A 144,179-nucleotide genomic window follows, 5' to 3' on the forward strand; every position below is an offset into this window, starting at 1 on the left:
TATTATAAACAGAGGGCTTAAATATCTGGAAAGAAAAATCATGAATCTGCATTTAAAACTAGCATCATAAATAATAATTTTACTTTTACGAAAAACAACATCCATTCGTAGTAACACTAGTTATCTCTTAGATTTAAGTTCATTTTTTCTCTTATTTTACAAATTTATTGTGAAATAATGTCATCATGGGAAAAATGAAGTTAATTTTCAACATTACCATAGGATATTTAAATGATAGAGAAAATATTTTATTGTTGTTAATTATTTAGATAATGACAAAATTTAATTTATATAATTTTAAAAATATACACATTTTTAAATATATAAGCTTTCTCCATTGGGTCAACTGCACTTCTTCCAGGATGATATGGACAGATTTTCTGTTTTATTTGGGACTGTATCCTCAAGAATGCAAATTTATTGAAATTATATCAACTTGAATTACTTAATTTGTTTAAAAAAGATCACCCTTGCCATGTGAACAAAAAATATAAATTGGATGTTTGAAACTAATAGTTTCGGGAACACTGAAAGTAAAGAAGGTTGAAACTATGCAGCAAAATATAAATTTCGATTGAGTGAATTTGTGAAAAACAATCAACAAATTCATTCATTTCTCCTATTTACAGAAAAACCTTGTATGTAGAATCAATCAAAATTTCTGATGGCAAATGACAAATTAAAGATAATTTGCCTGATCATATTTGAATAATTCATATTTCATAACTTTTTCAAGAATTGTATGTTTTATATGCAATAAATATAATAAAATTCAATTAAAAATTTAATACAGAAAAAGCTCTATGATAGATTTATTGTCAGCCCAAAAGGACCTGTTTGTTGCAATAATGGAAGGAAAACTTAAAATTTTCATTTATTGTACAATCTTGAGATATTATTTATACAGAGGTAAAGAGCATATAAAATATAGAGAGTGCTCTCCAGGAGCTATTTTATAAGGTGTTGAGGGGTTACCTGATACCCTGTGGAGATATAAATCCTACAGTACACTTTCAACCAGAGTCTGGTCAGATGTGGGCACCCTATCTGGGGCACCTAAGAGGACTTTATAAAATACAGACTGCTTTTGTAGCAAAGTTACTTGGAAGCCATCATGCACATTGACTTACAAATTCACTGTAAATAGGTAAATTAGTACAGCAGCTGAAAATGCTCAATGCTATGAGAAACCAATTTGATTTTATTTTTATTTTTTATCTCTTTTTTCACCTGCAGCATATGGAAGTTCCTGGGCTAAGGGTTGAATCAGAGCTGCAGCTGTGGTCTATAACACAGGCAAGGCAACACCAGATCCGAGCTGCATCTGCAATCTATGGCGCAAAATGTAGCAATGCCGGATTCTTTATTTTTTATTTTATATTTTATTTTATTTTATTGTCTTTTTTAGGGCCACATCCACGGCATATGGAGTCTCCCAGGCTAGGGGTGCAATCAGAGGTATAGTCGCTGACCTATGCCACACCTGCAGTAACACCAAATCCGAGCCACATCTGCCATCTACACCACAGTTCACAGCAATGCCAGATCCTTAACCCACTGAGTGAGGTCAGGGATCAAACCTGCATCCTCATGGACACTATGCCGGGTTCTTAACCTGCTGAGCTACAATTCCAAATTCTATTTTAAATTAATATTCAACTTTAATTTTAGGAAAAAGGAAAAAACCTCAAATTTTTCCTAAGTCAAATGTTGTTATGACACATCTTAACCTCTATTTTTTTTTTTTTTAAAGGAAAGATAACTATCAGGCTCACGGTGTTCAACAGTTCACAGCATCTCAATAGAGTTTAGTAAATTTTGTTTCATTGATCAATTTCCTCCTTGCCTTATTACAGCCAATGCCGATTCCTTGTTTAGGAGAGAGCATACTGTTTACGCCAGTGATAGATTCATTTAGCTACAACAAATTGATGTAAAAATAACTATTAGATATGTTAGTAAACAACTTAAACTGAGTGTGCCTTGATATATCCGTACCATCAATTTTCAGTAAAAGAGACGCAGAGCAAGATAATCAAAGTAGTTTCTTGGCATAAGAAAGTAAAGTATTGTTAAAACCAGAGGGCAGATATTTTGATTTCCACTCAATTTGTGGCTATTTCCCATGTTTGAAAGCAAAGGAAGATGAGGTGTCATGGAGGGTAACAGTGAGAGAGAGTATTCTGAGTCCTAATCTCAACAGAAAAAAAATATGCAAGGTGACAGACTACCAGATCACCTAATGTGTCTTTATGAATAATTACAGGGATATATCTTACAATTAATGTAATATGACAAGAAATAATTTGCAAAACTCCAGTCTCATGAAGAGTTCCAAACCATACATTTTATTTCACTTTTTGTATTTTTTGAAGGAACAGTTTCTGAAATTGCCAGGCACAGATTTATACCTAAGTCCAATGAAGAAAGGAAGAAAACTTTAAAAATGTTACACATACATTTATGAGGATAATCAGGAAAATTTTTAATTTTGACAATATGTTAGTGAAAAGAAATAAAATTAGGAGTTCCCGTTGTGGCTCAGCAGAAACGAATCTGACTAGCATCCATGAGGACGGAGGTTCAATCCTTTTCCTTGCTCAGTGGGTTAAGGATCTGGCACTGCCCTGAGCTGTGGTGTAGGTCACAGACACAGCTTGGATCTGATGTGGCTGTGACTGTGGTGTACGCCAGTGGCTACGGTTCTGATTCAACCCCTAGCCCTTAGCAAAGACAAAACAAAATAAAATAAAATTACTCTAAGAGACTGGTTGTCTTAGGGTATTTCTTAGTGCTAATCACTAAATTGATGTTTTTAAAGTATTAAAAGTAATACTTTAAAAATATAGTTAAATTATCACTTTTATTTCTTTGGTAGCATTGCACAAAAATCCTGCATTCTTTTTAGACTATGCTAGCAAAATAATAAGAGAAATTGCTCTTATAGTTAAAGTAGGATTTCTAGCGTGTGTTCAATTTTCTTACAGGTGCATCAGATCATGGCCTGCTATAAACTCACCTTAATTCAATCAGATGGATCTAGTCCATTTTAGGATGGCAAGGCTTTTGAAAGTTAGAAAATTATTCATCATTCGATATGTGCAAGCATAAACTGGGCTATTCCTTGATAAGGACATGAAGGAAAATATAAAAGCATCAAAATAGGGTTCAATACAATTAGGTACAATACAAAATAGGGTTCAAAACTGCAACTTGAAGATGTTATAACTTAACCTCATCTGTTTTTTTCTGAAACTGGAATTCTGCCTGTGCATAATGTACAACTAAAACTAAAGTTAGTTAAGAATGTTAGAGTAATCAAATCATCCTATGGTACATGAGAAAATACAGTCTTAAGAATTAAGCTAAAGAGAATAAATTTAAATGGTGTATAACTACACTAAAGCACAGCTGGTAAAATATTCTTCAGAAAAGTGTCATGGTTAACACACTAATTCACAGCCCATCAGATACAAGGGGCTGTAAGATTAATTTTAGGTACAGTTAGGAAGAATTTCCTCCTAAGATGCTCACTTTGTTCATTCTTCCCAGTATTTAAATCCGAAATAAAAAGGAGTGATTTATAAACCAATTATCCAAAGGCAGGTAGGATACTCATCTAAAATTATTCTGAAAATCAACATGTCTTCGAAATTTTTAAATGTTTGCATGGGGAGTGGGACATAAGAACCAGTGGATCTTCCAACTCAATAAATACATACATACATACATATATACATACATACATGCATACATACATACATACATACGTAAATATTTTGATTTTCTCACAAAAGCAAACATACATTTTCAGCCCTGGGAGTCACTTATTTTACACTGATGCCTAAAAGAAATTTAGTTCAGAAGAGAACATGACTTATATACAACACAAGAATTAATAAGCCTTCAAATAGTCTAATAAATTATATTCCCAGAAGCATTTCTAAACAGAGCTTCACTGAAAGCCTCTTCGCTGTTGTCCACGGTAATGTCCCTGAGGTCGTGGGCACTGCCTGACAACAGCCTTCTCCCCATCCTTGCGTTAGCCTGGCTTAGTCACCGCTTCTCTGGAGACCCCACAAGGCTCTCTAGTCAGACAGATAGTTCAGGAAATGCCTGCCCTGTGCTCAACTTGCTTTCTGAAGGAAAAGAGGGGAAATCACGCAGCATGGAATAGTATAAGTTAGATCTGGAGAAAAAATGAGACGAGGAAAGATAAAGAACCAAAGCAGGCGGCTAAAGTTCAAATATGAGTCTTTATGCAGAGCAAGCTTCATGGGGAGATTACATCCTTCTACGTAATAAAATCAGGGACCTGCAATCACAGGACGGGAACCAGGTTAATTTTTGGCAGGAACTAACTTTCACAGAATTGATGGTCCAGGAATGGAAGCAGCAGAAAAGAGGAAAGAATAGACAGTCTTTTTTTTTTTTTTAAGTTTTATTTTTCATGTTATTTTTTTTTGGTCTTTTTGTTTTTTTAGGGCCACACCCACGGCACTTGGTTGAATCAGAGCTGTAGTTGGTGGTCTAAACCACGGCACAGCAACGCAGGATCCGAGCCATGTCTATGACCTACACCACAGCTCACGGCAACACCGGATCCTTAATCCACCGAGTAAGGCCAGGGATTGAACCCGAAACCTCATAGTTCCTAGTCGGATTCGTTTCCGCTGCGCCACTGTGGGAACTCTGCCAGTCTGTTTTTTATACACATTTCAAAGAAGAAACTATTTATGACCTAAAATATCAGGGGAAATAAGCACTAACTGAACAGTATAACTTTTATTCTTTTACCATTTTTTAATAGTTATTTCCCCAACACAATTTTTTTTCCTACTGTACAGCATGGTGACCCAATTACACATACATGTACACATTCTATTTTTGTACATTATCATGCTCCATCATAGGTGACTAGACATAGTTCCCAGTGCTACACAGCAGGATCTCATTGCTATTCCATTCCAAAGGCAATACTTTGCATCTATTAACTCCAAGCTCCCTCTGCCTTGGCAACCACAAGTCTATTCTGCAAGTCCATGATTTTCTTTTCTGTGGAAAAGTTCATTTGTGCCTTATATTAGATTCTAGATATAAGTCATATCATATGGTATTTGTCTTTCTCTTTCTGACTTACTTCACTCAGTAAGAGAGTCTCTAGTTCCATGCATGTTGCTGCAAATGACATTATTCCGGATTTTTTATGGCTGATAGTATTCCATTGTGTATATATACCAGGTCTTCCTAATCCAATCATCTGTCGATGGACATTTGAGTGGTTTCCATGCCTTGACTGTTGTGAACAGAGCTGCAACGAACATGTGGGTGTATGTGTCTTTTGTTTTTATCCATGCCACTTCCTTTCTGCAGGTCATATACATTCAGCCCCAAATGTTCAGCCTGAAGTTCAGGTAACCAATCCCTTCTTTCATACTCAAATACATAAGACTTAAGAAAATCAATGTTTAGAATGTTTATCATTCTAAAACACATTTTAACAACACTTTATTCAGATTATTTCATGCTTCAGGTTTATTATATAATTTCATCTCGCCATAACAAATAGAATTACCTCTATTGTGCTAAGAACTTGAGCCTCTAGAAGTTAGCATGACTAGCACACAGAGTTGTTAAACAGCACAAACAAAGGTTGTGTGCCTTCTGTGAGTGAAAGAAACAGGTTTTGATCCATTTAGTAATTACTTCTAGGCTTTGAAAGTTAAGTAAACTTTCGAAAATGAGATACTAGAACTTCGGAATGAAGGGGCATCGCAACCCAGTGTTCTACTGGTTGATGGTTTCAACATCATTTAGCCCAATGTTGATCAAGCCTCACTCAAGCTCACTTGTGTCAATACAGAGAAGGACATAGGTGGTCACCTCTCTACCCACAGACACACACCTATCAAAGGTTACTCCTTAGAAATACATTCAAGTGCCTCATTTACAAGCCTTATTCCTGAGTTTGTCACAAGTCATCTGAAATTGTTCTGCTGAGAGTTGGTTTTGTTCTATACCCCTCTTTTTTCTAGAATTCCCTGCTAATTCTTATTTCATGGATTATATGAATTCATTTATAAGATTTGCCTCTAATTTTTCCTTTAGGCCACCTCCACGATACTAAGGTTCTTCGAGCCTAATGTTTTAAATAACATGACTATGCAATTTAAGTGTTCATTAGCAGGTGTATTATTTATTAATAAAATATAGGTAGACAGGCATTTAAGTTTCCAGTAAATTCTTATAGTAATAGACAAAATTTCTTTTTTTGTTTTGTCTTTTTAAAGCCGCACCCATGGCATAAGGAGGTTCCCAGGCTAGGGGCAAATCAAACCTGCAGCTGCTGGCCTACACCACAGCCACAGCAACGCCAGATCCAAGCACCATGTGCAACCTACACCACAGCTCACAGCAACGCTGGATCCCTGACCCACTGAATGAGGCCAGGCATCAAACCCACATCCTCACGGATCCTAGTCGGGTGTGTTAACTGCTGAACCATGATGGGAACTCCTGGAATACTTCTTTAATAAAATTTAGTAATGATTACTTTTAAAGTTGCCAATAAATTCATATATAAATAGATGGTATATCTTAAGTTATGCTTACCACCATTAGTATGTATTAAATATTCTCTGTTTGCATTCATGTATTAAGCAAACTATCTTAACAAGTACTATACATTTACATGACATGTATTTTCTGAAGATATTAGGCATCTGTAGCCTGGAGAGTGAATCCTAGGAAGAGCACCTAACGGATAGGTAACTAATTTTAATTCAACATGGACTTCTTTGTGAGCTCACTTGTATAATATATTACTGTATAGTATAGTCATACTTTTTGCCGGTAAAAACCTTGTGATCCTTTGAGAAAAGAAAGCATGTGATAATAAACAGTGTTTTTTTGTTTGGTTGTTTTTGTTGGAGAGCATTCTTTCTGAAGGGACTGAATATTTCCTTGATCCATCCTATGACCCTCCATACACTTCCCCCCATATTATACACAGGCAGAGAAATCATCACACACACAGGCACAAAAATACATATTATATATTTTAAAAATATAATCCACATATATATATATATATATATATATACAATTCTAATACTAATATAAACCTAATATATCTGTGTGTGTGTGTGTTTACTATATTAATATTGTGATTTGTATGTGTGTGTGTGTGTGTTTTCATGGCCGCACTAGTGGCATATGGAGGTTCCAAGGCTAGGGTTCCAATTGGAGCTACGACTGCTGTTGTATGCCACAGCCACAGCAACAACAGATCTGAGCTGCATCTGTGACCCACACCACAATTCACAGCAACGCCAGATCCTTAACCCGCTGAGCGAGGCAAGGGATCTAACCCACAACCTCATGGTTCCTAGTTGGATTTGTTTCACTGCACCATGACAGGAACTCCTGATAATTATGAGCTTAAACCAGATGAAACAGAACTATGAGTAAATAACCAGTCAGAGATAATTGTTTATGGAATCGACAGAATGCTTCCACTGATATTCCAGACGTTTACATGGCTTCAGGAGTAAAAAAGGTACTAGTCAAATGTGTGAAAATTCTGAGTAGAAAGAGCGAAAGAAGGATTACTGATAATAAAGACAAACACTGTTGCATCTATGGTTATTCCTGGCTTTTGCCATGGTTGCAGGGCAGAAATAACTTCATGCAGAGAACTGTATGGAAGCTATGTCGTCCTTCTGTTGAGAAAAGGCAAGCCTTTTGGCTGAGAGAAATGTCTACACAAATGGGAACAATGAACCAGAGCTCAAATAGGCTATGTGAGTCAAAGGACATGGGGGTAAACAATATTTAAAATAGTAGTACTTCCTCACTGCATAACATTAATTAAAAGATATAGCAGACCAAGAGTCTTATGAATTCCATTCCCTTCCCCATAGTTACATGGGGTTTAAGTTAAATTTTTAGCCTTTCTGATATTACTTATTTCATTATTAATATATAATTGTTAATGACATAAAGGTAAATTCTAGCTTCGTGAGTGCAATGTATACAGTCAAATAAAAAGGGAATACAATGTCTTTGAATTTAACGCTGTAACCGCTTAATTCTATCAATCTGTAGTTCTAGAAAACAGAGAGATACAAAGCAAGATAAAGATATAGCATATACTCTTTGTCTCAGCCAAACAGATAAAATGCATTTCATAAGTGGAAACACGAGTGCAGGGCATAAGGTTCTTTGACATGCAGTAAATGTACAGCTGAAAAGTAATAAAAAGAACAGAGAAGTAATCATCAATATTTCCGATCTGCACAAGGATCTCCAAAATATTTCTGAATAAGTTCTGAAATATGAATTAAATGTAAGATGTGGACCTTAAAGTGTAGGGAGGGAGCATTATAGTCCGAGGATATGAAGAAAAAACTCACAGAGGTAACAGAATTTAAGGTGTGTTTAGAGACTATGAGGGGCCCAGTGCAGCTGGATGAAACATTTAGGGAATCAAGGGGAAAAAGGTAAAGAATGAAAAGAAGTAACTAACATGAGTTTCTGGTATCCATAACCCCTGCAAAAACTCACACGTTTAGCCCAATTATTATTACATCTTTATGAAGGATAATATCACCTAATTTCACAGATATTTCAAAATGGAAACTAACGTAATTAAAGCCGATTGCCAAGACAAAGACATGAAAACTTACAAAGCCAGTAGTCACCCAGGTTTCCTGACCCCAGAGCCTGTCATTGTAACATTATACTTTCTTTCCATGAGGTGACTTCTGAGATTAGCTAGTTATACCCAGACCAATTTTGGAAGATTTCAATGGACAGGTGAGAAGGCTGGATTTTATAACAAGGCAAAGAGGGTTCCCTAGCAATTTTTGGAGAGGCCTACGATAAGATCTAAAGCGTGCTTTAGAAGGATATTTCTTGCCTTCCTCAAATTCAGGTGTCTCACTTGGAACTAGTTGGACCCTTTAAAGAGCATATTGCATTCTCAATACCTTGATTCTGTGGCTAATATAATGTCAGAGTTCATTTAGTCCAACTCCCCAAAGAAGGCTTAGATGCTTTCTATAATACATCACATGACGCATGTCCTAGGGACTGGGCTTCAAGAGCACAATGAATATTACCTCATGTACTTTAAACCCAATGTGCCACTTTGGACCATACCTTCCGCATGGCAATTTTCATCTCCACGTTTCGCAGGGTATAGATGAGAGGATTCAGCATGGGGGCAATCACAGTGTAAAACACAGAGATTTCCTTATCCTTGTTCTCACTACCTGCAGGTAAAACATAAGTATAGATGCAGGGCACAAAGAATAACACTACAACTGTTACGTGAGAACTACAAGTTGAGAGAGCTTTGCGTCGCCCTGCAGAGGTGTGTGTTTTAAGATTATACAATATGACTACGTAAGAAGCTACTAAGACAAGAAATATGACAACCACCACCATCCCTGAATTTGCAATCACTAGGATACTCACAACATGAATATCCCTGCACACCAGTTTCAAAAGAGGCTTCACATCACATATGTAGTGATCTATCTGATTAGGACCACAGAAAGGTAATTTGAGAACCATGAGAAGGAGAGCAATAGCGTGCCAAAACCCCACAACCCAGGCCATTATGATTAGCATGTTACACCTCTGCCTATTCATGATGACCAGGTAGTGCAGGGGCTTGACGATGGCAACATAGCGGTCAAAAGCCATGGACACCAAGATGAATATTTCCACACCTGCCAGCAAGTGGGCAGTGAAGAGCTGGGTCAGGCAGTTGTTGTAGGAAATGTTTTTTCTCGCTGCAGCTAAGTCTCTGATGAGCCTGGGGACCACAGTAGAGGTGTAGCAGAGGTCCATGAGGGAAAGGTGGCAGAGAAAGTAGTACATTGGTTGTTGGATTAGATGGCTGCATGTGATTGTGAGTAAGATGAAGAAATTCCCCATTAAGACAGCCAGGTAACAGAGGAGGAACAAGAAAAATAACACTAGCTCTATTGTCTTATTTCCCCAGAGCCCCATGAAAACAAATTCTGTGACATTATTCTGATTTTCCATGAGGCTGAGTTGAGTTCAGAATATACAACAGAAGCTCAATTCATCTGAAATGATATCGAACATAATACATCTTCAACAGCACTTTTTACAAGTTTTGGAATGTTACACATTGAACAAAGATATAGGTTGTAGAAGATTTATTATAGGCTAACTGCATTACTTTTTTAGATTAAGGACATGATATTAAATGAAAGCATATTTTATGTGTGGAGGTCTGTAAACATTTTGCAGGCATTTAACTCCAGCAACACACCACGACGTTCTATTCTGATACTCATTTTGGATTTTTGAAAACAAACAAACAAAAAAATAGTTTCAGTTATTTACACTAAATCATTAAGATTCAAATTGCAGTTTAAGAGGGACCTGACTCTGATACTAGATGTCATGCTCTTGGGAATTATGCAACAGCAGTCACTGACCAAATGAAATTCCAGCTCTTGTCCACCTCTATAAAGGATATTGGTCATTCTCTACCCCTGACTTTAGCTGCCTCTAACTAAGCAAGTCTATCCCCTTCTATACCATGTATAAAGTTCTACACATGAACATTCCATACATTCAGTATTTTATTATTGAAACAAAAAAATCATTTTTTAATCGTAGCAGAGCATACACCCAAATTAGTTAAAAACAGTTTCAGTGACTGACTCTCCCTGGCATGTAGGGTCAAGATTCAGAACAGGGAAAGGCTGGGGATAGAAAACTTAATCACCATGCTGGGCATCTGAGCACAGAAAGACAGGTTATTGTGATATAAAAGCTTTACATTTATCCTGATTCTAAGACACATTTTAGACATTGCTATTGATATCTTATAAACACTTTAGAGAGTTAGTTCCTTTCCATTGGCATTGGAAAAATTCAATGTGCTTAAAGAAAGACCTACTTATTTAAACACACATTTAGAACAGTACCGCCTTTTGTGATGTAGTTTATCCAGGAGCAGAGTGGACATGTTAGAGCATCACCTTTTACTCACAACCAAATGTCCTCCACAACAAAACCATGGTTTGCCTCAAAGACTGTTAATTTCAAAGAGTTTTTTTTGTTGTTATTGTTCCTCTCTTTACACCTGTGGCATATGGACGTTCCCACTAGGAGCTGAATGAGAGCTGAAGCTGCAAGCCTATACCACCGCTTGCAGCAACACTGGATCCTTGACTCACTGAGGGAGGTCAGAGATGGAACCCACATCCTCTTGGACATTGTGTCGAGTTCTTAATCTGCTGAGCCACAGTGGGAATACCCAATGAGTTTTTTTAATGATACCATTGGGGAATGATAGAAAGTATTGGACGGATCCCTCACCTAATGATCATGAAGATGAGCATCTAGTCTCTTATGTCCTGTTAGTTTTGTTGTTGTTGTTGTTTTAAGCACCGAGCAGGTCATCCTTTCCGAGCCTCCTTCTTCCACTGGTAACTGAAAGTAATACTGCTGGATCTATTTCCCTTATTCCAAAAGCAAAAAATGAAATTCATGCAATGAATATCCAATAAAAAGAGCTTATGATTCTTTTTTTTTCTTTTGTTTTTTGCCTTTTCTAGTGCCACTTCCTGTGGCATATGGAGGTTCCCAGGGTAGGGGTCCAGTCGGAGCTGTAGCCACCAGCCTATGCCAGAGCCACAGCAATGTGGGATCCAAGCCATATCTGCAACCTACAGCACAGCTCACGGCAACGCCGGATCGTTAACCCACTGAGCAAGGGCAGGGATCGAACCCGCAACCTCATGGTTCCTAGTCGGATTCGTTAACCACTTCACCACGACGGGAACTCCCTTCTTTTTATATAAATTGAGAATATCCACACCTAGTCTGTCTTTATATGGAAGATCCTAACACATGATATAAACAAAATTAAGGACAAAATTTCATTAAATTTATAGTTTGAACTGTAGAAAAACTGGAGAATCAAAACTGCAGAAAGTGCAGAGTTCCCATTGTGGCTCAGTGGAAACGAATCTGACTAGCATCCACGAGGATGCAGGTTCAATACCTGGCCTCACTCAATGGGCTAAGTATCCGGCATTGTCATGAACTGTGGTGTAGGTCACAGATGCAGCTCTGATCCCGAATTGCTGTGGCTGTGCAGCCACAGCTCTGATTCGACCCCTAGCCTGGGAACCTCCATATGCTGCAGGAGCGGCCTTAGAAAAGGCAAAAAGACCAAAAAAAAAAAAAAAAAAAAAAAAAAAAGCAATGCTCTTTTACATAGGACATCAATTGAGCAAATAATGTTTTTACAATTCATCAATGATGTGTGCATCAATAGTTCATTAGTTCATTCTTTTTCATTGCTGAGGAAGATTTAATTATTTGTGTATGCCAGAATTCATCCTTTTTATTAATGTGCCCTTGGGTTATTTCAGATTCTTGGCTATTATGTACAAAACTTCTGTGAACATTATAGCACAAACACTTGAGCGCATGTTATTTCTCCTGGATAAACAGAAGTGAAATTTTTGGAATATATGGGGAGTGTATATTTAATTTATGCCAATAACCATCTGGAATATTATCTGAAGTGAATGTATCATTTTACGTCCCCATCAGCAATGAAAACAGTACCCAGAAGCAGACATGTAACCACACACTGCTACTCACTTTTTTATTCTACCATAATGTCTTTCCTAGATATTAGAGTATAGTCCTAATTAATATCCCAGTATCCTCCCTAAATGCTTAAAAGGGCGTTCAGAATTATCTTGTTAAACAATGTCATATCATGCCACAAATACTGAAATATTTTCTCACATCATACAGATAAAATCACAAAAGTCCTATAAATTACACTTTTCATTATAATTTTGGAGTATATCATCTTCAAGTATTTTCTCTGTTATTTCTTTTCTTTTATTTTTTAAATTTTCTTTTTTTTCTTTTTTTTTGTTTCCCCAATACATAATTTTTTTTCTACTGTACAGCATAGTGACCCAGTTACACATACATGTATACATTCTTTTTTCTGACATTATCATGCTCCATCACAAGTGACTACACATAGTTCCCAGTGCTACACAGCAGGATCTCTGGACAAAACTTTCCTTAAAAAAGACACGTGCACCCACATGTTTATTGCAGCACTATTCACAAGGGTTTGCATTTTTATTATATTTTTATACTGAATAGAGTTTGTAATATTGACATTTTCAGTAAGAGAGATCATTTATTATATAAGGATTTGTCTCCAGTGTAGTAGACAGTCCAATAGCATCTCTGATCTCTATCCATCACATGCTAGTAAAAATACCCATCTCCCATCACCATGATTTTGGGAAAAATTAATACCTATACATTGTCAAGGATACTCTGTGAGCAAAATGTTCCCTTGCCGAGAACCCTAAATTTTGTCATAGATGACAAAAGTCAACTAATCACATGAACTTTCCTTGACCATCCTATTCTAAATATAAACATTTTTAAGCAGCATGGCCATCATCTCATTCTTCAAATGTCTTGCTTTGTGTAAGTTCATAGTACTTTTAAAATCCCTGAAATATTAAATAACTGTCTCTCTTTTTTTTCAATCTTTACTATACCATAAATTTCACAGGACAGTGAATGTTGTTTTTTTCTTTACTGTCATATTTTCAACTTCTAGAATAATGATTAACAATGAGAAGGTGGTAGAATTTCCCTGTTTCATGTTCCTTTGAGATACACACACACACACACACGTTTTCTCTAATAAACCTGAATTTCAATTTTAGATGCTAAATTTTCTTATCTACTTTTCTTATGCAAAATCCTGCCTGAGGCTTTAAAAATACAAGTTTTACATTTACTTCCTTTCAGAATCTAAATGAATTTAGATAGAATATATTTGTAATAAAAATCCAAACCCTTGTTATTACTGAAGTCTTAAGCTACTTTTAAGAAGTGTATCCTTTTCCAAAAATGTTCATGAAGACAATATGCAAAAAAGAGTAGAGAAAAACTATCTCTATATCTCTAAATATAAAGTATTAAAGACTCTCCTTTGGAGTATAAATATTCTTTTAATGCAAATACTTCATGATCTATAACAGCATTCAATTTAATGTTAAGAATAATACTTCTTCCCTGACCCAGAAGCTCCATATGCCACAGAATAACTAAAAAAAAAAAAGAAAAAAAACCCTTCTCAATTAAAAAAAAATTGCCCACAGAAAATATCATATTATATATTTATTAATGATATCTGTACAGCTTACTTGGGTAAGTTGTAGAGGATTTGAGGACATCAATATGTGGCTCAATAAAATATGTACTTGTATAATAAATTGAATAAAATTTAAAATATTTTAAATACAGCTAAGAGAAGTTGATCTTTTTTGACCGACTTTATTTTTTAGAGAAATTTTAAGTTTATGGAAAATTGTGTAAAAAATACAGACAAAAAGTATAGACAGTTCCCATGTACCCACTCTCCCTCACAATTTCCCAGTATCAGACACCTTGCATTAGTGTGGTGCATTTGTTACAACTGATCATTAAGATTGCTCTGTTTTTTAATAAAGAATATAGTTTATATTAGAGTTTACTCTTCTGTTGTATAGTTTTGTATGACAAATGCACTATGTGATTTACCAACCACTAGAATATCAAACACAAATGTTTTCCTTCCCTAAAATTGCTCTGTGCTCCCCCTCTTCATCTCATTACTCTTCTTTCTGACTTCCTGTCAACTAATTTTTTTAGTCTTCCCATAGTTCTTTTCTTTCTTTTCAAGAAAGGAAATTGATATTCTTATCTACAATATAAATAACTCTATCTCAAGCCTAAATAATCTCTGGTTATCTCATTCATTGCTCAAGTGTATTAATATATTGAAATTCTCTAACATCAACAGCTCACACTCTATTTTCAGCCCACACAAATACATCACTTTTAATGTGGATCATATATGCTACACTCATTATAACCCAATATTATTTTAAAAATATAATTGGTATAATTCAAGAGAAACCTTAATACTCCTCCCAAGTTAGAAGACATCAAATTAGGAACACAAAGTACATTTTATTAAATATACCATACTTACTAAAAACCTAGCAGTGAAACCTTTCTTCTGATCAAAGGACTACAACACAAGGGTGAATTTCCACCTGTGAAGAAATGATCTAGGTAAAGGAATGGTAAGAATTTGGAGTACAAAACCAAGAATTGGAAGGGGAAACACTAGATTACATACTGTCTCTTACTTTATGAAGCTTCTACAATTATTTGAACCTGACACTAATTAGGAAGAAAGTTTATGTTGAAAGTTCTTGAACTTATACAATGAAACAGAATTATTTAATCCATGCAAATGTTAGGGATACATAAAAGTTACCAGGTTGTGTATTTAAGCATATAGGGCCAGGGTATCTAGGAGTGAAAAAACAACAGAAAGCAGCATGAAGAAGAAAAGAGGACACTCTAGGTGAAAACTGCAGAGATACTAGGCAGGTAAGAGAGACAGATATACAGTGTCTGAGGTAATGGTCCTTATGACCTGTTTATTACTATTGCTGTCTCTTCCTCTACACTAAATTGACTCAGTGCTAGTCAGTGCATATGTTCCAATTGCTAAGACAGAATTGTATTCATTGCACAATAAAAAGATAATAGTCTCTATGAATTCTTTCCAGGTCAATCCAGACTATGAAGAAAAATTTGAAAAATTTCCATTCATCGTTGGTCATCTGAAACCAACTTCTTATTCCATAACATCCTCATGGCATTTTTCACTTCTGCATTCCTCAGTGTATAAATCAGAGGGTTGAACAAAGGTGTTCCGATTGTATAAAACACAGCTATCATCTTATCCGTGGAAAAGGTAGTTGCAGGGCGTGTGTATATAAATATGCAAGGACCAAAGAACAAGATGACTACCATGATGTGGGAGATGCAGGTGGAGAGGGCTTTTTTCCTCCCTTCTGCACTGTGGTTTCTCAGAGAATACAAGATGATGACATAGGAGACCATCAGCATGACAAAACTCACTGTACAGATGGCTCCACTGTTGGACACCAAGAGTAGGTTGGTCACATAGGTGTCTGCACAGGCAAGTTTCAGCAAAGGCTGCAAGTCACAGAAATAGTGGTCAATCACATTGGGACCACAGAATGGTAAACTCAGGGCCAGAAAAATCTGAGCTGAAGAATGCACACAAGACCCCACCCAGGCCAGGGCCATCAGCACACCACAGACTCGGTGGCTCATGATGGTTGTATAGTGCAGGGGCTTACAGATGGCCACATAGCGGTCAACAGCCATAAGGATTAGAATGAAGATCTCCAGGCAACCAAAGAAATGGAATGTAAAGACTTGGAACATGCACTCACTGAATGAGATAGTGGTCTTCTTCAAAAGGGCATCCACAATCATTCTAGGAGCTATGGAAGTAGAGAAGCAGGTATCAGTTAAGGATAAGTAGAAAAGGAAAAAGTACATTGGACTCCCAAGTGCCCGGCTGGTCTTGATAGTAGCAAGAATCAGCAAGTTACCCAACAGTATCCCCAAATAGAAAATCAAGAAAATGGCAAACACTATTTTCTTCCTAACAGGATCCTGGGTCAACCCAAGTAGAATGAACTCAGTCACATTATTGTTCAGCTGCATGATTTCATTAGTGAGATGGGATGGATGTGAAAGGGTTTATCTGCAAAAAAAATAAAGAACTAGTCATAGTGTGTAACATGATGTTATGGACTATTCTTCTTGGGGGACAGTCTACCTGTGATTTATTAATACCTCTTGCTAACACTTTCTTCTTTAGTTTTTAAAGGCCCCTGCAAAGGCTTACTATGAATTTCAAATAAGCTCCTGTAGGTAGTAATTTCCTACAGAACTTTTTGAATAAAATTACTTGTTAGTTTTGACATGATACTTCATTAACTTTGTCAAGTTATTAAATCCGTAATTAAGAGATATGTCTCCGTTGTTTCCTTCATTTGTTTTTCATGTTCAAAAATTTTATGACCGATGTTTTACATGTTCTATCCCTTGGGATTTAGAATATGTCGGACTGCCTTTGAAGGTTCATGCTAAAGATATAAAGTCTCATGTTTAACTCAATTAAAATGTCATTTATAAACACTTATGTATCATATATTTGTTATACATACATAGATAGGTAAATATATATATATTATTTTATACATCTAATATGCTCCACCTCTTCCTTACATACTTGCTCCAGTTATTAGAGCATGAGAAATGAAATGGGAAACATGGACTTTCAATAATCTGCTGTTATTATCATGAATGTTTGTGATATTTTGTAATAGTTCAAATGCTAATGAACAGAAAAGCACGTTATTTCATAGTCTATATTGTCTAAAATATCCCAGTTTCTATTTTTCTTTTTCCAGTTTCTGAGAAGCACCCTTTAGGGCACTCAGGAGCCCTGATGTTAAATTTCTATATCCAGGACAGTGGGTTATTCCTCAAAAGTTTGTATTTTTTCTGTTAAGAATCTTAGATCTGTAGTGATTTTTTTGGATGGTTGTGTGGTTATATTCCTAGTACAGTTTGTATTATTCAAATATCTGAAAACCCCAGGTTCTTGGATGAGCACAAAGAAGGAGAAAGTGTAAAGAGGTGTGCTTTTTAAAAAGAGGCAAAGTAGATGGTACAGCACAGGGAATGAAATCCAATCTCTTGGGATAGAACATCATGGAAGATAGTATGAGAAAAAGAATATATATATTCATGAATGATTGGGTCACTATGCTGTAAAATTGACACAACACTATAAATCAACTATACTCTAATAAAGACATAAAAAATAAAAAAACAGGCCAAGCAGATTTTCAGTAGATACTGTCTTCTCAAGTCTTCAAATGGATAAGCCATTTTAAGATTTCTACATTTGTCAAAAATAAAATGAACAGATGACCTTAGAGAAGAGCTGAAGGAAAGTAGGCAGGCAAAGGTGGAAGATAGATGAGGGTGGTATACAGAGTGTTAGATGCGGAGACCGGCTCAGCAGGTTGGGGCTGAAGAACGGGTGATGTGAAACTTAAGGGAAAAAGTTAACATAAAACAAGACACAGAGACATTTATCTTAAGTAAAGTTGGGAACCAGGGGACTCAAGGTCTCAGGGACCAAGAGTGCCACCTCAAGAAACCACACTGCTTTTAATGTCCTCATTCAGCTGACCACATGAATAGCTTATGCCTTTAGGTCTTTGTTCCTAAGTCATTTACCAGCACTGTGACTGTTTTTCAAGCAGGAAGATGGGATAAAGTAAAGTGGGGACAAGACGGAGTTTTCAGCAAAGAGACTAAGAAAAGATTGTAGAAACATGTCTTGTGACAGTTAGGTGGATTCTTCTATCTTTGAAAATTTATTTTACTGCAGAGGCCGCAGTGAAAAGCATTGCTTACCTTTAAAAGTCTCTATCTATCTACCTCTCTCTGATTCTGTTATACAAGCACATCCATCTTCAGAAAAAAATTTACACTCTATTTCTTTACAGAATTTACTGTTCTTTGTGGGAAGGTTAATAATCTCAAGATTTATCACTCAACAGCCCATGCAAAAGAATATACAATCTACTCTCCTTAAACTCTTGATTCTGTGTAACTGGATCCCATGACTCCTGCTTATGTGGTCCAGATAGCCTAGAAAAATAGCCTGACCTGAAAATCAAAAGGTGGCCATAAAATTCATATTGAAATCATAAAATTCAATATGGAGGGCAAGCAGGCTTTCTATGCCTGCTTGCCCTCCATATTAAGTTATTAATTTTATTCAAATCTTACCTGACATAGAATGGATGCCCCATGAAGCGGCAAAGGGTAAATGAGATCCAACACTAAAGAACGTTGGCAGGCACAAATATTGATGAAAATGAAAGATTTCTATGCTTTTTTTTTTCCAGGAACTCCTCTTCCACATATACACACATTATCTTTCACCTTAATTACGGTTTTTAGTCTCCTCCTTTTCAGGTTTCCTCTGCATATTCTCTGAGAAGTAGGTATTTAACTTTTCAAATTAAACCTCTGAAATGTGCCAAGTGCAAACCCTAAATCTGCAATGTTACTGTAGAAGAACTCCACGTGTGATAATTCTATACTGTGCTGTACGGTGTTCTGCTCAACGATGTCAAATGGAGACGGAAAAGTCGCCATTCTCCAAAAGCTCTTTGAAGGTCATTATCTCCATTCACCGTTTGTCTGATTTCTAATCCACATAATCTCTTTCTAAATTTCTAGTATCCACCGCTCTTGGTGAGGACATATATTGTTGCTCCATCTTACATGAGAATTATTTGTGAACATTCTGCCATCTCTAAAATCTGTAATAAACCATAGACACGAACTATATTCCTCTATTTCTACACTGCAATGATGACTTTTAACATACCTGGTGCACATAAAAGGTTCACTGAGTTCAAAAGATACTTTTTCTCAACATTTGCGTTGCTTCTATTTCCTCTATTAACAGTCAATCTCAGTATAAACTTGTTTTAATTTCTTTCTCAGAGTTATCTGGGAACAACTAGATATTCAAAATAAACATACTAGAAAATTATGTTGGATTCTTTTGTAATGATGCCTCTCTGTAAAACATGGAGATTATTTTTCACTTACCTGTTAGAAGCTGCTCTGAATTAGGGTCAATTCTGACCTTTTTTTTTTTTTTTTTTTTTTTTTTGACAGCAATCTCCTAACAGACCAGTGAAAAAAATATTCTTGCCTCTATTCCAGGGGGAATATTTTAAGAAATAATGACGTAAGTTATTTACATCATAGAGGGCATTATTCCCTAAAGTTTTCCTTACCCTGCTAGTCAAAAACAACTTCTATGTAATAAATTTAACTTTGATTTGTATATTTAGCTTATACAAGGATAGCAAATTCATTTTCCTCAAGCTCATTAATCACATGCAAACAAGGATTTGGAGTTTTTAAGGGCTTCACACTTACCAAGAGTACCAGATAAGAAGAAGAAGAAAAAAGAAAAAAAAAACAATGATGGAGAAAGGGGGTAAAGAACAGAAAGAATAAAAGTAATACCATTCATTAAATAGGAAGTGTGTCACCCAGAAACAATTCTGCTACCAACCAGAACCTGGAATTACCCCTCCCTGTGTTCATAAGTAGAAACGTAGCAGAACAAAAAAAGTATGGAATGATATACTCAAAGTTTTTAATGAAAAAAAGGTGAAGCAAAAATTCAATACACACACAAAAGATGTGTCTTTTAAAACTGAAGAAGATATAATTTGCTTTTCTGTAGTGATTAATGATTAATGATGCTAAGCATCTTCACAAGTGCCCCTTGGCCCCCTGTATGTCTACCATATGATTCAGCAATTCTACTGCTAATTATACATCCAAAGAAAGTCTAATCAGTAGCCTATGATAAACTACATGGGGAAAAGATCTAAAAACAAATGGATATGTGTATACATGTAACTGAATCACTTTGTTGTACAACAGAAAATAGCACAACATTGTTAATTAACTGTACTTCAAAAAAAATTTAGAAATTAAAAAAGGGGGAAAGAGGGTGAATAACAACACCTACACATTGTTTCAAAGATTTAAAAAATACAACTATGTAAAACACCTTGTATATTGTAACTGCTAAATAAATGTTGCTTAGTATTATGAATACCAATGAAGAAGAAATAAATGACCACTAGTAATAAAAAAGCAATAAAATTGATGAATATGGATGAAAAAGTCTCAAAACATACTGCAAATTTTATTCAACAGCACATTAAAAGAGTTATACACCATGAGCCAAATGGGAGTTATCCTTGATGCAAGAATGGTTTAACATACACAAACCAGCTCTGCTGGTCATAAGCTGGTGTTAAAAATCTGTTAAGGAAATTCTTATTCCAGGTGCCAGTCTTTAGGTCTGAGGTGCCTAATGTTAGGCTCAAACCCTCCAAGTTAGTGATAGCCCTTTCTGCTTTGGGGTCACCCACCAGGGACTTGGGTCTTAACTAGGTTATACCTCAGCCCCTTCTACTCATCTCAGTGTTTTTCATTATACTTTTAATTATAAAAGAGCTGCTCTTCTAGATGATTTCCTTTAACCCTCCAAAAAATCATGATCAGTGCCTGCTTTAGTAGACATGAATTCCTTTGACCAATCAACAATATTAAAATTTGTGTAATGTCACCATTTCCAAAGCTCAAGTAATTCTAGTGATTTAGGAAATTTTACAGGCTGCTATTTTAAAACACAAGGATGTTTTGTTCTGATTAATTCAATGAAAACAGGACACTTTTAAAGAAGCACCAAATAAACCTGGAGATATAGTCAATAAATGTAGACAAAGAGAGTAAGAAAGCGTATTAAAATTTTACCTCCAATTTAGTATGTTATATTTGATAATTCAAATGTCTTTTACCCCTTGACTTTGGGTAGGGGGCAATATGCATTAACTTTTTCTGGAGCTTGCCAATAAAATACTTTTGTCCAAACTCATGAACTATCCAGAGATTTTTGATCCATTGAGGAATGTGGTTCATATGGAGTTTAATTGGAACATTAGCTGTATTAATTTTGAATGGTGAATTTGCATAGCATAAAAAATTGGTAAATACTGGGAGAAACCTATTCCATCTGAAGTTATTATTCAGCTATAATTTTATCAAGGAGAAAACATTAATTTTTTTCTTACCTTGAATTTGCTATTGCCAGAAGCCTTCCTTACTTCTATTTTTTTAACAAAGCAAAAATTATCAAGCTCACAGTGTTCAACAGCTAACAGTACTTAAATAAAGTCTAATAAACATTCAGTTCATTGATAAATTTTCTCCTTACCATTATTATACCTAACACTGATTCCTAGTTTTCCTAAACTAGGTATACTGTTTACTGGTAGATTTATTGATCTAAAACAAATTGATTTATTTTTTTACTTTTTGAAATAATTTTTATTTTTTCCATTTTATTTGGTTTACAGTGTTATGTCAGTTTTATACCATATATAAAATTGACCCAGTAACACACACACATATATACACACATTCTTTGCCTTATTTTTCATTTTAATTGTAGTCATTTAGGATTGATGGCAGAATTTAACATTCAAGCAATCTTGTCAATGTTTTGTGAGAAATCAATCACCTTGTATAAGCTTAGACACTAACCATTTTTCTCAATGTTTTATTAAATATATTATTTTCCTAATTACAAACCCTTTTAATATGGAAATGGGAATTACTTTCTCCATTTCTATACTATTTGTGAATGTTGATCTTATTGATAAACTTTTTTGAGTCATATTGTCTACCTTTATAGAATGAAAATGCTACTATGTAATTCGGAAATATAATAAGGAATACAGAACAATTTGTATACCTCAGTATCATACCTGGTTCATAACCACACATTAGCTTCCTTTTTCTTTTCTGTATTTTTTGAATGAACAGTTTCTGAAATTGCCACGCACAAACACATAATTGAGTCCAATGAGGAAATACAGGTGAAAAATAGCCAAGATAATCTTGAAAAGTAAAACATAGGTGGTCTTCTTATATGTCCTGATTTTAAAACTTACTATATAGCTACAGTAATCAAAACAGTGTGGTATTGATATAAAGACAGGCATATAGAGCAATAGAATAGATTATAAAGCCCCAAAGAAACTATCACATGAATGTTCAAATGACTTTCTACAAGAATTTCAGGACCATCCAGTGGAGAAAACACAGTTTTTTCAATAAATTTAGTTGTCAAAACTAGACGTCCACATGCAAAAGAATGAAGGTATAACTTACATAATATTCACAGTATACTCAAATGGATAAAAGACCTTAACATCAGAGCTAACACTATGAAACATTTAGAAAAATTAGAAAGTAAATTCAGGACATTAGATTAATCAATGGTTTTTTTTTTGAGTCAAAAACAAAGGCAAAAGAAGAAAACACAGGTATATGGGACTGTATCAAAATTTAAAACTTCTATGTATCAAAGAACAATCAACAGAGAGAAAAGGAAACTCACAGAATGGAAGGAAATAAATTCATATCTGGAGTTAGTATCTGAAATATAAAAGGAATTTTTACCACTCAATAACAAATAACAAGTAAATAGGCAAAAAAACTTGAAAAGGCATTTTTTTCAAAAAAGATATACCAACAGACAATAAACACATGAAAAGATGTCCCAAATCATCAATCACACTTGTGCACTGTTTGTGGGGAAGTAAAATAGTGCAGCTACTGTGAAAGACAGTAAAACATAACTCAAAAATCTAAAAATAGTATCACTGTATGATCCAGCATTTCCACTTCTGGGTACATCCGCAAAAGAACTGAAAGCAAGAACTCAAAAAGATACTTGTACAACTATATTTCTGATAGTATTATTCAGAAGAGCTAAAATGTTCTAGAAACCAAAGTATCCATCAAGATATGAGTAGATAAATACACTGTGGTATACAGTCAATAGAAGATTATTCAACATTAAAAAGTAAGGAGACTCTGACACATGCTAAAACACAGATGAATTGTGAGGACATGTGAAATAAAATAAGCCATTTGTTTCTCATAAACTTTATATTATAACAGATTTTTATCTACAGGTAGTTGGTAAAAATAATTCAGTTTCCCCTATTATCATCTCATATTAATATGGTACATTTGTCAAAACTAATTAACCACCATTATTACATGATTTTAACTAGAATCCACGTTAGCCAGATTCATTAGTCTTTAATGATGTCATTTTTTCTCTCCAGAATCTGATTCAGGAAATTACATGTATTCAGTTGTCAAGTTTTCTTGAGCTCCTCCAAACAGTGACACTGCTTCTGACTTTTCTTGTTTCAGATGATTTTATCAGTTTTGAGCAGGACTAGTAAGACATTTTGTATAAAAACCCTCCATTGGGGATTGACTGATATTTTACTTGCAATTAAGCCAGGGTTATGAGTTACTGGGAGAATGACCACAGAGATAGAGTGCTATTCTCATCACATCACATCTGTGGGTACATACTGTCAACATGACTTGTCCCTATAGATCTTGATCACCTGACTAAGGTACTATTTGTCATAATTCTTTATTTCTTTTTTCTTTTCTTTTCTTTTTTTTTTTTTTTTTTTTTTGTCTTTTGAAGACTGTACCCATGGCATATGGAGGTTCCCAGGCTAGGGGTCTAATTGGAGCTGCAGCTGCCAGCTTATGTCACAGCCACAGCAATGGCAGATCTGAGCCGTGTCTGTGACCTACACCACAGCTCATGGCAATGTCAAATCCTTAACCCACTGAGCAAAGCCAGGGATCGAACCCACAACCTCATGGTTCCTAGTGGGATTCGTTTCCACTGTGCCATGACAGGAACTCCTATTTTTCCTTTTTTAGGGCTGCACCTGCAGCACATGGAAGTCCCTAGGGTAGAGACTGAATCAGAGCTGCAGCTGTCAGCCTACACCACGGCCACAGCAACACCAGATCCAAGTTGCTTCTGTGATCTGTGCCACAGCTTGAGGCCACGCAGGATCCTTAGCCCACTGAGTGAGGCCAGGGATGGAACCTGAATCCTTAGGGACACTATGTCAGCTTCTTAACCTGCTGAGAAACAGCGGGAACTCCTGTCACAATTCTCTTTTGTAAATTTACTCTTTTCACTCACTCCATACTGCGTGAGTTCTTTGGAAAGAAGTCACTTAAGTGTGTGCACAGTTCACACTTAGGTAGTGGAGAGTTTGAGGACAGAGAATATAAATAAATCAATTTTTTGGTATTCTTTCGTCTATTAATTCCTTTTTAGTTATTTATTATTCAGTTATTTGCATCATTATAATTCATGGATATTTATTTTTTACTTTGAGTTATATCTCAGCTCAACTTTTCTGCTGATTTTTTTGGTAGCTTTGGACATTGGAGGCTCATCCCTTTGGCTCCTGTGAGTTTTGGAGTATCCTTATCAGTGTATGAGTGTGTGAAGGCAAGTGACATTTTGGGGAAGGACCTTCCCTAGACTTCTATATTTTGCATCATGCATGTTTAAATACTCCTATGGCGAATGCCAAAGAGATTCACTTTCCAGTCAAAATCTTGTGTGAGTGTGAATTTTGGAAAGTAGCGGATGAATCTGGGATCATCTGGGTCTCTCTTCTTGCACACAAGTGAGAATCTAAGCCTTCTTGTGAGATCAAAGAGTTCCTGGTTCCAGGTAAGCCAAATTTTAGGGTAACATTTTAAAAATTCTCATTTGAGTAAAGAGCACCCAAATTGCCTTGGAGCGAAAAGAAGACAACTGAATAATTCAAACTTTCTCCATGGACTCTTACAAAGCTGGTAAGAGCTTTGGGGATCAAGTTAGTTTTATATAATACTTGGAGAAAGTGAATCTGGTCAATGTCATTGTGAGTGACTAATACATATGATGCATTTGTGGAAGGATAGAAAGTTTGGGACATTTCTAGGTGTGTTTCATATTATAAAAGATGATGGAAATAAAGAACCTGTGTGGTAGCTTCTGATGGAAATGAGCACTGCTAGATCAGGGGTATTGGAACTGAGGATGTTAAGGATAAGAAAATAGAAATAATATGTGCTTGAAATTTTTCAGGATACATTCCATAGATAGGATGATTGGTGGTGGATGCAGTAGGATGCAGGCTTCCCTCTTCCTCAACATCATCTGAACATGGTGCAGTGCAAAACACTATTAGATTGTATCCACTGGCTATTTTATTAAAGCTTTCTTTCTTGCAACAAATATTTGTTAAGCAGCTTAAAGTTTTTAGATGCTTAAATTCAGTAGCTTATAGACAAAAACTCTGATCCAAACATAGCCCTCATTCTAATATGCATCATTTCTATATGTAATTCTAATGTTTATGTCAATATATGTACATAAGTAAATAGGTATGTTGTGAATTATACACATGTCTATTTACCTATCTCTACAGATACATACATGTATAAATATGTATATATACATGAAAATATATTTATATAACTTTTTTTTTTTTGGTCTTTTTGCCTTCTTCTAGGGCCACACCTGTGGCATATGGAGGTTCCCAGGCTAGGAGTCTAATCGGAGCTGTAGCCACCAGCCTACGCCAGAGCCACAGCAACATAGGATCAGAGCCGCATCTGCGACCCACACTGCAGCTCACGGCAATGATGGATCCTTAACCCACCGAGCGAGGCCAGGGATTGAACCGCAACCTTATGGTTCCTAGTCAGATTTGTTAACCACTGAGCCATGACGGGAACTCCAATACTTAACATTCTTAACATGTATAAACTGCAAACAATTTTTAATTTGATTGTTGAAGAACTTTGGCCAGAGCAGATTTGGAAAACATCCCAGAAAACCAGTGAACCTTTAGTTAAAGGTACTGTGCTGTTCTACGATGTGGTTAAAAACCACTGAATTCCCTAACTAACCCTATAGTTGATTCAGCATCTTATTCATGCTCTTGAGTCATGTTATCCCCCAAATACTGCTGTCCTTCCTGCTTCATCAGAAGGCAGTTGGTATGGTTCAGGCATATGCCACTGTGAATAATACTCCATCAACTAAGATGAGGTTTCAAAAAGCCTCAGTTTTTTAATGCAATACATGACAGTGTTTTCAAATTTTACCAAAGAGCACATACTAAAAAAAAATGGGTATGGTTCATGTCTATGATGCCAAGAAAACCATTTTGTACACAGAGAATACAATGCATGTTTTTGTTGGCATTCTTCTCAATACAATTCATTTATATGAGTGTATGTGTAATATGTTTAAATCCTGCTTTTAATTAAGACTTATCATGCTAGCATACAATTCTGTCCTCTTATTTTTCACTTTAGAATATGCTTTGGACATATTTTACACTTCAGGCACCACTGCATATGTATCTGCTTTACTTTTATGAATGCTTTATCAATGAGTAGTATCAATATAAGTAAAATCCTCTATTTATTAAGTTCCCTTCAGATGTATTTTAAGTCCTTCCTCATCTTTTGCTACCAAAGAGAGTGTTGAAATGATAAATTTGTCCTTGTCAGTGAGAGTATCTGTCAGAAATGGGATCATTAGACCCATATCCGTGTGTAGCTGCAATATTATAATGCTGAAAATCACCCCTTAGAAGATTGAGCCCATTTAGACTCCTACAAAAATGAATGGGATTGACTACCCACTCTGTAGGTCAACTTGTACTTGTCAGCACTCTCTATGTCAATGAATTGAACCACAAGGAATATTAAAATGATAGGTGAAAAATTTATCTAGTTGGACATTTAATTTGAAATTTAGAAGCGAATACGATTGACATATTTTCATAGGTTTAATTATATTTAGTAAGAAGGCTGTCTTAAAATTGATTACTGGGCCCAGTATTTATTTGCTGTATTTTTTAAAAGTTAACAAATTTATACTTGGCAATTATATTTTTGTGTGTTATAAGTCATACATATGCTTTATCAGTTTGGCACTTATAGTTTGTTATTGATTATGCTACTATTTGGAGAATGTAAGGACACATAAAACAATCTGTCCAGTGTTTGACATATAGCTAGATATGCATAAATGCCAACTACCTTTTTACTTTTATCTTCTCTTACTCGAGGTGAAAGTAAAGGACATTCAAGATTTGTATCACAAAAATTATATTGAAAGGTTTCAGATATGACTTGGAGCTTCCTGAGCTCATTTATTAAATTCCTGGTGTTTAACCTCAAATCTGAAATTTGAGTGTTCTGATTTATGGGAAATGTTCTCCTTCTATTTATTTCCTTCATTCTTGACTCAGTGAAACCTCTTGTCTTAAGAAAACATATTGAAATATTTAGAAAAAATAATTAATAAGGAGACAAATTTAACTTTGGACAATATAATATAAAGATTGTAAATTTGTTTTGTTTTGCTTTTGTTTGTCTTTTTTAGGGCCACACCCACAGCATATGGAGGTTCCCAAGCTAGGGGTCAAATCTGAACTACAGCTGCCAGCCTACACCACAGCCACAGCAACACCAGATCCGAGCTGCATCTGCGACCTACATCACAGCTCATGGCAATGCCAGAAGCTTGACCCACTGAGTGAGGCCAGGGATCGTACCAGAATCAAGGATACTGGTCAGATTAGCTTCTGCTGAGCCACTATAGGAACTCCTATAAATTTTAATAATGGGAGCTGAATTTGAAATCATAAACAACTAGAAAGTTTTGAGAAGTAAAGTAAAATAAGGTGAATTAAAATAGATCTTATGATGGATTGAACCAACTGATGATGTATTCATCGCTAAAACTTGATGTTTATTTTCTTTCTCTCCATCCCACCTTCTATCCTGTGTGTCTGTGTTGGGGGGAGGGGCACATGAGAGCATGCACTTAAGTTTTATTATGGAAGATAATCAAAATATTTAGACAATTGTTCTTTGATATAATATTTACCAGAAGATTATCACTGGATTCTTTGTTCATGAATGTGAAAGCACATTTAGTAAGGCATATAGAAGTTTGCTCTACTTCTGCAACACATTACCTTAGTATTGATCTGTCCTTGATAAAACCTGAAGAAAACATTCAGTTGAAGAATTTATTCACTCATGCCAACAATCTAAAAAATATTTATTGAATCTGAAGAGTTATTTACTTTTCCTTATTTTCCTATTCCTTATATCATTATTTTCATAGGAAATCTTGAAAATAGATTAAATAGTATGAAATCTATTTTCTTCTGGTAAAAGCAGCACACAACAGGTAAATGATTACCCATTGGAAAGTGGCAGTTCCTTGATCAAGCTTATGTATTTGGCCTCCAACTGTAGTATTCACTTCAAGAGTTTTTTTTTCATCTTTGCAGATTTTTTTCTAAGCCATGGTTTCCTGTCATCAAGTGAAACAATGCAGAAAAATAATAGTGTAACAGATTTCAGACGATTAGGATTGACACAAGATCCTAACAGGCAGAAAATGGTGTTTGCAATTTTCTTCATTTTCTATGTGGGAACTCTGGTGGGCAATTTGCTTTTTATTGTGACCATCAAGTCCAGCAAGACCCTTGGGAGCCCAATGTACTTTTTCCTATTTTATTTGTTCATTGCTGATACCTGTTTCTCAATTTCCACTGCCTCTAAACTAACTGCAGATTCTCTGTCTGCAACAAAAATCCTATCTTACAATGAATGAGTGCCTGACTCAGGTCTTTGCACTGCATTTATTTGGATGCATGGAGATCTTTGTGCTTGTCCTCATGGCCATGGATCGCTACGTGGCCATCTGCAAGCCCTTGCATTATGCAACCATCATGAGCCGCCAGGCCTGTGTCATCCTGATTGTTCCGGCATGGATAGGGTCTTTTCTACATTCTATGGCTCAGATTATCCTGGCCTTGAGATTACCTTTCTGTGGATCCAACCTGATCAATCACTACTGCTGTGATATGCAGCCCTTGTTGAAACTTGCCTGCATGAATATTTATGTGATGAACCTACTGGTGGTGTTTAACAGTGGGGTCATTTGCACAATCAGTTTTACAATTCTGATGATCTCATATATTGCCATTTTGCATTCACTGAGAAACCACAGTGCAGAAGGGAGGAAAAAAGCCCTCTCCACTTGCACTTCCCACATCATTGTAGTTGTCCTGTTTTTTGGTCCATGTATATTCATGTATACCCGCCCCCCAACTACTTTCCCCATGGACAAGATGGTGGCAGTATTTTATACCATCGGAACACCCTTCCTCAATCCACTCATCTACACACTGAGGAATGCAGAAGTGAAAAATGCCATGAGGAAATTATGGTGTGTCAGAATAACCTCAGAAAACAGAAGATGAACTGTGGACCTGCCTGATTATGTACTGCGTCATAGCTTAACTGAATTTGTACAGATATCAAATATGATAGTGTATGATTATTGTGGAATAAAACATACAATCACATGTAAGATGTGAGTTGCTTTTTTTTTCTAGGTCACAAGGAAGATGAATGCCAAGATTTCTTGTTCCTCAAGTGGCACAATTTTAGGTGTTCTAAACATGTTCTCCAATCAAAGTTTATTCTGAAATAAATGCATGGGTTTTCTTATTCTCATTTATTTTTAATTTCTGGGATGTTAAAATTCAGTCAGAGTTCCTGCTTTGGCTCAGTGGTTTTGAACCCAACTAGTATCCATGAGAACATGGGTTTGATCCCTGGCCTCACTCAGTGGGTTAAGGTCATAAGCTGTGGTGTAGGTGGCACATGTGGCTTGGATTCTGTGTTGCTGTGGCTGGTGTAGGCTGGCGGCAACAGCTCCAATTAGACCCCTAGCCTGGGAACCTCCATATGCCATGGGAGCGGCCCTAGAAAAGGCAAAAAGACAAAAAAAAGAAAAAAAGAAAAAGAAAGAAATTCCTACACATCAATAACAAAACATAATCTGATTGACAGACAAAGAGGTTGAAAGGACACTTTTCTAAAGAAGACATACCCATGGGCAATAAACATACAAAAAAGACATTCAATCTTGTTAATCACACTTGTGCACTCTTCATAGAAATCCAGGTACCATCAGAGACAGAAAGGAATTCCTCTAAAAGGTAAAAACAGAAGTACCCTCTGATCCAATTTTTCCACTTCTGAGCATAAGCGCAAAAGCACTGAAACCAGGACTCAAAGAGATATTCTATTTGTAGAACCATATTCACAGCAGCATCATTCAGATCAGCCAACATGGTAAGGAACCCAATTGTCCATCAACACATGAATAGATACACAAAATGTGATATACAGAGTATTACACAACACTTAAAAGAATGAGTTTCTGACACATGCTACAACACAGATAAAGTGAACATGTTAAATAAAATAAGCCATTCACTCTTTATAAACTATATATTTTGTAAAAGTTTTATATTTACAGGAAGGTTGGAAAAATAACACAGAAAATTTCCATACAACCTATACTCAGCTTCCCCTCTTATCATCTTATATTAGTATGGTATATTTGCATAATTAATTAACCATCACTATTACAATTATTTTTATCAGAAATCCATACTTTAACTAGATCCATTAGTCTTTACAGATGCCCTGTTTATCTCCAAAATCTGGTTCAGAAAATCTCATTGCATTCAGGTGTCAAGTTTTCTGCAGTCCCTCCAAATACTGACAGTTTTTCTGATTTTCTTGTTCTGGAATGCCAATCTCCAACTAACACGCTAGCCAGGTTCATGTGCACTACATATGAAACTTAAACTTGCAAACTTGCACTTGATTGTGGAAACTATACTACAGGAGCTCTCAAACAAAAGTGGCCAAATCAGGCTCTTAATATTCCAAAACTGGGAGTTCCTGTCGTGGCACAGTGGTTAACGAATCCGACTGGGAACCATGAGGTTGCGGGTTCGCTCCCTGCCCTTTCTCAGTGGGTTAACGATCCGGCGTTGCTGTGAGATGTGATGTGGGTTGCAGACGTGGCTCGGATCCTGCGTTGCTGTGGCTCTGGCGTAGGCCGGTGGCTACAGCTCCGATTCGACCGCTGGCCTGGGAACCTCCATATGCCGCGGGAGTGGCCCAAGAGATGGCAAAAAAAAAAAAAAAAAAAAGACAAAAAAAAAATTCCAAAACTGTATGTGTGTGTGTGTGTTGTGTGTGTGTGTGTGTCTGTGCGTGAAGCCAGAGAAAATCAGCCATAAAATCAGACTGAACAGAATGCTAATTTTGGTTGGTATTTAGAATATTCTAAAAGAAGCAATGATAAAGGAACTTCTTTTTAGAACACTAACAATAACTTTCTTGAAACCATATCAGTATTTTAAAATGCTGCCAGCGTGAACCCTCTCTCTCCCTCCATTCCTCCTTTAATCATCCTTTTTCTGAACTGCCTAAAACAGATACTATCACTTTCTCTCATTCATCACCCCCTATCCTGCTGTTCCCCTTCCCTAATTAGAGGGAGACATAAAATCAGAAATAATAGCTCTCTTTAAGGAGAAACCTACCACTAGGAGAGGGGAACTATCCCCCCCCCCAACCTTATATGCACAGCACATCCTGGACTCCAGCAGAATGTGGAACTTTAGCTAAGGAATTTCTTAATCCTAGTCAACACCCACTGGTATGTGGTAAGGGAGCTGACTGAGTATACCACCCAAACCAATGAGTATAGTTGTTTAGATCTGTATCAATTAACACAGCTATTAGTTTCTCAATGTAAAGCCAATGAACAAATAGCAAAAGGAGGATGGAGAAACCCCTTAAGGAACTGGGATGTACGCAGACCACAGACTCAAGCTGAATTCAAGGAATTAGCTCATACATTGTTCAGACTTATCCTAGAAATTTTTCCAAAACCTATCGACTGGACAAATATTCAGCTCTGTGAACAAATATAAGATTAATCAGTTCTGGATTATTATGAGAGATTCAAGAAAACCATTAAACAATAGTCTGGCAGGACACCAAAATCACTGTCTAACCACCAATATGGTCATTTGCTAACTCTGTCTTTTTAGAAGGCAAAGACAAGGAATTGGCTACTCTAATTAAAAGATACACTTTTGGCTGGCCCTTGTTATGGACAAAGGCCCTCATCACAGTGGTCTGTCCACTTTCCAAAACTATCTCAAAGGAGAGAAATAGATCCATAAAAATGATAGAACTTCAATTGTGCCAATTAAGTCATCAAGATCAGTCCAATCTGTGACTGATAAAGGAAGCTGGCATTTGTTTTACTGTAAAAAAAAGGAAAAAAAATGAGGTCATTATGTTATCAGATAAGGACTTGTAGAAAAATGAAAAAAAAAAATTCTTTGCCCTGGATTTCATACCAGAAGATCAAGCTAAACAAGAATAGTGAAGGCTCTAGGGGAATACTGGTATCCTCCCCACTACCCTGGGAGAAGTAGAAATGAAAATACAGGAGAAATAATTAAACCCCCAATATACAGGAGACACATTTTCTGTCTTAAACTGTAACAAAATCAAGGTCTCTCTCCCTCAGAGTAATACCTCACTGCAAATGGTAGGCACTTCTAATGGAGTAGGCCCAGGGAGATGAAGAAGTCCCGTTAAGGGACCACAGATAGAGAGGGAAACCTAGGGGACATTGGGAGATCACTGTGAAGGTAATAAATTGCTCAAGAAAGCCTTCTGAACAAGGTGGGCTTGCTTGACTAGTGGAGATTTGCCTCCCTGGGGTGGGGGATGGGATGAGGCCTGTGTTCAGATTCAGACCAAGGGCAGGAGTTTGAGGACCGCCCTTCTGCTGATTTGAGTACACACCTTACCAGATAACAAGGAGAAGCTCCTACTCCCAGAAAGGAAGAGGCTGTCTTTTCTGCCCCAGCTCCCCTTGGATGATAGAACTGGAACCCACCAGATCCTTGGCACAGAGGCTCCTTTCCTGCCGCCTTGCACCTCTCATAAGTATCTTAATAAATCTATTTCTTGCCTGTCACTTTGTCTCTCACGGAGGTGTAAAGAACCTGAGCCTCAGTAAGTCCAGACACGAGGTGAGTGATTCTAATGTAAAATGTGGATTCAAGTCCCAATCTGGGTCTTGGCTGGGTTTGAGTCCTGGCACGTGGGTTCAAGTCCCGGGCTGTGTTCTGGCTCAGTTCAGGCTGTTAGTGCTATCAGCTTCATTATTTAGGCTTTACAAAATGACAATCAAATAACCACTGCCTTTCCATTTCAGACTCCCAGTCAATTTCCTGACATATTGTTACAGTTTCAAGGAAGAGCACCAGAAAAAAAAAAAAAAACAACAACAAAAACAAACAAACAAACAAAAAAAACTTGCACCAAGAAAGCCAGAAGATTAAACTCCAACAAAGAGCTGTGGAAAGGCCCAATGGGAAGCCTATCCTTCCACTGGGAGCTCATAGTCTATTTTACAATATGTTTATGGGTTAACTCAATGAATCCCATAGATGATGGTATTATGAGTAAACCATATGGTAGAAAGCCTTCTTTTACAATAGCTTGGAAGTTCTAGTCAAGATGCACCACTTGCCCAAAATGTAATCTGGGCAAACGCAGTTCTTGTGCAAACTTTCCAACACCCACAAGTCCATTTGAGATTTTGCAGGTTGATTTTATACAAATGCCTCCCCCTCGAAGTTATCAATATGTTTTTGTTATAATTTGTATGTTTTCACATTGGGTTGAGACATTCCCATGCTGAAATTCCACATTGAAATCAGTAGGGAGATTGATGTAAGAAAGAGCAATTCTCATTGGAGGAGCCCCCACAGAACTACATGGTGATAGGGGAATTCATTTTACTGGAGATTTTCTTTGTTTAATTTGTAAGATTTGGATTATTGTGCAGCATTTTCAATTGTAGTTATCTCCAAGGTCTTCTGGGTTAGTAGAAAGAGCAAATAGAAAAAGCAAAACTCAGTTGGCTAAAATTATGGGTGCTTATTTTTTTACCCTAGTCTAAGGCCCTTTCACTGGTCCTCCTCAACCTCTAACCCTCTTAGCAAACATCATTTGTCTCCCTTTGAAATTATCATGGGGAGACTAATGAGACTGGATGAAGGATTAAATGAACCTATCCTATTAACGGAGGATACATTACATTATTGCAAGCGTTTAACTGAATTCTTAATAGGGCATTTTAGCTTGTTTCTGATGCTTATCACAGTTATTTATCTTTAAATGAAGATCAGTGCTCTATGACTTAATACTAGGAGACTAGGCATACTGGAAAAGGCAACACTTAATGACCTTTAAACTTCAGTGGAAGGGTTCTCATCAGGTTCGTTAACTAGCTCATGTGCAGCAATACTGAAGGGAATTGACTCTTGGACTCATATACCCCACCTAAAAAGGGCCTCTGCACTGGATGGGGTTATAGATAAAACTGCTCACTTCAAATTCTCCTTAAAATGATGCTCTAACAGAAAAAAAAAACCTAACAGAACGAGAAGATGACATCAGAAGTAGACACTTATCCCAAGATGCCAAGCCTGACCTATGTAATTATTTATAACATTTTCTTGATTGCTTGGAATTTGATTAATGGACCAAAAGATCTGTATTTCACTTGTATAATAATTTAGCAGGTTTTTTTTTTTTTTTAACTTTCGGTAGGATGGAAAGGTGTAATTTCCCATATCTAAGCCTTGACAGAATTCACAGAAATGGCCTGTAGAACAAAACTTGGCTATTAACTTACTAAGTTCTGAGGTCTCTATGATGGGAAGGGCTATTTACAAAATTGCATGGCCCTTTATATTCCCTACAGCATCTCAAAGGAGCATCTGTGCTACAGTTCAAGCCAAATACTGTGTTTTCATTCTAGAGAAATCCTACAACACATAGCATTTACTAACCCCTACAAAAAACCAGATTCCCAGCTTAAGTGATACACTTCCTAGTCTTGTTGATTTTTGGGGAGTTCGTTTCGCTCTGGAAGTTCATAATTTAAATCTCTACTCATGACTTTATTAATGTTACCAGAAGTATTACTTGAATCCTATTCTCTAAGATTATCATCTCTTGCATCACTCAATGTGTAACCAGGCCTCCAAAAAAATGAATGATAGCTAAATATCTTGAGGCTGTTAATCACAGAAACTTACACAGAATAATGATCATAATGTAACTAAATATAAGAAGAAGCAAGCAGGAAAAACATTTCCTATATCATAACAGACTAATGTGATAAGAAATTCAGAGAATTTTAGATTATTAACAGAGCCTGATTTACTACCTTACACTCTACACAAAAACAAATGCAAAATACGTTAGATAACTCAATGTTAAATCTCCATCTATAAAAATTCCAAAGTAAAAATTTTTAAACATTATGTAGATCAATAATTATTACATATGACCCAGGAAACATGAACCATAAGAAGGTTAAAAAATTTGAAATGTGTCAAGCACTTTTTCATCAGCTATCATCCCTTTACAAAAATAAAAATGAAATCCGCATATGAAGAAAAAAGGTGCATAACACAAATACATGTTTATATTACATACATAAATTCATGTATAATACTTTAAATGTAAATATATTTGTTTACATATACAAAATATATGTCAAAGTATTTACGGCTAGAATATATAAAGATCACTTATGAAAGAGAAATAAGAAACACCAAATGCTTTTTTTTAATACCCCCTTTTTTTTTTTTTTTTTACAGCCACACCTATGGCATATGGAACCACCCAGGCTGAAGGTCGAATGAGAGCTTCACCTACAATCCTACTCCACAGTGCAAAAATCCTGGATTCAAGCCACATTCAAGAACTAAACCACAGCTTACTTACAGCAACTCCAGAACATTAACCCATTGAGCAAGGCCAGGGATTGAGCATGCATCCTCAGAGACACTATGTCGGATTCATAAACCAGTGACCTAGAATGGGAACTAAGGAGTTCTTATTTTTAAATTTTACATAGAACATGAAACGAACCCCCCCCAAAAAATATGCCTATAATAACACTTTAAAAAAATGTTCAATGCCAATAATCATCAAGGAAAGCAAACTAAAACCTTAATAATTTATCACTGCCTATCTCCTAGAATGACTAAAAGTAAAATAATACAAAGTGACCAGAATGTAGAACTTTGAATGCACTTCTTGTTTTTAGATATCATTCATTCCACATGTTTAATGTTCCCTAATGTTCTATACTGACCCTCACCACAGTACCAGAGATAAAATTCAAAACATTTCAGAATTTCTTCCACAGGCCTCAGGTGAATGTGAAAAACAGGTTCTGAATGTGAGTACTTTTAAATTACTATCATTAATTTTATACCCTCACTGTTCTGCCTCTTAAGCAATAAACACTAGGCTTCCAGGAAAAGGTTTTCATAATGATAAAAAGACAAAATGTAGATACCTCTTAAATACTCATGCATTGCATGGAAAAAAGACTTTTTGAAATTGTTGTTTACATATTCAGAGCTGGATGCATCAAGGATAGAATGACTCATTTTGATATGTTTCTACCACACATTCTGCCTCCTGATTATAGGACCAGAACCATCCATCAAAGGTCATTTCTCCATAGTGTTCCAAATGAATGCATTCTAAATTCAACTCCCAAGGTTTCTGGGGAAACCATTTGAGGCTTTCGGTGGGAAGGAAATATTTAGACTATTACAATGACTTACTTAACTATTGTTGATGTGATAATGAATTATCTGAAGAATGTCTTTCCTCTTGTGTCAGGTCTTTCATATTGCAAGGTACTTATCTCAAAAGGAGGTCATTGTGAAGATGGATTAGTTTTGAACCATCTCAAATATTAATAATCACCCAAGACCAGAAGGTAAGTGTGTCACTAGTGCTGATGCTTATTGAAGATTGTTACTTTACATATATAATAATCATGATTTTTCAACATTTTTTGCATAGAGGAGTAGTGCATTTCACCTTCCCTCATTCCTCAAGAGAAAGTAGGTAAGTATCATCAATATGAAAAACCTGAATTGAAGAAATTCATTTGCAGGATTCAGCTTTCCACATGAGATTTCATTCTTTCTTCAAGAGACACATTTGAAACAACCAAGACTAATCATTAGAATGTAAACAAAATTTAAACACACTTCACACCTAAAAAGATATAAATGTGAATGTTGTGATATAAATCATACACTGTTTAGTCCATTGGAAAGATCTTATCCTGAGATCCACTGGTCTCCTGCAGCTTCTATCAAAGTAAAATTGGAGATGACTCCTCCACAGTTTACTGTATGATTAAATGTTTTTCTGTATTGTTGCTGAATATGTCCATTCTTTCAACTCCTACATACATAGAGAGGCATAAAGATAAGTGAAGGTTCTTTGTCTACAGCATGTAGTGCATATGTTCATATATGTTTCCTCAATCAATACTCATAATAACCTGAGTAGACATTATTATTCTCACTTAATATTAGAGAAACAAAAGTTGTAAAGTGCAGGAAATGTATCCCATATATTGGGTTGAAGGAACATGGTTTACCACTTTTCTTATAGCAGATGATGTCTCCTGTAACTTTTCCATCACATTCTCATTACCAATGTCTTGTTACATTGAATTACAATTTTAAAGTTAATTATCTGACTTATGTCTCCTTGCTGAGCCTCAGCCCACCTCATCAAAGTCACATAAAACTCTTCACTAGACTTGTACACAAGATGCCCTCACTCTCAAATCCCTCTTCCCCTAACACTCATATTCTAATATTCTTACAATTATATTCTCATAGTTACACCATTCATCTCATTTGTTCATATACTCACAACTGAACAACATGTAAGAGATCGCAAATATTTTATTTCAAGGAAAATCTTATAAGAATTTAGAATCCAATAGAATATAGGCATATGTTATTTATTAGATGGAGGGGCTTAATAAGCTCAAGGGTGTGCATTAAAAAATAAACTTTTTTTTTTCATTTTCAGGTGAGGTGATTGACAATAACATGAACTACATGGAGACAAGGAACGATGTTATGGAGTTCATTCTACTGGGCCTCACACAGAATTCACACATGCAGAAAGTCATATTTGTGGTGTTTCTGCTCATCTACACTGTCTCTCTGGGAGGAAATGTGCTCACCATGGTCACCATCACTACCAGCCCATTAATCGGGTGCCCCATGTACTTTTTCCTGGCTCATCTCTCTTTCATCGATGCTTGCTGTTCCTGTATGGCTACCCCTAAACTGGTTGTAGACTCACTCTCTGAAAAGAAAACAAGCACTTTCCATGGATGCATGATCCAAATCTTTGGGGAACATTTCTTTGGAGGGGCTGATATCATCCTGCTGACCATGATGGCCTATGACCGTTATGTGGCCATCTGCAAGCCCTTGTACTATGCAACCATCATGAATCGGCAGCTATGTGGCCTGCTGGTGGGAGTGTCATGGCTGGGAGGCTTTCTCCATGCATTCATTCAGATCCTCTTCATCTTCAGATTGCCCTTCTGTGGCCCTAACATCATAGATCACTTTATGTGTGATCTGATTCCTTTGCTTAATCTGGCCTGCACTGATACCCACACTCTATGGCTCTTTGATGCTGCCAACAGTGGATTCATCTGTCTGTTAATTTTCCCAATCTTGGTTGGATCCTATGGGGTGATCCTTAAAACCTTAAGCACCCAAAGCTTGGAGGCCAGACACAAAGCCCTCTCTACCTGTGTCTCCCACATCACAGCAGTTGTCATCTTCTTTGTGCCCTGCATATTTGAGTACATGCGACCAGCAGTTACTTCTCCTATTGATAAAGCAGTTGCTGTATTCTACAGTATGATAACTCCCATGTTAAACCCCTTAATCTATACCTTGAGAAATGCCCAGCTAAAAAATGCCATTAGGAAATTGTTTTGTAGGAAAGCCATTTCAAGTGAAATATAAATGTGCCTAGAGCCCAAATGTCAGTGAAGAGAGGCAAGGGTCATAAGGAGACTTTTGTTGATCTCAGCAAATAAGACTTATGAGATAAAGAAAAAGAAAATCACTGGAAAGCATAGATTCTGTCAGACGGGAAAATAAAATGGGTGCAAGAAAATGGGGGGAAAATAATAAACTAGCCCAGGACTACTCTCTAAATATTTGGAAAATTCTTTCAAACTGGGGAAGTCTATGATTAAATTCATCAGCGTATATGGATTCAAAGATTTTATTGTAATAAAACAACAGAACAGCTAAAAATATATATACTGGTGTTTAAGAAGAATCTCTGTAACAATCCAAAGACTTAGGTAAGCACATCTGTTATCACCATTAACAGCTGAGGGAACAAACAAAAATGTGTAAGTGCCAAAAGAGAAATATTGAAGAGCAAGTAACTGGAATACAACTGATCGCTCAAGACTATGATATTGAATACTCTGATACAGTGTCAGGAAATGATGACCAAAAGGTAACATGATTAGAACAGTCAGCATTGATAAAGATGTACTGAGGGACTGTGCTGGACCATATACATATGTAATAAACAAAGTAACTTTTTACATGCATATCATCAAAGGAAGAAATAACTTTCCTTTATATTATTAATATACATAATATGTTTCACTATATACTCCTATCTGTTAGCATATATACCATTATATATTGGTTGATTACATAAAACTAAATTCTAATCATTTTATTAGTCAATCTACCCATGTTTAAATATCATGGTTGATGGTTAGGTATGTTCTATAACACTGTGTTATGTAACTCCTTTAGGAATATAAAAGACATGGGCCATTTCATCTCTAAAGCATGACTAATGAATATTACATCATGCTTCCAAATTTCCTTGTATCAATCAGAATCATTTTGTACTGTCCATGTGATCATCATATATTGATAATCCATCAGAAAGAAGGATGATTCAAATGAAATGATATTTTATTTGACAGGAATTTTATGATATTAAATTGATTAAACTAATATTTTATTAATTTCAATGTATTAAACAATCATATTGGGAGTTCCCACTCTGGCACAGTAGGTAAATAATCTGACTGCAGTGGCTCAGGGTCACTGTGGAGGCACAGTTTTGATCCTCAGCACAGTGGATTAAAGGATCAGGCATTTCTACAGCTGCAGTGGAAGTAACAGCTGTGGCTGGGATTCAATACCTTGTCCAAGAATTTCCATATGCTGCAAGTACACTCATTAAAAAAAACAAAACAAACAAAAACCAGTCATACTCATAAACAGGTACCCACTTGAAAACAAGAGTTTGAAAAAGTAGAATAAATTGTGGTTTATAATAGTTACCAAATGAATAAATATAAGATGGAAAAATTTAATAAAAATATAGGGAAAAAATAAGTAGTACTTGAGCCTAGGAAATTCTACTTTTAATCTGGGATTTAATTTATATCCCTTCTTGAACCAAAATTTGTTTTTCTTACTAAACTAGGAAGAAGAAAAAAATTGAACCTGAGTGTGGCATTCTATGAAGATATAGTTAACCTTGATATTCTCCCTGCTCCTAGCAAGACTTCATCACACCATTAATGTGGCCTGTTTTTGCTATATTTCTCTGTTAATCAGTTGGCTTTTTGGTAACATTACATCATGAAAAGCCCTTTTTGACACATGTAGCTTCATGTATGCAAAGTCTGCAATTTCAGAATAAATATATTCCATTCACTGCTTCCATCCTTCATTCATTAAGCAACGCATATTTTGAGTCCAAGGATTCTAGCAGGCATATCAATAGTTGCTGGGGCTTCAGTACTAAATAAAGAAAAAAAACTTGAGTGATGCTTTCACAGAGAGACCCCAACAAGGGAGTAGAAATGACATCACACTGTTACAACCTGTAAGATAATGAAGCACAGCATGTCATCAAAGTCTGTTGGGAAGACACACAACACAGACATGGTTGGGCAGAAGAATTGTTCAGGAGGATAAGACATCAAAATGGGATGCAATGGATAATATACAATCCCAAGAATGAACAGGCATCAGGTAGAGAAACAGTGTTGCTGGGAGATGGAATATATAGCAAAGGTCAGCAGGTGAGTACAAGAATGCAGAAATCCTAATATAGTAAACATTCCTGTGCTTGTTAACTCAATGATTTATTCAAAAATTATTTCCTGAATGTCCACTGTGTGCCAGGGAACATCCTGGACACTTAGCTCATAAAAGGAAAAGAATACATTATGAAATTAGATAGATACAGACAGAGAAGTTCAAAAGGGTCTCATAATGGTTTGAAGGCTTAATGCTAAGGACTATAGGGAAATTTTCCAACTTACATATTTTTAAACTAGAAAATCATGAAGTTAGCTATGAGTTTCAGAATGATAATTCTGGCTTCTGTGTGGAAACTAAATTGAAGGAAGCATCATAGGCAGCAGGAAGGGAGCTAGGAGGTTACTGTAATGATTTCAGTGTAAAAGGATGGAGGCTTGAGCTTTGCCAGTGATGATGCAGAATGGGGTGGACACAGCTTCTTCTGGTCAGATCTCATTCACTGGGCCCCACTGCACCCAAGAACTGCTGCTGTGTGTCTGGGCTGCTGACACCCCACAGCCCCATTCTTTCTGGACACCTGTGGTATATGGAAGTTCCCAGGCTAAAGCTCAAATCAGAGCTTCAGCTGCCAGCCCATGCCACAAAAATCCTGGATGCAAGCTGCATTCAAGACCTATGTTACAGCTTACTTATAGCAGCTCCAGATAATTACCCCACTGAACGAGGCCAGGTATTGAAGATGCATCCTCATGGACACTATGTTGGGTTCTTAACACACTGACCTAGAATGGGAAATAAGGAGCTCTTGTTTTTAAATTTTCAAAGAACATGAAAAAACACTCCCTTCCTTCGACCAAGTATACCTAAAACAATACTTCAAAAAATGTTCAACGTTATCAATCAACAGGAAAGCAAACTAAAACCTCAACATTTTATCACTGCACATCTCATAGAATGAATAAAAGTGAAATAATACAAAGGGACGAGAATGTAGAGCTTTATTTGTGTTTGAACTTTGAATGAGTTTCTTGTGTTTAGATATCATTCCACATGTTTAACGTTTTCCAATGTCCCATACTGACCATCACAAGAGTACCAGCGTTAAATCATTGAGGACATTTTAGAATTTCTGTTTTCGTCCACAGGACTCTGGTAAATGTGAAAAACAGGATATGAATTTGAGTACTTTTAAATCACTGTCATTAATTTTATGCCCTCTCTGAACTGGTTGTTAATCAATGAACACTAGCTTTCCAGGTAAAGGGTTTCATATTGATGAGAAGACAGAATTCTCTCTCTGCCATGAGGGCACAGGTTAACCACATCAGAGATCCTCACACTGGAACTATGCCATCCTTGCTACGCACATGACATTCAAGTTTCTCAGATACCCAGATTCACACAGAGAAAGGGGACTCACAGGTTTTGTTTCCTAGGGCAGGGAATACAATTCCCCACAGAATATGTGCTTTTCTAACCTGTCTCTCCAGAATACCTGCTTCGAAGACAAAGCCTTTCCATCAAAGAAGGTAATTAATTCCTGAGAGAGAAAATAGCAGCTCTAAGGAAAAGGGCCTCGAAGTTTTGTGGAAACTTCTTTAAGGATCCATGCAGGGCATGGGAACATGTCTTCTGTTTCTTTGTTTCATTACACATCCAGAGCAGCATGCATCATCCTGGATAGAATGGTGCATTTTGATGTGTTTCTACCACACATTTTGCCTCCTGCTTATAGCACCAGAGCCATCCATCAAAGGTAATTTCTCCATAGTGTTCCAAATGAATGCATTCTAAATTCAATTCCCAAGGTTTCTGGGGAAACCATTTGAGGCTTTAGGTGAAAAGGAAATATTTAGACTATTAAAATGACTCACTTATCTATTGTTAATGTGATAATGAATTATCTGAGGACTCTCCTCTTGTGTCAGGTCTTTGATATTGAAAGGTACTTATCTCAAAAGGAGGTCATTGTGAAGATGGATTAGTTTTCAACCCTCTCAAATATCATTAATATCACCCAAGACCAGAAAGTAAGTTTCTCAATAGTGCCAATGCTTATCAAAGATTGCTAATTTACATATATAATAATCATGATTTTTCAACATTTTTTTGCATAGAGTAATAGTGCATTTCACATTCCTCCGTTCTTCAAGACAAAGTTGATAAGTATCCTTAATCCAATCTACAATATAAAATACCTGAGATGAAGAAATTCATTTGTAGGATGCAGCTTTCTACACCAGATAGCATTCTTTCTCCAAGACACACATTTGAAACAATCAAGACAAAGCATGAAAATGTAAACAAAATTGATACACACTTGGCACCAAAAAGATATAAATGGGAATAGTAAGTGATATGAATCGTACACTATTTGGTCCAATAGGAAGATCTTTTCCTGAGATGCACTAGTCTGCACAATATGAGTCTCATGTAGCTTCTTTCAAAATAAAATTTGAGACACTTGCTCTACAGGTTATTGCATGGTTCAAGGCTTTTCTGTATTATTGCTGAATAAGGCCATTCTTCCTACTCCTACATGTATAGAGAGTCATATAAATAAGTGAAGCTTCTTTGTGTACAGCTCTGTAGTGCATACTTTCACATATGTTTCCTCAATCAATACTCATAATAGCCTGCGTGGAAAGTATTATTCACACTTGATATTAGAGGACACAATGTTGAAAGGTGCCAAGAAGTGTACCCCATTTTAGGAAACAGAGTGGGGAAAGAATTTTCATATAAGATGGTTTTTTCTAATTCTCAAATATACGTAACCACTGAGATCATCATTTCAATGCTTTTCAGAAGAGTCTGTGTGTTCTTGTTTAGTAGGGAAACTAGAGAGGAGAGATGCTGGGGTGAGAGAGAGACTAAAATAAAAACAGACTTCAGTGAAAGCAGACCACACAGTTATACAAAAGGGGAAATTCCAATATGTTGACCTGTGTGTATATGTCTGAGTCTGTGAGTATATGTATTTATATGCTAGTCAATGAAATGGATTCATATATACTTGCCTCTGAAAGAGCATTAACTTAACCATAATTATTATGGTCACATTCAAAGGAGTTGATAGTTCAAAAGTGTTTATTTTAATCTAACAATACAGGACATAGTTAATGATTTTGGAGGAAAAATAAAGATAAGATGCATAATCTGAAGTGATATTAGATGTGAGCTTTATTAGCTGCTTGACTGTGTTAAGATCCTTAACTTCTCTCTGCTTCTGCTCCCTAGTGTGTAAAATAAGTACAAAAGTGATAGAGGTGATCATCTCATACTTTTGGAATGATGATTAAAGAAATGCCTGAAGAAAAAACAACTTAGAAGGCAGTAAACATTCATGAAGCTAATTAAAACTAATGTATTGAAGGAGAGTCAATGTACATTAAGGTTTAGCTAATATTATCGTGTGCATTACGATTAACATTCATCTCTCAAATTCGTTACCGTGATCAACATGGATGGAATAATACCAAGCACATGATTCTATTAGGCCACGCCCATAGCAATCAATTATTAAAACCATCTTTATCAGCTATATAAACTTATTGGATTGAAGGAACATGGTTTACCACTTTTCTTATACCAGACGCTGGCTCCTATACCCTCTTCATCACTTTCCCATTACCAAGGTCTTTCTACATTTAATTCCATTGTTTTATTGTTATTTCCCAAACACAATTGTTTTCCACTGTACAGCAAGGAGACCTAGTTACACAAACATGTATACTTTTTTTCTCCCATTATCATGCTCTGTTGTAAGCATCTAGACATAACTCTCAGTGCTACACAGCAGGATCTCACTGTTAATCCATTCCAAAAGCAACACTTTGCATACATTTGCCCCCAAGCTCCCAATCCATCCCACTCCCTCCCCCCACCTCCGGGCAACCACAAGTCTACTCTCCAAGGCCATGATTTTCTTCTCAGTGGAAAGGTTCATTTGTGCTATATATATTAGGTACCAGATATAAGTAATATCATATGGTATTTGTCTTTCTCTTTCTGACTTACTTCACTCAGTAGGAGAATATCTAGTTCCATCCATGTGGCTGCAAATGGCATTATGTATTTCTTTTTTTTATGGCTGAGGAGTATTCTATTGTGTATATATACCACAACCTCTGATTCCAATCATCTGTTTAAGGACAATTGGGTTGCTTCCATGTATTGGCTATTGTGAATAGAGCTGCAGTGAACATGCGGGTGCATGTGTCTTTAAGTTTTGTCTGGATATATGCCTCAGAGTAGGGTTGTTGAAAAGTTAATATTCAGGCTTCTGTCCCCTTGCTAAGCCTCAGCCCACTTCATTAGAGTTAAAAAAAAAAAAAAACAACCCTTCACTAGACGTGTACACAGATTCTGTTTCTCTCAAGTCTGTCTTCCCCTTCCATTCATGTTCTCCTATTCCTACATGATATTCTCATATTGCCATTTACATTCTCATTTTCTCATACACTCACAACTGAACAATCTTCAAGACATCAGACCAAACTTTTTATTTCAAGGAAAATCTTATAAGAATTTAGAATCTGGTAGAATATAGGCATTTGATATTTATTAGACGGAGGGGCTTAATAAACTCAAGGGTGAGCTTTAAAAAATGAACTTTGATTATTTTCAGGTAATGCAGTTGACAGTAACATGAGGTACATGGAGACTAAGAACAATGTAACGGTGTTCATTCTGCTGGGACTCACTCAGAATCCACACATGCAGAAAGTCATATTTGTGGTGTTTTTGCTCATCTACACTGTCTCTCTGGGAGGAAATGTGCTCACCGTGGTCACCATCGCTACCAGCCCATTAATCAGGTGCCCCATGTACTTTTTCCTGGCTCATCTCTCTTTCATCGATGCTTGCTATTCCTGTACGGCTACCCCTAAATTGGTTGTAGACTCACTCCATGAAAAGAAAACAAGCACTTTCCATGGATGCATGATCCAAATCTTTGGGGAACATTTCTTTGGAGGGGCTGATATCATCCTGCTGACCATGATGGCCTATGACCGTTATGTGGCCATCTGCAAGCCCTTGTACTATGCAACCATCATGAATCGGCAGCTATGTGGCCTGCTGGTGGGAGTGTCATGGCTGGGAGGCTTTCTCCATGCATTCATTCAGATCCTCTTCATCTTCAGATTGCCCTTCTGTGGCCCTAATGTCATAGATCACTTTATGTGTGATCTGATTCCTTTGCTTAATCTGGCCTGCACTGATACCCACACTCTAGGGCTCTTTGTTGCTGCCAACAGTGGATTCATCTGTCTGTTAATTTTCCTAATCTTGGTTGGCTCCTATGGGGTCATCCTTCACACCCTTAGCACCCAAAGCTTGGAGGCCAGACGCAAAGCCCTCTCTACCTGTGTCTCCCACATCACAGCAGTTGTCATCTTCTTTGTGCCCTGCATATTTGAGTACATGCGACCAGCAGTTACTTTACCTTTTGATAGAGCAGTTGCTGTATTCTGCACTATGATAACTCCCATGTTAAACCCCTTAATCTATACCTTGAGAAATGCCCAGCTGAAAAATGCCATTAGGAAATTGTTTAGTAGGAAAGTCATTTCAAGTGAAATATAAATGTGCCTAGTGCCCCAATGTGAGTGAAGAGAGGCAAGGGTCATAAAGAGACTTTTGTTAATCTCAGTAAGTTAGACTTACAAGATAAAGAAATATAAGAATACTACAAAACATAGATTCTGCCAGAAGGGGAATTCAAATGGGTACAAGACCATGGAAAAAAACAAAAGAAAACAAAAAGCAAAAACTAGAAGCCCAGGAGTATTGTCTTATTATTTGGAAGATTCCAGCAAATTGGGTCATACTCTTACTAAATTAATCATTGTATATCTATTCAAACTTTTGTTCTAATAAAATAACAGAAATCCATTAAAACATATTTACTAGTGTTTAGGAATAATCTGTAACAATCCAAAGTGTTAGATCGCTATTGCTCTTATCACTTTAACACCTCGGCGAACAAACAAAAATGACCAAGTTCTAAAAGAGAAAAAATGAAGAACTATTAATCAGAATATAACTGATCAGACTATCATCTTAACTGCTCTGATATACTGTCAGGAAATGATGACCAAAAGGTTGCATGATTAGAATAGTCACCAGTCATAGATTTGGATTCTGGGACTGTACTGGACCATATACATGTGTAATAAATTAACTAACTTGTCACATGTATATCATCATATGAAGAAATAATTGTGTTTGTATTCTTCATATGCAGGATATTAGCACTATATATTCATATTTGTTAGCATGTATACTATTATATAATTGGATGATACATAAAACTAAATTCTAATAATTTTATTAGTCAATCTGCCCATGTTTAAATATCATGATTGATGGTCAGGTATTTTCTATAACATTGTGTTATGTAACTCCTTTAGGAATATAAAAGACATGGCCCATTTAATCTCTAAAGAATGAATAATGAATATTGCATCAAGCTTCCAAATTTTATTATATCATGCAGAATCATTCTGTATTATCCTTGTGACCATGTTATGTTGATATTCCATCAGAAACAAGGATGATTCAAATAAAATTATATTTTATTTGACAAGAATTTCATGTTATTAAATTGATTAAACTAATATTTTATCATTAATTTCAATGTCTTAAACAATCATATTGGAGTTCCCACTGTGGCACTGTAGGTAAATAATCTGACTGCAGCAGCGCAGGGTCACTGTGAAGGCACAGTTTTGATCCCCAGTTCAGTGGATTAAAGATCAGGCATTGCCACAGCTGCAGTGGAGGTAACACCTATGGCTGGGACTCAATCCCTGGTCCAGGAACTTCCATGGGCCACACATGGAGTCAAAAAAAAAATAAAGAAAAAACAAAAAATGGTCATACTCATAAAGTATGTACCCACTTGAAAACAAGAGTTTGAAAAAATAGAATAAATTATTGTTTATAATAATTACCAAATGAGTAAACCTGAGCATAAACAGTGAAAATGCAATAAAAATTATTTTTAAAAAAGTAGTACTTGAGCCGTGGAAATTCTTGCTACCTTTACATGATATATATTATTTATATCCCTTCTGGAACCAAAATTTGTTTTCCTTACTGCTTAAACTAAGAATAAGAAAAAAATTGACCCTGAGTGTGTCAATCTGTGAAGAAAGAGTTTACCTTGATATTCACCCTAACCCTAGCAAGACTTCATCACAGAGTGAATGCGGCCTGTTTTTCCTCTATTTCTCTGTTATTCATTACATCAGGAAACACTGTTTTTGACATATGTAGCATCATGTGTGCAAAGTCTGCAATTTCAGAATAAATATATTCCCTTCACTGCTTCCATTTACTAAACAACACGTATTTTGAGTCCAAGGATTCTAGCAGGAACATTGATAGATACTGGGGCTTCAGTACTGAATAAAGAAAAACCTGAGTTCTACATTCACAGAGACACCCCAACAAGGGATCAGCAAATGACATCACACTGTTATAACTGGTAAAATAATAAAACAAAGTGTGTCATAAAAGTCAGTTGGGAAGACACACAACACAGACATGGTAGGTCAGAAAAATTTTTAGGATGAAAAGCCATCAAAGTGGGATGCAATGGATAAAACAGAATCAGAAGAATCAATAGGCATCAGGGAGAGTAACACTGCTGCTGGGAGATGAAGTACATATCAAAGGTGAGCAGGTGAATACAAGAATGAACAAGTCCTAATAATTGAAATATTCCTGTGCTTGTTAAATCAACTCTTTATTCAAAAGTTATTTACTGAATGTCACCTGTGAGACAGACAACATGCTGGACATTTAGCTTAAAAAGGGGCAATAGTACATTATGAAGTTGGAGAGACAGGAACTGAGGTCAGGGAGGGTCTCAAAATTATTTAAAGTTTTAATGCTAAGTACTATGGAAAATTTCCAGCTTACATAATTTTAAAATAGAAAATTTTGAACTTAGTTTTGAGTTTTAGAATAATAATTCTGGCTTTGGTGGAAACTAAATTGAAGGAAGCATCACAGGTGGCAGAAGGGGAGCTAGAGCTTTCACTGTAATGATTTAGGTGTAAAAGGATCCTGGAGGCTTGAGCTTTGCCAGTGATGATGCAGAATGGGGTGGACACAGCTGCTGCTGGTCAGATCTCATTCACTGGGCCCCACTGCACCCAGGAATTGCTGCTGTGTGTCTGGGCTACTGACAATCCATTCTTTCTGGACACTTGGGACATATGGAAGTTGCCAGGATAAACGTGAAATCAGAGCTTCAGCTGCCAGCCTACTCCACAGCCACAAGAATCCCCATCCAAGCCACAGTTCAGACCTAAATCACAGCTTCCTTATCACAACTCCAGAACACTAATCCACTGAGCAAGGCTGAGGATTGAACATGCATCCTCAGGGAAACTATGTCAGGTTCTTAACCCACTGAACTAGAACAGGAACTAAGGAGTTCTTATTTTTAAACTTTCAAAGAACATGAAAAGAAACTCCTTCCACCCCAAATATACCTAGAACAATACTTTAAAAAAATGTTCAATGATAGCAGTCATGACGGAGACCAAATTTAAACCTCAGTAGTTTATCACTGCATACCTCCTAGAAAGACTAAAGGTAAAATAGTACAAAGGGACCAGAATGCAGAGCTTTGTTTGTGTTTGAACTTTGAATGCGCGTCTTGTGTTTACATATCATTCCACATGTTTAATCTTGCCTAATGTCCCATACTGACCATCACAAGAGTACTAGAGATATCTTGTTGAGAATATTTTAGAATTTCAGTTTTCTTCCTCAGGCCTCTGGTGAATGGGAAAACCAGGTTCTGACTTTTAAATCACTGTCATTAGTTTTATGCCCTCTCTGATCTGGTGGTTAATCCATGAACACTAGCTTTCCAGGAAAAGGGTTTCATATGGATAAGAAGATAGATTTCTCTCTCTGCCACCAGGGCACAGGTTAACCACATCAGAGATCCTCACACTGGAACTATGCCATCCTTGCTACCCAAATGACATTCAAGTTTCTCAGATACCCAGATTCACATAGAGAAATGGGACTCACAAGTTTTGTTTCCTAGGTCAGGGAATACAATTCCCCACAGAAGAATATATGCTTTTCCAACCTGTCTCTCCAGAATACCTGCTTCGAAGACAAAGCCTTTCCATCAAAGAAGGTAATTAATTCCTGGGAGAGAAAACAGCAGCTCTCGGAAAAAGGTCCTCAAACTACTGTGGAAATCTCTTTAAATATCCATGCATTGCATGGGAACATGTCTTTGTTTGTTTGTCTGCTTACACATCCAGAGCATGATGCATCAAGAATGGAATGGTGCAATTTGATGTGTTTCTACCACACATCCTGCCTCCTGCTTATAGGACCAGAGACACCCATCAAAGCTCATTTCTCCACGGTGTTCAAAATCAGTTCATTCTAAATCCAACTCCCAGGATTTCTGGGGAAACCATTTGTGCCATTAGGCTAGAAGGAAATATTTAGACTATTAAAGTGACATACTTATCTACTGTTGAGAAGATACTAAAATTATCTGAAGAATCTTTCTTCTTGTGTCAGGAGTTTCATCTTGAAAGGTACTTATCCCAAAGGGAGGTCATTTTGAAGATGGATTGGTTTTGAACCCTCTCAAATGTCATTAATATCACCCAAGACCAGAAGGTAAGGTTCTCAATAGTGCTGATGCATTAAAGATTGTTACTTTACATATGTAATGATCATGATTTTTCAACATTTTTCAATTGAATAATAGTCCATTTCACCTTCTCCTGTTCTTCAAGAGAAAGCTGGTAAGTATCATTAGCCTAATCTGTGATATGAAAAACCTGAGATTAAGAAATGTATTTGTAGGACCTAGCTCTCTAACACCAAATGTTATTCTTTTGCCAAAGAAACTTTTGAAACAATCAAGACCAATCATGAGAATGTAAACAAAATTTAAACACACCACACACCCAAAAAGATAGAAAAGACAATATTAAGTGATAGAAACCATAAACTCTTTAGTCCGTTGGAAAGATCTTTCCCTGAGACCCACTGGTCTGCATAATATGAGTCTCCCATAGCTTCTTTCAAAATACCATTGGCGATGATTCCTCTACAGGTTATTGCATGGTTCAAAGTTTTCCTGCATTACTGCTGAATATGGCCATTCTTCCTAGGCCTACATACCTGGTCATAAAGATAAGCAGAGGTTCTTTGTCTACAGCATGTAGTGCATAGGTTCATATGTGTTTCCTCAACTAAGTGAACAATAATATTCTCACTTGATATTAGCGGAAACAAGGTTGTAAGGTGCCAAGAAATGTGCCCCAGATCAAGAAGCTGAGAGAGGGGAAACAATTTTGTTTTCTGAAATTTTTTTTTCTGATTCTCAAACTAATATACTCAACCCCTGGAATCATCATGTCAACACTTTTCAGAAGCATCTGTGAATTCATGATTTGTATGGAAACTGAGATGTAAAGATCCTATGGTGAGGGAGAGATAAAAGGAAATAGACTTTCAGTGAAAGCATGACCACACAGTTATTCAAAACTGGAAATTCCAATATGTTGAACTGTGTGCATAGATCTTGGTCTGTGTGTAGTGTATTTATATGCTGGTTAATGAAATGGATTCATATATATACTTGCCTCTGAAAGAGAATTAACATAACCATAAGTATTATGGTCACATCCAATGGAGTTGACTAGTTCAACAGTGTTTATTTTAACCTAACAATATAGGCCACAGTTTAAGAATTTGAATGAAAATAAAAATAAGGTGTACACTCTGAACTACTCTTAGATCTGCCCTTTAATAGCTGCATGATTTTGTTAATATGCTTAACTTCACTCTGTTATACACCCTACTGTGTAAAGTAAGTACAAAAATGAACTGGTGATCATCTCATAGGCTCGTAATGAGGATTAACCAAATGCCTAAAAACAAAGAGAGTGCAATAAGTATTCATGAAGATAATTAAAACTAATTTTATTGAAGTACAGTTAATTTGAATTAAGTTTTAGTGAATACTATCGTGTGTATTCCCATTAACATTCATCTATAAAATTCCTTTTTTTACATGGTTTTCATTTTTTTCCATTATAATGGTTTACAGAGTTCCGTCAATTTTATTCTATATAGCATATAAAATTATTTACTGTGATCAATTTGGATGGAAAAATCCCATGCACATGTTTCTATTATGCCATGCCCATCACAATCAATTATTAAAATCACCTTTATCAGCTTTTATAACTTTTTTGGCCTGAAGGATATGTTTTAACACTTTTCCTGTAGCAGACTCCATCTCCTGTATCCTTTTCATCACTTTCCCTTTAGCAATGTCTTGTTACATTGAATTACATGCTTAAAGTTAATTTTCTGCCTTCTGTACCAGACTGGGCCTCAGCCCACTTCATCCATGTCATGGAAAACTCTTCACTTGACTTGTACACAAGATTCTCTCTCTCAAATCCCCCTTCCCCTAACACTCATATGCTAATATTCTTACACTTCAGTTCTCAAAATGACAGTATCACTCTCATTTTCTCATACACTCACAATTGTACAACGTACAAGAGATCAGAACAAATTTTTTCTTTCAAGGAAAAAAATCCTATAAGAATTTTGAATCAACTGGAATAAATGAATTTGATAATTATTAGATGGAGAGGCTTAATAAATGCAATGTTGAGCTTAAAAAAAAAGACTTTAGGGAGTTCCCGCCATGGCGCAGTGGTTAACGAATCCGACTAGGAACCATGAGGTTGCGGGTTCGACCCCTGGCCTTGCTCAGTGGGTTAACGATCCGGCGTTGCCCTGAGCTGTGGCGTAGGTCGCAGACGCAGCTCGGATCCTGCGTTGCTGTGGCTCTGGCGTAGGCTGGCAGCTACAGCTCCAATTAGACCCCTAGCCTGGGAACCTCCCATATGCCGCAGGAGCGGCCCAAGAAATGGCAAAAAGACAAAAAAAAAAAAAAAAAAAAAAAAAAAAGATTTTATTTTCAGCTAATGTGGTTGACAATAACATGAACTACATGGAGAAAAGGAACAATATAATGGAGTTCACTCTGCTGGGACTCACACAGAACTCACATATGCAGAAAGTCATATTTGTGGTGTTTTTGCTCATCTACACTGTCTCTCTGGGAGGAAATGTGCTCACCATAGTCACCATCACTAACAGCCCATTAATCAGGTGCCCCATGTACTTTTTCCTGGCTCATCTCTCTTTCATCGATGCTTGCTATTCCTGTGTGGATACTCCTAAACTGGTTGTAGACTCACTCCATGAAAAGAAAACAAGAACTTTCAATGGATGAATGATGCAAATCTTTGGGGAAAATTCTTCGGAGGGGCTGATATTATCCTGCTGACTGCGATGGCCTATGACCGTTATGTGGCCATCTGCAAGCCCTTGTACTATGCAACCATCATGAATCGGCAGCTATGTGGCCTGCTGGTGGGAGTGTCATGGCTGGGAGGCTTTCTCCATGCATTCATTCAGATCCTCTTCATCTTCAAATTGCCCTTCTGTGGCCCTAACATCATAGATCACTTTATGTGTGATCTGATTCTTTTGCTTAATCTGGCCTGCACTGATACCCATACTCTAGGGCTTGTTATTGCTGCCAACAGTGGATTCATCTGTCTGTTAATTTTCCTACTCTTGCTTGGATCCTATGGGGTCATCCTTAACTCCTTCAGGAAGCAAAGTTGGAGGCCAGACACAAAGCCCTCTCTACCTGTGTCTCCCACATCACAGCAGTTGTCATATTCTTTGTGCCCTGCATATTTATGTACATGCGACCAGCAGTTACTTTACCCATTGATAAAGCAGTTGCTGTATTCTACAGTATGATAACTCCCATGTTAAACCCCTTAATCTATACCTTGAGAAATGCCCAGCTGAAAACTGCCATTAGGAAACTGTTTAGTAGGAAAGCCATTTCAAGTGAAATATAAATCTGCCTAGCGCCCCAATGTGAGTGAAGAGGGGCAAGGGTCATAAGGAGATTTTTGTTGATCTCATCAAATAAAACTTATGAGATAAAGAAAAATAAGGTCACTACAAAGTATATATTTTGCCAGAAGTGGAGTTAAAATGGGTTTAAGTTAATGGGGGCAAAAAATCTATCCAAGGACTATTCTCTAAATATTTGGAAAATTCTTTCAAATTGGGGAAGACTGTGATTAACTTCCTCAGTGTATATGGATTCAAAGATTTTATTGTAATGAAACAACATAAAGGCAATAAACATATATACTGGATTTTTAGGAATAATCTTTGCAAAAATCCAAAGAGTTTGGTAGGCACTGCTGTTATAACCGTTAACAGCTGAGGGAACATTCCGAAAAGAGTAAGTTCTAAAACAGAAATACTGAAGAACCAGTAATCAGAGTACAATTGATCACTCAGACTATGACCTTAATTTCTCTGATACAGTGTCAGGAAATGATGACAAAAAATTAACATGATTAGAATAGTCAGAATTCTTAAAGATGTACTGCCAGACTGTGTTGGACCACATACATATGTAATAAACAAAGTAACATATTATATGCCCATCTTCATAGGAAAAAAGAATTTTCCTTTATACCCTTAATATACTCTTAATATATTGCTCTATATATTCCTATCCGATAGCACATATACGATTACATATTGGTTGACTACATTAAACTAAATTCTAATCATTGTATTAGTCAATCTGCCCATGTTTAAATATCATGGTTGATGGTTAGGTAGTTTCTCTAACTCTGCATTATGTAACTCCTTTCGGAATATAAAAGATATGGGCCATTTAATCTCTAAAGCACGAGTCATGAACATGACAGCATGCTTCCAAATTTCTTTATGCATTCAGAATCATTTTGTATCATCCATGTGAACATCTTATGCTGAGAATCCATCAGAAAGACGGATGAGTCAAATAAAATGATGTTTTATTCAACAGGAATTTCATGTCATTCAATTCACTAAAATAATATTTTATCCTGAACTTCAAGTTATTAAACAATTATATTGGAGTTCCCACTGTGGCACAATGCATTAAGAATCTGAATGCAGCCTCTCAGGGTCACTGGGGAGGCACAGGTTCGATTCAAAGTTCAGTGGATTAAAGGATCAGGCATTGCTGCACCTGCAGTTTGGATAACAGCTGTGCCTGGTACAGACATTAAAAAAACAAAAAACAAAAAAAGGTCAAACTCATAAAGTATGGGACCACTTGAAAATAGGGGTATGGTAAAATGCAATCAATTGTGGCTTATAATAATGACTAAATGAATAAATATAAGTATAAAAATGAATAAATATAATAAAATATAGAAAGAGAAGTGGTACTTAAGCCTAGGAAATTTTTTCTACCTTTATCTGAGAATTTTAATTATATCCCATTGGAAAACACAATTTTTTTTTTTACTGCTTCAACTACGAATATGGAAAAAATTGAACTTGAATATGTCATTATATGAAGAAATAGTTTACCTTGATATTCTCCCTGCTCCTAGCAAGACTTCATCCTACCGAGAATGTGTCCTGTTTTTGCTATATTTCTCTGTTAATCAGTTGGCTTTTTGGTAACATTACATCATGGAAAGCCGTTGTTGACACATGTAGTGTCATGTGTGCAAATTGACCAGTTCAACAGTGTTTATTTTAACCTAACAAAATAGGCCACATTTGAAGAATTTGGAAGAAATTGAAGATAAGATGTATACTCTGAGCTAATCTTAGATCTGCCCTTTAGTAGCTGCTTGATTTTGATAAGATCCTTAACTTCTCTCTGCCGCTACTCCCTAGGGTATGAAATAAGTACAAAAATGATAGTGCTGATCATCACATAGGTTTGTAATAAAGATGAACAAAATGCCTAAAAAGAAAAAAACACTTAGAGTGCAGTAAGTATTCATGAAGATAATTAAAACTAATTTCATCAAAGTGTAGTTGATTTACATATGAGTTTTACTTAATATTATCATGTGTATTCCTATGGACATTGATCTCTGAAATATTTTACTGTGATTAACATGGATGGAATAATATCATGCACATGTTTCTATTATGCCATGCATAAGGAAATCAATTATTAAAACCATCTTTATCAGCTATATAAAGTTACTGGATTAAAGGAACATTGTCTACCACTTTTATTATAGTAAATGCTGTCTCCTTTACTCTTTTCATCACTTACCTATTACCAAAATCCTGTGACATTTAATTACATTTTAAAAATTAATACTCTGGCACTGTCACCATGTGGAGTCTCAGCCTGCTTCCTCCAAGTCACACAAAACTCTTCATTAGACTTGTACACAAGATTCCATCTCTCTCAGATCCCTCTTCCCCTAACACTCACATAATAAGAGTCTTACATGTCTATTTCATCTGGACTCTAATAATCTAATTTTCTCATACATTCACAATTGATAAATCTTCAAGAGATCAAACCAAGTATTTTACCTCAAGGAAAACCTTATAGGAGTATAGAATCCAGTAGAATATAGGCGTTTGATATTTACTAGATGTACAGGCTTAATAAACTCAAGATTGAGCTAAAATAATAAAATGATGTTTTTTTTTCAGGTAATATTGCTGACAATAATGTGAACTACATGGAGACTAGGAACAATGTAGGAACAATGTAACGGAGTTCATTCTACTGGGACTCACTCAGAATCCACACATGCAGAAAGTCATATTTGTGGTGTTTTTGCTCATCTACACTGTCTCTCTGGGAGGAAATGTGCTCACCATAGTCACCATCACTACCAGCCCATTAATCAGGTGCCCCATGTACTTTTTCCTGGCTCATCTCTCCTTCATCGATGCTTGCTGTTCCTGTATGGCTACCCCTAAACTGGTTGTAGACTCGCTCTATGAAAAGAAAACAAGAACTTTCAATGGATGAATGATGCAAATCTTTGGGGAAAATTCTTCGGAGGGGCTGATATTATCCTGCTGACTGCGATGGCCTATGACTGTTATGTGGCCATCTGCAAGCCCTTGTACTATGCAACCATCATGAATCGGCAGCTATGTGGCCTGCTGGTGGGAGTGTCATGGCTGGGAGGCTTTCTCCATGCATTCATTCAGATCCTCTTCATCTTCAGATTGCCCTTCTGTGGCCCTAACATCATAGATCACTTTATGTGTGATCTGATTCCTTTGCTCAAACTGGCCTGCACTGATACTCACACTCTAGGGTTCTTTGTTGCCTCCAACAGTGGATTCATCTGTCTGTTAATTTTCCCAATCTTGGTTGGATCCTATGGGGTGATCCTTAAAACCTTAAGCACCCAAAGCTTGGAGGCCAGACGCAAAGCCCTCTCTACCTGTGTCTCCCACATCACAGCAGTTGTCATCTTCTTTGTGCCCTGCATATTTATGTACATGCGACCAGCAGTTACTTTACCCATTGATAAAGCAGTTGCTGTCTTCTACACTATGATAACTCCCATAATCTATACCTTGAGAAATGCCCAGCTGAAAACTGCCATTACAAAACTGTTTAGTAGGAAAGCCATCTCAAGTGAAATATAAATCTGCCTAGAGCCCAAATGTGAGTGAAGAGGGGCAACGGTCATAAGGAGATTTTTGTTAATCTCAGCAAGTATGACCTAAGAGATAAATAAAAATAAAATCACTGGAAAGCATAGATTTTGCGCTAAGAGGAGTTATATTGGGTACAAGAAAATGGAGTGGAACAAAAGCTAGCCCAGTGCTATTCTCTAAATATTTGGAAAATTCTATCAAATTGGGACACACTTTTTCTAAATTTATCAATATATATGGATTCAAAGCTTTTATTTTAATAAAGCAAGATAAAGGCAATAAAGGTATATACGGGTGTTTAGGAATATTCTCTATAACAATCCAAAGAGTTAGGTAGGCACTGCTGTTATCGCCATTCACAGCTGGGGAAACAAACAGAAATGACTAAGTTCCAAAACAGAAATACTGAAGAACCAGTCATCAAAATATAACCGATTGCTGAGACTATGATCTTAACTGCTGTGATACACTGTCAGGAAAATGATGACAAAAAGGTAACATGATTAGAATAGTCACCATTCATAGAGATGGACAGAGGGATTGTGCTGGACCATATACATGTGTAATAAATAAAGTAAATTTTGACATGTATATCATCATAGGAAGAAATATTTTTCATTTATATCCTAATATGTATGATATGTTGCACTATACATATCTGTTAGCATATATACTATTATATATTGGTTGAATACATAAAACTAAATTCTAATCATTTTATTGCTAAATTTGCCCATGTTTAAATATCATGGATTATGGTTATGTGTTTTCCATAACATTGTGTTAAGAAACTCCTTTGTGAATATAAAAGATATGGGCCATTTAATCTCTAATTCATGAATAATGAATATTACATCATATTTCCAAATTTCCTTCTATCACTCAGAAGCATTTTGTATTGTCTCTGTGACCATCTTCTGCTGATAATCCATCAGAAAGAAGGATGATTCAAGTAAGATGATATTTTATTTGACAGGAATTTCATGTTATTAAATTTATGGAAGTAGTATTTTATCATGAATTTCAATGTTTTAAACAATCATATTGGAGTGTCCACTCTGGCATAGAGTAGGTAAAGAATCTGACTCCAGTGGCTCAGTGTCATTGTGGTGGCACAGGTTCAATCCCTAGTTCAGAGCATTAAAGGATCAGGCATTGCCACAGCTACAGCATAGGTAACAGCTGTGGCTGGGATATAATTCCTCGTCTGGGAACTTCCATATGGTACAGGAGCAGACAAAAAATAGGGAAACAGACAAACAATAAAAACCAGTCATACTCGTAAATATGTGCCCACTGGAAAACAAGAGTTTGAACAAATAGAATAAATTGTGGTTTCTAATAATTAACAAACAAATAAAGGTAAATACAAAGAGAGAAATATGTAATAAAATATAGGAAAAAAATAGTACCAGAACCTAGGAAATTATTTATACCTTCATCTGAGACTTTTATTTAGATCCCTTACCATTTGTTTTTCTTCCTGCTTAAACTAGGAATAAAGAAAAACATAAATGAGTATGTCATTCTATGAAGAATTAGTTTACCCTGAGGTTCTCCCTGCTCCTAGCAAGACCTCATCACACCATTAATGTGGCCTGTTTTTCCTGTATTTTTCTCTTAATTGGTTTGATTTTTGGTAACATGACATCATGGCAAGCCCTTTTTGACACATGTAGCTTCATGTATGCAAAGTCTGCAATTTCAGAATAAATATATTCCATTCACTGCTTCCATCCTTCATTCATTAAGCAACGCATATTTTGAGTCCAAGGATTCTAGCAGGCATATCAATAGTTGCTGGGGCTTCAGTACTAAATAAAGAAAAAAAAACCTGAGTGATGCTTTCACAGAGAGACCCCAACAAGGGAGCAGAACATGACATTGCACTGTTATAACTTGTAAGATAATGAAGCACAGTGTGTCATCAAAGTCTGTTGGGAAGGCACACAACACAGAAATGGTGGGGCAGAAAAAAATTTCAGGATGAAAAGAGATCAGAATGGGATGCAATAGATAATATACAATCCCAAGAATGATCAGGCATCAGGGAGAGTAACACTGTGTTTGGGAGATGGAATATATATCACAGGTCAGCAGGTGAATACAAATATGCATAAGTCATAGATCCCATCATGGTGCAGTAGTTAATGAATCTTACTAGGAAGCATGAGGTTGCAGGTTCCATCCCTGGCCTTACATAGTGGGTTAAGGAGCTTGCGTTGATGTGAGCTTAGGTGTAGGTCAGAGACATGGGTCAGATGTTGCATTTCTGTGGCTTTGGCATAGGTTGGTGGCTACAGCACTGATTAGGCCTCTAGCTTGGGAACCTCCAAATGCCATGGGTGTGTCCCTAGAAAAGACGCAAAGACAAAAAAAAAATGCAGAAGTCCTAATTAATTAAATATTCCTGTGCTTGTTAAATCAACTACTCAAAAGTTATTTCCCAAATGTCCACTGTGTACCAGGCAACATGCTAGACACTTAGCTCAAAAAGGGACAATAGCACATTTTGAAGTTGGAGAGACAGGAACAGAGAAGGTCAAGGAGGGTGTCATAATTGTTTGAAGGCTTAATGCTAAGTACTCCAGGGAAATTTTCCAGCGTACATAGTTTTAAACTAGAAAATGATGAAGTTCATTTTGAGTTTTAGAATGATAATTCTGGCTTCACTATGGAAACTAAGTTGAAGGAAGTATCACAGGGAGCAGAAGGAAGTGAGGTTACTGTAATGATTCAGGTGTAAAAGGATTCTGGAGGCTTGAGCTTTGCCAGTGATGATGCAGAATGGGGTGGACACAGCTGCTTTTGGTCAGATCTCATGCACTGGGCCCCAATTCACCCAGGAATTGCTGCTGTGTGTCTGGGCTGCTGACAGCCCAGAGCTCCATTCTTTCTGGACACCTGGGGCATATGGAAGTTTCCAGGCTTATGGTAAAAGCAGAGCTTCAGTTGCCGGCCTACTCCACAGGCACAAGAATCCCCATCCAAGCCACATTCAAGACCTAAATCGCAGCTTATGTATGACAACTCCAGGACGTTTACCCACTGAGCAAGGCCAAGGATTGAACATGCATCCTCAAGGACACTATGTCAGGTTCTTCACGCACTGAGCTAGAAAGGGAACTAAGGAGTTCTTATTTTTATTTTTACTCTTACTATTTTTTTGGTCTTTTTGTTTTTTCTAAGCCCGCACCTGCAACACATGGAGGTTCCCAGGTCAGGGGTACAATTGGAGCAGTAGCCGCCTGCTTACACAACAGCCACAGCAACACAGAACCCAAGCCACATCTGTGACCTGCACTGCAGTTCATGGCAAAGGCCGATCCTTAACCCACTGAGTGAGGCCAAGAATCAAACCTGCAACCTCATGCTTCCTAGTCAGAATCATTAACAACTGAACCATGATGGAAACTCCTGGGTTTTTTTTTTTCTTTTTTTCAATTGCAAATTTTATGAAGAACATGAAAAGAAATGAACTCCCCCCAAAAAAATATACCTATAACGACAGTTAAAAAAGTGTTGAATGTCGTTAATCACCACGGAGAGCAAACTAAATCCTCCATAATTTATCACTGCATATCTCCTAGAATGACTAAAAGTAAAATGCCAACAAAGGAACCAGAATGTCCCTTGTGTTTGAATTTAGAATGAGCTTCATGTGTTTAGATATGATTCCACATGTTTAATTTTGCCTAATGTCCCATACTGACCATCATCAAAGCACCAGAGATAAAATTGAAATTGTTTTAGAACTGTTCTTTTCTTCCAAGGGCCTCTGGTGAATGTGAAAAACAGGTTCTGAATGTGAGTACTTTTAAATCTCTGTCATTAGTTTTACACCCTCACTGCTCTAGCTCTCATGGAATAAAATACTAGGTTTCCAGGAAAAGGTTGTCATATTGATAAGAAGACAGAATTCTCTCTCTGCCATGAGGGCACAGGTTAACCACATCAGAGATCCTCACACTGGAACTATGCCATCCTTGCTGTGCACATGACATTCAAGTTTCTCAGATACCCAGATTCACACAGACAAAGGGGACTCACAGGTTTTGTTTCCTAGGGCAGGGAATACAATTCCCCACAGAAGAATATGTGCTTTTCCAACCTGCCTCTCCAGCATACCTGCTTCTAAGACAAAGCCTTTCCATCAAAGAAGATAATTAATTCCTGGGAGAGAAAATAGCAGCTCTAAGGAAAAGGGCCTCAAACTTTTGTGGAAACCTCTTTAAGGATCCATGCAGGGCATGGGAACATGTCTTCTGTTTCTGTATTTCTTTACACATCCAGAGCAGCACGCATCATCCTGGATGGAATGGTGCATTTCGATGTGTTTCTACCACACATTCTGCCTCCTGCTTATAGCACCAGAGCCATCCATCAAAGCTCATTTCTCCATGGTGTTCCAAAGGAATCCATTCTAAACTCAACTCCAAGGTTTTCTGTGCAAACCATTTGAAGGGTTAGGCTAGAAGCATATTTATAGACTGTTAAAGTGACTTACTTATCTATTGTTGATGTGATAAGGAATTATCTGAAGAATCTCTTTCCTGTTGTGTCAGGTCTTTGATATTGAAAGGTACTTATCCCAAAAGGAGGTCATTGTGAAGATGGATTAGTTGTGAACCCTCTCAAATATCGTTAATATCACCCAAGACCAGAAGGTAAGGTTCTCAATAGTGCTGATGCTGAGTACACATTGTCGCTTTACATATATAATGATCCTGATTTTTCAACATTTTTCAAAGAGAATAATAATGCCTTATATCTTTCCCCACTCTTCAAGAGTAAAGTGATGAATATCATTAATCTACCCTAAAAATGAAAAACTCGAGATCAAGAAATGTGTTTGTAGCACCCAGCACTCTACACCAGATATCTTTCGTTGGCCAAGAGACCCATTTGAAACACTCAAGATGAATCATGAGAATGTAAATGAAATTTAAACACACCTCACACACATGCAAAGGTATAAAGGAGACTATTAAGTGATATCAACCATACACTATTCAGTCCAATAGGAAGATTTTTTCCTGAGATCCACTGTTATGCATATGATGAGTCTGCTGTAGTTCTTTTAAGGGAAAATTGGAGAGGGATCCTCCCCAATTGGTTACAGGGTAAATGCTTTTGTGTATTACTGCTGAATATGAACATTCTTCCTATGCCTACATCCATAGAGAGTCAGAAAAACAAGTGAAGGTTCTTTCTCCACAGCATGTAATGCATATGTTCATATATGTTTCCTCAATCAATACCCATCATAGCTGAGTGCACATGAATATTCTCACTTGATATTAGAGGAAACAAACTTGTAATGGGCCAAGAAATGTACCTCAGATCAAGAAGCTGAGAGTGGGGAAAGAATATTGTCATCTGATTTTTGTTTTCTGATTTTCAGACTAATAATACTCAACCACTAGGACCATTAATTCAATGCTTTTCAGTAGTATCTATGGATTCACGATTAGTAGGGAAACTTGGGAGGAAAGATCCTAGGGTGATGGAGAGAGAAAATGAAAACAGACCTTCAGTGAGACCAGCACCACACAGTTATCCAAAACTGGAAATTCCAATATGTTGAACTGTGTGTATATGCCTGAATCTGTGTGTATATGTATTAATATGTCTGTCAATGAAAATAATTCATATATACTTGCCTCAAAAAAGTATTAAGGTACCATAACTATTAAGGTCACATCAAAAGGAGTTGACAAATTGAATAGTATTTATTTTAACCTAACAATACTGGACACAGTTAAAGAATTTGGAGGAAAAATAAAGCTAAGATGCATAATCTGAACTGCCATTAATTAGCTGCTTGATTTTGTTGAGATCCTTAAATTCTCTCTGCTTCTGCTCCCAAATGTGTAAAATAGGTAAAAAAATGATAGTAGTGATTGTCTCATAAATTTGTAATGAGGATTAACAAAGTGTTTTAAATAAAAAACACTGAGTGCAATCATTATTTTAGTAAGCCAATTAAAATGAATTTTCTTGTAGCATAGTTGATTTAAATTAAGTTTTATTTAATATTATGTGTATTCATATTAACATTATTCTCTAAAATTCTTTTTTAATAACTTTTTTCCATTATAACTGGTTGACAGTGTTCTTGAAACTGTCTACTGTAGAGTATGTAAAGCTATTTACCATGATTAACATGGATGGAATAATAACATGCATATGTTTCTATTATGCAATTTCCATAGCAATCAATTATTACAACCATTTTAACAGCTATTATAAAATTCTTGGATTGAAGAGACATGGTTTACCACTTTTCTTATAGCAGACTCTGTCTCCTATACCCTGATCATCACTTTCCCATTACCAATGTCTGCTTATATTGAATTACATTTTTAAAGTTAATTTCCTGGCTCTGTCCACAGGCTGAGTCTCTGCCCACTTCATCCAAGTCACACGAAACTCTTCACTAAACTTGTACAAAAGATTTCCTCTCTCTCAAATATCCCTCATTCCCTCTTCCACTTCCATTCATATTCTCCTATTGACACTGTTATTTTCTCATACTCTCACAATTGAATAACCTTCAAGAGATCAGATCAAATTTTTTTATCTCAAGGAAAATCTTATAAGAATTTAGAATCTGGTAGAATATAGGCATTTGATATTTATTAGATGGAAAGGCTTAATAATCTCAAGACTGAGCAAAAAATAAAAGAAATTTTTTTCAGGTAATGTGGTTGACAATAACATGAATCACAGAGAGACTAGGAATAATGTAACGGAGTTCATTCTACTGGGCCTCACACAGAATTCACACATGCAGAAAGTCATATTTGTGGTGTTTCTGCTCATCTACGCTGTCTCTCTAGGAGGAAATGTGCTCACCATAGTCACCATCACTACAAGCCCATTAATCGGGTGCCCCATGTACTATTTCCTGGCTCATCTCTCTTTCATCGATGCTTGCTGTTCCTGTGTGGATACACCTAAATTGGTTGTAGACTCGCTCTATGAAAAGAAAACAAGCACTTTCCATGGATGCATGATGCAAATCTTTGGGGAACATTTCTTTGGAGGGGCTGATATCATCCTGCTGACTGCGATGGCCTATGACCGCTATGTGGCCATCTGCAAGCCCTTGTACTATGCAACCATCATGAATCGGCAGCTATGTGGCCTGCTGGTGGGAGTGTCATGGCTGGGAGGCTTTCTCCATGGATTCATTCAGATCCTCTTCATCTTCAGATTGCCCTTCTGTGGCCCTAATGTCATAGATCACTTTATGTGTGATCTGATTCCTTTGCTCAAACTGGCCTGCACTGATACTCACACTCTAGGGCTCTTTGTTGCTGCCAACAGTGGATTCATCTGTCTGTTAAACTTCCTACTCTTGCTTGGCTCCTACGGGGTGATCCTTCACACCCTTAGGACCCAAAGCTTGGAGGCCAGACGCAAAGCCCTCTCTACCTGTGTCTCCCACATCACAGCAGTTGTCATATTCTTTGTGCCCTGCATATTTGTATACATGCGACCAGCAGTTACTTTACCCTTTGATAAAGCAGTTGCTGTATTCTACAGTATGATAACTCCCATGTTAAATCCCTTAATCTATACCCTGAGAAATGCCCAGCTGAAAAATGCCGTTAGGAAACTCTTTCATAGGAATGCTATTTCAGGTGAAATATAAATGTGCCTAGAGCCGAAATGTGAGTCAACATATCAAGGGACAGAAAGAGATTTTTGTTATTTTCAGAAAATAATACCTGTGAGAGAACGAACAGAGAATCACTAGAAAGTATATATTCTGTCAAAGTGGAATTATAATGGGTGCAAGAAAATGTAGAAAAAAAAAAAAAACTAGCCAGGACTCTTCTCAAAAGAGTGGGAAAATCCTATCAAATTGGGGGTGTCTGAAACTAAATTCATCAATTTATATGAATGCAAAGTGTTTATGCTAATGCAACAACAAAAAGGCAATAAAAATATATACTGGGGTTTAGTAATAATCTCTATTACAATCCAAAGATTTAGGTAGCCAGTGTTATTATTGCCATTAAGAGCTGAGAGAGCAAACAGAAATAAGCAAGTTCCAAAACAGAAATACTGAAGAACCAGTAATCAGAGTATCACTGATCGCTCAGACTATAATCTTTACTACTTTGGTACATTATCAGAAAATGATGACAAAAAGGTAACATGATTCAAATATTCACTATTAGCAATGGAATGTGGGACTGTGCTGGACCTAACTCCATTGTAGTAACTAACTTATTACATGTATAACATCATAGGAAGAAATAATTTTTCATAATATGTATGATATGTTACCCTATATATGCATATCTTTTAGCATATATACCTTTATACAATGTGTTGAATATATATAATGAAATTCTAATAATTTTATTAATCTGTCCATTTTTAAATATCATGGTTGATGGTTAGGCATTTTGTGTAGCACTGTGTTATGTAACTCCTTTAGGCATATAAAAGATATGGGCCATTTAATCTCAAAAACATGAATAATGAATATTACATCATATTTCCAAATTTCCTTATATAAATCAGAATCATTTTGTATTATCCTTGTCACCATCTTACATAATATTACTAGTATAAATAAGCAATATTTTGTTTGATAGGAATTTTATTAAATCATTAAGTTAATATTGTATTATGAATTTCAATGTATTAAACAGTCATATTAGAGTTCCCATTCTGGCACAGCAGGTCAAGAATCTGAATGCAGTGGCTCAGAGTCACTGTGGAGGCACAGGTCTAATCCCCAGTTCAGTGGATTAAAGCACCAGGCCTTGCCACAGCTGCAGGGGAGGTAACAGCTGTGGCTGGGATTCCATCCCTGGTTCGGGAACTTCCCTATGCCACAGGGGCTGTCATTAGAAAAAGAAACAACAAAATCAGTCACACTCAGAAAGCATATGCCCACTTGAAAACATGAGATTGAACAAGTAGAATATTTGTAGGTTATCCCCCCCAAAAAAAATGAATAAATATAAAGTGGGAATAATTTTATATAGAAAAAAAGGAAGTAGTACTTGAGCCTAGGAAATACTTTCTACATTTTTCTGAGACTTTTATTTATATCCCTTCTGAAACCACAATTTGTATTTGTTAATGCTTAAACTAGGAATAAGGCAAAAATGGAATCTGAGTGTCATTTTATGAAGAAATAGTTTTCCCAGCACTTAGCAAGATTTCATCACACTATGAATGTGGGGTTTTCCTCTATTTCTCTGTTCATCAGTTGGATTTTTGGTAACATTACATCATGAAAAGCTGTTTTTGACATATGTAGCTTCATATATGCAATTTATGCAGTTTCAGAATAAATATATTCCTTTCATTGCTTCCATCCTTCATTCATTACACAACACATATTTTTAGTCCAAGGATTCCAGCAGGTACATCGATATTTGCTGGGCTTCAGTCCTGAATAAAGAAAAAAACCTGAGTGTTGCTTTCATAGACAGACCCCAACAAGGGAGCAGAACATGACATCACACTGTTATAACCCATAAGATAATGAAGCACAGTGAGTCATCAAAGTCTGTTGGGAAGACACACAACACGGACATGGTGGGTCAGAAAAAATTTCAGGATGAAAAGACATCAAAATGGGATGCAATGGATAAAATACAATCAGAAGAATGAATAGGCATCAGGGAGAGTAACAGTGTTGCTGGGAGATGGAATATATATCAAAGGTCAGCAGGTGAGTACCAGAATGCACAAGTCCTAATAAATTAAATATTCCTGGGCTTGTTAAATCAACCGTTTATTGAAATGTTAATTCCCAAATGTACACTGTGTGCCAGGCAACATGCTGGACACTTAGCTCAAAAAGGGGACAATAGTACATTATGAAGTTGGAGAGACAGGAACAGAGAAGGTTAAGGAGGGTGTTGTAATTGTTTGAAGGCTTAATGCTAAGTACTCTAGGGAGAAATTTCCAGCTTAGATAGTTTTCAATTAGAAAATGATGAAGTTAGATTTGAGTTATAGAATGATAATTCTGGCTTCTGTATGGAAACTAGATTGAAGGAAGCATCACAGGCAGCAGAAGGGGAGCTAGGCAGTTATTGTAACGATTCAGGTGTAAAAGGATCCTGGAGGCTTGAGCTTTGCCAGAGATGATGCAGAATGGGGTGGACATGGCTGCTTCTGGTCAGATCTTGTTCACTGGGCCCCACTGCACCAAGGAATTGCTGCCGTGTGTCTGGGCTGCTGACAGCCCAGAGCTCCATTCTTTCTGGACACCTGGGGCATATGGAAGTTGCCAGGCTAAAAGTCAAATCAGAGCTTCAGCTGCAAGCCTACTCCACAGCCACAAGAATCCCCACCCAAGCCATATTTGAGGCCTAAATCGCTGCTTCCTTATAGCAACGCCAGAACATTAACCCACTGATCAAGGCCAAGGATTGAACATGCATCCTCAGGGGCACTATGTGGGGTTCTTAACCCACTGAGCTAGAATGGGAACTAAGGAGCTCTTATTTTTAATTTTAGAAAGAACATGAAAGGAAAATCCCTCCACCCCAAATGAACATAGAAAAATACTTTACAAAAAATACTCAATGATATTAGTCATGAAGGAAAGCAAATTTAAACCTCAGTAATTTGTCACTGCATACCTCCTAGAATGACAAAAGTTAAAATAATACAAAGGAACCAGAATGTAGAACTTCATTTGTATTTGAATTTAGAATGAGCTTCTGTTGTTTACATATCATTCCATAAGTTTAATGTTGCCTAATGCCTCATACTGACCATCACAGGAATATTAGAGATGTCTTACAGAGACCATTTTAGAATTAGTTTTGTTCAACAGGACTCTGCAAAATGTGAAAAACTAGTTCTGAATTTGAGTACTTTTAGATCACTGTCATTTATTTTATGCCCCTTCTGATATGGTTCTTAATCAATGAACACTATGTTTTCAGGAGAACGGTTTCACACTGATGAGAAGACAGAATCCTCTTTCTGCCATGAGGGTACAGGTTAACCACATCAGAGATCCTCACACTGTAACTATGCCATCCTTGCTGTGCACATGACATTCAAGTTTCTCAGATACCCAGATTCATGCAGAGAAAGGGAATTCACATGTTTTGTTTCCAAGGGCAGGGAATACAATTCCCCATGTAAGAATATGGGCTCTTCCAACCTGTCTCTCCAGCATACCTGCTTCTAAGACAAAGCCTTTCCATCAAAGAAGATAATTAATTCCTGGGAGAGAATATAGCAGCTCTAAGAAACAGGCCCTTGAACTACTGTGGAAATCTGTTTAAATATCCATGCATTGCATGGGAAAATGGTTTTTTTTTTTTTTTTTTTTTTTTGCTATTTCTTTGGGCTGCTCCTGCAGCATATGGAGGTTCCCAGGCTAGGGGTCGAATCAGAGCTGTAGCCACTGGCCTACACCAGAGCCACAGCAATGAGGGATCCAAGCCGCATCTGCAACCTACACCAGAGCTCACAGCAAGACCAGATCGCTAACCCAGTGAGCAAGGGCAGGGACAGAACCCGCAACCTCATGGTTCCTAGTCGGATTCATCAACCACTGCGCCACGACGGGAACTCCCCGGAAAATGTCTTTTTTTGTTAGTTTGTTTACGCATCTAGAGTATGATGCATCAAGGATGGAATGAGGATTTCGATATGTTTCTACCACACATCCTGCCTCCTGCTTATATGAATGGAGACATCCATCAAAGCTCATTTCGCCATAGTGTTCAAAATCAATTCATTCTAAATTCAACTCCCAGGTTTTCTGTGCAAACCACTTGAGGCATTAGGCTAGAAGGAAATATTTACACTATTAAAATGACGTATCTATTGTGGATGTGATAAAGAATTATCTAAAGAATCTCCTTCCTATTGTGTCATGTCTTTCATATTGAAAGGAACGTATCCCAAAAGGAGGTCATTGTGAAGATGGATTTGTTTTGAGCCCTCTCAAATATCATTAACATCATCCAAGACCAGAAGGTAAGTTTCTCAATAGCACTGACGCTGACTACAGATTGTTACTTTACATATATAATGATCCTGATTTTTCAACATTTTTCAAAGAGAATAATAACGCATTATATCTTTCCCCACTCTTCAAGAGAAAGGTGATGAATATCATTAATCTACCTTAACAAATGAAAAACTCAAGATTAAGAAATGTATTTGTAGCACCCAGCACTCTACACCAGATATCTTTTATTGGCCAAGAGAACCATTTGAAACACTCAAGACAAATCATGAGATGTATGCAACATTTAAACACATCTCACACACACACACAATCATATTAAGAAGACTATTAAGTGATATAAATCTTATACTATTTAGTTCAATAGGAAGATATTTTCTTGAGATCCACTGTTAGGAAGACTATGAGTCTCCTGTAGCTTCTTTAAAGGAAAATTGGAGATGAATCCTCCACAGTTTCTTACATGGTTAAAGGTTTTTCAGCATTATTGCTGAATGTAGCCATTCTTCTTATTCCTACATCCATAGAGAGTCAGGAAAACAAGTGAAGCTTCTTTGTCTACAGCATATAGTGCATATGTTCATATGTGTTTCCTCAATCAATACCCATCATAGCTGAGTGCACATGAATATTCTCACTTGATATTAGATGAAACAAACTTGTAAAGGGCCAAGAAATGTACCTGAGGTCAAGAACCTGAGAGTGGGGAAAGAATTTTCTGAGTTTTATTTCTGATTCTCAGACTAATATACTCAACCACTGGGATTATCATTTCAATGCTTTTCAGGAGTATCTGAGGATTCATGATTAGCAGAGAAACTGGGGAGGAAAGATCCCAGAGTGAGGGAGAGACAAAATGAAAACTGACCTTCAGTGAAAGCAGGACCACATAGTTATCCAAACTGGAAATTCCAATATGTTGAACCGTATGTATATGTCTGAGTCTGTGTGTATGTGTATTTATATGTCAGTCAATGAAATTGATTCATATATACTTGGCTCTGAAATAGCATTATAATAACCATAACTTTTATGGTCACATCAAAAGGAGTTGACAAGTTGAGTCGTGTTTATTTTAATCTAACAATATAGGACACAGTCAAAGAATTTGGATAAAAATTAAAGATAAGATGTGTAATCTGAATTACTCTTAGATCTGCCATTTATTAGCTGCTTGATTTTGTTGAGATCCTTAACTTCTCTCTGCTTCTGCTCCATAGTGTATAAAATAGGTACAAAAATGATGGTGGTGACTGTTTCACAATTTTGTAATGAGGATGAGCCAAATGCCTTAGAGAACAAAAAAACACTCAGAGTGAAATCATTATTTCATTAAGCCAGGTAAAATGAATTTTATCGTAGCATAGTTGATTTAAATTAAGGTTTAGTTAATATTATGATGTGTATTGACATTAACATTAGTCTCTAAAATTCATTTTTTAAATAATTTTTTCCCTTATAACTGGTTTACAGTGTTCTCACAATTATCTATTTTACAGTATCTAAAATCCTTTACCATGATCAACATGGATGGAAAAATACCATGCATATGTTCCTATTATGCCATTCCTGTAGCAAACAATTATTAAAACCATCTTCATCAGATTTTAAGTTGTTGGATTGAAGACACATAGTTTACCACTTTTCTTCCAGCAGACTCTGTCCACAGTACCCTCTTCATCACTTTCCCATTACCAACGTCTCCTCATATTGAATTACATTTTTAAAGTTAATTTTCTGGCCTCTGTCCCCAGGCTGAGTCTCAGCACACTTCATCCAAGTCACACAAAATGCTTCACTAGATTTGTACATAAGATTCACTCGCTCTCAGATCCCACGTTCCCCTCTTCCACTTCCATTCATATTATCCTACTGACACTCTTATTCTCATTTTCTCACACATTAACAACTGAATAGCCTTCAAGAGTGTGAATCATTTTTTTTATCTCAAGGAATACATTATAAGAATTTAGAAACCAGCAGAATATAGGCATTTGTTATTTATTAGATAGAAAGGCTTAATAATCTCAAGACTGAGCTAAAAAAATGAAAGGACCTTTTTTTTTCAGGTAATGTGGTTGACAGTAACATGAACCAACATGGAGACTAGGAATAATGTAATGAAGTTCATTCTGCTGGGACTCACTCAGAATCCTCACATGCAGAAAGTCATATTTGTGGTGTTTTTGGTCATCTACACTGTCTCTCTCGGAGAAAATGTGCTCACTGTGGTCACCATCACTACCAGCCCATTAATCGGGTGCCCCATGTACTTTTTCCTGGCTCATCTCTCTTTCATCGATGCTTGCTATTCCTGTGTGGATACTCCTAAACTGGTTGTAGACTCACTCCATGAAAAGAAAACAAGCACTTTCCATGGATGCATGATGCAAATCTTTGGGGAACTGATATCTTTGCAGGAGCTGATATCATCCTGCTGACTGTGATGGCCTATGACCGCTATGTGGCCATCTGCAAGCCCTTGTACTATGCAACCATCATGAATCAGTGGCTATGTGGCCTGCTGGTGGGAGTGTCATGGCTGGGAGGCTTTCTCCATGGATTCATTCAGATCCTCTTCATCTTCAGATTGCCCTTCTGTGGCCCTAATGTCATAGATCACTTTATGTGTGATCTGATTCCTTTTCTTAAACTGGCCTGCACTGATACCCACACTCTAGGGCTTGTTGTTGCTGCCAACAGTGGATTACTCTCTCTGTTAATTTTTCTACTCTTGATTGGATCCTATGTGCTCATCCTTCACACCCTTAGGACCCAAAGCTTAGAGGCCAGACACAAAGCCCTCTCTACCTGTGTCTCCCACATCACAGCAGTTGTCACCTTCTTTGTGCCCTGCATATTCAAGTACATTTGATGGGCATTTACTTTACCCTTTGATAAAGCAGTTGCTGTATTCTACAGTATGATAATTCCCATGTTAAATCCCTTAATCTATACCCTGAGAAATGCCCAGCTGAAAAATGCCATTAGGAAACTCTTTCATAGTAAAGCTATTTCAGGTGAAATATAAATGTGCCTAGATCCCAAATGTGAGTGAATAAGAGGATAGGGTTATAAGGAGAATTTTTTTTAATCTCAGCAAGAGATAACAAAAAATAAAATCATTACAAATCATAGAGTTTGTCAGAAGAGCAATCAAAATGGTTGCAAGTAAAAGGAAAAAAAATAAAATAAAACTAGCCCAGGACTATTATCTTAATATTTGGAAAATTCCACCAATTTGGGTCATGCACTCACTAAGTTAATCAGTTTGTAGGCATTAAAAATTCTATTATAATAAAACAACATAAAGGAATTAAAAATATATACTGGTCTTTAGGAATAATCTGTAACCATCCAAAGAGTTAGGTACACTCAGCTATTACTACCATTAACAGCTGAGGGACAAACAGAAATGACTAAGTTCCAAAACAGAAATACTGAAGAACCACTCATCAGAATACTACTGATTGCTCAGACTATGTTCTTAACTTCTGTGATACACTGTCAGGAAAAGATGACAAAAAGGTAACATGATTATAACAGTCACCAGTCATAGAGATGGACTGAGGGACCATGCTAGACCACATACATATCTAATAAACAAAGTCACTTATTACATGTATATTCTCATATGAAGAAATACTTTTCCTTTATATTCTTCATATGTATGATATATTGCACTATCGATTCATCTCTGTTAGCATATATACTATTATATAATTGGTTGATTACATATAAATAAATTCTAATGATTTTATCAGTAAATCTGCCCATTTGTAAATATCATGGTTGATAATTACGTATTTACTTCTATAACATTGTGTTAGGTAACTCCTTTAGGAATATAAAAGATATGGCCCATTTAATCTCCAAAGCATGAATAATGAATACTGCATCATGTTTCCAAATTTCCTTTTATCACTCAGAAGCATTTTTTAATGTCTTTGAGACCACCTTCTGCTGATCATCCACCAGAAAGAGGGATGATTCAAATAAAATAATATTAGGTTTGATAGGAAATTCATTAAATTCATTAAATAAATATTTTACCATGAATTTCAAGTTATTAAACAATCATATCAGAGTTCCCACTGTGGAACCATAGGAAAAGAATCTGACTGCAATAGCTCAGGGTAACTGTGGAGGCACAGGCTCGATCCCTAGTTCAGTGGATTAAAGGACCAGGCATTGCTATTGCCGCAGTGGAGGTAACGACTGTGGCTAAGATTCAATCTTTGGTCCGGGAACTTCCATATGCCATGGGTGCCATTATTAAAAAAAGAAAATGTATTTAACTTTTGCATTTTTATGATGATGTGTCTTGGTGTGGGCCTGTTGGGGTTCTGTACAGTAGAAATTTGACAGAACACTATACCCAGTGATAATGGAAACATGTAAAAATCATTATATATAAAAAAAGAGAAAATTAAACCAGTAATACTCATAAATTCTGTGCTCCCTTGAACACAAGAGTTTGAAAAGTAGAATATTTGTGGTTTATCACAATTACCAAATGAATGACTATAAGTATAAAGCAGGGAAATTTTTATAAAATATAGAAAAAAAGAAGTCATAGTAGTAGGAAATTCTACCTTCATCTGAGACTTTTAATTATATCCCTTCTGAAACAACAATGTGTATTTGTTAATGCTTAAACTAGGAAGAAGAAAAAAATTGAACTTGAGTGTGTCATTCTGTGAAGAAAGAGTTTACCTTGATATTCCCCCATTCTTAGCAAAATATCCTCACACTATGAATGGTGCCTGTTTTTCCTATATTTCTCTGTAAATCAGTTGGCTTCTTGTTAACATTACATCATGGAAAGCTGTTGTTGACACATGTAGCATCATGTGTGCAAATTCTGCAATTTTAGAATAAATATATTCCATTCATTGCTTCCACCCTTCATTTATTAAAGAACACATACTTTGAGTCCAAGGATTCTAGCAGGTACATTGATACTTGCTGGGGCTTCAGTACTGAATAAAGAAAAAAACCTGAGTGCTGCTTTCACAGGCAGACCCCAACAAGGGAGCAGAACATGACATCACACTGTTATAACCCATAAGATAATGAAACACAGTGTGTCATCAAAGTCTGTTTGGAAGACACACAACATGGACATGGTGGGTCAGAAAAATTATTCAGGATGAAAAGACATCAAAATGGGATGCAATGGATAAAACAGAATCAGAAGAATGAATAGGCATCAGGGAGAGTAACAGTGTTGCTAGGATATGGAAAATATAGCAAAGGACAACAGGTGAATACAAGAATGCAGAAGTCCAAATAAATTAAATATTCCTGTGCTTGTTAAATCAACTCTTTATTCAACAGTGATTTCCCGAATGTCCAATATGTGGCAGGCAACATGCTGGACAGTAAGCTCAAAAAGGGACAATAGTACATTATGAAGTTGGAGAGACAGGAACAAAGAAGGTGAAGGAGGGTGTCATAATTGTTTGAAGGTTTAATGCTAAATACTCTAGGGAAAATTTCCACCTTACATAGTTTTAAACTAGAAAATGATGAAGTTAATTTTGAGTTTCAGAATGATAATTATGGCTTCTGTATGGAAACTAAATTAAAGGAAGCATCACAGGCAGCAGAAGGGGAGCTAGGCGGTTATTGTAATGATTCAGTTTGATTAGGTCCCATTGGTGTATTTTTGTTCTTATTTCTATTGCTTTGGATGACTGACCTGAGAAAACATTCGTGAGGATAATGTCAGAGAGTTTTTTGCCTATGTTCTCATCTAGGAGTTTGATGGTGTCCTGTTGTATATTTAAGTCTTTCAGCCATTTTGTGTTTATTTTTGTGCATGGTGTGAGGGTTGTTCTCATTTCATTGCTTTGCATACAGCTGCCCAGGTTTCCCAGCAATGCTTGCTGAATAGACTTTCCTTTTCCCATTTGATGTTCTTGCCTCCCTTGTCAAAGATCAATTGACCATAGGTGTCAGGGTTTATTTCCAGAGTCTCTATTCTGTTCCATTGGTCTGTCTGTCTGTTTTGATACAAGTACCACACTGCTTTGATGACTGTGGCTTTGTAGTATTTCTTGAAGTCTGGGAGAGTTATGCCTCCTCCTTGGTTTTTGTTTCTCAGGATTGCTTTGGCGATTCTGGGTCTCTTATGGTTCCATATAAATGTTTGGATTCTTTGTTTTAGTTCTGTGAAAAATGTCATGGTAATTGGATAGGGATTGCATTGAATCTGTAGATTGCTTTGGGTAGTATGGCCATTTTTACAATATTGATTTTTCCAATCCAGGAACATGGAATATCTTTCCATTTCTTTACATCTTCTTTGATTTCTTTGATTAAAGTCTTATAGTTCTCAGCATATAAGTCCTTTACCTCCTTGGTCAGGTGTATTCCGAGGTATTTGATTTTTTCGGGGGGTGCAATTTTAAAAGGTATCGTATTTTTGTATTCCTTTTCTAATGTTTCATTGCTGGTACACAGAAATGCAACTGACTTCTGAATGTTAATCTTATATCCTGCTACTTTGCCTAATTTATTAATCAGTTCAAGTAGTTTTGGGGTTGAGTCCTTCGGGTTTTCTATGTATAGTATCATGTCGTCTGCATACAGTGACAGTTTTATCTCTTGTCTTCCTATATGGATGCCTTTTTTTTTCTTTGGTTTGTCTAATTGCTGTAGCTAGGACTTCCAAAACTATGTTGAAAAGCAGTGGTGAGAGTGGGCATCCCTGTCTTGTTCCAGATTTGAGTGAGAAGGCTTTCAGTTTTTCCCCATTGAGGATTATATTTGCTGTGGGTTTATCATAAATGGCTTTGATTATGTTCAGGAATGTTCCCTCTATACCCACTTTGGCGAGGGTCTTGATCATGAATGGATGTTGTACTTTGTCAAATGCTTTTTCTGCTTCTATTGAGATGATCATATGATTTTTGACTTTTCCTTCGTTAATGTGGTGTATGACGTTGATTGATTTGCATATGTTGAACCATCCTTGTGAACCTGGGATGAACCCTACCTGGTCATGGTGAATAATTTTTTTGGTATGTTGTTGGATTTGGTTGGCTAAGATTTTGTTGAGAATTTTTGCATGTATATTCATCAAAGATATTGACCAATAGTTTTCTTTTTTGGTGTTATCTTTGTCCAGTTTTGGAATGAGGGTGATGGTGGCATTATAGAATGACTTTGGGAGTACCCCTTCTTCTTCAAACTTTTGAAAGAGTTTAAGGAGGATGGGCACCAATTCCTCTTTATATGTTTGATAAAATTCACCTGTGAAGCCATCTGGTCCTGGACTTTTATTTGTAGGGAGTGTTTTTATGACCTCTTCAGTTTCATTTCTAGTGATTGGTCTGTTCAGTTGGTCTGTTTGTTCTTGACTCACTTTTGGCAGGCTGTAAGACTCTAGAATGTTGTCCATTTCTTCCAGATTGTCAAATTTGTTGGCATATAGTTGTTCATAGTATTCTCTTATGGTTTTTTGTATTTCTGCAGTATCCGTTGTGATTTCTCCTTTTTCATTTCTAATTTTGTTTATTTGAGTTCTTTCTCTTCTCTTTTTAGTGAGTCTGGCTGGGGTTTGTAAATTTTGTTTACCTTTTCAAAGAACCAGCTCTTGGTTTTATTAATTTTCTCTATTGTTTTTTGAGTCTCTATTTTATTGATTTCTTCTTTGATCTTTATAATTTCCTTCCTTCTGCTGACTTTAGGACTTTTTTGTTCTTCTTTTTCTAATTCGTTTAGGTGGAGGGTTAAGTTGTCCATTTGGGATCTTTCTTCTTTTTTGAGAAAGGCCTGTATCACTATAAATTTCCCTCTGAGCACTGCTTTTGCAGCATCCCATAGATATTGAGAGGTTGTGTCTTCATTATCATTTGTTTCAAGGTATTTTTAAATTTCCTTCTTGATTTCCACATTGACCCATTGTTTTTTTAGTAGCAGGTTGTTTAGTCTCCATGGAGTAGGTTTTTTCTCATTACTTTCCCCATAGTTGATTTCTAATTTCATGGCATTGTGGGCAGAGAAGATACTTGAGATAATTTCCATGCTCCAGAATTTGTTGAGGTTAGCTTTGTGTCCCAATATGTGGTCAATTCTTGAAAATGTTCCATGAGCATTTGAGAAGAATGTGTGTTCTGATTTTTTTGGATGTAGTGTCCTGAAGATATCAATGAAGTCTAACTTTTCTATGGTTTCCTTTAGGATCTCTCTTGCTTTATTGGTTTTCTGTCTAGAGGATCTGTCCATTGATGTGAGTGGGGTATTAAAGTCTCCTATCATGATTGTATTCCCATCAATTTCTCCCTTTATGTCTGTTAGTATTTGTTGTATGTATCTGGGTGCTCCTGTATTTGGGGCATATATGTTGATGATAGTAACATCCTCTCCTTGGATGGATCACTTAATCATTAAATAGTGGCCTTCTTTGTCTTTATGTCTTTTGTTTTAAAATCTATTTTGTCTGATATGAGTATTGCAACTCCTGCTTTTCCATCATGTCTATTGGCATGAAGGAGTTCTTAGTTTTAAGTTTTACAAAGAACATGAAAAGAAACTCCCTTCCCTCTGCCAAATATACATAAATCAGTACTTTTAAAAAATGTTCAATATTATTAGTGAAGAAGGAAAGCAAACTAAAACCTCAATATTTTATCACCGTATATCTCCTAGAATGAATAAAAGTAAATCATACAAAGGGACCAGAATGTACAATTTTGTGTTTGAACTTTGAATGAGCTTCTTGTGTTCACATATCATTCCACATGTTTAATGTTTTTTAATGTCCCATACTGACCATCACAAGAGTAAAAGGTATAACTTACTGAGAACAATTTAGAATTTCTATTTACTTCCATAGGCCTCTAGTAAATGGGAAAAACAGGTTCTGAATGTGAGCACTTTTAAATCACTGTCACTAGTTTTACACACTCACTGCTCTACATCTCAAGCAATGAACACTAGGTCTCCAGGAAAAGAGTTTCATATTGATAAGAAGACATATTTCTCTCTCTGCCATGAGGGCACAGGTTAATCACATCAGAGATCCTCACACTGGAACTATGCCATCCTTGCTATGCACATGACATTCAAGTTTCTCAGATACCCAGATTCACACAGAGAAAGGGGACTCACATGTTTTGTTTCCAAGGGCAGGGAATACAATTCCCCACAGAAGAATATGTGCTCTTCCAAACTGTCTCTCCATAATACCTGCTTCGAAGACAAAGCCTTTCCATCAAAGAAGGTAATTAATTCCTGGGAGAGAAAATAGCAGCTCTAAGGAAAATGTCCTTGACATTTTACTGGATACCTCTTAAATACTCAAGCACTGAATGGAAAAATCACTTTTTGTTCTTGTTGTTTGCACATCCAGAGTAGGATGCATCAAGGATGGAATGACTCATTTCGATGTGTTTCTACCACACATTCTACCTCCTGCTTGTAGGACCACAGCCATCCATGGAATCTAATTTATCCACGGTGTTCCAAATGAATACATTCTAAATTCAACTCCCAAGGTTTCTGGGGAAACCATTTGAGGCTTTAGGTGAAAAGGAAATATTTACACTATTAAAATGACTTTTCTATTGTTAATGTGATAATGAATTATCTGAGGACTCTCTTTCCTCTTGTGTCAGGTCTTTCATCTTGAAAGGTACTTATCCCAAAAGGAGGTCATTGTGAAGATGGATTAGTTTTCAACTCTCTCAAATATCATTAATATCACACAAGACCAGAAGGTAAGATTCTCAATAGTGCTGATGCTTATCAAAGATTGTTTATTTACATGTACAATACTCATGATTTTTCAACATTTTTTGCATAGAATAGTGCATTTCACCTTCCTCCATTCTTTAAGACAAAGTTGATAACTATCATTAATCTAATCTACAATATAAAATACATGAGTTGAAGAAATTCATTTGTAGGATGCAGCTTTCTACACCAGATAGCATTCTTTCTCCAAGAAACACATTTGAAACAAACATGAGTAATCATGAAAATGTAAGCAAAATTTGAAACACACTTCATACCAAAAAGATATAAATGTGAATTTTTAAGTGATATAAATCATATACTATTAAGTCCAATAGGAAAATCTTTTCCTGAAATCCACTGGTCTGCATGAGTCTTTTGCAGCTTCTTTCAAAATAAAATTGGAGATGACTCCTCCACAGTTTATTGCATGGTTCTAGGTTTTTCTGTATTATTGCTGAATATGGCCATTCTTCCTACTCCTGCATGCACAGAGAGTCATATAAATAAGTGAAGTTTCTTTGTCTACAGCTCTGTGGTGCATACCTTCATACATGTTTCCTCAATCAATACTCATAATAGCCTGCATGGACAGTATTATCCTCACTTGATATTAGAGGACACAAGGGTGTAAGGTGCCAGGAAATGTACCCCATTTCAGGAAACTGAGAGTGGAGAAAGAATTTTCATATAAGATTGTTTTTTATACTTCTCAAGCTAATATACGCAACCACTGACACCATCATTTCAAAGCTGTTCAGAAGAGTCCGTGGGTTCTTGTTTAGTAGGGAAATTGGAGAGGAAAGATGCTGGGGTGTGGGAGAGACAAAATGAAAGCAGACCTTCAGTGAAAGCAAGACCACATAGTTATTCAAAACTGGAAATTCCAATATGTTGACCTGTGTGTATATGTCTGAGTCTGTGTGCATGTGTATTTATATGCTGGTCAATGAAATGGACTCATATATACTTGCCTCTGAAAGAGCATTAACATAACCGTAAGTATTATGGTCACATCCAAAGGAGTTGACTAGTTCAATAGTGTTTATTTTAACCGAACAATATAGGCCACAGTTTAAGAATTTGGATGAAAATAAAAATAAGATGTATAATCTGAACTATTCTTAGATCTGAGCTTTATTAGCTGCTTGACTTTGTTAAGATCCTTAACTTCTCTCTGTTTCTGCTCCCTAGTGTGTAAAATAAGTACAAAAGTGATAGAGGTGATCATCTCATAATTTTGGAATGATGATTAAAGAAATGCCTGAAAAAAAAAAAACAACTTAGAAGGCAGTAAACATTCATGAAGCTAATTAAAACTAATGTTATTGAAGGAGAGTCAATGTACATTAAGGTTTAGCTAATATTATCATGTGCATTATGATTAACAGTCATCTCTCAAATTTGTTACCATGATCAACATGGATGGAATAATACCATGCACATGATTCTATTAGGCCACGCCCATAGCAATCAATTATTAAAACCATCTTTATCAGCTATTATAAACTTATTGGATTGAAGGAACATGGTTTACCACTTTTCTTATACTAGACACTGGCTCCTGTACCCTCTTAATCACTTTCCCATTACCAATGTCCTGCTACATTTAATTCCATTTTTTTGTTGTTATTTCCCAAACACAATTTTTTTTTCCCACTGTACAGCAAGGAGACCTAGTTATACATACATGTATAAATACTTTTTTCTCCCATTATCATGCTCTGTTCTAAGCATCTAGACATAACTCTCAGTGCTACACAGCAGGATCTCATTCTTAATCCATTCCAAAAGCAAGAGTTCGCATACATTTGCCCCAAGATCCCAATCCATCCCACTCTCTCCCCCCACCACCAGGCAACTACAAGTCTACTCTCCAAGGACATGATTTTCTTCTCAGTGGAAAGGTTCATTTGTGCTATATATTAGGTACCAGATATAAGTGATATCATATGGTATTTGTCTTTCTCTTTCTGACTTACTTCAGTCACTATGAGACTCTCTAGTTCCATCCATGCAGCTGCAAATGGCATTATGTATTTCTTTTTTTATGGCTGAGTAGTATTCCATTGTGTATATATATATATATACATCACATCTGCTTATCTATACCACATAATCCAATCGTCTGTCAAGGGACATTAGGGTTGTTTCCATGTCTTGGCTACTGTGAATAGAGCTGCAATGAATATGCACATGCATGTGTCTTTTTTAAGGAAAGTTTTGTCAGAATATATGCCTAAAAGTGGGATTGCCTAAAAGTTAATTATCAGGCTTCTGTCCCCTTGCTACGCCTCAGCCCACTTCATCCAAGTCACACAAAACTCTTCCCTAGATGTGTACACAGATTCCCTTTCTCTCAAGTCTGTCTTCCACTTCCATTCATGTTCTCCTATATGGGCACTCATATTCTCATTTTCTCACTCACAATTGAACAACATGCAAATGATCAGAACAAATTTTTTTTCTCAAGGAAAGTCCTAACAGAATACTGAATGCAGTATAATACAGGCATTTGTTATTTATTAGATGGAGAAGTTTAATAAACTCAAGTTTGAGCTTTAAAAAATAAACTTTGTTTTATTTTCAGATAAAATGATTGACAATAACAGAACTACATGGAGACTAGGAACAATGCAACAGAGTACATCCTACTGGGACTCACTCAGAATCCACACATGCAGAAAGTCATATTTGTGGTGTGTTTGCTCATCTACACTGTCTCTCTGGGAGGAAATGTGCTCACCATAGTCACCATCACTACCAGCCCATTAATCGGGTGCCCCATGTACTTTTTCCTGGCTCATCTCTCTTTCATCGATGCTTGCTATTCCTGTGTGGATACCCCTAAACTGGTTGTAGATTCACTCTATGAAAAGAAAACAAGCACTTTCCATGGATGCATGATGCAAATCTTTGGGGAACATTTCTTTGCAGGAGCTGATATCATCCTGCTGACCGTGATGGCCTATGACCGCTATGTGGCCATCTGCAAGCCCTTGTACTATGCAACCATCATGAATCGGTGGCTATGTGGCCTGCTGGTGGGAGTGTCATGGCTGGGAGGCTTTCTCCATGGATTCATTCAGATCCTCTTCATCTTCAGATTGCCCTTCTGTGGCCCTAATGTCATAGATCACTTTATGTGTGATCTGATTTCTTTTCTTAAACTGGCTTGCACTGATACCCACACTCTAGTGCTCATTGTTGCTGCCAACAGTGGATCACTCTGTATGTTGAAATTCCTACTCTTGGTTGGATCCTATGTGCTCATCCTTCACACCCTTAGGACCCAAAGCTTGGAGGCCAGACGCAAAGCCCTCTCTACCTGTGTCTCCCACATCACAGCAGTTGTCATCTTCTTTGTGCCCTGCATATTTGAGTACATGCGACCAGCAGTTACAATACCCATTGATAAGGCAGTTGCTGAATTCTACACTATGATAACTCCCATGTTAAATCCCTTAATCTGTACCTTGAGAAATGCCCAGCTGAAAAATGCCATTAGGAAATTGTTTAGTGGGAAAGCTCTTACAGGTGAAATATAAATGTGCCTAGATCCCAAATGTGAATGAAGATAGGAAAGGGTCATAAGGAGATTTTTGCTAATATCAGCAAATAAGACCTATGAGAAAAAGAAAAATAAGATTACTACAAAGTATAGATTCTGCCAGAAGTGGAGTTAAAATGAGTGTACATTAATGAGGGCAAAAAAGCTAGCCCAGAACTATTCTCTAAATATTTGGAAAATACTCTCAAATTGGGGAAGACTATGATTAAATTCATCACTGTATATGCATTCAAAGATTTTATTGTAATAAAACAACTGAAAGGTAAATATATATATATATATACTGGTGTTTAAGAAGAATCTCTGTAACAATCCAAAGTGTTAGGGCGGCACTGCTATTATCACCATTAATAGCTGAGGGAACAAAGAAAAATGTGTAAGTGACAAAAGAGAAATACTGAAGAGCAAGTAAATGGAATACAACTGATCACTTATGATATTAAATACTCTGTTACAGTGTCAGGAAATGATGACAAAAAGGTAACAACATTAGAATAGTCAGCATTCATAAATATGTACTCTGGGACTGTGCTGGACCATGTATATATATGTAGTAACTTTTTACATGCATATCGTCATAGGAAGAAATAATTTTCCTTTATGTTATTAATATACATAATATGTTTCACTATATATCCCTATCTGTTAGCATATATACTATTATATATTGGTCAATTACATAAAATTAAATTCTAATCATTTTATTAGTCTACCCATGTTTAAATATCATGGTTGATGGTTAGGTATTTTCTATAACATTGTGTTATGTAACTCCTTTAGGAATATAAAAGACATGGGTCATTTAATCTCTAAAGTGTGAGTAATGAATATTACATCATCTTCCAAATTTCCTTGTATCAATCAGAATCATTTTGTATTGTCCATGTTATCATCAGATATTGATAATCCATCAGAAAGAAGGATGATTCAAATGAAATGATATTTTATTTGACAGGAATTTCATGTTATTGAATTTATTAAACTAATACTTCGTCATGAATTTCAATGTATTAAACAATCATATTGGAGTTCCCACTCTGGCACAGTAGGTAAAGAATCTGACTGCAGTGGCTCGGGGTTACTGTGGAGGCACATGTTTGATCACAAACAAAGTGGATTAAAGGATGAGGCATTGCCACAGCTGCAGTGGATGTAACAGCTGTGGCTGGGATTCAATTCCTTGTCCAAGAATTTTCATATGACACAAGTGCAATCATTAAAAAAAAAAAAACAAGAACAAAGCCAGTCATACTCTTAAATATGCACCCACTTGAGAATAAGAGTTTAAAAAAGTAGAATAAATTTTGGTTTATAATAATTACCAAATGAGTAAACATGAGTATCAAGAGGGAAAAATGTAATAAAACTTGTTTTTAAAAAAGTAGTGCTTGAGCCTAGGAAGTTCCTTCAACCTTTATCACATAGTTTATTTATATCCTTTCTGGAACCACAATTTGTTTTTCTTACTGCTTAAACTAGGAAGAAGAAAAACATTGAACCTGAATGTGTCATTCTATGAAGAAATACTTTACTGTGATATTCTCCCTGTGACTAGCAAGACTTCCTTACAAAATGAATGTGGCCTGTTTTTCCTCTATTTCTCTGTAAATCAGTTGGCTTCTTGTTAACATTACATCATGGAAAGCTGTTTTTGACATATGTAGCTTCAAGTATGCAAATTCTGCAATTTCAGAATAAATATATTCCCTTCACAGCTTCAATCCTTCAGTTATTAAAGAAAACATACTTTGAATACTGTCGGGAGCCATAAGGCTGCTCCAGTAAAGAAAGCAAAGCCATAGTCAGCACCTGCATGAGGCTTGTCTGGTTAGCAGAGCTACAGACAAGCTGAAGAAAGAAGAAGGATTGCGGATGCATGAGGCTTGTCTGGTTAGCAGAGCTACAGACAAGCTGAAGAAAGAAAAAGGATTGCAGAGCAATCCCTTGAAAAACATCGGCTCCAGGAAAATAAAAATGATATCACCTAAAAAATATGTTAATCTATTTTTTCTGTGTTTATCCTTCTTTTTCTATCTTTGATTCACAGCTTTCTTACAGCTAAGAATTTGCACCGGGTACGTAAAACACCTGAACCAAAACAGAGTGAAGTTATTTAAACAATGTAATGGAAAAAGCCTTTGTTTTGGAGTAACAATTTATGGCACCTATTTTGTGAGAGTATACAGGGGAAACTTATGATTTCAGTCCCTTTACTTAAAAAGAAGTTTGAGGCTGGGAAAAAATGTTGTTTGGCCTATAAATTGCTATTTTCTATAATAGATATAATTTTTATCAAATAACAGTGTCACCTGTAACTTTCATCCCTTGTGGGGGCATTTGTTAATTTTGGGGTATAATACTCCTTTCTATTGAAATTGGTGGTTTGGAACTTACATAAATCAGCACATTAAGTTAAATGCTTAGCCTGCTGGCGCCAAATAAATTGTAGTCTCAAGAATGTCATGAGGCCAAGGCTTTCATGCGTTTTTGTTAACTACATATGCCTTTAGTTAAAGAATGTTAGGTATCATAGTTTATTACTTATTAAAGCTTTGTTCTTAATATAAAATAGAATAACTACTGTTCTTGACCCTTTAAGAAAAATACAGTGTGAAACTTTAAGTTTGTAATCTTGAAGGAAAATCTAAAGTTGAAAGGAACATGTTTTAACTAACCTTTTTTTTTTTTTTTTTTTGTATCTCAGGTGGAGGGAACAGAAAGGGCTTTAAAGCAAATGTTAATGTCAAATCTTACACGAAACCTGATTGTGACAGGGTATAAAAACTGATGCTTTTCATTTAATAAACTGGGTCATCTGCAGCATGCAGCTGAGGAGTTGGCTCCAATTCTTTCCACGCCATTTGTAGCCCATCCTCTCCTTCCACACTCCCTGGCTGCTGGGGCTGGACCTCAGCAAGTAGCGCCCGAACAGAGACTGGAGAAGAGGTAATGTATATTTGATTTCGGGGACAACTCGGCTCTCACACCAGGCTTTCTAGAGCCCCTCCACAGAATACAAGGTTTCTAGCAGGCAGATCGATATTTGCTGGGGCTTCAGTACTGAATAAAGAAAAAAACCTGAGTGCTGCTTTCACAGACAGACCCCAACAAGGGAGCACAACATGACATCACACTGTTATAACCTGTAAGACAATAAAGTACAGTGTGCTATAAAAGTCTGTTGGGAAGACACACAACACAGACATGGTAAATCAGAAAAATTTTTGAGGGTGAAAAGCCATCAAAATGAGATGCAATGGATAAAATACAATCTAAAAAATGAATAGGCATCAGGGATAGAAACAGTTTTGTTGTGAGATGGAATATATATCACAGGTCAGCAGGTGAATGTAAGACTGCACAAGTCCTAATAAATTGAATATTCCTGGGCTTGTTAAATCAAATATTTACTCAAAAATCATTTCCCAAATGTCCATTGTGTGCCAGGCAACATGCTGAACACTTAGCTCAAAAAGGGGACAATAATACATTATGAATTTGGAGAGACAGGGACAGAGAAGGTCAAGGAGGGTGTCATAATTGTTTGAAGGCTTAATGCTAAGTACTCCAGGGAAAATTTCCAGCATACATATTTTCAAACTAGAAAATGATAAAGTTAGATTTGAGTATAGCATGATAATTCTGGCTTCTGTATGGAAACTACACTGAAGGAAGCATCACAGGGAGCAGAAGGGGAGCTAGGTGGTTTTTGTAACGATTCAGGTGTAAAAGGATCCTGGAGGCTTGAGCTTTGAAAGTGATGATGCAGAATGGGGTGGACATGGCTGCTTCTGGTCAGATCTTGTTCACTGGGCCCCACCGCACCCTGGAACAGCTGTTGTGGGTCTGGGTTGCTGACAGCCCACAGCCCCATCCTTTCTGGACACCTGTGGCATATGGAAGTTGCCAGGCTAAAGGTCAAATCAGAGCTTCAGGTGCCAGCCTACTCCACAGGCACAAGAATTCCCATCGAAGCCGCAATCGAGACCTAAATCGCAGCTTACACATTGCAACTCCAGAACACTGACCCACTGAGAAAGGCCAAGGATTGCCCATGCATCCTCAGGGACACTATGTCGGGTTCATACCCCACTGAGCTAGAAGAGGAACTAAGGAGGAGCTCTAATTTTTAAACTTTCAAAGAACATGAAAAGAAACTCCCTCAATCCCATGTGTACCTATATCAATACTTTACAACAAATGCTCAATGATATTAGCCATAAAGTAAGGCAAATTTAATAAACCTCAGGCATTTATCACTGCATACCTCCTAGAATGATAAAAGGTAAAATAATACAAAGGGACCAGAATGTACAACTTCATTTGTGTTTGAATTTAGAATGAGCTTCTTGTGTTTAGATAACATTCCACATGTTTAATGTTGCCTAATGTCCCATAATGACCATCACAAGAGTACTAGAGATATCTTACTGAGAATATTTTAGAATTTCATTTTCCTTCCACAACTCTAGGTAATGTGAAAAACAGGTTCTGAATTTCAGTACTTTTAGATAACTGTCATTTATTTTATGCCCTGTCTGATATGGTTCTTAATCAATGAACACTAGCTTTCCAGGAAAAGGTTGTCATATTGATGAGAAGACAGAATTCTCTCTCTGCCATGAGGGCACAGGTTAACCACATCAGAGATCCTCACACTGGAACTATGCCATCCTTGCTGTGCACATGACATTCAAGTTTCTCAGATACCCAGATTCACACAGACAAAGGGGACTCACAGGTTTTGTTTCCAAGGGCAGGGAATACAATTCCCCACAGAAGAATATATGCTTTTCCAACCTGTCTCTCCAGAATACCTGCTTCGAAGACAAAGCCTTTCCATCAAAGAAGATAATTAATTCCTGGGAGAGAAAATAGCAGCTCTAAGGAAAAGGGCCTCAAACTTTTGTGGACACCTCTTTAAGGATCCATGCAGGGCATGGGAACATGTCTTCTGTTTCTGTGTTTCTTTACACATCCAGAGCAGCATGCATCATCCTAGATGGAATGGTGCATTTTGATGTGTTTCTACCACACATTCTGCTTCCTGCTTATAGGACCAGAGCCATCCATCGAAGCTCATTGCTCCGTGGTGAACCAAAGGAATCCATTCTAAACTCCACTCCCAGGTTTTCTGTGCAAAGCATTTGAGGTGCTAGGCTAAAAGCATATTTATAGACTGTTAAAATGACTTACTTATCTATTGTTGATGTGATAAGGAATTATCTGAAGAATCTCTTTCCTATTTTGTCAGGTCTTTGATATTGAAAGGTACTTATCCCAAAAGGAGGTCATTGTGAAGATGGATTAGTTTTGAACCCTCTCAAATATCATTAACATTATCCAAGACCAGAAGGTAAGTTTCTCAATAGTGCTGATGCTGATTACAGATTGTTACTTTACATATATAATGATCCTGATTTTTCAACATTTTTCAAAGAGAATAATAATGCCTTATATCTTTCCCCACTCTTCAAGAGAAAGGTGATGAATATCATCTACCCTAACAAATGAAACACTCGAGATTAAGAAATGTATTTGTATGACCCAGCTCTCTACACCAGATATCTTTCTTTGGCCAACAGACCCATTTGAAACACTCAAGATGAATCATGAGAATGTAAATGAAATTTAAACACACCTCACACACAACGGTATAAAGGAGACTATGAAGCGATATAAACCATATACTATTTAGTCCAATAGGAAGATCTTTTGCTGAGATCCACTGTTATGCATACTATGAGTCTCCTCTGGCTCTGTTAATGGAAAATTGGAGATGAATCCGCCACAGTTTCTTACATGGTTAAATGTTTTTCTGTATTATTGCTGAATATGGCCATTCTTCCTATGCCTACATCCATAGACAGTCAAAAACAAGTGAAGGTTCTTTGCATACACCATGTAGTGCTTATGTTCATATGTGTTTCCTCAATCAATACCCATCAGAGCTGAGTGCACATGAATATTCTCACTTGATATTAGAGGAAACAAACTTGTAACAGACCAGGAAATGAACCTCAGATCAAGAAGCTGAGAGTGGGGAAGAATTTTCTAATCTGACTTGTTTTTCTGATTCTCAGAGTAATACACTCAACCACTGGGATCATCAAATCAATACTTTTTGGGAGTATCTGAGGATTCATGATTAGTAGGGAAACTGGGGAGGAAAGATGCTAGGGTGAGGGAGAGACAAAATGAAAACAGACCTTCAGTGAACGCAGGACCACCTAGTTATCCAAAACTGGAAATTCCAATATGTTGAACTGTCTATATGTCTGAGTCTGCATGTATGTGTATTAATATGTCTGTCAATGAAATGGATTCATATGTACTTGTCTTTGAAAGAGAATTATAGTACTATGACAATTATGGTCACATCCAAAGGAGATGGTTAGTTTAGTTGTGTTTAATCTAACAATGTAGGGCATAGTGATAGAATATGGAGGAAAATTAAAGATAAAATGTATAATCTGAACTATTCTTAGATCTGCCATTTATTAGCTGTTTGATGTTGTTGAGATCCTTAATTTCTCTGTTTCTGCTCTCTAGTGTGTAAAATAGGTAGAGAAATGATTGTGGTAATTGTCTCATAATTTTGTAATGAGCATTAACTGAATGCCTTAAAAAAAACTTTGTGTGCAATCATTATTTCATTAAGCCAATTTAAATAAATTTTCTTGTAGTGTAGTTGATTTAAATTAAGGTTTAATTACTATTATCATGTGTGTTCCCATTAACATTAGGCTCTAAAAATTTTTTAATGATTTTTTCCATAAAACCTGGTTTACAATGTTCTGTCAATGTTACACTGTACAGCATATAAAATGCTTTACCATGATCAACATGGATGGAATAATAAATACCATGCACATGATTCTATTATGCCATGTCCATTGCAATCAATTATTAAAACCACCTATATCAGCTATTATAAAGTTGTTGGATTGAAGACACATGTTTTACCCCTTTTCTTATACCATACTCTGTCTCCTGTACCCTGTTCATCACCTTCCCATTACCAATGGCTTCTTATACTATATTACATTTTTAAGTAAATTTTCGGGCCTCTCTCATCTTGCTGAGTCTTTGCCCACTGCATCCAAGTCACACAAGATGCTTCACTAAACTCGTACACAAGATTCCCTCTCTCTCAGATACCTTGTCCCCTAACACTCATATAATAAGAGTTTTACATGTATATTCTCACATTGACACTCATAATCTCATTTTATATTACACTCACAATTGAATTACCTTCAAGAGATCAGATCAAATTTTTTATCTCAAGGAAAATCTTATAAGAATTTAGAATCCAGTAGAATATAAGCATTTGATATTTATTAGATGGTGAAGCTTAATAAACTCAAGAGTGAGCTAAAAAAAAAAAGGACTTTTTTTTTTTTTTTTCAGGTAGTGCGGTTGACAGTAACATGAACCAACATGGAGACTAGGAATAATGTAACAGAGTTCATTCTACTGGGACTCACACAGAATCCACACATGCAGAAAGTCATATTTGTGGTGTTTCTGCTCATCTACGCTGTCTCTCTGGGAGGAAATGTGCTCACCATAGTCACCATCACTACCAGCCCATTAATCGGGTGCCCCATGTACTATTTCCTGGCTCATCTCTCTTTCATCGATGCTTGCTATTCCTGTGTGGATACTCCTAAACTGGTTGTAGATTCACTCTATGAAAAGAAAACAAGCACTTTCCATGGATGCATGATGCAAATCTTTGGGGAACATTTCTTTGCAGGAGCTGATATCATCCTGCTGACCGTGATGGCCTATGACCGCTATGTGGCCATCTGCAAGCCCTTGTACTATGCAACCATCATGAATCGGAGGCTATGTGGCCTGCTGGTGGGAGTGTCATGGCTGGGAGGCTTTCTTCATGGATTCATTCAGATCCTCTTCATCTTCAGATTGCCCTTCTGTGGCCCTAATGTCATAGATCACTTTATGTGTGATCTGATTCCTTTACTTCATCTGGCTTGCACTGATACCCACACTCTAGGGCTCGTTGTTGCTGCCAACAGTGGATTCATCTGTCTGTTAATCTTCCTACTCTTGGTTGGATCCTATGGGGTCATCCTTAACTCCTTAAGGAAGCAATGCTTGGAGGCCAGACGCAAAGCCCTCTCTACCTGTGTCTCCCACATCACAGCAGTTGTCATCTTCTTTGTGCCCTGCATATTTGAGTACATGCGACCAGCAGTTACTTTACCCATTGATAAAGCAGTTGCTGTCTTCTACACTATGATAACTCCCATGTTAAATCCCTTAATCTACACCTTGAGAAATGCCCAGCTGAAAAATGCCATTAGGAAATTGTTTAGTAGGAAAGTCATTTCAAGTGAAATATAAATGTGCCTAGATCCCAAATGTGAGTGAAGAGAGGCAAGGGTCATAAGGAGATTTTTGTTAATCTCAGCAAGAGATAAAGAAAATTAAAATCACTACAAATCATAGAGTCTGCCAGAAGAGGAATTAAAATGAGGGCAAGAAAATGGCAAAAAAAAAAAAAAATTGGCCCAGGAGTATTCTCTTAATATTTGGACAAGCCCATCAAATTGGGGCATACACTCACTAAGTTAATCAATGTATATGCATTTGAACTTTTATTCTAATAAAACGACATAAAGGCATTAAAATATATACTGGTCTTTAGGAATCATCTCTGTAACCATCCAAAGAGTTAGGTAGGCTCTGCTGTTATCGCCATTCACAGCTGAGGAAACAAACAGAAATGACTAAGTTCCAAAACAGAAATACTGAAGAACCACTCATCAGAATATTACTGATCACTCAGACTATGTTCTTAACTGTTGTGATACACTGTCAGGAGAAGATGACACAAAGGTAACATGATTAAAACAGTCACCAGTCATAGAGATGGACTGAGGGACCGTGCTGGACCACATATATATCTAATAAACAAAGTAACTTATTACATGTATATCTGCATATGAAGAAATACTTTTCCTTTATATTCTTCATATGTATGATATATTGCACTATATATGCATATCTTTTAGCATATATACTATTATACAATGTGTTGACTACATATAGCTAAATTCTAATGATTTTATCAGTAAATCTGCCCATGTTTAAATATCATGGTTGATGGTTATGTATTTACTTCTATAACATTGTGTTACGTAACTCCTTTAGGAATATAAAAGATATGGCCCATTTCAGCTCAAGCATGAATAATGAATGTTACATCATGTTTCCAAATTTCCTTCTCTTGCTCAGAAGCATTTTGTATTGTCTTTGTGAACATCCTCTGCTGATAATCCACCAGAAAGAGAGATGATTCATAAAAATAATATTTTGTCAGGACTTTTATTAATTTATTAAATTAATATTTTACCATGAATTTCAAGTTATTAAACAATCATATCAGAGTTCCCACTGTGGCACAGTAGGCAAAGAATCTGACTGCAGCGGCTCAGGGTCACTGTGGAGGCACAGGCTTGATCCCCAGATCAAGCAGGGGAGGTAACAGCTGTGGCTGGGATTCAATCCCTGGTCTGGGAAATCCATACGCCATGGGTGCCATCATTAAAAAATTAAAAAATATACTAACTTTTGCATTTTTATTATGATATGTCTTGTTGGGGGCCTTTTTGGGTTCCATATAGTAGAAACTTGACAGAACACTGTATATCCAATGATAATGGAAACAAATAAAAATTATTATACATAAAAAAGGAAAAAACTAAACCAGTCATACTCATAAAGTATGTGCTCACTTGAAAACAAGAGTTTGAATAAGTAGGATATTTGTGGTTTATCACATTTACCAAATGAATGACTATAAGTATAAAGTGAGAAACTTTTAGTAAAATATAGAAAAAAAGAAGTTACAGCAGTAGGAAATTATTTCTACCTTCTTCTGAGATTTTTAATATATCCTTTCTGAAACCACAATTTGTATTTGTTAATGCTTAAACTAAGAATAAGAAAAACATTAAACTTGAGGATGTAATTCTATGAAGAAACAGTTTACCTTGATATTTCCCATTTTCTTAGCAAGATATCCTCACATTATGAATGTGGCCTGTTTTCCCTCTATTTCTCTGTTAATCAGTTGGCTTCTTGGTAACATTACATCATGGAAAGTAATTTTTGACAGACGTAGCTTCATGTATGCAAATTCCGCAATTTCAGAATAAATACATTCCATCCATTGCTTCCATCCTTCATTTATTAAAGAACACATACTTTGAGTCCAAGGATTCTAGCAGGTACATCGATACTTGCTGGGGCTTCAGTACTGAATAAAGAAAAAAAACCTGAGTGATGCTTTCACAGACAGACCCTAACTAGAGAACAGAGCATGACATCACACTGCTATAACCTGTATGATAATGAAGCACAGTGTGTCATCAAGCTCTGTTAGGAAGACACACAACACAGATATGGTGGGTAAGGAAAAAATTTCAGGATGAAAAGACACCGAAATGGGATGCAGTGGATAAAACAGAATCAGAAGAATGAATAGGCATCAGGGAGAGTAACAGTGTTACTTTGAGATGGAATATATATCACAGGTCAGCAGGTGAGTACCAGAATGCACAAGTCTTAATAAATTAAATATTCCTGTGCTTGTTAAATCAATGATTTCTTCAACAATCATTTCCAGAATGTCCACTGTGTGCCAGGCAACATGCTGGACACTTAGCTCAAAAAGGGACAATAGTACATTATGATGTTGCAGAGACAGGAACAGAGAATGTCAAGGAGGGTCTCATAATTGTTTGAAGGCTTAATGCTAAGTACTCCAGGGAAAATTTCCAATGTAAAAAAATTAAACCTAAAATGATAAAGTTAGCTTTAAGTTTTAGATTAATAATTCTGGCTTCAGTACAGAAAATAAATTGAAGGAACCAAACATGCAGCAGAAGGGGAGCTAGAGGTCACTGTAATGATTTCAGTGTAAAAGGATCCTGGAGGCTTGAGCTTTGCCAGTGACGATGCAGAATGGGGTGGACACAGCTGCTTCTGGTCAGATCTTGTTCACTGGGCCTCACTGCACCCAGGAACTGCTGCTGTGTGTCTGGGCTGCTGACAGTCCACTGCCCCTTCCTTTCTGGACATGTACATTAGAGAAATCTGGAACCATCTCACTTAGGGATCATGCCCATGTATCCAAGGTTGTGCCAGTGGGCAATGAATGAAGCATGGTTGAAAAGGCCTCGTCTCGTGCCCATCAGTGGAAACAGCTCTGCCATACAGTATATACTGCAGAGTTCCATGTATCCAGGCTGAAGCCAAGTATATCCCCCTTTTCCTCCTCTCGCAGGCAGTTTCTCTCCAAACTTCCCCTTACAAATTACTTTCATAAACATTTTATCCAAGAGTCTGCATCTAGGAAACCCAAATTAAAATGGAAAAACAGAGAACAGTTCAAGAAATACCCAGGAGTTGTAAGTAAAAGGACTTGATAGAAGATGATGATGTAAGAGAGAAGAATGATGAATGAAATCCATATTCTGCCTTGGTTCATTGGATGCTTGAGGAAGCAGCAAAGAAGGAACCGAGAGAAGATGATGCCCTTGGCCAGTGAAGAGGTCTCTCCTCCCCAGTGGACCCAGCCACTCACCCTCTGGCTGAAGGAGTAAACCTTCCTTGCCTGAAAAACCTGTCATGAGCTCCCATGTAACAGCTGCCATGAAAGGCAATGCTGATTCTCCTCAGGACCCACCAAGAACTCCTCAAGTTGCTCTTCGTTCCTTAACCTGACAACAGTCCCAACAGACCCCTGAAAGTGAGGTACAGTGTGATGCAAGATGAGTGTCCTACACTCCAAAATAACTCCTTGAGTTTTCTAATTTATGCAGACAGAAATCCAGGGAATATATGTGAGAATGGACATCATAGGAAGAAAAAAAATTTCTGAACCAGGCTTGACTTATTGGTATGGGCCCAAAAGCAGATATTCTGCTTTTTCTTTTTCTTTTTTTTTTCCTGTCTTTTTTAGGGCCACACTGGTGGCATATGGAAGATCCCAGGCTAGAGGTTGAATCAGAGCCTTAACTTCAGGCCTACACCACCGCTGTGTCATAGCAATGCCGGATCCTTAACCCACTGAACAAGGCCAGGAATCGAACCTGAATCCTCACGGACACAAATGGGGTTCGCTACTGCTAAGCCACAATGGAAATCCCAGATGTGGCATTTAACATTGCTGCTGGGGGAGTCACGGAAGGCACTAACAGTCTGCATGGTGAGGAAGAACAAAGAACCAAAGGTGACCCACAGTGAGTGGCTTAGAAATGCCAGCCTGCCTTGGTTTAATGCTGAGAAACAGAGTCAAAGACATGGGTAAGTTGGAATATTTGAGTCAATATGTCAATTAAAATCTACTCAGCCACCCTGGGATGATCTAGAGACATCAACTTCATCAATACCCGGAGAAAGAAATCTGTAGAGGGAACCTCAACATTCTTGAAAAGGCCTGTGATGGTCCTTTTCCGTGGGCTAGACCATTAGTGGAAATCATGGTCACTGATTTGCAAAATCCAAGTGAAAGTAACTTAATGAGTGTAAGTAATTTCAGTGCAAGTAACTGAGTCCCAGGTCCGAGAGGCCAAGCAATGGCAGTTAATCCCAAAGGGAGGTGTGGGCCTGGTCACCATAATGGACAGCAGAGTCAAACAACAGGCAGAATAACACTTAGTGTTGTCTAGTTGATCACGGCATCCCTAGAAATGAGACAAAGAATAACCGTAATCAATTCTTAACCCCTCTGTGTCAGCAGAAAATCTCTAGCTGATGGCAAAAGCATGCTAACTGGAATCACAAAAACAGATATGCATGGCTTTGCAATCAATTCTTGGACATATAAATCTTAGAATTCCATGAATATAGAGGAGACTGGGTCCTCTCGAGGAAGGACCCTCATACCCTGCCACAAATTTACAGTGTATCTTCCTCCCAGACTTCTCCAAAGGGACATATGACATTCAATCAGAGTAACTCTCCATTGGGAAAAAGGAAATACTCAGAACTTTCAGGACTACTGACGTTGATCTGAAAATTATTCGAGGAGATCCAAAATAATACTGTTGACCAGCAGAGTAGTAACTGATAGAAAGTTTATGATTTTTGCAACTTGAGTTCAGGTCCATTTACACTGGATCCATGGTCACAGAACCCATGCTGTGGTTATTTCCCCAGTTCCAGAACACATAATTGGAACGGGATAATTAGCAATGGGCAGCATCCCCATACTGATTCCTTGACCTGTGCATTAAGGGGCAGTCTAGGGGGAAAGGCAAAGGGAGAGGTGTTACTGTTGTAATGAGTAAGTTCTTCACTACGTTACAAGATTTCCTTTAGGTATTGAGCCACAACACATGTACTAATTCATAAACGTTTATTTTTTGAGTGATTTTAAGTTCACAGCTAAATCGAGAGAGAAGTACAGAGACCCTATAGAGCCCTTGTCTACACACTGTAATACTCTCCTCATCAGAATGATACACTTGTTAAAATCAAAGGAACCTATATCGATGCATCATGACACCCCAAATTCATAGTTTACATTAGCAGTCCCTCTACGGATAGTACATTCTATGGGTTTTGACATATATGATGACAACATCCAAAACTGTTGTAACATACAGAAGAGGCTTACTCCCTAAAAATCCTCAATGCTCCACCTATTCATCCCTCCTCCTTCCCAACCCTTTATGTTCACTGATATTTTTGCTGTCGCCATATGTGTGCCTTTTACAGAATGTCAGATAATTGAAATTACATAGCAGGGAGCCCTTTCACTTTGGATTCTTTCGGTCTGTAATATACATTAGGCTTTCCTGCATGTATTTTCATAGCTTAATAGCTCCTTTCTTTTTAGATTTGAATACTATTCCATTATCTGAATATGCTACCTTTTATTTATCTATTTACCACTAACAAATACCTTATTTTTTTTCCCAAGGTTTGGTACACATGCATAGAGCTGTTGCAAACATCCATGAGCAGCCAAACTGCTTTTTTTGTTGTTTTTATTTTGTTTTGTGTCTTAATCTGTTTTTAGGCCAAAACTCATTTGTCTTTCGCTAGATTTTGGTTATTGTCATTATTTGTTTTTGTTTCTGTTTTTTTGTCATTGTAACAGGAGACGTTGTTGATTCTTGATACAATGACTAGTCAGTTACCTCTCCATTTTATTTCATTTTATTTGCCCACAGCTCCAGCATGCAGAAGTTACCAGGCCAGGGATCAAAACTGCCACAGCAGTAACAGCTGGATCCTTAACCCACTGAGCCTCAGGGAACTCCCACCTATCATGTTCAGATAGGTAAGTGTGGTTCAACAGTTAAATGTTCTTATACAGTTCCTTGAGTTTTATTGGAAATGTTAAAAATTCAGATCAGCAAGTGAAACACTAGCAAATGCACTGTCAGCCATTTGAAATATTAATTCTTGTTTTCTATTCACAGGCTATTATTATAACATTCAATAGGGCACCACAGAGCTGACCTCCAGAAATCACCTTAAGACAGATTCTACTCTAAATAGCTCTTTGTTGCATAGCTCATTTCTGAATGGCACTAGCATATGTACATGTGAATGTGTTGTGATAAATTTAATTCATTAGTTTAGTTTTAGTTTTCAACATCTCCACTACCACAGAAGGAATGTTACTGTGTGTTCTGGGCCCTAAGTCCACATTTTCTGAAACACACTTAGTATTAAAAAACATTTTTTTTCCCCACAAGTCATGAATCATGATAGGACTGCCTTCCTTCCTTTGGCTCAACTGTCTTTTTCAAGAAGGTAACACTATGGATGCCATCTTAATACCTCACTGCATTCATGTAGTTGCTGATTAACTTTCTTATACAAAAGTTTGGATGTGGTATTTATCTTATAGTCCTATGGTTCTCATTCCTTCCATTCAAGACAGTGATGGTACCTAACACCTGAGAGAGTTGCTGTCCCATTCATTCATACCCACCCCCTTTTCTTTTACAAAGCTGCTTAGCCAATAAGCTTCTTCAAAGTAACTGTGCGCTTCCTTTGAAAATAACATTTGATACCAATTTTTTCAAAGTAGTTTTCATCTCTGTATTTCTCAGTGTATATATCAATGGATTGAACATAGGAGCAATGATAGTATAAAAGAGTGCAAATATTTTGTCTTCAGGAAAAGTCGTAGGAGGTCTAAGGTAAATAAAGATCACAGGCACAAAAAATAAGATGACTACGGTGATATGAGACCCACAGGTAGAAAGTGCTTTTTGTCTTCCCTCAGCCGAATGATTTTTTAAGCTGAATAATATAATTCCATAAGAAACAGATAACACAGCAAAGGTAACTAAGGCAATCATACCTGCAAAGGCAATCACAAGGATACCAGTGATGTAGGTATCAGTACAAGCGATTTTTAGCAGAGGAAAAATATCACAGAAGTAGTGATCGAGTTCATTAGGACCACAGAAAGGTAACCGGATTGCCGTAAAAAACTGAGGCAAGGCATGGACTGCGCCACCAGCCCAAGCAGCCAAGAGTAGGAGGTTGCATCGTGTCCTGTTCATGATCATCACGTAGTGGAGAGATTTGCAGATGGCAATGTAGCGGTCAAAGGCCATGGCAGTAAGAATAAAGATCTCAGTGCCTCCAAAGAAGTGCATGATAAGGACCTGCAACATGCAGTTACCATAGGAAATGGTTTTTCTTTCCGCTAGCAGGTCTCCAATTAATTTGGGTGTAACACTAGACGTATAGCAGATGTCTATGAAAGATAAGTGGCTGAGGAAATAGTACATTGGTTGGCTACAAAGAGGACTGCATTGAATGGAGACAAGGATCAGAAGGTTTCCCACCAACAAAGCAAGATAACAGAAGAAGAAGAATATGAAGCAAAATATCTGGATGTTCTGGTCATAAGAAAGTCCTAGAAAAATGAACTCTGAGATGTTTCTACGGCTTTCCATTTGTGTTTGGTATAGGTTATATACCAATTACTTATATTTCTGAAAAAAAGGAATATACAAACTTGGGTGAAAATTAATAGTAGGAACACAATAATATAAAATTCTCTAAAAAAAGATTGACATGAAGATAATCTCAATATGAATTATTCTTGACTGAATTAATTTTAAAAATTTGTATTCTCTCATTTCATAAATATATGGCAGATTAATTTATAATGGAAACTATAATTATAATAAAGTCTTACAGGATTTACTAAATATTACTTGTAATGATTTTAAATATTTAAATATGAGTTTGAAAATAAAACATTTGATTGCTGTTAATAATATTTTTTTAAAAAACAAAGAAAGCTACTTGACCTAACAAACACAAGAAAAGATTATTTTGCATATTTTTCAATTTTTGTGGCTATATATATTAGGTGAACTTTCCTTCTTTTTATAGGGTCAGATTCCCTGATTTATCTGGGAATGAATCCAAAAATAATCCACCCAGATTGAGCTGCCGAACATTAATTTGGGTAGATACATGCTTCCTTGCTTGTGAACAAACACCCAACCTGTCATAGTAAACCAGTATAACTGTTATTGCATTCAAGGACAATTGAGAAATATACCTTAGGAAAGAATGCCAACCAATGATGTCAAGTGTAAAAAATCATCTGCAAATTATCATATCTGTATTTCATGTGTTAATACAATTTAAAAATACATACTAATATTAAAGTTTATGGCAATCAGTAAAGAATAGGTACGATTGAGAAACTGCCCTACTATGTTTGACTTTTCCTAGAAATTTCATGCAAAAACCAATGGCAATAAAAGGAGGTAATGTGATGGTAACTTTTCGTCAGTTATCTCTCGGTGGCCTTTGTTTCAATATTGAATAAAGGAAAATTTCATGGATTTTCATCTTTTGTATCTAATGTGTAATTTTAAGACTATTTAATCATGTAAACTAAGCAATAGAAATAAACTAAGTGATAGAAATACTTCACTTCCAGTGGCCATTTTATCCACTGATAAGATATTCTCTCTCCGCAGTGGGTTTGCAAAAGCCAGCATACCTTGTGTATGGCTGTCATATCTTGGCCTACAGATGTCTCTTTTGGAAAACACTGAATGCTTTGATAGCTATAATTCTCAAACTAATTGTTTAAGCTCTCTAAAGTCTCTTCTTATTCTTCTTAAAATTAAGATATCATTCCATAATTCAGAAGTTAATGCAGAATATGAAATACCCAAGGGACATATCTCATTCATAACACACAGTTCTTTTCCTCTTACATTCTCTGTTTGAGTGAGCAGTTTAGCAACCAAATTGTCATGCCTACATATAAACCTAAGTATAACAGAAAATGGTTTCAAAAATCCAACCATAGTTTAAACATGTGCAGTCAGATACACTTCCATTTCAATAATATGATCATGAAAAAATTTAAATTAGTTTGGCGATATGCCAGTTATCTTAGGACATTATTAATGCATATCACTTGCCTCAGTTTTCTGGCACTAAGAAAATAGACTGAAAATTTTTATTTTTTTCCTAGGCTTGAATAAATCTTTTACATGTGTCATGCCATCAGTATAGGAGCAGAAGCTTTTACATTTAACTTAAATTTGTCAGGATATATTTAGGTTCTCTCTTAATATATTAAAATGTAGCACGTTATAAATTTATTTCAGTTGATTCACGTGAAACCAGTCTATGTAAGATGGCAGGTATTTTGAAATGGAAAAGTCCTTAATATTTGTAGATATTCAAGCCCAAACTGAGCCTTTTCTTAATAGTAATATGGAAGAAGTTATATAAGGATGAGATGAGACCCAATGAAATTCGCTGCCAACTTGAAAATGCTTATAATGTGAAATTTTATTATTATTATTTTTCATTTAAATAATGCATAATTAAAACTAAAGTATGCACTAGCATTTTTTATATTAATCAAGTGATCACAGGCTGTAAGAGAAGTAAAAGCTTTTAGAAGGAAATTATAGCAAAAATACATACACGACATATAATAAGCCTAACGCACGCCTGGTTGATGGGATACTTACCACAATAGTGACATGGATAATGCACTGCCTACAGACCTGAGGGGCTGTCAGGTTAATTTGAGGATGCATCAGTAATATTTCCACCCCACACCCCCAGATACTTACTCTGCCAATTTGTTTCCAGTATAAACAGTTGAAATTAAGTGCAGAGAAATGAAAACCAGTTAACTCAAACACATCCAGATTCGTTTTCTCAAATATTTTGGAAACTCAGCACATCTTCAACCTTCAAGCAAGGATTCCAAGGAAAGTGGGCTTAACATTTTAATAAAGTGATCAGTGATGCAAGAAGTACATCCTTATCCCTCAGGAAAGCAGCCTACAAATTTGGAATGTTGATTTGATCTCAATACTAGCTCACTAAATAATAAAGAGCACTTTTAAATTCTCAAAAAACCAGCAACAGTATATAGGTTCTAGATGTCATCTATTTCATGTCGATGTCTGAAGAATATTGGTTGGGAAGAACAGAACAGAAACTGCCGGGGCCAGCTCAGCAGGATGGGGAAGAACGGGTGCTGTGGAACTTAAGGAAAAATAGTTAACATAAAACAAGACACAGAGACATTTATCTTAAGTAAAGGTGGGAGCCAGGGACTCAAGGTCTCAGGGACCAAGAGCGCGGGACTCAAGGTCTCAGGGACCAAGAGCACCGGGGAACTCCAGATCTCAGGGACCAAGAGCGCAGGGGAACTCCAGATCTCAGGGACCAAGAGCACTGCCTCAAGAAACCACACTGCTTTTATTGTGAGATTAAGTGAGGAGTGGCTATGGGTGGATCATACAGGGTTTACTATTATATAAGTTCTTTTACTATTTAAAAAGCCACTTAGGTGGTAAAGGGTTAAGCTCTTACTCTGACCTCTAGGCACATAACAGTTCTTAAGCTTAAGTCATTTATGCCTTTAGGTCTTTGCTCTTAAGCTTAAGTCATTTACCAGCACTGTGACTGTTTTTCCAAGAAGGAAGATGGGATAAAATAAGACAAGAAGATGGGATAAAGTAAAGAAGGACAAGATGGAGTTTTCAAGGAAACATGTCTTGCAACAAGAAACGTAAGCATCTAAGCAAAAATTAATAGGTCTTTGAAGGTTCTAAGTAATTATGTTCCCAAAGGCATTTCTAAACAGATCAAGGCCAAATGTTGCCAAGCCACTGTCCATGGCAATGTCCCTGGGTCCCCAGTTTGTTTACTTTCCACATTTATCTCAACTTGCCTTAGGCATTTTTTTTCTCTGGGGACCCTCAAAGCTATAGTCAAGAGCAGTTCATGAAACTCTGTCTGCCTTGTGTTCTTCCACCATTCTGAAGAATAGGAGGGAATTGGTACAACCTGTAAGAGCATTAGGTTGTCTCTCAATAAAACCAGAGATGAAATAGGACAAAGAGAACCAAACATGGGCAGTTACTTTCTCAGTATGGACCGTTATCAAGATTCTAGGCATACAGAGTAGATAGATCAATAAATCCACAATCTGCCAAGTCATACTTGGTACAAGGTTCCTTGTTTCTAGGGACTAACATTGTTGGAATAGATTGGTGGGGAATGGGAGAAAAAGAAACAAAAAAAGAGAAGACTAAGCATTCTTTTCTGCATGAACATGGTAGGGAGGAAAAGGATGCATCATTAAGTGAAAGAGATGGAAAATTCAGAGGACGGAAGCACACAAAGGACAGCATGGCTTTCATTCCCTTTCCCATTCTGTTCTTTTGTCACTAAATACCCACAGATTGTTTAGATTCAGCCTCATGTGCCCACAATGAATTCACTGAGTCTCTCTCTCTGTGCCAAATACATATCCATACATTGAATCTTTGCTTACGCATTTAAAATGTTAGGAAGGCATATTCAATTCTGTCTAATCTGGCTCAGAGCAAATAACTTGGCAAAAAAAAAAATAATAATAACAAGAACATATTGACAGAGTAATGGGTGATTTATGTTTATTGTATTTTTCATACTCATGATAGTATTTGACATATTATTAGCTCTACTATGAGAAAACAACACTGAAGAGTCTAAGATTCTAGCTCAAACCAGTAACCCAGTAAGCAACAGTGGCAAGAAAATGCTAGATTTAATGCTTGCTTCCACTTGAGTTATCTTAAGTAAATGAATAATCTAGTACTTCAACATAGGGGAAAACAAAACCCGAAGTTTTTACTGGTTGTCCACCTCAACATCATGCCCTATGTTGACCAAACTTTTACTGAAACTATCCTGTATCAATCCACATTAAGAGACAGCTGGTCACATCTTGAATCTCCATCTTCCATAAAAACAAATTTGACACTTCAGAGAGACACATATATGTGTCCCATTAACATCCTCAAATCATGAATTCATTTCTGGTCATATAACTCATTCTGACACAAACTTAATTTTGAAAATGTACATTTTTTCTTTTAGTACCATATGTAAATGATTTTCCTAATCCAGATCACCTACATTTTTTTAATCTTTTTATTGTTCATGGTAGTTACTATTGCTTTCACTTTTTGTTTTTTTAAATCGGTGTACTGACTTAAGTGATTTACTTTCCAATTGTGATGTGCTCCTTCCTGGAGATTCCTCTTATTTAGGGAAGATTAATCACTACTTTTATTAGGTTTAGTATCATTGTATTTTTTGTGATTTATATGTATTGTTTGGTTTTTGCTTGTATGGGGAACTATTTATCTATCTTTCTATTCAAAATGGTAATCTTGACGGATAGAATATCCTAGGTTGCAGAGTTTTCTCTTTCAGGACTTTGAATATATCTGACCACTGCCTTCTGGCATGCAACTTTTCTGTAGAGAAATCGGCCAATAGTCTATTTAGGGTTCTCTTGTAATTACTCTTTGTTTTTCTCCTGCTGCTTCAGAATTCTCTCCTTATTTTAAATTGTGCGTTTTAATTATGATACATCTTGGCGAAGGTCCAGTTGGGATCATCTTCTTTGGGACCCTCTGTGCTTCCTGTTCCTGGATAGCTGTTTCCTTCTTTACATCTGTGAAGAGTTCAGTCATAGTTGCTTCAAACACATTTTTGATCCTTTTTTCTTTTTTTCATCTGGGGTCCCATTTATGCACATATTGTCCCATAGGTCTAATATATGGATTTTTTTTTCCATTCGTCTTCCTCTGTTGCTCTGATTAGGTGATTCCCATTATTCTATCTTCCTGATCATGAGTTTGTTTTTCTGCATTATCCAATTTCCTATGTCTCAGCAAATGGGTTTCCTACTTTTAGTTGGATCCTTTTTTATAGGTTCTATTTCCTTTCTACAATAATATGCATTTCTATCAGTGGCCCTTCTTAATCCCTTCAATTCAAAATATTCCTCTTTTGAATTCAGAGTCTGGGACACTGGTGAGATCCGTTTCACAGTTTGTTCTTTCAGGGGAATTCTCTCAGTCTTTTAATTTGGAGTGGTGCTTCTTCATTTTTCTTGTGTATCTCTGACTATGCATTTAGGATAAACAGCTACCTGCTGTGGTCTTGAAGTGTTGCTTATATGTGGCTGTATTCCTGTGTATCTCACAGGAGTCTAATATTTTGGATGTAAGGGATGTCTTTAATACAGATGCCTGTCACGTTTTGAAAAATATGTTTGGCTATTATTCCCTTGATATGGGCTGTAATTGCTGCTGTGCTGACCAGAACCTGAGCTAGATGTTCAAAGGGCCTCCTCTTTGCTTTGTGCTTTTTGAAGCCTTGTTGCAGGCAGGGTCTAAACTCCGGCTGTGGGAATAGACACCCCAGGTCCATTTCTAAACTTCATTGTGAGGTAGGTGGAGCAGTAGTGCTCCTGCTGGGAGAGGAGCCACTGACTATTCCTCTGGAGAAGCTATTCACAAGAAGTGCTCTCTGTGGTGTCACCTGTCACTCACTGCACAGGCTCACAAAGTACACAGTTTTTGGCAATGTGCTCTCTCCAACTTAAATCAGGAGAATTTGGGAAGCTGGCCTGGTTGGCCCTTAGGTGCTCTGCTCACAAAGCCACTAGAGAAGCTCCACTGGAACAGAACTGTTGAGGTCAGGTACTAGGACCACTGTTACTGAGCACTTGGACCCACAGTGGGAGCTACTGAGTCAGCCCAGACCCTAACCCCCTACTGTGTGAGCATACCCACAGAGCCTGCAGCCACTCTTCACAAACTTGCCCCAGCCAAGGGAACACCAGTACTCTGCTCCAGTGTCCCACAGACAAGGAGTACACAAACCATCTGTACATCTGAAGATTACATGGCTACTGGGACATTCAGATTTCAGCCCTGCTTCTGAAGTCACATGGCCTCTGGGGAATCAGCTTGGATTTCAGACCCACCTTTATGTATGGGCAACTTACCAGTGCTTGTGGGCTTCCACATCTCATCGAGCTGGAGCCATGCCCACTCTAAGATAACTGAGAATGAGTCCACTATGGTGGATCCTGCCCCACTCTTCTAGAATGCAAGTTAACAATGGCAGACTTGGGCTCCTTCTTGTACACACTCCTGCTTATGGCTGGGGTCACACTCTAGCACCTTCAGGCCTACGTTCTGTGGCCAAACTCCATCCTCTCCATGGGTCGGTCCTCTAAAGCCTAAGTTTCAGCTCCCAGTGCCACCTGCACCAGCAGAAGCATTTGATACACTTCCAAGTCCATTCAGGATAAAAACTCTTACCTAAGTGGGTATACAGGGAACATATCTTAACATAATAAAAGCTGCCCATGACAAAACAACAGCCCCAGCATAACCCTCAGTGGTGAAAAGCTTAAAGCTCTCCTGCTAAAATCTGGACAAGACAAGGATGTCCCCGACTCTCACCACTTCTTTCAATGTAGTATTGGAAGTCTAAGCCAGTTATCGGGCCAAAAAACAAAAAACAAAAAAAGCAAAAAATGAAAAAGAGACAGAGAGAGAAATACCAGGTATCCAAATTGGAAGAGAAGAGGCAAAACTGTCATTGCATGCAGACGACATGATACTATATCCAGAAAACCCTATAAGACTTCACATAAAAATTACTGAACTGATAAATGATTCAGCAAGGTAGAAAGATACAAGATTAATATATAGAAATTGGTGGTCAGAGTTCTGATTGTGGCTCAGTGGTTAATGAATCTGACTAGGAACCATGAGGTTGCAGGTTCGATCCCTGGCCGTACTCAGTGTGTGAAGGATCCAGCATTGCTGTGAGCTGTGGTGTAGGTTGCAGATGCAGCTCAGATCTGATGTTGTTATGGCTCTGGTGAAGGCCGGTGGCTACAACTCTGATAGACCCCTACCCTGGGAACCACCATATGCTGCGGGTACGACCCTAGAAAAGGCACAAAAGACAAAAAAACAAAAAAACAAAAAAAGAAGTTGGTTGTATTTCTTTACACTAACAATGAAATATCAGAAAGGAAATGTAAACAAACAGTCCCTTTTAAAATGGCATCCAAAAAATTAAAACACTTAGGAAGAAACCTGGTCAATGAGCTGAAAGACATATGCTTAGAAGCATAAAACAATGAAAATGGAAATTGAAGGTGATTCAAAATAATGGAAAGATATCTCATGCTATTGAACTGTAAGAGCTCACTGTTAAAATTGCCCTACTACCCAAAGCAATCTACAGATTTTATGCAATCCCCATCAAATTACTCATGACAATTTTCACAGAACTACAACAAATAATCCTAAAATGTATATGGAACCATAAAAGACACAGAATTGCCAGAAGAATCCTGAGGCAAAACAACAGAGTTGGAGGCATAACCCTCCCAGACTTCATACAATAAATAAACCCACACAGCTACAGTCAGTTAATCCTTAACAAAGGAGGCAAGAATGAGACATGGAGAAAAGATGGTCTCTTCAGCATGTGGTGCTGGGAAAATTGGACAGGTACATGTAAATCAGTCAAATTAAAACATACCCTCACACCATACACAAACATAAATTCAAAATGGCTTAAAGACTTAAACCCAACACCCTAATATTCCTAGAAGAGAACATAAGCAAAACCCTCTCTGGCATAAATCATACCAATATTTTCCTAAGTCAGCCTCTCAGGCAATAAAAATAAAATAAAAAATAAGTGGAACATAATCAAACTTACATGATTTTGTATAGCAAAGAAAACCATAAACAACATGAAAAGAGAACTTGCCAAATTGGGAGAAGATATTTGCAAATGATGCCATCTATAACTCCCCAATGTCCTCCTTCACTGTCAGTGGGAATGCAAACTGGTGCATCCAATATGGAAAAGAGCATGGTGTTTCCTTAAAAAACTAAAAATATACTACCATATGATCCAGCAATCCTACTTTTCAGACATATACCTGGACAAAGATATATAATTCAAAAAGATACAATGCACCCTTATGGCCACAGGAACACTATTCACAACAGCCAAGACACAGGAACACCTTAAATGTCCATCAACACATGAATGGATAAATAAGATGTGTGTGTACAAACACACACACATGCAGTAGAATACTACTCAGCCATAAAATGAATAAAATAATGCCATTTGTCACAACATGGGTGGATCTTGAGATATCATGCTAAGTGATATAAATCAGAGAAAAACAAAAAATCATATGGTATCACTTCTAAATGAAATCTAAAATAGGACCATGAACTTATCTACAAAACAGAAACAGACTCACAGACATAAAGAACAGACTTAGGATTGTTAACATGGAAAGATGGGGGTGGGTTGGAGGATAGAAGATCAGGGGTATGTGGTTAGCAAATTCAATTATAAATACAATTGTTACCATCACAAGTTCCTCAGTCCCTGTCTCACCATAACAAAGCATTGGAAAGCAGACCTTTTAAAAAGTTATTAAAGTGAAAGCACATTTTCAGAGAGGGAGAGAGGACTTGCATGCAGGTTAGAAAAAAGAGCCCAACTCATTCTGTAAGAGTCTTCATATCCCACAATATGACCTGAGTGGAGACCCTGTTTGATCTTCTGATTGGCCTTGGGCAGGATCCCTTATTTGCATGGAGAACAGGTTATACAGAGGCAGGGTGAGGAATGGGAAACCATCCTTCTCCAGAAGGGAGTGAGCAGCCCAGGCTGGTCAAGGTGGGGGAAGGGGCATTACAATGACACATGGCCAGGGGCTTTTGGGGTTAGTCTCCTTGAAGGGGACTTGAAGCCTGTAACAGAATAGAAGCAAAACAAAACAAAACAAAAAACAAAAACAAGATCTTACCATATAACACAGGGAACTGTATTCAATACCAGCATCATGGAAAGCAAACAAAAACCACAATAACTTATCACACAGAATAACTGAAAGAAAAATAATACAAAGTGATAAGAATGTGGAGCAATATTTGTATTGGACTGTGGACTCCCTTCTTGCATTGAGATATCTCTCCACATGTGTAAGGCTGCCTAATGTTCCATACTGACCATCACAAGGGTCCCAGAGATAAACTATCTGGATCTCATTTGAGTGTCTGTTTATTTCCACAGTTCTTAAATAAATGTGAACACTTTTTTGGATCTGGATTCCAGGACTTTTAGATGGTTGCCATTCACTTTATGCCCTCACTCTCCTAACTCTTAAGAAATCAGTAACAGGTTTCTAGACGAAAACTTTACACACTTCTAAGAACACAATTTTCTCTCTGAAATGAGTTTAACTTTATCCCTGGTCCACATGCTGGAAGTATGCCATCCTGGCTATTTACACGACATTCAGCTTTCTCAGAAACCCAGGTTCAGAGACAGAAAAGCGGACTCACATATTGTGGTTGCAAGTGCAGGCAATACAATTCCCCACTCAAGAATGAGTGTTGCTCTATCATGTCTGTCTCTCCCAACTATCTGCTTCTTAGACAAAGCCCTTCCATCAAAAGAGATAATTAACTCCTGAGAGAGGAAATAGCAGCTATAAAACAAGATGCGGGAACCTTTGTGGAAAGCTCTTTCAATAGGCATGCCTATTGAAAATGTCATAGGTGAAAATGTCATAGGTGAAAATGTCATTTTTTCTTTACATGGACACAGCAATATCCAACAAGAGTGGAATGACCAACCTGAATGTGTTTACAGCACACACTCTGCCTCCTGCCTATGGAACCAGAGCCAGCTAGAGAAGATCATTTCTCCGTAGTGTTCCAGATGAATTCACTCTAAATTTAAGTCCCCGATTTTCTGTGAAAACTATTCAAGGATTTAGGCCAAGAAGGAGAGATTTAGACTTATAATTACTTTTCTGTTGTGATGTTGAATTATCTGAATGGTCTGTTTTTGAGTGTGCCCTATCTTTCATATTGAAAGGTACTTATCCCAAAAGGAGGACAATATGAAGGTGGTATTAATTCTGAACACCCTCAAATACCACTAATATCATCAAAGAACACAAGGTAAGTTTTTCAAAAGAGCTGATGCTTATTAAAATTTGTTACTTTTTATATCTAGGAATCATTATATCTCAACACTTTTGAAACATAGTTAATACATCATTTCATCTTCCCCCATTCTTCAAAAGATACTTGGTAAATGCCATTAACCTAATTTGACAGATAAAATTTGAGGTTCATAGAGATTAAAAAATTTGTAGGATCCAGCTCTCTAATACCATATATCCTTCTTTTGCCAGGAGATACTTATTTGAATAAGTAAGACTAATCATGAGAATAAGAACAGAATTTAATACACTTCACACACAAAAAAGATATACACAGACTAAAAGATATAAATCATCACCCATTTATTCCAATCAGGAACATGGGGAATTCTTCCCCAGATCAAATGCTATGTCTCTGTGATGTCTTTAAAGGGAAAACTGGAGATGTTTCTTCCTCAGGTTATTGGACGGTTAAATATTTCTCTGTGTCTTTGCTCAAAATGTCAAGTCTTCCAAGTTTTAGGGGCACAGTAAAAAAAAAAAGTGGTCAAGGTCCTTGGTGTGTCCACAGCAGGGTAGTGAATATGTTCATAGATGTTTCCTCAGTCAACACTCATAAGAGTGCATGAGATGCACATTATCACTCTCATTTGATATTGAGGAAACAGGGGTGTAAGGGGCCAAGAAATGTACCCCAGATCAGGAAGTTGCAAGTGCAGAAATGCAAGTTCTAAACTGATCTTTTGGAGTCTCAAACCAATATTCTCAACAACTGGGATTGTCATTTCAACATTTTGCTAAAGAGTCTGTGGGCTTTTCATGCTTTGCAGGGAGACTGGGGAGGAAGTAAATGGGGATGAAGTCAGGACAAAGATAAAATGGACCTTTAAAGAAAGTAGTACTGCACAGTTATAAACATGTCTATCAATGAAATTGCTTCACATACACTTGAAAGAAGTATTAGAGCAATCAAATTATTATGGTCATGTCAAAAGTAGCTTATGAATGCAACATTGTATGTTTACCTAATAATAAATGACATATTTTAAGAATAAGGAGGCAGAAAGGGTAAGATGTATAATCTGAACTGATCTTAAATCTGCCCTTTATTAGCTGCTTGATTTGGGGTAGGATTCTTAACTTCTCTATGCTTCTACCCCCTAATGTTCAAATAAGGATTAAAATGGTAGTAGCAATCCTCTTACAGGTTTGTAACAAGGATTAAATAATCAAATGTCCTAAAAACACTTAGAGTACAGTAAATGTTCATTTTTTAAAATTTTATTGAAGAATTGGTTGAAATTGCTTTAGTTAATATCTCATTAGTATTACTATTAACATTAGTTTAAGAGATTCCATGTAATGGAGAAAACAATACCCCACAGAGGATGCTATCATGCCATGTCCATGGAAATCAATCACTAAAAGTATATTCATTAGCTATTATAAAGTTATTGGATTTTGGCAACCCAATTTATTGATTCTATTTCAGTAACAACTGTATTTTTCCATAACTTTACCATTACCAATGCCATGGTATACTTAATATCAACTATTATAAACAGCCTGATAATGAAATTCCATTCTCTGGCTCCCATTCCATTCCTGAATCTCAGCCCACTTCATCCAAGTCAGACAAATATATTTACTAGAGTTGCACACAAGATTCTCCCTTTTATAAAATGCATCTTCGTACTCACACTCATCTCATATTCTTAAACTCGCATTTTAACATGCTCGTGCACTCATATTTGAGTAATCTTCAGCAGATCGGAACTTTTATTTTCCTATCTCAATAAATCTTATAAGAATTTAGACTTCAGTAGAATCTAGGAATTTGTTATTTATTAGATAGAGAGACTTACTAAACTCAAGGCGAAGCTAAAAAGGGGACTTTTTTTTTTTCAGGTAATGTGGTTAACAACAACATGAGATACATGGAGAATAGGAACAATGTGACAGAATTTGTTCTACTGGGACTCACACAGAATCCAAAGATGCAGAAAGTCATATTCGTTGTGTTTTTGATCATCTACATCATCTCTATGGGAGGAAATGTGCTCACCATGGTCACCATCACTACTAGCCCATTGCTGAAGTCCCCCATGTACTTTTTCCTGGCCCATCTCTCTTTTATTGATGCTTGCTATTCCTGTGTCACTACGCCTAAACTCATTGTCGATTCACTCCATGAAAAGAAAACCAGCCCTTTCAATGAATGCATGACCCAAATCTTTGGGGAACATTTCTTTGCAGGTGCTGATATCATTGTGCTTACTTCGATGGCCTATGACCGCTATGTGGCCATCTGCAAGCCCTTGCATTATACAACTATCATGAATTGGCAGCTGTGTTGGCTGTTAGTGGGAGTGTCATGGGTGGGAGGCTTTCTCCATGGATTCATTCAGATCCTCTTCATCTTCAGACTACCCTTCTGTGGTCCTAATGTCATCAATCACTTTATGTGTGATCTGAATCCTTTGCTGGATCTTGCCTGCACTGATACCCACACTCTAGGGCTATTCGTTGCTGCCAACAGTGGTTTCATCTGCCTGTTAATCTTCCTCCTCTTGATTGGCTCCTATACAGTCATTCTGCACTCTCTACGGACCCAGAGCTTTGAGGCAAAGCAAAAAGCCCTCTCTACCTGTGTCTCTCACATCACAGTGATCGTCTTATTCTTTGTTCCCAGCATATTTGTGTACATGAGACCATCAGCTAATTTACCTGTTGATAAAGCAGTTGCTGTGTTCTACTCTATGATAGCTCCCATGTTAAATCCCTTAATCTATACCCTGAGAAACTCTGAGATGAAAAATGCCATTAGGAAATTTTGTAGTAGGAAAGTGATTTCAAGTGATCAATAAAATATACATTGAGCCCAATATTCATGCAATTGATGAAAAGGTCAAAAGGACTCTATTGATAATCTCAGTAAAGAATATCTACGATATAAACAACAACAACAACAAAATCTACAAACCATAGATTCTTCAAAAAGAGGAGAAGAAAAAGATGCAAGAAAAGAGAGAAGAACCTAGCCTGGGATGACTCAGCACATTTGAAAAGTTCTACTAAAGGGAGCTGAGTTTTACTAGATTCATCATTGTGTATGGATTCATAAACTTTTGTCCCAATAAGAGAAATAAAAAATGAACTGATGGACATTTGGGGTGTTTCCATGTCTTGGCTTTTGTCAATAGTACTTTAGCAATGAGATCCTTCTGTGTAGCACTGAGAACTATGGCTAGTTACTTCTGACAGAGCATGATAATGGGAGAAAAAAGAATGTATACATGTGTGTATATGGGTCACCATACTGTACAAGGAAAAAAAAAACTGTATTGGGGAAATAACAATTAGAAAAAAATGCACTGATATGCAGTAGTAAGTACAACAACAATCCAAAGAGGTAGGGACTGTTATTATCCTCATTTTACAGGTGAGTAAACAAACAAAAAGGGGAATGATCCAAGAAAGAAAGAATGACATAGCAGTAACCAAAATTTAACTGACCTCTCAGACCATGTTCTTTTTTGTTTGTTTTGCTTCCAAACTAATTTTTATTAACAGACCCCATAGTTTCTGCCTGGAACCCAAGTTCATTTATGAAAATGACAAGCAAGGCCTATAATTCCCCAATATATTATTTTTTTTCCTACTGTCCACACCATATTCTTATCTGCTATGATATACAGCCAGGCAATGACTATAGAAAGGTAGCATAATTATACCAGTTAGCATTTACTCAGACAGAGATGGAGCTGGACTAAATATTTACCCATCTTTCTATCTGTAAGCACATACACACACAAATATACTCATATGAATTAGTTATATGTGTATATATTTAATTAGTTATATATTAATATATATATTTAATTATCCTATTTTCATTATATATATGCTAATTAACAGGTTATATTTAAGTAGTTATACATATAAATGTTACTATTTTATTACAACTATGTATTCATTATATATGATAAATTTCTAAAGGCTTTTATTAATAACTGCTTATTTTTATGTATCAGAGTTAGTGGTAATATGTTGACTGTAACACTGCAGTATGTAACTATTTTAGGAATATAAAAGCTAGGACTGTATAACCACTAGTGTATAAGTAACAAATGTTACATCATTTCCAAATTCCTTTTAGCATTAGGAAACCTCCCTATTGTTCATGTCACCAACACAGGCTCATAAACCATCAGAAAGAGTCATGATTTAAATAAAAGACTATTGAATGTCAGACATGAAATTAATGTAAATAAACACTCATGCTCCATAAATTATTTGTCTACTGGCTAAAAATAATTTCTGAAATAGCAGAGTGTCTGTGTCATGATGAATACTGAATTATTAAATGTAAGCATAAAGGGAAATGAATACATTCAGTAAAATACAGACAAAAAATGGTAGTAGAGAGTAGGAAATTTTTTGTACTATATCTTTTTCACAATATGAGAAGAATTATAGCTATTTCTCTATGGGAAACCACATTTTTTTACTCCTGTGTAAGCTATAAATAAGAAAATAACTGAAACTTAATATACCATCCTAAGAAAAAAATCTTTTATTGACATTCACCCAGCTCTTAGAAAGATTTCATCATCTTAGTAACTTTGGTTGTTTTTTTGACTTTTTTTTTGTAAAAAAGTTTGCTTTCTGATAACATTTTATTACGAGAAGCAGTTTTAAAAAACATGTAGCTTTGTCTACACAAAAAGAAATTTCAGTGTTAATATATTCCATTCATTTTGTTTGTCCTTCTTTAATTCAACAATATTTTTGAGCCCAAGTAATGAACCAGGCACATTGATAACTGGGAGGTCAGGGGTAAATAAAGAGAAATCCAAATGATGCTTTCATGGAGCTCAGAGGCACTGAGGGGACCCCCTCCAAAAGAGAGCTGACAATTACAACACACTTGGACACAGAATGTCAAGCTGTCCCTTTTATGGTGAAAATAACATTGTCCATCTGTCCCCTCTCATAACCAAAAAAAATCACACCATATCCAGTGGGTCTCATTAGTTTTTGGAGGCATTAGTTTTTTTCATTTCATACTACTGCTTCAGACCATGTTTCACGTGACTCAAAATACTGCTGGTTTTGAGTGGGGAACAGAAAAATAAAAAGCTCTACAACAGGGCAGGATGCCGTGTAAACTTCTCTGCCACTTGGGACAAATGATCCAGTAGGTCTCTGTTGTTTGATGGGCCAGTGGCAGATGGAGTCTTTGGAAAGCCTCCTGGGTGAACTGCCATGCAGGCCCTTAGGATCCCGGAGCAAAATCTTGTCATCCTTTTCAAATACCTACGCTCCTTTTGAGAAATAGCTCTTGACCTACTAGTGGGCCTTAACAAGAGACTGAATGCTTAACCATGGGCCACCAAGTCACTATGCAACCTGGGCTGCCCATCATGAGCTTGGAGGTATCTGACCCATCAATGTCATTACTGTGGGTGGATGCAGCCGTACCCCAGCACCACATGGATGTGCTATATATGAGATATGGTCTAAGTAGGATATGAAGTCAAGGTGACATGGATAAGTGGCAAAAAGGCCCATGGTCCCCACTCCTGCTACACTCCCTTCCCTCTCCATGCCTGTCCCTATGGAGTCATGGGGATTTAAAAATGATCAGTTGAAAGAGGAAGCAGAAACTTGGGAGTTGTATACAGATAGTTCTACAATGATAAGCAGGCATATCCTGAAAGTGGAGAGCTGAGCACTACTACGGCACCACTCTGGAAAATCCCTGAAGGTCAAGAGTGATGGAAATGCTCCCAAAGGGTACGACAATCAGTGCACCTGGTTGTTCATTTTGTTGAGGCTGAGAAATGTCTAGATCTGAAATATATGCTGACTCGTGTGTTTGGACCAATGATTTGGTTGGATTGTTAAGGACGTGACGGAAGGTGCCTGAAAGATTGGCCAAAACCAGTTTGGTCTAAAATCAAAAACTCGTAAGTTCAGTCATTTACAACCTGTACCCACGTGGATGAGGCACAGGGGGCAAGAATCTCAGCATTCTGGACAGGTCAGGAGTTAGGAGTCAGATGCCTACTTGCAGTGACCCTAAAGACTTGGAAGTGCAACAGTTCATCCAAGCTACATTTAGTATAACTAGGTTATGTGGAAGAATTCAAGGGAGACCTGAAAAAAGGCAGACTTGCATGGACTATAAGAAGCAGCCTGAAAAAGAACTAACAGAAAGTAACTAAAGAGCCTTTATGAACGTCTGAATACACCAACAAAGCTTCTGCAGTTCAAGAAAAGAAATAACTTCAAGTAAGACATATGGTGTCCTACCCATCCTTAAGAATAAGAGTAACTGTGGAAATGTTAAATCATTATACATATTACCTCACAGCTTGATTATGCAAAGTATAATTTGAGGGGTTCAGAACCACATACAATTATTGAAAGCAAAACATTAAAGATAGTTAAAGAATTTGGGGAGCATAAAATGCTAACAGTACTTAGGAATTCAGTTGGAAAGAACTGGTGCATGTGAATGAAGGGACCACTGGCAGGATATTGTGTGAATAGAGACAGGACACTAGGCACAGCAAACAGGGGCTGTGAGGGTTCTTCTTTCCTTCCAAGAAAACTGCAAATTCAGGGCACATGCTTGTTCCCAAGGAACGAGTTCCAGGCAAACCTGTAGTTACCTTCAGAGAGAAAAAGGACCAACATCTCCAACCCTCCTTCCCCATCAATAGATAATTTTTACACTGAAAACTATGAAACTCGAACCCACAACCTCATGGTTCCTAAACGGATTTCTTTCAGCTGTGCCATGATGGGAACTCCCTGAAAACTATAAAACCTTTAAGGAAATTAATGAAGACCCATAAGTAGAAACAACTCTGACATTCTAGTGGGCCTTAACAAAAATATAATATTCTTAGTAGAAAATTCTTACTTAACAAGAGACTAAATGCTTAACCATGGGCCACCAAGTCACTAGGCAACCTGGGCTGCCCATCATGAACTTGGCATAAGCTGGATTAAACAATTAGTATAATTAAGACAATAAGACACCGCAAAATAACCAGTAGTTCAATGCAACTCCTTTGAAGATAACTAATAGCTTTTTTTGGCATAAAGAAAAAGTTGATCCTAAAATTCACAAGGCACTTCACAGAACCCCAAAGAGCCAAACAGTCTTGAAAAATAAAAAACAAATTGGGAGGATTCACACTTTTGTACTAAAAGCTACAGTAATTAAAACAATGGTCTAGAATGAGAAGATAAAGAGAACTCAATTGGTATCAAACTGATATCAGAATATAAAAGAATAAATCAGAACATGACCTCACACCATATAAGTAAATTAACTCAGAACAGATCAAGGAACTAATATACAACTAAAAATATAATATTCTTAGTAGAAAATTCTTACTTAAAAATCATAGAGAGAAATCTTTTTGATCTTGGATTAACCGATGGTTCCTTAAACCTGGCAACAAAAGCATAAGTAGCAACAGGAAAAAAGAACTGGACTCCATCAAAATTGAAATCCCTTGTGTATCAAGGGACAGTATTCAGAAAGTGAGAGCCAGAGAACACTGCTGGTGAGAATGTAAAATAATGAAAAGCTGTGAGCACACAGTTGGTGTTCCTCTGAAGTTAAACATAGAATTGCCACATGACCTAGCATTTCCTCTCCTAATAAATACTCAAAAGTATTGCAAACAGCTGTTCAAGAAAATGTGCAGCAATGTTCTCAGCAGCACCATTCACAGCAAAAATAACAACCAAAATTTCTCATAACTGATGAATGAATAAAGAACTTGTGGTATATCTATAAGACATATTATTAATCCACTATAAAAAAGTATGAATTTTACCTCAACTAAAAAAAAACACAAAGATTTTTTAAATAAATTAAGTTGGATTAACAACATATCTGAAATTCTGGGAAGCAGTAAATTCTATAAATGGAAATTTGAACCATTTCATAGATATAAAATATATATAGTATTAATATATAACATTTATTGCATATCACATATACACCTAGTACATATATGCGTTACAAAATAACATCTAATATGGTTTACCAAAAGTTTTGACATACAGAGAAAATAAACTAAGAATAAGAGAAAATTAAACAGAAAATAAGTTGAAGAGAGAAAATAATGATGTGAAAATAAGCATTGAAAAAATAAAAGAAAAAAAGAAAAATCAATGAAATAGAAAAAGGGATTCTGTGAAAACATCAATAAAGCTGATAAGGCCCTAGCAAGAATTATAAGGAGAGGTGGGGTTGAGAACGAGGAAAGAAGAGAGAGAACAAGGAAGAGACACAGTACTCATATGAAAAAGAAAGTACATATAGCACCACAGATTCAGATTCTATAGGTATTAACCAAATAGCAAGAAATATGAACACATTTGAGCCAGAAAATTGACAACATTAAAACCAATTGTTGGAGTTTCCATTGTGGCTCAGCAGGTTAAGAACTTAACATAATGTCCATGAGGATGTGCGTTCAATGCCTGGTCTTGCCCAGTGTGTTAAGGATCTGGGATCTGGCATTTCTGCAAGCTATGCCATAGGTTGGTTGCAGAGGTTGCTTAGATCTGGTGTTGCTGTTGCTGTGGCACAGGCCTGCAGCAGCAGCTCCATTAAATCCCTAAACCAAGATCTTCCATATGCCCCAGAAGTAGAAGTAAAAAGAAAAAAAAATCTACAGGCTCAATAAATTCAACTTCTGAATTCCACAAAATATTTTTAAATAAAAGAATACAAATTCTACATAAATTATTTCAGAAAATAGAGAACACTTAAAGCACATCATTTCATAAAGCCAGTATTGCAAAAATGCCAAGTAACATAGCAAGAAAGAAAATGACAGATATCTCTTATGAACATAGTTTTTAAACAATCTACCAATAAATTACACATGTAAATTTATTTAATAATTATTCACCATAGGCACATGTAGGTTATATCAGCAATAAAACATTTTTTTAATATTCAAAAATAAATCAACCATATTCACTAAAGTAACAGAATTAAAGAGAAGAAATCATATGACCATTTCAAAAGAAGCAGACTAATTGAAACATTTCAAATTAGATTAAGAATAAAAATACATTTAGCAAATGAGGAGAAGAAGGGAGTTTACTGAACCTGATCAACAGCATGTGTATAAAACCTACAGCTACCATCATACCTAATGGTGAATTCTCTCTCAAGACTGGAAACGAGACAAGTCTGTCCCCTCCAATTTCTGTTCTGCATTGTACCCTAGTCTCCAACTACTGCAACAAGGTAAGAAAAAGAAATAAAAGATACACAGTTGAGAAAAAAATGATGTAATATTACAAAAGCATATTTTGGGGCAGACGGAATCTTTTTTTTTTTTTTTTTTTTTTTTTTTTTTTGCATTTTTAGGGCCGCACTTGCAGCATATGGAGGTTCCCAGACTAGAGGTTGAGTCTGAGCTACAGCTGCTGGCCTATGTCACAGCCACAGCAACACAGGATGCGAGCTGTGTCTGTGACCTACACTACAGTTCACAACAACGCCAGATCCTTAACCCACTGAGCAAGGCCAGGGAACAAACCTGCAACCTCATTGTTACTAGTTGGATTCATTTCTGCTGAGCCACAATGGGAACTCAGGGATGGCATCATCTTATAGGTAAAAAATATTAAGGCCTCTACAAAAAAATCAAATAGACCAAATCAATTGATTTAATAAGGTACAGGATACAGTGTCAACACAAAATATTAGACATATTTCTATAAAACAATGAGTAAAACTTAAATTAGATACATTTTATGTAAAATGTTATTAAAACATGAAATTTGAAGGATATACTTTAAACATAAATCCAAGATTTGCATGTGAAAATACTCAGAAGATATTCCTGAGAGAAAGTAAACATGTAAGTAAAGGTAGAAATATGCCTTGTTGATAGATTAACAGACTCAATTTGTTTACCATATCAATTTCTACAATTTCAGTAAAATTCCAATAAATATCTCACAGGATATATGAACAAGAAATATACAATTGTAAAGGAAACTGGGATGGAAAATCGCTCTCAAAAAAGAACACAGTTGGAGAAATCATTCTACCAAAATTTAGGACGTATTCTAATATTGCCATAAACCAGGCTATGTGGTATGGAAACAGAACAGAATGTTCATAAATAGATATGTCTATGAATTTTTAAAAAGATATCAAGGTCATTCAAGGCAGAAAGAACAGACTTTTTTACAACAAAAGCTGGATCAACTGGATATCCATATGAGAAAAAAAAATGAACCTCAACCACCACCTAACACTGTCCACAAAAGTTAATGTAAAATCAGTCGGAGAACTAGGTCAAGCCTAAGCCTGGAAAAATCCTAGAAGAAATATTTTTGACCTCGAGGTAGATCAATGTTTTATATAAGACACAAGATAACTAAAAAATTGAAACTTTTCAATAGTTAAAATCTTTTGCTAATCAGGTATCACCTCTATTACAAATGAAAAAGTAATCCAAAGTCTAAGTGTATACATATATATATTCAAATATATATATATTCAAGTCAACATTGTCTGTGTATATATATACATATAAATTTATGAATAAACTTTTGTAGTTAAATATATTTTATATTAGATATATATAGCATATACATGACAAAATATGTATATCTAGATTATTTAAAAGCCCTTAAACAATTTAGTAATAAGAAACCCAGAAATCTTATCATTAAATTGTGCAAAGCATTTGAAAAGACACTCCCAGGGGGAAAAAAAAAAAGATGTACAAAGATATACATTTTTTAAAATGTTCAACATTAGTCATCAGGGAAAGTGAACTAAAACTTCAACAGTGTGGAGTTCTCATCATGGCTTAGTGGTCAACAAATCTGACTAGGAACCATGAGGTATCGGGTTCAATCCCTAGCCTTGCTCAGTGGGTTAAGGATCTGGCATTGCCATGAACTGTGGTATAGGTTGCAGACATGGCTCAGATCCTGCATTGCTATGGCTCTGGTGTAGGTCGGCAGCTACAGCTCCAATTAGACCCCTAGCCTGGGAACCCCCATGCGCCATGGGAGTGGCCCTAGAAAAGGCAAAAAGATAAATAAATAAAATAAATAAAACCTAACAATGTGACACTGTATACCTCCCAGAATAAGTAAAAGGAAAAAAATAACACAAGAGTAAGACAGTAAGTGATACAATTCTTGTCTTCGAATTTAAAACCCCCTTCTTGTGCTTAAAATACCACTCCACACTTTTGAAATTAATTTTATTGAAGTATACTTGATTTACAATTTGTGTAATACCTTCTGTACACCAAAGTGACTCAGTTCTCTCTCCACTTTCTAATGTTGCCAACGTTTCTATGATAATCAGCACACGGACCCTAGAGATGACTTATCTGAAGTCTTTTAGAGTTTCTGTTTACTTTTATAGTCCCATGATCAATAGGGGAAAAAAAGGTTTTGGTATCAAATACTTTAAAACTATAGCCATTAATGTTATATACCCTCACTGCTTTGGTTTTCAGGCAATAGATACTAGGTTTCCAGAAATGTTTTCATGTGCATAAAACAGAAGTTCTCTCTCTGACATAAGTACACATGTATCACACGCCCCCATGCTAGAATTAGGCCATCACTGCTATTTAAAATCATTCAGATTTCTTGGAAATCCAGGTTCAAGTGAGAGAAAGGTAGAATTACATGTTTTGGTTGCAAAGGCAAGAGAATACAATTCCCCACTCAAGAATGAGTATTTTTCAAACATGTCTCTCCAGAAAACAAAGCTGGCTTCTAAGACAAAGCCTTTCCATCAAGAAAGATAATTAACTCCTGGGAGAGAAAATAGCAGCTATAAAACAAGTTCCATGAACCTTTGTGAAAAGTCTTCAAAGATCCATGCATTGCAGGTGTAAATGCCTTTTTTGTTGTTTGCTTATCCAGAGTAAGATTCATTCAGGGTGTAATGAACCATTTGATTGTGTTTTCATAACACACTCTGCCTGTTATCTATGGGACCAGAGCCATCTATACAAGATCATTTACCATAGTCTTCCATACAAAGCCATTTTAATTCAACTCCCAAATTTTCTGTGAAAACTATCTGAGGCTTTCGGCAGAGGGAAAGATTTCAACTTACTAAAACAAAACCTTACTTTTCTACTGTTGACTTTATATTGAATTATCTAAACTTTCTCTTTCCCTTACTTTTCTACTGTTGACTTTATATTGAATTATCTAAACTTTCTCAAAACCTTACTTTTCTACTATTGACTTTATATTGAATTATCTAAACTTTCTCTTTTCTCTGTTGACTTTATATTGAATTATCTAAACTTTCTCTTTCTCTGTGCATACTGAAAGGTATTTATCTCAAGAGGAGGTCAATTATGATGAAATTATTTCTAAAAACCCTCAAGCATCACTAAATTCCATCACTAAGCTCAGCGGGTAAGTTTTTCAATAGTGGCAATGGTTATTACATATTGTTACTTTACATATATGGTAATCATTACATTTCATCACTTTTCAAAGTCAGTAATAGAGTATTTTATTTTCACCCCATTCTTCAAAAGATAGTTGATCAATAACATTAACAATTTGACAGATGAAAACAATGAGGCTCATAGAAATTAAGAAATGTGTATGATCCAGATCTCTAACAACAGATACCCTTCTTTAATGGTTAAAACTAATCCTGAGAATGAAAAGGAAATTTAAATATACTTCAAAAACAGAAAGAAATAAATGACATAAATTTAAATGATATAATGTATAAATCATCACGTGAACATGAAAAACTCTTCCTGGAATCAACTGTTATGCATAATATGAGTCTCTGTGGCTTCTTTAAAACTAATTTTGGAGACCTTTCTTCTGCAGTTGATTGCACTGTTAAGTGTTTCTCTGTATTATTGCTCAAAAATGTTAGTTCCTCCTACTCCTCAGTGCAAAAATATTCATAAAATAAAGAAGGTTCTTTGTGTGTCCACAAGAACATGTAAATATGTTCACACATGTTTCCTCAATAAATATTCATAACAGCTTGGGTGGACATTATTTTTCTCATTTGATATCAGAGGCAACAAGGATATAAGAAGCCAGGATATATGCCCTAGATCAAGAAGCTGAAAGTGGGAAAGGCAAGATTCTTACCTAATCTCTCTGATAATTCAAAACAGTGTATTTTACCACTGAGATCACCATTTTCAACATTTGCAGAAAAGTCTGTGGGATTATGCTTTGGAGGAGAATTTGGAAGAGAAGAAATGAGGATGAGGTAAAGACAAAGATAAAATGGACCTTCAGTGAAACCAGTACCACATTGTTATTAATATTGGGAGATTCCAATATGCTATACTGTCTGTATACTTATGTGTATGTGTATCTGTGTGACTTTTAATGAATTTGCTTCATATATACTTGTATCTGAAGGATTAAGTGATTGTAGTTATTATGGTCATATCAAAAGGAATTTACTCATTAAGCATTGTTTATTTTAACGTAACAATCTAGCGCATGGGTTAAGAATTTACAGGGAAAAAGAGATCTAATCTTAGTACTGATCTTTATTATTGGCTTGATCTTGGCAAGAATCTTTACTTCTCTATACTTCTATTTCCTGATGAATAAAGTAAGTATAAAAATGATAGCAGTAATTGTTTCATAAGTTTTTAATAAGAATTACATAACCACATACTTGTCAAAACACTTGGAACAGTCAGCACTCATTAAGTTTCAGTTGATATGCTCATTATTATTCCTACTAACACTAACATTGAAGATTGTTTCCCATGTACAAAATAGATGAAATAACACTATCCACACAGGTTGCTATCATGTGATGATGACAGCAATCAATTATTAAAATTACTTTTACCTCCTATTATAAAGTTACAAGAATTAGGTATCCTGTTTATCATTGCATTACAGGAGGTCCTGTATCCCTTCATTTCTTTCCCATCACAAATGCCCTGTTACACATTGTATCAAGTATTTATAACAGTGTAATATTTAGATTCCCTTCTCTGTCTTTCATCACCTTATAGAACCTCAGCCCACTTCATCCAAGATAAACAAACGTCTTGACTGGAGTTATATCCAACATTCCCTCTTTCTCCAATCCCTCTCATCCTTCCACTGGTATGCTCAATTACCTTTCCTGGTTTCCCATTTTCTAAAAATAAAAAGTCCTTAGCTTTGAATTCATAACCTATTCATGTGATTTCCACCTCTTTTTCCCAGCTTATCTGGTATTACATGTGAGATCTACTGCTTCGTGTTAGGCACCGAGGCATTTCACATGATTAGGTCTGCACAGATGATTTCCTGCTTCTGAGATCACTAGGTTCCTCATGTTGAGAACGTAAACACTACCTTCCCCAGGAAAGATTTATTTTCAAGAAATGAGAGGATTTTTTTTTCTATGTCAAAAAATCATAAGAATTCAGAACACAATAGAATCTACACATTTATTATTTATTACACAGATAGGCTTCATGAATTCAAGGTTGCACTAAGAAAAAGTGACTTTTTTCAGGCAATGTAACTAACCATAAGATACATGGAGACCAGGAACAACGTGACAGAGTTTATTCTACTGGGACTCACACAGAACCCACAGATGCAGAAAGTCATATTCATTGTGTTTTTGATCGTCTACATGGTCTCCATGGTAGGAAATGTGCTCACCGTGGTCACCATCACTCTCAGCCCATTGCTGAAGTCCCCCATGTACTATTTCCTGGCTCATCTCTCTTTTATTGATGCTTGCTATTCCTGTGTCAATACCCCTAAACTCATTGTAGATTCTCTGTATGAAAAGAAAACCAGTCTTTTCAATGCATGCATGACTCAAATCTTTGGGGAACATTTCTTTGGAGGTGCAGATGTCATCCTACTTACTGTGATGGCCTATGACCGCTATGTGGCCATCTGCAAGCCCTTGTACTATGCAACCATCATGAATCGGCAGCTATGTGGCCTGCTGGTGGGAGTGGTGTGGGTGGGAGGTTTTCTTCATGGATTCATTCAGATCCTCTTCATCTTCAGATTGCCCTTCTGTGGCCCTAATGTCATAGATCACTTTATGTGTGATCTGAACCCTCTGCTGGATCTTGCCTGCACTGACACCCATACTTTAGGGCTCTTTGTTGCTGCCAACAGTGGTTTCATCTGTCTGTTAAATTTCCTCCTCTTGATGGGTTCCTATGTGGTCATCCTGAACTCACTAAGGACCCAGAGCTTGGAGGCAAGGCAAAAAGCCCTCTCTACCTGTGTCTCCCACATCACAGCAGTCATCTTATTCTTCGTGCCCTGCATATTTGTGTACATGAGACCAGCAGCTACTTTACCTATTGATAAAGCTGTCGCTGTATTCTACACTATGATAACTCCCATGTTAAACCCCTTAATCTATACCTTGAGAAATGCCCAGATGAAAAATGCTATTAGGAAATTGTGTAGTAGGAAACTGATTTCAGGTGAAATATAAATGTGCTTAGAGCCCCAAGTTGACTGAACAGAGGCAAGGTTCAAAAGCACACTGTTGATAATCTCAGCAGATAATACCTATTTGCTGAGGTAAAGACAAAAATGAGCTTTTCCAAGTTATAAATTCTGCCAAGAGGGGAGAAGAAATGGGTACAAGATAAGTGTTAAAAATCAGCTCAGTACTCTTCTTTATGTATTTGAAAAACTCTACCAAATCGCCAGTGAGTTTCTCTAATTTCCTCAATGTTTATGGATTCAAAACCCTCATTAAACAAAATAAAATATACTGGAATTTTCAATAATCTTTATAACAACCCGAAGAGTTAGGCAGAACTATTATCTCCCCCTGATATATAAGGAAACAAACCCAAAGAAGAAAGCTCTAAAACAGAAGTATCTAAGAATAACTAGAATCCAACTGAGTCTGTGACCATGTTCTTAACTGCTGTGATATACTGCAGCCAGTGATGATAGAAAGGAACCATGACTACTGGTTAATATTTATAAATACACAGACTCTTCTGAAATACATATATGTGTGTATATATATATATACATGAATATATATAGTATTATGTTATATATATTTTATATGACTAAATTCTGATGTTCATTAATAACACTTAGCAGTTTTATATATTATAGCTGATGGTCTTATGTGAATTGTAACACTGTTATATAATTTCTCTAGGAATATGAAAGCAATAGGCCACTTATATCAAAGCATTAAGTAAAGAATGTTATACTATATTTCCAAATTTCTTTGTGCATTCAAAATCTTTTTGCATTGCACATGTATTTTATGCTGATGATTAACCAGAAATAGGGATGATTCAAATAAAATAATATTTCATGTCAGACTGGAATTTCAATTGATTAAAGTCATACTCTATAAAGTACTTGCCTAGTTTCTAACAAAAGTTTCTACACATAGCATATGTCTGGCTCATAATAAAAATCAAATGGGAGTTCCATCATGGTTCAGTGGTTAACGAATTTGACTAGCATCCATGAGGATGTAGGTTCAATCCCTGGCCTTGCTCAGTGGGTTAAGGATCCAGCATTGCCCTGAGCATGTAGGTGTAGGTTGCAGACATGGCTTGGATCCTGCATTGCTGTGGCTATGGAGTGGGCCGGAAGCTACAGCTCCAATTTGACCCCTAGCCTGGTAGCCTCCATATGCTGTGGGTGTGGCCCTAAAAAGCTAAAAGCAAAAAATAAAACAAAACAAAAACAAATGAATATATTTAAATATACAGGAGGATGAATAAAGCTAATAAAATACAGGCCAAAAAAAAAAAGTAGTACTGGTGATAAGGAAATTTTCTCTACCTTTATCTGTTTCAGAGTCTCAGATGAACTCTGGTTATATCTCTTTGGGAAACCGTAATTTGTATTTAATCCTATTTAATCATGATTAAACTAGGAATAAGAAATAAACTGAAACTGAATATGGTATTATATGAATAAATGGTTTTCCTTATTATTCCCCCTGCTCTTAGCAAGTTTCATCACTATATGAGTGTGGGCCTTTTTTTTATTTTAAAGTATCTGTTAATCAATTTGCTTTGGGTGACATTTCATTATAAAAAGCTATTTTTTAAATATGTAGCTTTATTTACACACAAAGTGATTTCAGGATAAATATATTATATTCATCCCTTCCATACTAAATTCATTAAACAACAAATATTTTTGAACCCAAGGAATGTATCAGATATATTAAAAGTTGCTAGGGATTCAGGGTAGAATTGAAAAAAAAAATCCTAGTGATGCCTTCTCAAAGCTTAGAACCATTAAGAGGCTTACAAGGAGAACAGAAAGTAAAATACACCTTTATAAAAAGTAAGAGAGTAGAAGCACTGGTTGCTATGAAAGTATGCATGATGGTCATACAACAAACACCTGGGGATTTAGAAAAGACTGCAGGAGTAAAAGGTCTCAGAAAAATGGAACTCAAAGGGTAAAAAAGACTCAGTAGATTGAATAGACATCATTTGGAGTAAGACTGTTCTGAGGAGATGGAATATGTAACAAAGTTGGTGAAAATAAAAATGCAGGAATCTTAATAAATGTGATATAGCTGTGGATGTTAAATCAAATATTCATTCAAAAAATACTTATTGAATGCCCACTGTGTACCAGGCACCATGCTGGACTCTTAGCTTATCAAGGGAAAATAGCAAGATATGAAGTTGAAATCAGAACAGAGAAGTTCAAAAGGGTATCCTTGGGTTAAAGCTTAATGCTCAGTACTATGAAGAAAATACTGGAAGGATTTTTAAGCTAGAGAATGATGCAGTTATATTTGAGATTTAGAATGATGATTCTAGATATAGAATGGAAAATAGATTGAAGAGAGTAAGGCAGCAGAAGAGTAAAGATGTTACTGTAATGATTTGAATGTGAAATGATGGAAGCTTGAACTTCAGTGGTACCAGATATGATGCAGAATGTTGTGGACACCTGCTGCATTAGGTGAAATCTCCTTCACGGTGCCAGTGCACCCAGAAATAACTGCTGTGTGTCTGGGTTGCTGATAGCCCATAGCCCAATTCTTTCTGGACAATTGCATCAGAGAAAATTGGAATTGCCTCATTTGAAAATTATGTCCACCATACTAGGGTCTATTGGTCAGCAATAAATGGCTGAAGCAGGGGTGAAAGGCTGGTCCCCTTGACTTAAGGTGGAACCAGTATCTTTGTACAATAAGTACTCCAGAACTCCCACAGTGCCAGGATAAAGTGAAACTCTAATTGAGACTATATCCCTTTCCTTCTACCATAGGCAGCTTCCCTCAATCCTTCTGCTCAAAGATTACTTTTATAAATTTCTGTCTCAACATCTGCATCTAGGAAAACCAAATTAAAATGGAGAAATAAAGATTCAATAAATATTTAGAAGTAGAAAAAAAAAACTTGATACAGGATGAAGCTGTGAGAGGGAAGAATCATGAATGAAATCCAGATTCTGACATTGACCACTGGATGCTGAGGAAACCAAGAAGAAGGAACAGAGAGAAGAAGAATGTTCTTTGTCAGTGAAAAGGTCTCTCCACCCCAGTGGACATGGCCACTCACCCTGTGACTGAGGATTAACCCTTCCTTGCCTGAAGAAACTGTAATGAGCTCTCCTGTGACAGTTGTCATGAAAGACATTGCCGTTTCTCCTCAGGAACCACCACAAACACCCCAAATTCCTTTCAGTTCTTTAACCAGTCAAAAGCCCCAGCAGGCACCTAAAAGTGAGGTACAGTGTGACACAAGAGGCATGCACTGCACTCCAAAATAACTACTTGAGTTTTCTAATTTATACAGGTAGAGTCCAGGGACTACTTGTGGGAATAGATAGTCATAGAAAAAAGCATAAACTTTGATCAGATCTGAGGTATTGATATGCACTCACTAATCAGAGATTCGGTGTTTAGTGTTGCAGCTTAAGAAAGGCTCTTACAGTTTGTGAGGTGTGACTAACACATGAACCAAATGATGGCCCACAGTGATCAGCCTAGAAATGCCACACCTGTCTTGGCTTAATGTAGAAGAAGAGATTCAAAGTTGTAAATATTTTGGAAGATTAGAACGGGTTTATCATTTAACGTTTACACCGCCACCCTGAGAAGTTTTGAACACAAAAGTTTCATCATAACTCTGAGGGATACATTTGTAAGGAGAGCTTCAACATCCTGGAACAGCCCTGTGAAGGCTGCCCTCTGTAGGCCAGCACTCTAATGGAAAATACTACACTGCACTGCCTTGGGAAATGTAAATTTGAAGAATGTGGCTTGATCCCAGGTAAAAAATGCCATTCATTTTCATAAATCTTATATTTTGTGACAGGTTTATACTTACAGGTAGGTTGGAAAAATAATACAGAGAGTTTCCAGGTAACGTATATTCAGTTCCCCCCTCATCTAAGTATGGTACATTTGTCATAATTAATTAGCCACCATTATTACATTATTTTTAACAAAAATCCATATTTTTTTTTTATTATTTTCCCACTGTACAGCAAGGGGGTCAGGTCATCCTTAGATGTATACATTGCAGTTACAGTTTTTTCCCCCACCCTTTCTTCTGCTGCGACATGAGTATCTAGACATAGTTCTCAATGCTACTCAGCAGGATCTCCTTATAAATCTATTCTAAGTTGTGTCTGATAAGCCCAAGCTCCCGATCCCTCCCACTCCCTCCCCCTCCCATCAGGCAACCACAAGTCTCTTCTCCAAGTCCATGATTTTCTTTTCTGAGGAGATGTTCATTTGTGCTGGATATTAGATTCCAGTTATAAGTGATATCATATGGTATTTGTCTTTGTCTTTCTGGCTCATTTCACTCGGTATGAGATTCTCTAGTTCCATCCATGTTGCTGCAAATGGCATTATGTCATCCTTTTTTATGGCTGAGTAGTATTCCATTGTGTATATATACCACCTCTTCCGAATCCAATCATCTGTCGATGGACATTTGGATTGTTTCCATATCCTGGCTATTGTGAATAGGGCTGCAATGAACATGCGGGTGCATGTGTCTCTTTTAAGTAGAGCTTTGTCCGGATAGATGCCCAAGAGTGGGATTGCGGGGTCATATGGAAGTTCTATGTATAGATTTCTAAGGTATTTCCAAACTGTTCTCCATAGTGGCTGTACCAGTTTACATTCCCACCAGCAGTGCAGGAGGGTTCCCTTTTCTCCACAGCCCCTCCAGCACTTGTTATTTGTGGATGTATTAATGATGGCCATTCTGACTGGTGTGAGGTGGTATCTCATGGTAGTTTTGATTTGCATTTCTCTTATAATCAGCGATGTTGAGCATTTTTTCATGTGTTTGTTGGCCATCTGTATATCTTCTTTGGAGAAATGTCTATTCAGGTCTTTTGCCCATTTTTCCATTGATTGATTGGCTTTTTTGCTGTTGAGTTGTATAAGTTGCTTGTATATTCTAGAGATTAAGCCCTTGTCAGTTGCATCATTTGAAACTATTTTCTCCCATTCTGTAAGTTGTCTTTTTGTTTTCTTTTGGGTTTCCTTTGCTGTGCAAAAGCTTTTCAGTTTGATGAGGTCCCATGGGTTTATTTTTGCTCTAATTTCGATTGCTTTGGGAGACTGACCTGAGAAAATATTCATGATGTTGATGTCAGAGAGTGTTTTGCCTATGTTTTCTTCTAGGAGTTTGATGGTGTCCTGTCGTATATTTAAGTCTTTCAGCCATTTGGAGTTTATTTTTGTGCATGGTGTGAGGGTGTGTTCTAGTTTCATTGCTTTGCATGCAGCTGTCCAGGTCTCCCAGCAATGCTTGCTGAATAGACTTTCCTTTTCCCATTTGATGTTCCTGCCTCCCTTGTCAAAGATGAATTGACCATAGGTGTCAGGATTTATTTCTGGAGTCTCTATTCTGTTCCATTGGTCTGTCTGTCTGTTTTGATACCAGTACCACACTGTTTTGATGACTGTGGCTTTGTAGTATTTCTTGAAGTCTGGGAGAGTTATGCCTCCTGCTTGGTTTTTGTTTCTCAGGATTGCTTTGGCGATTCTGGGTCTTTTGTGGTTCCATATAAATGTTTGGATTGTTTGTTCTAGTTCTGTGAACAATGTCATGGGTAATTTGATAGGGATTGCATTGAATCTGTAGATTGCTTTGGGTAGGATGGCCATTTTCACAATATTGATTTTTCCAATCCAGGAACATGGAATATCTTTCCAATTCTTTACATCTTCTTTGATTTCTTTGATTAAAGTTTTATAGTTCTCAGCATATAGGTCCTTTATCTCTTTGGTCAGGTGTATTCCGAGGTATTTGATTTTGTGAGGTACAATTTTAAAAGGTATCATTTTTTTGTATTCCTTTTCTAATGTTTCATTGCTGGTATACAGAAATGCAACTGACTTCTGAATGTTAATCTTATATCCTGCCACTTTGCTGAATTTATTAATCAGTTCAAGGAGTTTTGGGGTTGAGTCCTTAGGGTTTTCTAGGTATAGTATCATATCATCTGCATACAGTGACAGTTTGATCTCTTCTCTTCCTATATGGATGCCTTTTATTTCTTTTGTTTGTCTAATTGCTGTGGCTAGGACTTCCAAAACTATGTTGAAGAGCAGTGGTGAGAGTGGGCATCCCTGTCTTGTTCCAGATTTGAGTGAGAAGGCTTTCAGTTTTTCCCCATTGAGGATTATATTTGCTGTGGGTTTATCATAAATGGCTTTGATTATATTCAGGAATGTTCCCTCTATACCCACTTTGGCGAGGGTCTTGATCATGAATGGATGTTGAACTTTGTCAAATGCTTTTTCTGCGTCTATTGAGATGATCATATGATTTTTGACCTTTTTTTTGTTAATGTGGTGTATGATGCTGATTGATTTGCGTATGTTGAACCATCCTTGTGAACCTGGGATGAACCCAACCTGGTCATGGTGTATAATTTTTTTGATATGTTGTTGGATTCGGTTGGCTAAGATTTTGTTGAGAATTTTTGCATCTATATTCATCAATGATATTGGGCGATAGTTTTCTTTTTTGGTGGTATCTCTGTCTGGTTTTGGAATGAGGGTGATGGTGGCCCCATAGAATGTCTTTGGGAGTATTCCTTCTTCTTCAACCTTTTGAAAGAGTTTAAGGAGGATGGATACCAATTCCTCTTTATATGTTTGATAAAATTCACCTGTGAAGCCATCTGGTCCTGGACTTTTATTTGTAGGGAGTGATTTTATGACCTCTTCAATTTCATTTCTAGTGATCGGTCTGTTCAGTTGGTCTGTTTCTGCTTGATTCAGTTTTGGCAAGCTGTAAGATTCTAGAAAATTGTCCATTTCTTCCAGATTGTCAAACTTGTTGCCATACAGTTGTTCATAGTATTCTCTTATGTTTTTTTGTATTTCTGCTGTATCCGTTGTGATTTCTCCTTTTTCATTTATAATTTTGGTTATTTGGGTTCTTTCTCTCCTCTTTTTAGTGAGTCTGGCCAGGGGTTTGTCAATTTTGTTCACCTTTTCAAAGAACCAGCTCTTGGTTTTATTAATTTTCTCTATTGTTTTTTGAGTCTCTATTTTATTGATTTCTTCTTTGATCTTTATAATTTCCTTCCTTCTGCTGACTTTAGGACTTTTTTGTTCTTCTTTTTGTAATTCGTTTAGGTGGAGGGTTAAGTTGTCCATTTGGGATCTTTCTTCTTTTTTGAGAAAGGCCTGGATTGCTATAAATTTCCCTCTGAGCACTGCTTTCACAGCATCCCATAGATTTTGAGAGGTTGTGTCTTCATTATCATTTGTTTCAAGGTAGTTTTTAATTTCCTTCTTGATTTCCTCATTGACCCATTGGTTTTTTAGTAGCATGTTGTCTAGTCTCAATGGAGTAGGTTTTTTCTCTTTCCTTTTCCCATGGTTGGTTTCTAATTTCATGGCATTGTGGTCAGAGACGATACTTGAGATAATTTCTACGCTCCTAAATTTATTGAGGTTAGCTTTGTGTCCCAATATGTGGTCGATTCTTGAGAATGTTCCATGAGCATTTGAGAAGAATGTGTATTCTGCTTTTTTTGGATGTAGTGTCCTGAAGATATCAATGAAGTCTAACTTTTCTATGGTTTCCTTTAGGATCTCTCTTGCTTTATTGGTTTTCTGTCTAGAGGATCTGTCCATTGATGTGAGGGGGGTATTTAGGTCTCCTACTATGATTGTATTCTCATCAATATCTCCCTTTATGTCTGTTAATATTTGTTGTGTGTATCTGGGTGCTCCTGTATTTGGGGCATATATGTTGATGATAGTAACATCCTCTCCTTGGATGGATCCCTTAATCATTAAATAGTGTCCTTCTTTGTCTTTCTTTATGCCTTTTGTTTTAAAGTCTATTTTGTCTGATATGAGCATTGCGACTCCTGCTTTTCTGTCATGTCTATTGGCATGAAATATTTTCCCCCACCCTTTCACTTTCAATCTATATGTATCTTTTGTCCTAAGGTGAGTTTCTTGTAGGCAGCATATTGAAGGTTTTTGCCTTTTTATCCACTCAGCCACTCTGTGTCTTTTGATTGGGGCATTCAGTCCATTGACATTTAAGGTGATAATTGATAGATGATTATTTATTGCCATTTGAACCTCGTGTTCCAGTTGATTCTATGGTTCTCCATTTTTTTTTTTTTTGGTTGGATGGTCTCCTGTTCTTATCTGCTTGAGTGGTTTTTTTTTTCATTTTTTGCAAATGCAATATTTGGTTTTGGCTTGTGGTTGCCCTGTTTTTTAAGTCTGCTAACCCCTTCCCATAATTGTGTGTTTTAGCCTGATGGTCCTGTAAGTTCAAACACTTCATTACTATATTAAAATTAAGAAGAGAGACATACATATAAACAAAAAGGGTTATTTACCTCCTGACATCCCTTGCCCACATTTTATGGTTTTGATGACTCTTTTTTATTTTTTCTTTTTAATTTTATTTTGTTTGAAGCATGTTCATGATTAAATCGTTATGCTGGCTTATTTGAGTGACTTCTCTCTGATTGCAGTTTCCTCAGTCCTAGTTCTTCCTCTTCTTCTTCTTCTTTTTTTTTTTTTTCTTTTCTTTTTTCTTCCCTTTCCTTCCTTTCTTTTTGGTTTAGAGAAGCCCTTTCAATATTTCCTTTAACCTGGGTTTTGTGTTGCTGTATTCTTTAAGTTTTTGTTTGTTGGGAAAAATTTTTATTTCCCCTTCTATTTTAAATGATATTCTTGCTGGATAGAGTATTCTAGGTTGCATATTTTTTCCTTTTAGCACTTTAAATATCTCTTGCCATTCCCTCCTGGCCTGTAGTGTTTCTGTAGAGAAATCAGCTGATATTCTTATGGGGGTTCCCTTGTAGGTAACATTCTGTTTTTCTCTTGCTGCCTTGAGGATCCTCTCTTTATCACTAACTTTTGCCATAAAAATCCATATTTTAACTAGATTCATTAGTCTTTACTGATGTCATATTTCTAACATCTGACTCCGGAAACCACATTATATTCAGGTGTCAAGTTTTCTCCATTCCCTCCAAATAGTGACAGTTTCTCTGACTTTTCTTGTTCTGGATGACCTTGACCTTGATAGTTTTGAGGAGGACTAGTTGGCTCTTTTGTATAAAACCCCTCCTTTGGGGTTTGTCTGGTATTTTGCTCACAATTAGAGCAGAGTTATGAATATAAAGACCACAGAGATAGGATATAATTTTCAGCACAACATAAGAATGGGTACATACTCTCAAAGTGATTACAACTGTGGATTTTAACTTTGACTGACTTAGGTCCTGTTTGTCCTATTTCTCCACTATAAAAATTTATTATCTTCCCTCATTCCATAGTGTTGTCTTTGGATGGAAGTCACTTCCTCACACTTAAAAATTGGACATTTTGTGGATGGAGTATCTATATAAATCATCTGGAATTCTATCTAGTCTCCCATATGTACTAGTAATTAGTCCAATTATTAATTTCATTATAACTTATGAATATTTATTTCATACTTGAGTTATACTTCAATTCCATGTTATTTTTTTTCCATCTTTGGACATCAGGGGTCTTTCATTTGGATCCTGTTTCCTTTGATGTATCCTCATCACTGTGTGTGGTTAAGCACTTTCCTACTTTCTGGCTCTACAAGATGCTGCCCCAAACCCAGAATTAACCATTTTTTCATAAAGCCCTGATTCATTGTTTGGAGAACGATATTACTAACAAAGACTGGGGGTACTTAACTGTGAATGAAATTGAGCATTTTCATATGCTTAATTATTTTTAATAAAAAGAAGAGTACCTGTTTAAATAAATTATTTTGTCTGTTACTTAGTTTACAGTATTTTTCTAAGATTAACAAGTGAAATCCATTTATACTTGAAAATTATGTTTTTGTCTGCTATGAATTGTAGATGGAATTTACCAGTTTGGCAATTAGAATTTGTTATTGACTCTGAAACAATTTGGAGAATATAAGGGCACATAAAACAGTTTGTCCAGCTTTTGGCATATAGCTAGATATGAACAAATTTTGTCTTTTTATTTTTTCTACCTCTCTCACATGGAGAGTACAAGCCACTAAAGATGCATTTTACAAGAATTCTACTGAGTTCCAGACATGAATTGGAGCTTGTTTTCCTATTATTTCCTTTAGTGAGTCCCTGTGTCATAAGAAAATACACTGAAGAAAAATAATGAATAAGGGGACAAATTTAACTTTGGACAATATAATATAATTTAAATAGGGGCCCCTATTAAATAACAGGAGCTGAACTTAAAATAGTAAACACCTAGAAAGTTTTGAGAAGTAAAGTAAAAAGACATAAAATTAAAGCAGTAGATTCAAATAAATCTCATTATCGACTGGAACACTGGCTTGGCATTCATTGACAAAATTTTATGTTTATTGTTTCCTTTTCTACAGCCCACCTTCTATCCTATGTGTGTGTGTGTATGTAGGTTATATTATGAGAGACATTCTGAAATGTTTAGACAATCATTCCTCAATATAATATTTACTTGAAGAGTACTGTATCACTGTTCTCTGTTCAAGATTTCAAATCACAATGAGTAAATCATGGAAAAATTTTCTCTGCTTCTGCAACTGGAAGAATGTCAACTAATATTGATATGTCCTTGACAAAAGCTAAAGAAAACATTCAGCTGGAAAAATTACTCTCTCATGCCAAATAAATTAATATTTGTTTTCTAAAGAATCATTGACTTTTGCATTATATTTCTATTTCTTATATCATTATTTACATACGCAAGCTTGGAAAATGGTTGAATAAGTATTATGATTTCCATCTTGTTCAGATAACACTGGCACACAGTAGTTAATGAGTACCCATTAGAAACTGGCATTTCCACGTTCATGTGTATATATTTGGCCACCAACCATAGTATTCATATCATAAGTTTTCTTCCCTTTCTCCTTTGTAGATTTGTCTAAATAGTTCTTTCTCCTCATTGAGTGAAACAATGCAGCAAAACAACAGTATCACTGAGTTCATCCTCTTAGGATTGACACAGGATCCTAAAAAGCAAAAAATGGTGTTTGTGATCTTCTTCATTTTCTATGTGGGAACCTTGGGGGGCAATTTGCTTATCATTGTGACCATCAAGTCTAGCCAAACACTTGGGAGCCCCATGTGTTTCTTCCTATTTTATTTGTCCTTGGTTGATGCCTGCTTTTCAACTTCCATAGCCCCTAGACTAATTGCATATTCTCTGTCTACAAAGAAAATCATATCTTACAATGAGTGCCTGACTCAGGTCTTTGCGCTGCATTTATTCGGATGCATGGAGATCTTTGTCCTCGTCCTCATGGCCATGGATTGCTATGTGGCCATCTGCAAGCCCTTGAATTACCCAACCATCATGAGGCGCCAGGTCTGCATCATCCTGATTGTTCTGGCATGGATAGGGTCTTTTATACATTCTATGGCTCAGATTATCCTGGCCTTGAGACTGCCCTTCTGTGGATCCAATTTGATTGATCACTACTGCTGTGATATGCAGCCCTCGTTGAAACTCACCTGCATAGATACTGATGTGATGGACCTACTGGTGGCATTTAACAGCAGGGCCCTTTGTGCAAGCAGTTTTGTAATTCTGATGATCTCATATATTGTCACCTTGCATTTGCTGTAAACCACAGTGCAGAAAATGCATTTGATGAAATGCAACATCTACTCATCTATCTCAACATAACAGTTATTTATGACAGATCACAGCCAACATGATACTCAATGGTGAGAAGCTGAAAGAATTCCTGCTAAAATCTGGAAAAAAATGCCCACTTTCACCTCTTCTGTTCCACATAGAATTGGATGTCCCTACCACACCAATCAGAAAAGAAAAAAGTAATAAAATGTATCCAAATTATAAGAGGAGAGGTAAAATTGTCATTATATGCAGATGACATTGCCCTATATATAGAAGTCCTCAAACAACTCCACACAAAACTACTAGAACTGATAAATTTAGCAAGGTAGCAGGAATACAAGATTAATATCCAGAAGATGGTTGCATTTCTTTACACTAACAATGAAGTATCAGAGTGGGAAATTAAAAAAAAATTCCCTTTTACATCACAGTAAAAAATAAAATACTAAGGTATAAACCTGACTAAGGAGGTGAAAGACATATGCTTAGATGTATAAAATATTGGTAAAGAAAACTGAAGATGATTTAAAGAAATGGAAAGATGTATATATACCATTTTACTGGCTTAGAGGAATTAATACTGTTAAAATGGCCATACTCCTCAAAGTGATCTACAAATTTAATATCATACTCTCAGGTTACCCAGGATATTTTTCACATAACTAGGACAAAGAATTTTAAGTTTTATGTGGAACCAAAGCAATCCTGAGAAGAAAGAACAAAGCTGTAAGCATAACCCTCCCAGGCTTCAGACAATACTACAAAGCTACAGTTATCAAAGTAGTGTAGTATTTCCACAAAAACAGACATATGGATCAATGGAACAGAATAGTGAATCCAGAAGTAAACCCACACACCCATGACCAATTAATCTATGACAAAGCAGGCAAGAATATACAGTGATGAAAAGACAGTCTCTTCCATAAGTGGCATTGGAAAATGGACAACCCCAAGTAAAGAAATAAAATTAGTAAGTTGTCTAACATCATATACAAAAATAAACTAAAAATGGATTAAAGACCCAAATGTAAGACCAGATACTTTAAAAATCCTAGAGAAAAATATAAGCAAAACACTATTTGACATAAATTATTACAATATTATTGATCTCCTAAATCAAAGGAAAAAACCAAAAACAAACAAGGACCTAATTAAACTTATAACCTTTTGTACAGTAAAGGAAACCATAAGCAAAATTAAAATATATCCTATGGGCTGGGAGAAAATATTTGCAAATGATGTTACTGACAATGATCTAATTTCCAAAATATACAAGCAGTTCATATGAATCAATAACAAGAACAACCAAAAAAACCCAATTAATAAATGGGCAGAGGCCTACACATACATTTCTACAAAGACAGATGGCCAAAAAATACATGAAAGGGGGCTTGACATCACTAGTTATTAGAGAAATACAAGTCAAAAGTTCAACAAGGTACCATCTCACACAGGTAAGAATGGCCATCATTACAAATTCTACAAATAATAAATTCTGGGGTGGGTGTAAAGAAAAGGAAACCCTCTTACACTTTTGCAGGAAAGTAAATTAGCACAGCCACTATGGAAAACGGTATGGAGGTGTCTTGAAAAACTAAATATAGAGTTGCCATGGGATCCAGCAATCCCACCCCTAGGCATATATCCCAAGAAAAATGTAATTCAAAAAGATAAATGCATACCCCTGTTCATTGCAGCACTATTTAAAAGAGCCAAGACATGGAAGAAACCTAAATATCATGGAAAGATGAATGGGTATAGAAGATGTAGTATACATAGACAATGGAATACTACTCAGACATAAACATAATGATATAATAATGCCTTTTGTAGCAATATTGATGGATTTAGAGATTATCATACTAAATGGAGTTAGTCATACAGAGAAGGACAAATATATGGTATCACTTATTTGTGGAATCTAAAAAGTATACAAATGAATTTATTTACACAGCAGAAGCATACTCACAGACACAGAAAACAATTGTATGTTTACTAAAGAGGAAAAGGAGTGAGGGAGGGAAAATTAGGAGTTTGGGATTAACATATACACACTACTATATATAAAAGAGGTAAACAACAAAGTCACACTGTATAACATAGAGGACTATATTCAATCTCCTATAATAAACCATAATGGAAAAAAAGATTTAGCATAAAACTCCCATAAGCCAGGCTGTGTGATATTAAAGCATGACAGAACGTTAATAAATTGATCTAAAAGTATGTATTTTTTTACAAATATATCAATGTAATCCAATGAAGGAAGAATAGTCTTCTCAACAAATGCTGAATCAATTGAATATCCATATGTGATCATAAAAAAAATGAACTTCAGGAACCACCTCAAACTATACACAAAAATTAACACGAAGTGAGTCAGAAAACTAAATGTTAAACCTAAACTTAGAAAAATCATAGAAGAAATATTTTTGACCTGAGGTAGATCAATATTTTAGTCGTGACACATAAGGACAAGCTGTAGGAAAAAATAAAAGAAAGAAACTTGGCAATAATTTTAATCTTCTGCTAATCAGAGAGCATAGCTTTTAAAAAATAAGCTATCCACAGACTAGAAGAATGTGTGTGTGTGTATACACAAATAAATTTACATAGGATAAATACATATATGCATACATTTCCTATATAAATATATTTTATATTTATGTTATAAATATAAAGCATATGACAAAACACCTATACCTAGAATATATAAGTAGCTCTTCCAACTTAGTAATAGGAAACCCAGAATCCCTACTTTTAAATTGTGCAAAGCACTTGAAAAGAAACTTTCAGAAAAAAAGGTTACACAAATGGCCAATAACATTTTTAAATGTTCAACATTATCAGTCATCAGGGAAAGTAAACTATAAACTTCAGTAATTTACCACTGCATACCTCCTAGAATGACCAAAAGAAATAAAAATAACACCAAGTGAAAAGAACATGGAACAACTCTTATGTTTGAATTTAGAACCCTAGACTTTTGTTTATTTAATTTTATTGCAGTATACGTGACTTACAATGTTGTATTAGTTTCAGTAGTACAGCAAAGTGAATCAGTCACACACACACACACACATATATATATATCCATTCTTTTTTCCATATAGGTTATTACAAAAATTGAGTAAATTTTCCTGTGTTATACATTAGGTTCTCACTAATCATCTCTTCTATACACTAGTGTGTATATGGTATTCCCACCCTTCCAATTCTTCCCTTCCCCCATTTCACCACGGTAATTGTAGGACTGGTTTTGAAATCTGTGTGTTTTTTTCCATATAAATGTTTTTAATCATTTTTATTGTATTCAACATATAAGTGATATCATATGATATTTGTCTTTCTCTTGTCCTATTTACTTCACTTAGTATAATCTCCAGGTCTATCCATGTTGCTGCAAATGGTATTATTTCATTCTCTTTTAAGGCTGAGTAATATTACATTGTATACATGTATCACATCTTCTTTATCCATTTCTCTGTCAATGGACATTTAGGTTGCTTCCATGTCCTGGTTATTGCAAATAGTGCTGTGATGAACATTGCTATGTATGTATCTTTGAATTATGTATTTCTCCGGACAGATGCCTACATTGTGATTACTTTTCAAATGGTAGTTCAATGTGTAGTTTTTTAAGGAATTTCCATACTGTCCTCCATAGTTGTTGCACCAATTTACATCCCCACCAACAGTGTAGCAGGGTTCCCTTTTCTCTACACCCCTGGCAGGTTTTACTGTTTGTACACTTTTTGGTGATGGACATTCTGACAATGAGATGGTACCTCTGCAGTTCTGACTTGCATTCCTCTAATTATTAGTGATGTTGAACATATTTTCATGTGTTTTTTAGCCATCTGTTTTCTTTGGAGAAATGTCTACTTAGATCTATTGCCCTTTTTATTGTTTTTGTGTTGTGTTTGTTTGTTTCATATAAATCACCATGAGATATTTATAAATTTTGGAGATTAATCCCTTGTCAATCACTTTGTTTGCAAAGACTTTCCCCCATTCTATGGTTTGTTGTTTCTTTCTTTTTTATGTTTTCCTTTGCTGCGCAAAAGCCTGTATGTTTAATGAGGTCCCATATATTTAGTTTTGTTTTTATTTGTATTATTACAGGAGGTGGATCAAACACGATGTTGCTGCAATTTATATTAAAGGGTTTTATATCTATATTTTCCTCTAGGAGTTTTATAGTACCTGGCCTTATGTTTAGGTCCTTAATCCATTTTGAGTTTATTTGTGTGTAGGGGGTAAGGCAATGTTTTAATTTAATTCTTTTACATGTAGCCGTCTGGTTTTCCCAGAGCTACTTATTGAGACTTTATTTCCCCCACCTTATGTTCTTTCCTCTTTGGTCCTAGATTAGTTGACCGTAGGTGTTAGAACCCCAGTCTTGTGCTTTGGATATCTCTTCACATTTTTAAGGTCACCTGGTGTTCCATAATGACCACCACAGGGTCCCAAGGTGACTTACCTGGAACCTTTTAGAATTTGTTTGTTTTCATAGTCTTGTGATAACTGGGGGGAAAGACACATTTTGGCATCAAGAACTACTGACACAACAACTCCCACTGATGTTATGCCCTCCCTGCTTTGGTTCTTAGGCAATGGATACAGGTTTACAGAAGTGTCTTCATACGGGATAAAACAGAAGTTCTATGACATGAGTACACAGTTTTAACTATATCACAGATCCTCGTGCTGGAATTATTCCATCCTTGCTATTTACATGGCATTCGGCTTTTTTAGAAACCCAGGTTCAGAGAGAGAAAGTGGCCTCATACGTTTTGGTTGCAAGTGCAGGAAAACACAATTCCCCACTCAAGAATGACTGTTTCTCAAGTATGTCTCTCCAGAATAGCTGCTTCTAAGACAGAGCCTTTCCATCAAAAGATATAATTAATTCCTAGGAGAGAGAAAATAGCAGCTACAAGACAAGGAAATTGAACATTTGTAGAAACCTCTTTAAATATCCATGCATTGCCGGTAAATGTCTTTTTTGTTTACATCTACAGAGCAAGATTAATCAAGGGTGAAATGACTCATTTAAATATGCTTCTACCACACTCTCTGCCTTCTGCCTATGGGACCAGAGCCGTCTACAGAAGATCATTTCTCCATGGCGTTCCAAATGAATCCATTCTAAATCCAACTCCCAGGTTTTCTGTGAAAACTATTTGATGCTTCATGCTAGAAGGACTTAGACTTGTTTTAAAAAACCTTACTTTTCTACTATTGATTTTATATTGAATTATCTGAACAGTCTCTTTCTGTGTGTGCCATGTCTTTCAGAGCGAAAGGTACTTATTCCAAGAGGAAGTCAATTTGAATATGGGATTATTTCTGAACACCCCCAAATAGCATTAAGACTGTCAGCCAGAAGGTAAATTTCTCAACAGTGCTGATGCTTCGGAAAGATTGTTACGTTCCATGTTAGCAATCATTGTTATCCAATCCCAGTAACAGAGCATTTGACCTTCACTACTTTCTTCAAAAGATAGTCAGTAAATATCATTAGCCTAATTTGACAGAAGAAAACTCTCACAGAGATTATGAAATTTATAGGATTCAGATCTCTAACACCAGATATGCTGCTTCTGTCATCACGTACTTTAATGATTAAGACTAATTATGAGGGAGTTCCCATCATAGCTCAGTGGAAACTAATCTAAATAGTATCCATGAGGACGCGGGTTCGATATCTGGCCTTGCTCAGTGTGTTAAGGATCTGGCATTGTCATGAGTTGTGGTGTAGGCTGCAGACCCAGCTTGGATCTGGCTTTGCTGTGGCTGTGGTGTAGGCCAGCGGCTTCAAGCTGATTTGACCCCTAGCCTGGGAACTTCCATATGCCATGGTGTGGTCCTAAAAAGACCAAAAAAAAAAAAAGGACTAATTAATGAGAATGAAAACAAAATAAAAATACACTCCACATACAAAAGTATATAAATGTGAATATTAAATGATATAAACCATAACCTGTTTCGTCCAAATGTGAATATAAAGAACTTGTCCTGAGTTCCACTGTTATGCATAATATGAGTCTCTGTGGCTTCTTTAAAAGTAAAATTGGAGATGAATTTTCCACAGTCTATTGCAGTTAAATGTTTCCCTGCATTATTGCTCAAAATATTAATTCTTCCTACCCCTTGGTTCAAAGACAAGAAAATAAATGAAGGTCGTTTGTTTATCTAGAAATGCATGGTGGATATATTCATATATGTTTTATCAAATATTATCGTAACACATTGTGAGGTGGACAATATTATTCTCACTTGATATTGGAGGAAACAAGCTGTTAAGGGGCCAAGAAATATACCCCAGATTAAGAAATTACAGGTGGAGAAAGGCAAAATTACTATCTGGGCTTTCTGATTCTCAAAATAACTTTCCACAACACTGGGACTGTCACTTTCAAAATTTTGTAATAGAGTCCATGGGATTATGCTTTGGAGGGGAATCGGGAAGAGAAGAAATGAGGGTGAGCAAAAGACAAAGAAAAATGAACTTTCAGTGAAAGAAGACCCACACATTTATTAAAATATGGGGATTTCAATATGTTGCACTGAGTGTATGTGTGTATGAGTATTTGTGTATCTGCTGATATTTTGCTTCATATATACATGTCTCAGACATTGGATTAAAGTAATTATGGTTATTATGGTTATATGAAAAGAAGTTTACTAGTTAAATATTGTTTATTATAAAATAATTTCATTGATTTGGGTTAAATATGGGGAGGAAAAAGTAAGCATGGTTCTGATCTTTATTATCTGTTTGATATTGGAGAGGATCCTTAACTTTATGCATATAGTTCTTAATTGTAAAACAAGCAGGAAAGTGAGAGTAGGAATTTTCTCACAAGTGTGTAATGAGAAATAAATAACCACTGTCTGCAAAAACACCAAGAGCAAGGTAACTGTTCTAAGTTATTATTACCATTACTGTTAACATTCGTTTCTGAGATTGTTTCTCATCTGCAAAATGCGTGCAATCATACCACCCACTCAGGGTGCTATCATGTCATGCATATAGCAAACAAGCATTAAAAGTATATCTATAAGCTATTAGAAAGTCATGGGACTTAAACAACATACTTCACCAAAGCTATTACAATAACTTCTGTATTCTTTCATTACTTTCCCATCACCAATGCCCTGTGACACTTCAGGTTCACTGGCATTATAGTCTGGTATTGGGGTTCCTTTCTCTGGCTTCCACCTCCTTACAGAAACTCAGCCCACTTCTTCCAAGTGACACAAACATCTTTACTAGAGTTAGATCAATATTGCCTCTTTTTCAAACCTTCTGCATCCTTCCACTCATATTCTCAATTACTTTTCCTACTTCTGAATTTCCTAAGAATAAAGGGAAAATTCTTGGCTTGGAATTTGTAGACTTTGCATGCATTTTCAACCACATGTTTTAGGCTTAGCTACACTCTGTGAGA

General features: G+C 36.5%; 10 protein-coding genes and 5 pseudogenes across 10 annotated transcripts; 12 read left to right on the forward strand and 3 right to left on the reverse strand.

Annotated features, from left to right (window-relative positions):
- Window positions 1-9,118: 9,118 nt before the first annotated feature.
- LOC106507272 (olfactory receptor 4P4-like) lies at window positions 9,119-10,056 on the reverse strand. The gene is given in 2 exon segments (XM_013987266.1): window positions 9,119-9,144; window positions 9,147-10,056. Coding segments are annotated over 2 exon segments (936 nt in total).
- Window positions 10,057-15,647: 5,591 nt separating this feature from the next.
- Window positions 15,648-16,644, reverse strand: LOC100515602 (olfactory receptor 4C16-like). The gene has a single exon (XM_003124170.4). It carries the CDS (start codon window positions 16,642-16,644, stop codon window positions 15,712-15,714), a length of 933 nt encoding a protein of 310 aa, XP_003124218.1. The 3' UTR covers window positions 15,648-15,711.
- Window positions 16,645-28,858: 12,214 nt separating this feature from the next.
- On the forward strand, window positions 28,859-29,795 carry LOC100739250 (annotated as a pseudogene).
- Window positions 29,796-38,387: 8,592 nt separating this feature from the next.
- LOC100519541 (olfactory receptor 4C46-like) lies at window positions 38,388-39,317 on the forward strand. The gene has a single exon (XM_003124189.3). The coding sequence runs from the start codon at window positions 38,388-38,390 to the stop codon at window positions 39,315-39,317; it is 930 nt and encodes a 309-aa protein (XP_003124237.3).
- Window positions 39,318-46,046: 6,729 nt separating this feature from the next.
- Window positions 46,047-46,976, forward strand: LOC100519707 (olfactory receptor 4C13-like). Its single transcript, XM_003124190.3, has one exon. It carries the CDS (start codon window positions 46,047-46,049, stop codon window positions 46,974-46,976), a length of 930 nt encoding a protein of 309 aa, XP_003124238.3.
- A 6,445-nt stretch (window positions 46,977-53,421) lies between these two features.
- LOC110259069 lies at window positions 53,422-54,349 on the forward strand (annotated as a pseudogene).
- A 1,255-nt stretch (window positions 54,350-55,604) lies between these two features.
- LOC100521126 lies at window positions 55,605-57,929 on the forward strand (annotated as a pseudogene).
- A 6,733-nt stretch (window positions 57,930-64,662) lies between these two features.
- LOC100520951 (olfactory receptor 4C46-like) lies at window positions 64,663-65,601 on the forward strand. The gene has a single exon (XM_013987263.1). It carries the CDS (start codon window positions 64,663-64,665, stop codon window positions 65,599-65,601), a length of 939 nt encoding a protein of 312 aa, XP_013842717.1.
- Window positions 65,602-72,014: 6,413 nt separating this feature from the next.
- Window positions 72,015-72,946, forward strand: LOC100520780 (annotated as a pseudogene).
- A 9,331-nt stretch (window positions 72,947-82,277) lies between these two features.
- On the forward strand, window positions 82,278-83,642 carry LOC100520607 (olfactory receptor 4C46-like). Its single transcript, XM_021082362.1, has 2 exons — window positions 82,278-83,175; window positions 83,590-83,642. Exons 1-2 carry the CDS (start codon window positions 82,278-82,280, stop codon window positions 83,640-83,642), a joined length of 951 nt encoding a protein of 316 aa, XP_020938021.1.
- Window positions 83,643-90,673: 7,031 nt separating this feature from the next.
- Window positions 90,674-91,731, forward strand: LOC100520424 (olfactory receptor 4C46-like). Its single transcript, XM_003124194.3, has one exon. The coding sequence runs from the start codon at window positions 90,674-90,676 to the stop codon at window positions 91,601-91,603; it is 930 nt and encodes a 309-aa protein (XP_003124242.1). The 3' UTR covers window positions 91,604-91,731.
- A 5,998-nt stretch (window positions 91,732-97,729) lies between these two features.
- LOC100520237 (olfactory receptor 4P4-like) lies at window positions 97,730-99,223 on the reverse strand. Its single transcript, XM_003124193.2, has one exon. It carries the CDS (start codon window positions 99,193-99,195, stop codon window positions 98,257-98,259), a length of 939 nt encoding a protein of 312 aa, XP_003124241.1. The 5' UTR covers window positions 99,196-99,223; the 3' UTR covers window positions 97,730-98,256.
- Window positions 99,224-111,526: 12,303 nt separating this feature from the next.
- Window positions 111,527-112,456, forward strand: LOC110259080 (olfactory receptor 4C13-like). Its single transcript, XM_021082375.1, has one exon. The coding sequence runs from the start codon at window positions 111,527-111,529 to the stop codon at window positions 112,454-112,456; it is 930 nt and encodes a 309-aa protein (XP_020938034.1).
- Window positions 112,457-124,161: 11,705 nt separating this feature from the next.
- On the forward strand, window positions 124,162-125,091 carry LOC110259070 (olfactory receptor 4C46-like). Its single transcript, XM_021082363.1, has one exon. The coding sequence runs from the start codon at window positions 124,162-124,164 to the stop codon at window positions 125,089-125,091; it is 930 nt and encodes a 309-aa protein (XP_020938022.1).
- Window positions 125,092-136,035: 10,944 nt separating this feature from the next.
- LOC100519893 lies at window positions 136,036-136,799 on the forward strand (annotated as a pseudogene).
- The last annotated feature ends 7,380 nt before the right edge of the window (window positions 136,800-144,179 follow it).

This window comes from Sus scrofa, unplaced genomic scaffold (genome assembly GCF_000003025.6).
Source record: "Sus scrofa isolate TJ Tabasco breed Duroc unplaced genomic scaffold, Sscrofa11.1 Contig74, whole genome shotgun sequence".
In the NCBI taxonomy this organism is placed as follows: domain Eukaryota; kingdom Metazoa; phylum Chordata; class Mammalia; order Artiodactyla; family Suidae; genus Sus; species Sus scrofa.

Bases quoted from the DNA above. Each gene is read 5' to 3' on its own strand.
- LOC100515602 (XM_003124170.4), bottom strand. From the start codon at position 16,644: ATGCAGCTGAACAATAATGTGACTGAGTTCATTCTACTTGGGTTGACC.
- LOC100519541 (XM_003124189.3), top strand. From the start codon at position 38,388: ATGGAGACAAGGAACGATGTTATGGAGTTCATTCTACTGGGCCTCACA.
- LOC100519707 (XM_003124190.3), top strand. From the start codon at position 46,047: ATGGAGACTAAGAACAATGTAACGGTGTTCATTCTGCTGGGACTCACT.
- LOC100520951 (XM_013987263.1), top strand. From the start codon at position 64,663: ATGAATCACAGAGAGACTAGGAATAATGTAACGGAGTTCATTCTACTG.
- LOC100520607 (XM_021082362.1), top strand. From the start codon at position 82,278: ATGGAGACTAGGAACAATGCAACAGAGTACATCCTACTGGGACTCACT. The intron at 83,176-83,589 runs TTAGTGGGAAAG...TTAATAGCTGAG, and splicing joins AAATGCCATTAGGAAATTGT to GGAACAAAGAAAAATGTGTA.
- LOC100520424 (XM_003124194.3), top strand. From the start codon at position 90,674: ATGGAGACTAGGAATAATGTAACAGAGTTCATTCTACTGGGACTCACA.
- LOC100520237 (XM_003124193.2), bottom strand. From the start codon at position 99,195: ATGGAAAGCCGTAGAAACATCTCAGAGTTCATTTTTCTAGGACTTTCT.
- LOC110259080 (XM_021082375.1), top strand. From the start codon at position 111,527: ATGGAGAATAGGAACAATGTGACAGAATTTGTTCTACTGGGACTCACA.
- LOC110259070 (XM_021082363.1), top strand. From the start codon at position 124,162: ATGGAGACCAGGAACAACGTGACAGAGTTTATTCTACTGGGACTCACA.